Source organism: Tympanuchus pallidicinctus, unplaced genomic scaffold, assembly GCF_026119805.1.
Source record: "Tympanuchus pallidicinctus isolate F22 unplaced genomic scaffold, pur_lepc_1.0 scaffold1, whole genome shotgun sequence".
Classification (NCBI taxonomy): Eukaryota; Metazoa; Chordata; class Aves; order Galliformes; family Phasianidae; genus Tympanuchus; species Tympanuchus pallidicinctus.
The window spans coordinates 79,726,866-79,870,021 of record NW_026294618.1 but is presented as its reverse complement, the minus strand read 5'-3'; the positions used below and the strand labels follow the sequence as shown (position 1 = coordinate 79,870,021).

At 46.0% G+C, this 143,156-nt stretch overlaps 1 protein-coding gene across 1 annotated transcript; it reads left to right on the top strand.

The window, feature by feature from the left end:
* The first annotated feature begins 24,423 nt into the window (after window positions 1-24,423).
* On the top strand, window positions 24,424-139,983 carry MDGA1 (MAM domain containing glycosylphosphatidylinositol anchor 1). The gene is made up of 17 exons (XM_052678258.1): window positions 24,424-24,544; window positions 54,067-54,206; window positions 56,891-57,065; window positions 61,463-61,659; window positions 63,983-64,115; window positions 68,633-68,902; window positions 69,280-69,609; window positions 72,443-72,736; window positions 94,575-94,844; window positions 98,138-98,289; window positions 114,351-114,528; window positions 115,513-115,536; window positions 122,291-122,443; window positions 123,432-123,566; window positions 137,258-137,388; window positions 138,102-138,210; window positions 139,122-139,983. The coding sequence occupies exons 1-17, from the start codon at window positions 24,424-24,426 to the stop codon at window positions 139,211-139,213; spliced, it is 2,904 nt and encodes a 967-aa protein (XP_052534218.1). The 3' UTR covers window positions 139,214-139,983.
* The last annotated feature ends 3,173 nt before the right edge of the window (window positions 139,984-143,156 follow it).

Below are 143,156 nucleotides of genomic sequence, written 5' to 3'. Positions count from 1 at the left end.
CGCAACACAAGGCTCTCTATGACAATCAGAAAAAGGACCCATGTGTTGCTGCTGGAGGCAGGGATATATCCAACTAGCAGTGTCTGTTTATGTGCCAAGGAGAGCAAAGAACTCCACTTCTGTAGTTAAACATGGCAAAGGCTTTCATTTTGGATGTGCAGATCTCACAGTGTATACTCTCTTGTGATACCCGGGTGTGACTTGACAGCCACAAGATACTGGGACGTTCTGTGTGTGTAGAATGAATGTGCAGCCAACCCAAGAGACTGGCTGATCCTTTTTAAAGTATTTTTCGTTGTCTTTGTATAAAGTTGAAATGGATTCCATATTCAAAACTGTCCTTTTCATTAGCTGGCATGTTTAGAAGAGGCCAAGAGCTGGCACCCTCACTGTTAGCCCTGGTTTAGGAATTATGGCATGGAAAGCTGTTTTTCTTGGGTTCCCTAGTTAGAAAGATGACTTTATTCAAAAGGGTTGTCAATCCAAAACCTTTCAGCAGCAGCAATTCTGTTTAGAATAAAACAATAGACCCAAAGTTGATAATCAGATGCAAATTACACACCAGTATGCAGAAGACAAAGATAAGATTTGCATAAAATGTTTGCATGACAGCAGCTAAGTATCCCTATTTTTTTCCCAGAAGGTATCAGAGCACAATAAGTGACAAATCCTCCTCCAGGTCATCTCCCCCCTTCCAGCCCAGTCCTCAGCCTGCAGGCTGGTTGGTGGGGTAGAGCATCTCACCAGAGGGTGCCCCTTCTCCCCTACGTGCTGGGGCAGTAGCCTGCTGCTGGGGCCCAGGGTGGGCTTGAGGCAGAGAAAACTCTGCTTGTTTCTCCTCCCAGAAATCTCTTTCCCAGGAGGAGAAACTGTTAGCTATGAAGGTGAAATGGATTTGCTGCTTCTCTTCTTCAACAGCAGAGCTTGTTCTGCAACTGCTCTGTATGGAGCTTAAAATAGTCTTATCAGAATAGGAAACCGCTCGCCTGCTTCAAACCAACAGCTACATCTTGTGTAAAAGAGAGCAACCCAGGGTGCCATCGCTGTCTTAGTTCCCCTTTTGCAAGCAGCTGGCAGTTTCTCCTGCAGTGGGACACACTGGATATGTGTTCACACCAAACTCCAATTTAAAATGCTATCTCCTTCCTCTGTCTGCTTGGATGGGGGCCAGTATTGGTCAGTGGCTGTGATGTCTCCCAAAACCAGCACTGACTATTTGGCAGCATGTAACGTGGAGTTTTAGGTGTCCTCACTGACTGCTTCCTCTCACCTGGGCATTGGTTTGGGACTTCAAGAGAGACACTTGGAAGATGCTAGTGGCACCCTTGTTTGGAGACTGCAGTGACCTATCCTGTGTGATCTATGGGATGCTCACGGGGGCTGGCCATGGCTCAGCTGCTTGGGAAAGATGCAGTGAGGGGAACAGTGTGCTCGTAGCATGTAGGAGCTGAGCAACTTACTTCAAACCCTGAAGCGGTGTGACATAAATGAATGGGGAAGAAGGGGTTCTCCAGAGACATCTGTGCAACACACGTGAGTCTGACTCAGCCCTGGCTGCCCAGAGGCCCTTATGTCAGATAGGAAAGAGCTGAGCTGTGGCAGTTGTGGCAGCGGCTGCAACAGCAGCAGTGCCCTGTCCTCTTAATACGCTGCCATCTGCTTCTCCCAGCTACAGTTTATAGCTATCTCCCCCCTTACTCCCCCCTACTCCCAACCCCCCCTCAGAAAGTAAAAAAACATGCCCTGGTTTTCATCTGCTGTGGAGTATTTTGTTTCTCGTGGCTCTGGACTGATCTCAGCTGCCACTCAATGAGAGAATTGCGGAGCAGTGCCACCTTGCTCCAGCCCCAGCACCGTGTATCAGCTATTTTCAGCAGCAGTCATTGAGATGTGCGGACGTGGTCAATCTCTTTCTTTTTCTAAATCTTTCTCTCCCTCTGGATATGTGTTTGTACGTAAACCAGGACAAGAAACAAAAAAAAAAACCATCTGATTCTTGGAGCAGATTAGTTTGCATTACACAGCCGACAGGCTTTCTTGGAGAAGGCAAGATGCTGGGAATTCAGCATTTCCCCTTCATCAGTGATTGTTTCTGAGTCTTGGAGGGATTAAAATTCTGCATTTTCAGCCTCATGGCAAGTTCAAAAGTATCAGAAATACACCTGTGACGCAAAATCAGGCATAAGAAAACGCACTGTTTCTTTCATGGCTTCGTAAGTGTGCCTTTTTCCGCTTCTGTTGTTGGCCACTTCATTTAAGCCATACAGAAGCTGAGACCTGTTTCATTCCAAAGCACTCAATAAACTACTTTAAAAGAGGTAGACACAATGTTTGCCTGGGCTGGACAGATGAGCAGAGATTAAATCCTGCACTCAAAAGCCCAATATTACAAACATCCCATTAAATGTTACTGTCTTCCAACAACTCTGCTGACAATGTTTCTGTGTTCTCTGTGCCATGCAAAATATTTTTAGATTGCTACTAACCTCTCTGCGCTCATGTGGGTGGATGCATATGTGTGTGTATATTATTACCCTCAGTACTAACAATTGCAAAATGTACCTGCTTGATTCACTCTAAAATACAAAACAAAACAGAAATTGTTGAATACCAATATGCTTTGTGCTGAATACAGGATAGAGTGTGCACCTCCGAGGAATGCCAGCTACAAGGAATGTATAATCTTTCATTCATGTTATTGCTTTTAAGACGTAAGAGTAAGGTTACAATCTATTTCTCTGTTAAAGACTCATTAAAGTTCCTTTACAACTTTGTCTTGTGAAATGTGTTTGACTTGAAAAAAAACAGAAAGTGAGTGAGTACAGCTGCAAACACACCATCAAATGATTTTGGGGCAGCAGTTTATTAAAGATTTAACCCTTTGGAAATTTGATATTTGTTTACTGTTCAGATCCCCCCTAGCTCACAAATACGTTGTTTATCGCCCTTCATATTTTCCATACCATTAATTCTGGCTGGAGGCTCCAGCAACAGCTGTATTTGAAGAAAGCAGATTATAATTGAGAGAAATTTCTTAATGATTTTGTTGATGCCCTCTACCTTTCTTATTGATTCCAGTGGAAATCATCAGCTTGCTCACATCACCATGGAGCACAAATGAGGGGCATGTATATGAATCTCAGGCTCCCCTGAAGTCCAGCTGTGGAAGTTCATGGCAGGGAACAGGCTGAAACAGGGGATTCTCTGTCTCAGCTTGGGATGGGTGAGCTGCCCTCACTCCCAGCACCCTGTCTGCTCAGCCTTTCCCCCAGGCTGTGCAGAAAATCATGGACCTGGGAGAAAAGGAAAAGTGCATCCCAGGAGTCACCCACCCTGCTGCCACATGGCTGAATTTTGCCTGCTGGAGAATGAAGAAAAATTCCTTGGGCTGTGAAATTAAATTCCGCCTACCATGCTGATAAACCTTGAGCCAACACTGGTGATAGAGGTTTCTTCTTGATAGGATGAGAGGTAATGGTATTAAGTTGCACTAGTTGAATATTAGGAAAAACAACTTTTCCTAAAGAGTGTTCAGGTGTTGGAATGTGCTGCCCAGGGAGGTGATGCAATCTCCATCCCTGAAGGTGTTCATGAACTGTGGATGTGGCACTGAGGGACGTGGTCAGTGGGCAATACTGGTGATGGGCTGGTTGGACTAGATGATCTCAGAGGTCTTTCCAGCCTTATTGGATATATAGTTAGATGAGCACAAGTCCTATGAGGAGCGGCTGAAGGAGCTGGGATTGTTCAGTCTGGGGAAGAAGAGGCTCAGGGGAGACCTCATTGCACTCTACAACTTCCTGAAAGGAGGTTGTGGTGAGGAGGGATTTGGCCTCTTCTCCCAGGCAATGAGCAGGACATGGGGAAATGGCCGCATGTTGTACCAGAGGAGGTTTAGGTTGGACATGAGAAAAAACTTTTTCTCTCAGAAGGTGGTCAGGCACTGGAATGGCTGCCCAGGGAGGTGGTGAAGTCACCATCCCTGGCAGTTTTCAAGAGGCACCTGGATGATGTGCTGCATTATATGGTTTAGTGCTAGTGGTAGCAGTGGTAATTCTCATTACCTCTTCTTCTCAGATGGTTGGACTAGATGACCTTATAGGTTGTTTCCAACCTTGTGATTCTATGATTCTTTGATTCTATGATTCTATGATTCACCTCCTTTTGTTTTGATTACCATGATTTTGTAGGCTGATTTTGATCCCTGTTAAAAAAAAAAAAAAAAAAAAAAAAAGAGGGAAAAAGACAATAAGACTTATTCTCGCTTTCAAGATTTTAAATTTCTCACTGACAACATAATATTTTCTGAAAGTGTGAAGTTACTTGAATATTTTGAATCTGAAATCATTTACATTGCCTCCATTTCAATATGTTTGCAGCACGGTTGCTGTTTTTGTGACCCTCTCTGAGTTCAACATAAATACATTATCCTGCAAAGACTTAAATAAAGGTAGGTTAGACACCGCTCCTGCAAGCGGTAATTTACCAAATCAGGGATGATAAATGTAGAACTGTGGTTTGAAAACGGAATGTAATTTTCCACTAAGACAAGCAAAAAGAAGAAAAAGTGCTAATATGAGACATTTCTATTGGTAATTTCTTGATCGGCCAATGCTCATTTTCCAAAGAGACAAGCATCTCTTGTTTTCAGTAAAATATTATTTCTCAGGCCTCTCCCATCAAAATGTCTGTTGTTCTCAGAGGCTCACAGGTCCTTCTTCCAGACGTAGTAATTGAGGAAGCAGATTTAGTATGACAGCTCACACAGGGTTTGGAGAAAGGTAAGCCACTTCTCTGCTCTCTCAGGTGGTCAAACTCTGTGCTGTCCACATGGACAACTGTGCCTGAGGTTGTGGGCTGCCTTCCTCTCTTGCTTTCCCATCAGAGCCTCCAGCTGATGGAAGGAGGGACAGGATGTGTTGGGGAAGCTGAACAGGGTGCCAGAGTGGCATATTAAAATAGGGGCAAAGTGGGCAGAAAGAAAGGTCAGAGCCACCAGGGCCCCAGGCACTGCCAGCAGTTCTAGCTGGGCTCCCTAATCCTGGGCTCCCTAACCCTGCCTGTGGCACAGGATCCCATTTCAGGCCCCTGGGGCTGTCATTTCCTGCCCTAGTGATGTGCCAGCAATGCAAGCTCACATCCTGGCTTTCTCCAATTTTAATTTTTCCATCCTTTCCAACCTCCAGAATCCTTCCCACAGCCCCTGCTTCTTGACCTATGCTTTGTGCTACCCCACTGTCCCTCTTCCATCCACTCCAAGCCCAATTCCTATACCTTTTTCTACCTTTTTTTCTACCTGCCCTTGTTCATTCCTGAGCCAAACCTGCCCCAGTGTCTCTCCAGTTTTTCCCTCTCTCCTGGTTCTTGCTGTTCCCCCCATCCCTCCTGCAGCTGGGAGCAGAGGTGGCTTCTCAGTCCAAATGCTGTGACATGCCATGGATCTTCCTGGCAAGTCAGATAGTGTGGCTTACCTGTAAATGCAAGAGCTGCAGAACAGCTGTAAATCCAATCTCCAATGCATATTGTTCCTTCAGAATACAGGCTGTGCATCCTGATGAAATATGGCACTATTCTGTATGAAATACAAATGAATGGTTTATTATTGGCTTCTTAGAAATCAAGACTGGAGGTTGCTCCTCACAATGCTCTCTGATTAGAGCAGATCAGACCACAGTAGTGTGTCCTTCTGTCTCTGTAACTTGTGAACGATTTGATCCATATAAAAATTATGTTATTTTCCACCAATTTTCCTGCTTCACTTTGCTAACAGCCTGTTGCTGTTACTCAAAAGCCTTACCTGCTTTTCTGGTGGTTGTTTTTTTTCTTTGGATGCAGGTGTTGGTCTGGCAATGAGAATGGCTCCATCCTGCACAGGAGTGCAGCCACCTTGAGAGCTGCATGGAGAAACATCTTTGTGTGAGAGTGCAATGCTCAAAACGTGAGAGAAGTGTATGAAAATATGCCAGTGTCTAATAAGCCCCTAGTGGGAGGCTGCAACAGCTGGAATTGCATTTCCAAGCTTGGAAAAAAGTAATCCTGTACAGTTTTTGGTTTTACCTCAGACTGGCACTGTTCTATTCCTCCTCCTCATCCTCATGGCACAGTGCAAGGTCACACATGTCCTGCACAACACTCTGAAAGTGATAGCAGCCACAGCCATAGCTGTCAGCATCTCTGGCCCTTGCACCAAGCTAGCAAGATTAGCTCTTATTCTTCTAGGGACTAAATGTATCCAAGAAATCAATCAAACTTCAGCCTCTGCCAGGCTATAAAGGGTGGAAGAGGTGGAGGATCCCAGCAGGTCACACGATCTGTCACTTCTTCTCTGGTCTGAAAGACAGAGAGATGAGAAATGTCTTTGCTCTGTGTTCCCACTAACTTTCTTGGCATGGTGAGCTATCCAGCTAATAAGCAAGTAATTATACATAGGAATACACAGTTCAGTAGCAGTGTTTTCTGTCTGCCATTGCTTTTAGAAATGAGAGAAGGAAGAGTTCCTTTCCAACTCTGTGCATCTCCACTTGGCTGCCTGGAGCTGAGAGAGCTGCTCCTCACCCCTGCCTTCCTGTAGGCCAGCCCCAGCTTGCTTACAGCGATGAGGACATCTCAAATGAGCAGCAAGTGGATAAATGTGGTTGGTACCTCTGTAAATTCCTCCAACTAGAGTTTTCCTGTTAATTTCTTATATGCAGCATCTCATGTTATGTGGTTGTACAGTAACAGTACTTCTAACTCTGGCTTGCTAGAGAATTGGGTTATAAATAGTCATGGTCAATAGAAACAGAGGCTTTTGTCATGGATTTTCTAAAGTGGAACAGTCTATCAGGTTACAGATGGAAGACATCTGGATTTAGTTCCATATTCTGAATTGATTAAGATAGTTTGACTGTAACAGGTGCCTTGTTAAAAATGTTGCCAGAGTGTGTCATTGGATAGGAGAAGAAAGGATAAGTGTGTATGGATGTTCACAGAGATTCATGCAAGAACAAAACTCACTGGATCCTTAAGTCAAGAGTACTCCAGCAGTGGTCAACAGCATTTGAAGTTGAAAAGGGAAGAGTAACGTGAAGGTAGGTAGATCATGACCTGTGTATAGCACCCAACAAGAAAACTGCCTCTGTGCAAGTTACCCATACAGGTTTCATTCTCATACCCACTTAGAGGAGCTGAGCCTTGCAGGTTCCTTTAGCACTCTGTCTGGATTTGAGTCACACGAGGACAGTGGCTTTACGATTTAGCCAGAGGGGCCACCTGCCCTAGGTTTTGCTTGCTCCACATGGCTCTTGACATTCTGACTTCAGACCTCCAGGTTTTTCTGAAACTTTTTATGTGCAAACCACAGATGCTCACCTTCCTGCAGTGACAGTGCCTCTGTCTGGGGACAAAAAGGGACTGAGGAATATCTTGTTCCTCAGTAATTCTGTATGTAATGTAATTCTAAGCTTATGCATTGCAAATAGCACAGGTCCCCTTGCAAAGATTCTCCCAAAAGAATAGGGTCAAAGTGATACGGTACCAACTGGGGTGCTTTCTCACCAAGGAGTGGTCTTAGAGCATGTGAGATAGCAGCCTTGTCTGAGCACTCCCATGCAAGAGACTTCAGGATGTCCTTCTCATCATATCAGGGTATGGAAGATACAGCGTGCTATCTGCAGCCAAGGCCTTAATGGCATGGCCTCCACCAAGGCCTTAATGGCATGGCCCCATCCAAGGTTGTCCTCTGTAGATTTTACATTGGTCCCTGTCAAATCCACCCCATGCTGTGAGTGGGGTTTAGAACATCCCATGGGAATTTGAGTAGCACAGCCTTGTGCAGTACTGCTCAAATACAGGGCTTTGGCTGGAAGTGCCTTCAGGAGCAGCTCCGTTACCCTGCTGCTATCACGGGGCACAGATCACACACTTCACATCATCTGCCCAGCACTGAAAAGACCAGCAATTGATGCACCCTTTGCTGGCGGCAGCAGTGAGTGCCAGCAGGGGAGAATCATGACCCAAACCTTTGTATCTGCCTTTGTTGAAAAGCATCCCTTTCCAGTGCACTCTGAGAGATGCGTGCTTGGAGATGGGGGCTCAAGCAATGAAAGGAAGTGTAAGAAAGGAAGAACAATCTCCTTTGACCAGCACCAGCTTGACATTTTTTCAGCTCACTTTTTATACATGAAAGGGAGGGTGGGAAAGAAGAAGAAAGCATGAATGCAGGAGGAGAAGAAGGCAGAGAAAGGGAAAAAAAGATCAAAGAAAGGGCGAAAGAGGAAAAAGATGCTCCTGGTGATGTTGAGACACTCATCTGTACCCCTGCCCCATTCTATCCTAAAGCACAAAAGCAAAAAAACAGCAGGATCTCTGTCAAGCAAGATGTATAGTCCAAAAGGCATAAAGGTTGGTAGGAAATGTTGAGTTAAAAGCCTGTGGTTCCAATGCACAAGAAGTGGGATGTTGTGTGTGTGTGTGTCAGCACTTGAGCTGAGGGAAGAAAAATGGCCCCACATGGAGATCACAGAGGAAGAAATTGGGGTGGGTTTTGGATAATCCTGCACCAGGAAATGGAAGTTTCTTAAAGTACAGTTGGGTAAAGGCAGGGAAAGCAAAACCAATTCCAATATCAACCAGCCTCCAGAAATCCCATTGTGGCACAGGGAAGGCTGCATTGCAAAGCATGGAGAGGGAGGGCAGTGAGACTCAGGCAGGATGAGCGCCTCAGGTGAGGGATAGAGGTGGAGTTCCTCTTCATCACTCCTTCCATCCCCAACACCATGATGAGGAGAGCTAATCAAACAGCAGAGAATACACAGGAGGCTCAGATGTACTACAAATGCTGTAAAATGCATCTGGGAAGAAAGCAAACACAGCATAGGTGTATTCCCCAGAGCAGCATACACTGGAGAGCTGAGAACAGTAAAGCAGAGCCCTTGGGATTTATAGCCCTACCTCGGCATGTTTTATATGGGGAGCAGGTGATACCCAGGAGGATCCAGGGCAGAAGCAGCACCAGCCTAGTGTTAAGAATGGCAGAAAGCACCGCTCCAGGCTAGGAAATTTTTTTCCCCAAAGAGATGCTGATTCCAGCACTTCAGGATGACAAAGTCACATTTTTTTATTGTCTTTTTTTTTTCTACAGTTTTCCCACGAAGGCCAATTAAACAGAGAGAAGACAGACGGTGACCAGTTTGCCTCCTGCTGTCATAGCTCAGCCCATGCCTTCCCATCTCCCAGTGGTCCTTGCTTTGTAGTGTGCTTGGTGCTCTTCCCCTAACACAGCACCCTACACAGCATCCCACCAGCTCTCTCCTGCTGGCCCTGCTGTGCATCCTACACCTCCCTTGCATGGTGTCAGTGCCCCAGCTCTGCAGCTCCCTGGTGCAAACCTGATCCGCAGCTACAGTTCCCTGGGTTTCCTATTTCCCTGCTAGCATCTCTGCTGCAGTGCTACAGAGTCCCCTGGCTTTCCCCTTCCCAACTCTCACCTCTTCTGAAGCATTTGCCCATTGCCTTTACAGTGCCGCTTTCCACTTCCCTTCTGACAGTCTATTTGTGCTCCCTTTTAGTAAGCTATAGAAAGGGAAGCTCTGCAGCAAAGCACCCAGCTGGGCTGCGCTCATGTCCATATGCGTGCTTAGGGAGAGAGAGAGGAGGAAGAGATCTCACTTGGAGGCATTCATGGATGCGGGACTGACAAGAAAATGAGCAGAAAGAAGTGACCGAAATATCAGACCACGAGCTCAAGAGATCAGCGGGAACCACAGATGGTTGCATCATCCCAGAGAATAAATAAATGACTGACTGCACCGGATTAGAGCATGAAAACACTGACAACAAAGAGAATTAATGTCCTTGTAACTGGACTTTGGCCTCACGCACTGCTTCAGCCATCTCCTGCCTGGGGATATTGTGCTGTGCGTGATTTGCTCTCCTTGAAAACCACATCTGTCCCAGAGGCTGCCTACCTCAATCTAGCAGTGAGATATAGGTGATGTAGCACGTAGAGATATTTCAGAGAGACAGGACCCATTTGACAAGCAGTGGCTTGAGAAGGGACTGGAGACAATGACTCCCAGCTGGAGAGATGGGACAGATGTATTCTATAGGAATGGCCTGTGGAGGGAAAAGCCATCCCTTATCTGTACTTCTTGACAGGCAGAATCACTACAGGGCACGGTTTCTTTATGACAAGTAGATTGCTTTCAAGTGTGATGGGAGTGCCGGCTTACTGGTGTCCATTGGAAACACCATAATTCTGAGCGCTATGATTTATTGGGACTCAACAACCTTATTTAGCAAATGCAACCATGTGCTGGGATTTTGGCAGCAGTTTTTCTCAGAATATCCACTGACAGGTGACAGTTTTTTCTCATTATTTATTATCCACTTATTTTTTTGAGGGCAGTGAGGCGCTGGCACAGCTGCCCATAGAAGCTATGGGTGCCCCATCCCTGGAGGCACTCAAGGCCAGGCTGGATGTGGCCCTGGGCAGCTGAGCTGGTGATGACAGCCCTGCCCACAGCAGGGGTTGGGGCTGGGTGGGCTTTGAGGTCTCTTCCAACCCAAACCGTTCAATTTAATGGCCTGCTCACATTTATATACTTATTTCTTAACTGTTCCCTAACTGAATATGTTCAAAGGTAACTGTGGCACACATGCTTTTATTTGCTTAGAGGAAACTGGGTTGTTTCACATACTTGGGCACTTTACTTTGAAATTCAATTTCCACAAGCCTTTGTGCCAGTAAAACATGAGCATGTGCATTGAAAGTTAACACAAGAAATGGGTGTGAAGAACACATTTTTGGGATTCTTTTTTATAAAACTCATTATGTAGATCTGAAATTCATAGTCATGCAAACTCTGAGGCATCACTTCATAACCAAATGAGAATCCCAGAAAGAAAGAAAAAAAAAAAAGTACTAGAAAGGCTACAAAGCGCCCCATAAATATCACAAAATTAAGAGTAGAAAAAACAGGATTCGCATCTCACTGATTTTCTTTTTATTGCCACGGCTCTGCAAACATCTTCTGGCTTTGTTTCCTGTGCTGCTTTCAGCCTGCTTTGTGCAGATGCAGGCAGCCCTGCTTTGTCCCATCGCTGCCAGCTCCTGTCCCTGTCCGTGCAGAGGGGCTGCGCCCGTTGCTGCCTCTCCTCCTACCCACACGCCCTTCATCCACACTGCCACCACCCACCGGGGGAAGGATGGGAAGAAATCGTCCTCAATGAAGGGCTGACTGAAATCACAGTAATAAAAGGAAAAATAATTGTTCACATCAGACAACTCATAAGCGTCCTGCTCCCTGTCATCATCTTTGGAAAGGACACCTTGGAGCATCTCATATGTTCCCTTAGATTGGTTATAGGGAAGACGAAAGCCGAGATGGGTCCGGGGGGAGCCCCGTGCCGCTGCTTGTAGTGCCGCTGCCCCATCCCCAGCGCTGTTTCCCTCCCGCTGAGCACCACTTACAATAGGAATAACCACTTAATTAGCGGCGATATCTATTAACCGCTTGTTTGTTAGAGCGTGAATTACCAACCAGCCCGCTTCTCGAGCCGCACCTCTACATTCTTCTTCTTTAATTACATTTTTATCCAGGCGGCGTCACGGTCGCACGGTGAGCGGATATCTCCGGGGCTGTCCCTCCCCGCGGCGACGCGGAGCCAGCAGCGCCCGGAGCCCGGGCCACGCGTGACCGCGGCGTGTGCGTGATGGGGGGGGGAAGACCAGAGCAGTGTTCCGGAACCGACCTGCTGCGGTCGGGCAGCCCCCGCCCCGCCGGGCTCTCCCCCACCCCGAGCGCAGGGGAGCCCCGCAACCCGCCTGGAGGGGGGCAAAAACTTCGCAGCACCCTGCTCTGTCTCCCCGCCTCCCCCAGCCCCGAGATAAGCCGACCTTGCCGGGGGGATCCTGAGGATGGAGAGGGGTGAACAGCGGGCTGGCTGCTGATTCCTGAGCCCGGAGCGAGCCCCTTTTCCCATAGCCCTGCGGCGCTGCCCGTAATTGGGCCGGGCCGGGGGGAGGCTCGGAGAATTGGAGAGGAGGCAGGGCTCCGCCGAGCGCGGCCGCTTTAATTGGCTCCCTTTTTTTTTTTTTTTTTTTTTTTTTTTTTTCCTTCTCCATAACCGTAAGGGAATGAAATGGTGAAGAGAGGAGGGGGAAAACCTGGAAAGCCGAAGGGAAGGAAAAGACGGCACGTTCGGCAGAGCCAGCGGGCGGGGAGGGGTGAGCCGAGCCGAGCCCGGGGCGCGCTGCCCCCGGACGCACCGTCGGGGGTTGGCGGAGCGCAGCGGAGCGCCCGGAGCTGCTACGGGCAACTTTGTGCGGGCGCTCACCGGCGGCTGGCGGGAGCAAATCAACTTCTTCCCACTCCGTGACCATCCTCGGCGGCGGTTCCCTTTCAGCTGCAGCCCCCGCGGCAGCCGTCGAGGGGAGCGGCTCACAGCCTTCGGCAGCTGCAAATCGTCTGCGCGGTGCGCGGAGGAGAGGAAGCACCAGGCAGAATCCAGCTCGCAACATCGGGGAAAGTTTGGAAGGGAGAAGGAGGCGGCGAGGAAAGCTGGGCTGAGCCGCGGGGTGTGCGGTGGGGCTGCTCCTCGCCCGCTGTTCCCTTCAGGCTGGCTGGGGAGATGCTGTACAGCTGGGAGAGCTCTTAGGAGACGCTTTAAAAAAAATAAAATAAAAAAAGAAAGAGGAAAAAAAAAGGAAAAAATAAACAAAACAACCAACCCTTCCTGGATTTGATTAATTACAACAATCCCCTCCCCAGAAGATTTGGAGAAGACAATACCTATCCCTCCCTCCCTCTTTCAGCAGCTGGCTTCTAGCCCCCCCTCTTTGCTCCCCCTCCTTTTTTCCCTCCACCTCCTCTTCCCCCCGTTCGCTCCTGGGGCTGCGGCCAGATCCTCGTCGGGAGGAGGGCGGGCGAGGCTCTCCCAAGTTGGCCCCAGTTGGCAGCACTCGGGGCAGCCCGGGACTCCGGCGGCTGAACAAAGGAATCCCCTTTCTGGGAACGGCGCTGGGCCGGCCCGGCTCCTTCTTCTGCTCTGCCCCTCCGGATCGGCCTCTCCCGTGCTCTGGGCATCGTTTTCCTGGACATCCCCGAGCAACCTGGCAAGGGAAAGAGAGAAGCAGCGCTCCGCTTTCCAGCCCTCCCCGCTGCCTTCCCTCGTTCTCTTCTCTCTCTCCTTTTTATTTTATTTTTCATCCTCTTTTTTGCCGTTGTTTTTAAATTCCTTCCCGGCGGCCTCGTTGGGGGGGGAGTGGGGGGTCCTTTCCTCCGCCCGAGGGGCGCCGGTGCCCGGCGGAGCGGGCGCATGGGGCGGCGTTCCGGGAGGCTCTCGCCCGCTCCCCCGCCGGATGCTGCCAGGGCTGCTTTGGCTGCTGTTCTTCGCCGGCGATGAAGGCGCTGCCTTGAAGATGGAGATGATCTGTGTTTTATTCCTCTCTCTCGTGCCGGCGTACAGCAGGGGACAAGGGGTTTACGGTAAGAGACGCGGCGGCGGCTGCTCGGGAGGGAGGGGGGAGGCGAGGGCGCGGACGGCTGCGATGGGATCAAAGTTAAAAAGCACCTGCAGCGGAAAGTAAATGATGCCGGCGGAGCTCGCCGCAGCTCGAGCGGAGAGATTGATGCAGCAATAGGGCTCCCGGAGCCTGGAGCTACTTTGTAATTCCTCGCCGTAACCTCTGGCCGCCAAGGATTGACGAGCCCACCGGGATGCTCGCCCCCAAGCGCTGCCACCGAGAGGAGCGGGGCGAGCGCTGCCTCAGGGATCGGGTCCGCCCGGCCCGACCTCTCCAGCCGCCGTGGGGCCGCCCCGAGCGGGAGACACTGCGCCCCCGAAGTGCGCTTCTTCGGTGCGGAGGGGAGGACCGGGCCCGAGCCCCGCCATCCCCACGGCGCGCTCCCGGGAGGCGAGGGGTGATGCTGCCTGTGCACCCTATGGAACTTCGATGCTGCCCGTTTTCATCCCGAGGCGGGGGTGGTGATAGCAGAGCTGACGGAGAGCTTTTCCATTTCTTATTTTTATTATTATCATTGTTTGGACAGCGGTGGTGCTTATTTTCTCCCCTCGTTGGTGGTCTGTGTGGCAAAACCCGAGATCCTGCAGCCCCTCAGCCTCCCGGGGCAGCGCACCCGAATCCCTGCCGAGTGCCAGCCCTGGGGGACAGCCGGGCTGCGCACCCCGTCCTCTCCCCGCCCCTTCCCCTCTCCCGGCCCTCTCTCAGTTCTCGCTGTACAAGCTCTGCATTTCCTATACACTGGGAAAAAAAAAATAAAAAAATGAAGAAAAGCAACCCACAAGCCTTGCCTCTCACAACAAGCCGGCTTTATTTTGGCTTACAACTCAGTTGTGCGCTGCTGTAAAGTCCTTCTGGGAGGCACGGCGCTGCCTCTAACAAGCCTGGCTCTCTACGCGCTGAAGAGAGACCCCAGTGAGAGCAGCCAGCCCCCTCCTCCCCCTTTTAGCAGTTCCTTGTGTGAGCCCTGGCAGAGCTTGGTTCAGTCTCACTGACTATGGGTATGTCTTTGTAGGTCACTTTTTAATGATGTATTTCTTCAATGGACACAATTCCTTCTTTCTCCTTGAGGGCCGGGATGTTAATTTGAGCGTAGGTCTGGTTTGTAAAATAACCATCTTAAATAAAGGGTGGATTGCTTCCTTTTTTTTTTCTTTTTTTTTTTTTTCTTTTTTTTTTCCCTCTCTTTCATCCTCCCACTTTGTAAGTCTGGAGGAAAATTGCAGGGAAATGAAGAGTGGAATGGGATTGTGGTACAGAAGCCTGATCTGGGTGGGCTGTTTGATCCTTTAAGCAGGCAGAGTGCTCCCAGCTGAACTTTCTTGATTTTGTTTCAATGTGTTTGCTGCTGGGTGTCAGAGCGGCCTCTCAGTGAGAGGGACCGAGCATACACCTGCTCCTGCTTAACCGTGCCTGAGGAGGCTGTGTGTTCATAAACACAGTAAACCTGCATTTGTTGGAGTTGTTGCCGAGTTACATCTCCGGAACAACTTACTCATGGCTTTGTCTTCTTCTCTCAGAAAGAGAACGGAGAAGCTGCTTGCAAATAAAACTCAGATAGTCTGGTGCCGAGATGAGCATCATCATTTTGAGTCAAAATGGGTACTTCTGTCTGTTCTCGTCCGTAGCTGCACAAAGGAGGAATCCGCCCCCTTTCCTGCTCTCCCCTCCCCATGTTTCCATCTATCTCTGAGGCTGGGAGCAGCCCCAACCACTGCCAGGACAGCTAAAGCGGGATTAGGGAGTGGTGCTGCTGCCCCTCTGCTCTTTGTGCCCTAAATGCGTGCCTCCCACCAGAGCTCCGGGCTGGCTGCCATTGGCTGTGCTGTGTTGTGGGCAAAGCTATGACCGTGGCAATTTTGGGAACTCAGGTATTGTGTCTCAGGTCCATTTTTCTCCTTTTGAGTGTTTTACACCGATGGGGACGTGGAGAGGCGTGTGTATTGGTCTATAAATATATTTTGCTTCAGTAAATCTGCTAAGATTAAATCAGATTAAAGCAGATAAAGTATCCATGTGATGTACTCTTTAAATAATACACCCACGTGGATGCACACAAAAGACTTCTGTCTGAGAGAGCGGAGTTGTTGGAGAGCTTTATTGAGGGGAACGGCATAAATAAAGCGTGTGTAAAGGGGCTGCTGGGAAAGGAGCAGTGGCACTGGAGGTGCGATTTAATTAGGAGTCAAGGTGCTGTCAGCTGCTACCCGAAGAGGCTGCTGTACAAATTGGCATTTGTTGTAATGACTGACGAGTGTCTGAAGCCCTCTTCTCATTAGCTGATTCCACCTCTCCTGCCTTGTTGGTTGGAGCAGGACAGGGCTGGCCTGGTGTGCAGAGGGCAGCTCACAGGCTGCTGAGGGGCAGCTTCTGTCAGGCTTTTGCTGTGCCGTGTTCCCAAACAGTGCTGTCCTGTTAGTGCTGCTGTCGGCATGAGGTGCGAGCTGTGATGTATGTATGGGAAATGCCACCGTTTGCAGAAAGAGAGGAAGAGACAGCAGGGAAGGGCTACTGCTCTCACATGCTTGAAGTTAACTGTGCTTCAACACTGAGCGTTAGTGGAAGGGGAGGAAAGGAGGGCTTCCAAGGGGATGAGTGTGCCTCTTGTCTTCTCTTGCAGCTCCAAACTTGTCTCAGAACTTGCATAGCTCCGATGCAGTGTGTGCAGGGCTGCGGCTTTATTTCCTGCATGTGTAGCATACAGCTAACATTGCTGGGTGCCCAGCAGCCAGCACAGCCTGGCTGAGCAACACTAGGGCAAAAGAGAGCGGGGTGCTCTGCCCCTGCATGCTGTAACTCACCTGCTGAAGGGTGCATGAAGAATCCTTCAGAATGGCTCCCACCAGGCCTTCCTGGAGCTCTGAGCGCAGCATCGCCTGAGCTGGATGTTTCAGCCCACACGTGTGTCTTTGCTGCTTGTTCTGGGGGAAAAGACGTTAATGTCACCTGGAGCCTGCTGTCCCAGACCATCCCTGTCGCCTGCTGCCAGTCACTGCTTTGCCAGCAGGAGTGGGGCTGCAGGCAAGGAGCTCTCAGCTTCCTTGGTGTTAGCCTCATGCCTCCCATGCACTCTGAGATGGGGCAGCAGGTCACTGGATAAGGCAGCAGTGGGGCTGTCTGGCTGCTGCCTCTTGGCTGGCCTGTCTTGGAAAAGGGATAGGCAGGAGGATAGGGATGGCTGTCCCCCAGGCTGTAATACAGCTGTGTCATATACATGTGCACAATATACTGTGCATGTATATATATGCATCCTTTTCTTTGAGCTCAGCCATTTCTCCTTGTTGTCCATACCTTAAATCTTTGTTGACTCAGCTGTACCCTTTGGTTCCAGGTATTTTGTAACTGGAGGGCTACACCCAAGGATTGGGCTGGTCCAGAGCTTGCATGCTTCTCCAGAAGCCTTGTGGGGTCGGGGCATTAAGTCTGTCCACCTCATGCTCCCCCTCACTGCGGCACTCTCCAGATGCAGTGTATCAGCCTCGCCCTTCTGTGCCACCAGAGCCTGTGTTTGGAGGTCAGGTCCCAGCTTCACACACCTGATAAACCCTCAATTGACTTTAATATGCAGCACTGAAGAAACGACATTATCCTTTTGACAGGTTGTTTGCAACTTGCTGGTAGGAGTCAAAATATTTCAGTATAAGTGTCACCAGAAACCACCATCCTATGCTAATTTTGGTGGGAACATGAAGACAGATGTTGGATAATTTGACATGAGCAGCGCAGCTTTTGAAATTATCACCATGTCAGGTTTGCACTGGATTTATCTTTTTTTATTATTATTATTTATTATTACACGTATAAATTTCAGATGATTTTAAGAGATGGGGTGGAAGATGCAGTAAGATCTCTATAAGCAGCTGAGAGTAGCCTTGGAGGTTTACCAGTCAGACAGCAATTCAGCAGTGGCAGTGAGGGATGCTGTGCTGCTGGAAGTGCTGTTCTTATTTTAAATAAGAAGACAAAGAGACTGGAGACTAGAGATGGTGTGAGGCTTCCCTCCAGCCAGAAGCCTGAGTGTTTTCCCAGATTTGGGCTGAAGTTACTGTTATTATGCTCTTGATTGGTGACGTCTTGGTTTTCCAGTCATTCCCTCAACCCATACTGTGTTCTTTAGCTTCGTTAACCATAATTTATGCCGAAGAAATTTGCCTGCACAACTACAACTCATGGAAATGTTGAGGAGTGGGGTTAGTGCCCCTTTCCCAGGCTGGACCAGGCTCTGAGCAACCTGATCTACCTTAGGTGCCCTTGTTCATCGCAGGGGAGTGGGACTGGATGGCCTTTAGGGGTTCCTTCCAATTCAAACAATTCCATGATCCCACCCAAACTCCAGTCTCCACCTGCTGGCTTTAATTCAGGCTGGGAAAATGTGTCAATATCCCCCAGGCTTGCAGAAGACAGGAGGGGGCCCTGTTGTGCAGGGCCCTGGCATGCACCAGGGGAGAAGGGAGCGTGTGTATTTTGTGTCTCTACACTCATGTTTAAGCGGTGAGATTTCTCTGCTCCTGGGATCCAGAGTGCTTGCTTTGAAAGGAAAAGAGCTTTCATCTGCCTTTTGTGGAGGGGAAGGGGCTGGAGGAACAACAGAGGTTTATTTTTATAGCCGAACGCCTGCTTAGTATTCAAAAGAAGAAATTAAATGTGAGATGCCCCGTGGAGATGGTGATTAAAAGAAAAAAAAAATTAAAAAAAAATTTAAAAACCGACATGGTGTTAAAGATCTAGGAAAGAAATAGAGAATAGGGGCCAAGAAAGAGAAACCCGGACATCTCTGATCTTGGCTCAACAAAAGTCGAGGCACAGAAGGGCTCGGCCGGGCCAAGACCTGTTTGGAGGCGGAGTGCCGAGACCGACATCGCGGCTTTACTCGGAGCATCGGATCCAGCTCTGCCCGGCTGTTGGGGGAAGTCGCTCTGCCTTCGGGCTCCAGCCCAGCTGCGGCACATCTGGGCCCGGGGCCGCGCCGCTCCGCCGCTGCCCGGCAGGGGGGGCTGTTGCAGCGCCCCGGGGCCGGGGGAGCCGCGGGGCGGGCGGGGCGGGCGGGGCGGGGGTCCCGTCCCCAAGCGGAATAGGGGAGATGCCCGTACGGACACGTGGGGAGCGGGTGGGCAGAGAGCTGCTGGCACCCGGGCTTCCGGAAGCGCAGTGCGAGCTTCTGCCCGGCCCCAAGCGGCTCCGCTGGCCGCCTGCCGGCTTGGTTGGTCTGGTTTTGTTTTGGGTCTGAAGCTGTCACACAGTATCCAAGCAGTGATGATCCTGTTTTCCTCTTATTATTTTTTTCTTTCCGGCAGTTGTCCATTTCCCATAAAAGATCATGTAATGAAGCCAGGGTAGGCATCATAAATCCTGATTTGATTTTCAACCATGCTCTCATTATTTTTTTTTTTTCCTCCCTTCATACACCTATTTGACTATGAGTTGATCGTAGAACCATAGAATCATAGAATGGCCTGGGTTAAAAAGAACCACAATGATCATGTGGTTTCAACCCCCCCGCCATTGGCAGGGTCGCCAACCATTAGACCAGGCTGCCCAGAGCCACATCCAGCCTGGCCTTGAATGACTCCAGGGATGGGGCATCCATGTTGGATGTTGGTTTTTTTCCCCTGTTTTTGTTTGTTTGTTTGTTTGTTTGTTTTTAAAAAACAAACAACAAAACAAAACGAGAGAGAGAGGAGGGAAAGTAGGGTTAAAGGAATCTGAACAGATATGAGAGCAGAAGGGTCCTTCCTCATGGATGGCCTTCCCCCGGAGGAGGAAAAATGATGGCATGTAGGCATCTAGATGGCATCTAGCTGGCCAGCACCGCCTCTCCTGGGCCCCAGTGAGCTCATTGGTGCTACCATGCACCTCTGGCTGCTGCCCTGTATCTCCCAGCTCTGTGAGGGAGCAGAGCTGAGATGTCAGTGATGGTGGTGCTTCAGCTCTTGGCAAACTGTGGCTCAGGGGCTGTGGCTCAGTGCAGCATGCTCTTCTCAGCGTTGTGGTTGCTTACTGGGAGATCTTGATGCTCCACTGCATTGACTGCACTGTTTCCCAGATCAGCTTCTGATCGTTAATACCAGAATCTTTAATCCCTAAGTACTCTGGTCCGTGGCCAGCGAAGGGAGAAGTAAACAGAGAACTGTTGAAATGTCACTGAATATAAATGATTATTTCTTTAAATTTTCTACTTGTTTTTCCAAACTAGACAGCATATGCTTCTATCACTGTAAATTCAAAATCTACAGTAAGCTTTGTAGTCTAGTCGTGTTTAAACTCCTCTGTAGAGGATGTTCCCTCTGTCTGTTCCATGAAGCACGCTGTGTTCTTAGCATTGTACTCATCATGAAGAGCAGTGCAGAGGCAGTTCAACGTTTCAGCAGTTGCAAATAAGGGAGGATAGAAGTGACGGAGTGGCCTGGCGGTAGGGGGTCACCACTGCTGTCATGGGAGCAAGTCACTGCTCTGCTGGGCTGCAGGGACACTGACAGCAGGGTTCTAGGTGGCTCTCTGTAGCTTATCTCTTTCCTGTCACTCTTCTTGCCCATGCTGTGGGTTACTCATGGGGTGTTGGCTGCTGTTCCTCTGCTTGGCCTTGCCCAAGGGAGAAAGAAGAAGTAGACTCTTTAGTAGGATCTGTTGTGCTAGGACAAGGGGAAATGATTTCAAACTAAAAGAGGAAAAACATAGATTGGATATAATGAAGAATTTTTTTACAATAAGGGAAATGAGGCATTGGCACAGGTTGCCCGGAGAGGTGGTGGAAGCCTCATCCTGGAGACACCTAAGGTCAGGATGGATGGGGCTCTGAGCATCTGATGGAGCTGTAGGTGTCCCTGTTCACTGCGGGGGAGTTGGACCACATGGCCCTTCCAACTTGAAAAATTCTATGATCTTACAGATGTAACAGAAATCTGTCTGGCTCGGATGTGTTGGCTTGTGTCTTCTCTCCGCTGTGAGCCATGGTGTAGGATAAATGGCATGTGGGCACTTGTGCTGGGTTTTGTGTAAATGGAAACGGTGGCATGGTGAGGATAGCAATTTGCAGAGGTGCAGTAAGGACTGTAATTTCCGAACAAATATTAGCACACGTTGCATAAAGAAGAGCTGGCACAACACTGAAAGCTAAAGTCAAGCTGTGAGGAAGGCTTTAGGATGTCTGCAGGTGGACATTTAATGTGAGAGGAGCTGCTTGATGTTACTGCTCCTGTTTCAGGAAGAAATGGTCCTTCACTAATTGGCATAAATTGTTTTAAGATAAATGTGGATGGGAATCTTGTGCATCTCTTGTGCCCCTCCATGATGGAAAAGAAAAAATGAAGGTGTGATTCACACTGATCTTTGAGAAACACAGCAAAACACCTTTTGCATACAGATGCCTTGCATGTTGGAAGAGTCATTTGTAGAATTACAATGGTGAAGACTGACTGTACCTTGCTAAGTTTAGTACCTGGTTCATTCCAGCTCAGAAACAGTGAGGATGTGAAAAATGGAGGCTCACAAAGTAATTTGACTTCAGCTGGGGATGGGTGGCTGAGCTCCCCTGCCAGTCGAATGCATGTCTGATGTGTTCTCTCAGCTGTCCTGGAGCATTTACACCACAGCTGTTAGACCATGAAAATCCTCTTGGGGCACACAAGTAGGGTTCCTTGTGGGTTTAGGGGTTTCCCATCACTATAATATATTGAAGTATACAGCCTATAGTCATTCCACTCTGCCTGAGAGAAAGTGAGATGGAGATGATTCACCCTATGCAGAATGAAGAACTGAACATCACTGAAGTTTTAACCATTCTTTTCTACCTGGTAGAGTGCAGTTGGTATTGAGTGCAATCCCTGCAGCTGATAGGTGCAAGATAAATAAATCCCCAAGAAGGAATAAGTTTGTATATTAGGTAACATTTCTTCTCAGAAGGAGTGGTGAAGTGCTGGAATGACTGCCCAGGGAGGTGGTGCAGAACACCTCTGGAGGTGTTCAAGAACTGTGTGGATGTGGTACTGAGGGACATGGTCAGTGGGCATGGAGGGAATGGGCTGGTGGTTGGATGAGATGATCTTAGAGATCTTTTCCAACCTTAATGATTCCATGATTCTAAGCCACCGAGAACAGATTCTTGTCCAGAGATCTCTGACTCATTATTATTTAACCATAGAAACTGCTTTCGCTAATGAAGGAGGTTAAATGATTTTTTTTATGGCATCCAAGGAAGGACAATAAATAATACTGAGTTGTCTATGAACGATTTGGGATGGGGAGAAAAAGCAGGCAACGATATCATAGGTGTGCTACTGGGCACCTGGGCCAGAGAAGAAGTGATGGCAATGAGGTTGGAGCTGTGGCTCTTGCAGTGAGACTGGATGCCAGAGTGGAGCATTGCTTTTGAAGAAGGGATGTCTGAATACTCCAACAAGTTTTGTTCTTTTAATTAGTGCTAAGTTTGCATTCTTACGTTTATTGCAAGTGCAAAGATAGAGCAAAGAAATCTTCAACTCTTCAACTCTTCAACAGGCTGCCCAGGGAGGTTGTGGAGTCTCCTTCTCTGGAGATGTTCAAGACCTGCCTGGATGCCGACCTGTGCGACCTGCTGTAGGGAACCTGCTTTGGCAGGGGGGTTGGACTCGGTGATCTCTGGAGGTCCCTTCCAACCCCTACAATTCTGTGATTCTGTGATTCTGTAACTCTTGTTTCACAAATGCTGACAACGGCTGAAAGGAATTAATATTATTTATTTTTCTTTTGAAAAAAATGTTTTTCCTATTATATTTAGAGCAAATGAAATTTGCAGGTAAGTTTGTGAGAAGGGGTAATCTTGATCTGTGATTAAAAAGAACTGCTGAATAAGAACACTTTCTTATCTCTGGATACAGAATCAGAAGAGGGCAGTGGTGACAGCTGCTGCACATCCGGAAGAACCCCATGTTAAGGTGCAGTGAGAGACAACACCTTGCTTTTACAGGAGAGAAATGCTTGGATATTGGATGAGAATAGGGGCTTCCCAGTGTCATGAGACAGTGGGATCAGGGGAATGTCTTTGCAAACCAGTTGACTTGAGGTGCACGTACACTATGCCTGCACAAGGTGGGAATGCAACCTGTGTGTGCTCCAGAGCCAGGTTTCAGCTGTTGTGAAAGCAATGCTGTGGACAGCAGGTCTAAAATTAATCTTTCATTTTGCATTTTGACTCAAAAAGCTCTCCTTGAACAGCTCCCTGCAAAGATGAACCCTGCATTTAACTGCCACTGAGTTTTTCAATTGTTTTTTTTCCAAATGGGGTAGTCAAGCTCCCAAAGCACAGAGCTGCATCTGAGACGTTACCCATAGAAACTAAGCTCCGGTTTTGGTTAAAATAGCACAATAACCGCTTGTTTTCTGGTCAGTCGAATGATACAGCAGATCAGGACTGTCATCCTTATTCCTGCAGAAAAAGGAAATAGACGGTAGAGAATGGCTGTTTACTATGATGTGCATGATTAATACCATAAATCTTTCATGTGGGGCTGCCAGGTGAAATGAACGAGTGTTATCACAACAAATTGGAAGGAGCGGGTGGCTGCATGCTCATGTTTGGTAATCAGGCCTGAAACGCGAAGTAAAAGGAGAAATTAGCCGAAGGTAACGGTGGTTATCAAAGCTCTCTGTGCCATTTGCTAAGCCTTGGCAGAGCTGACGTGCTGCATTTTGCAGATCACAATGAGCATATGTACCTACTTGTGGCTGATGGTAGTTCCAAGTGGCCAGCAGCAGTGCGTGTGCTACTTGACAAACAGTTCTGCTTCTCGGATTATTGTGGAGACATCCCCAAGTATGTTTGCAGCATATGGCTTGCTTAAGGAGATCGCTTTGGATAAGAGACACCCGACAAGACACAGCAGATCAGCTGCGTATCGCTCGGCTCCCGGGGGTTAGCAGGGTGTGCAGTACAGGCACAGAAAAGAACAGTGGAGGGAAATGGGGAGCCCCGCAATACAGCATTGCAGTCTTCCTTGTGTTGCGTGGGTCAGCAGCACCCAGAGACGTGTGGGAAAGCTCCAGCTCAGCTAACTGTAAATGGTGTTTTAATTTAGGAATTGCACTTGATTATTTCAGGGCAAGTTTAGAAGAAGCGAGTGAGGAGGTGGGGGAAGGAAACCTCAGTGTGAGCTCTTTGCTGGTTAGGCCTAAATAAAAGCTTTGCAGAAAGAGGAAGCAGAGGAAGGTGCTAAAAAGTGTTATGATCTGCTTGAACATATAGACAGGAAAATGAGAAGGAAATGTGTCTAGCTATTGCTAGATTTAAAAAGAGAGAAAAGAAATTGATGCTGTTGACGGTGTGTAAATTCTAGAAGTGAGCATATTTCTCTCTTTCATTGCCCTCCTGGTAATACCAGTGACATTGTTGCTGTTGGAAATGAGAGATTGAAGAGTGAGTGAGAAGCACTGTCCTCGACAGGTGGGAACCGTGTTGGAATAGAATCATACATCTCCCAGAGGGTGAGAGCTGGAGCTGTAGGGCCATGGAAAGCAGGATGCTCTTAGCACCCCTTTGCAAGAAACAGGAGAATCTGATGCACTCCTTGCATGTTCCTATACCATTCCCTATTCTATATTCCTATACCATATTCCTATACCATTTTTTTCAAGTTTCATGAGGAAGAATTGTTTTTGCCTGTAGAAAACAGTCATAGTAACACTGAGGCTAGAGCCCAAATCCCAGGATGCAATGGCTTGTGATTAAGAGGCTCTCTTGCTGAACTAACATTTTGGATTTTTATTTTTTTTCTTTACCATGTTGACTGATCTAGTTTAAGACATTCTAATTATTTGTTGCAGTATATTTGGCTGATTGCATTTTTGTTGATACAAGGTGTAGTAGAAATGCTGAGTCACAGCTTGAACCGGTGATTGAGCACCTGGTGGGAAGGCAGGACCAACCCAGGGGAGCTCAGGTGCATGCAATGTACCTGAGTGACCAGAAGGGGTTAAACCAGGATCCACCTCTTCCCAGACCTCATTTAAGAGTTGGCTGTGAAGATAAGGGTGTTTTGCTGGAGATCCTTGTGTACCTGTGTGAAGAAGGTAAGGACCTTCTTTCCTTTATTTCTGTGGCTGTTGTAGTTGAGCAAATCCTCACTTGCTGCAGCCTTGGGCCTTGCTGCTCTATTGTCTTTGCTGCGCTTTCCATTGTGTTAAGCAAGGGCTTATTTTTGGATGTTTTGTCACACCTCCTTGCCTCACTGGTATTGATGGCTTTCTACCCATTAGCCCAGAAGGAAATAATGCAGCCAAGAGGGAGCAAGCAGGCAGCCACTGTGCCTAAGCAGGAATCTGAGGAACTGATGGCTGAGCTTACTCCAGTCTCTGTCACTGCTTGGCTGGGAGGAATGGTTGTGTTTCTTCAGAGCTCCTCTATGAATGCAAAAGTTAGAAGGAAAAATAAAATCTTGGAGGAGCTACTGATATCTATCCTGGCTATGGTTTTTGGTTCTGCTGTACTACTCATGTAGTTGGTATTTCAGTTCTTAGTGAAAGGAGCTGAATGTAGATGAGCTGTTGCTCTGGTGAAAATGCTGGCCTGAAATGATGCACATAATAACTTGTCTCTGTCAGTCTTTGTGGGTTTTTTTTTTGTTTGTTTTTTTGTTGTCTTTTTCCAAGTTTATTTCAAGATTTTGCTAGAAGACAAGTATGTTAAAATAAATACAACAAACATTAAAACAAAACACAAGATGTTGTGTCTGTTAGTTTCTCCCCATGTGAATGGGAGGTGGTGCCATGTGTTTGCCTCAGATGTCTTGAAGGTGATTTCAGTGAAGCCACAGAGAAGCAATTTCAGTTTCTATGCAGCATCTTATCTTAGTAGTTCAGAAGTTTCTAGGGATATGACTTTATTTTTTATTTTTGCTTTCCCATTAGCATTACATTTTTAATTGAGTTTTTTGCAGTCGTGTGGCAGCTTCCACTTGGATGCATTGGTGAGCGTCACTTCTTTGATGGTTGGCTGCTGTGGTTACCAGGCTGCTTCCACTCTCAAATAGCACTGAGCTACTTACAGCAAGGTGCTGCTGGAAAGCCTATGTGTGAATCTATTTTGTAAAGCAGTAAGACGCTTACTTTGTGCAAATGGAGTGCAATGCCTCAGGACCTGGGCTAACTGCATGCAATGCTTCTGCAGAGCCAAGCTCTATAGGATTGTCTGGATCTGATGGTTTCTCTAGAGGAATTTCTGGTTTCTCTGGTCTTGAAAAGTGTCTGGACAGTTTGATTTCAAAACCCACTACTCTGAAAGGCTTGGATTGTGCTTATGGTTACTCCAGAGTGCACTAACTCTTATACTTGACCTGCAGCTCCACTCTCAGTGAGTTATGCCTCTGCTTTCATTGGTTGATATTGGAATGATGGGAAAAAACAATCTTTCCTACTCCTGAAGTTTTTGACTGTTTCCTATAGTAGCTGATATTAAAGTATCCTTTCCTGCAGGCTGCAGACTTACCGCTCTTGTGACTTACTGTCTCTGAGTGAATTGAGAGCAGCTGGCAAGAGTAGATTTTTCTACCCTTCGCTCTGGGAAAGAAGGAATTTTTCCTTTCCATGGCTTAATTGCATTATACTTGGCTGAGACCATTTTACTTGTCTTTGTCACCTGTGTTTTTACCTAGCTCTTCTGCTGGCCTTGGGAAGTGCATCTAAAAGAAAGAGACATAAATAGAATTAATGTTCAGGATATCATTCAGCTTTGGAGATGTGTGCCTCGTAGTGGGGAGTCTGTGTTCCTTTGTTCCTGCCGTCTTTCCCTCTGCCTTCAGGCTTTCCTTGGTTCCTGGTGTTCCACCTTCAGAATCCTAACTGTATTCACTTTGCCTAAAATATGTGTTTGAATAGTAAAAGCTATATTGAAAGGACACATTATCAGCTTAGTTTAAATACACATGTTGACTCTGTGAGAGAGTGCTTTGCAAAGAAAGTCTAACTGTATGCTTTTGCACATAAAATGAGCGTGCAATTAAAAGATCTTCAACAGAAGAAAGCCCTTTTCTCCTGCTTCCTGGAATGCAACTGCTGGCATGTTTCTGCATTAGGATTTGTTGCAAGGGAAAACCAAACAGCAGTGAAATCATGCTGGCATTGCCTTTATACAGAGCTAAAGGACCAATGGCAAATAGCAGCTGGAAGCCTGGTTTGATCTTTCTATATGATTAAGTTGCAGGTATGGTGCTGGTGAGAAGGTACTTTCCTGAACTCCTTTCACAAAGGATTTGAGCATTTCTGAATAAACTGTTTTCCATCTCTGGTGTTTATGGCAGTCTTTCAGGACTGGCACTCTGTGGGTTGCTGTGGTATAGTGTTTTCAGGAAGGCATGAGGCTGCTTGGCGTTGTAGGTTCTTCCCCTGCCTCTGCTTCTTTCTTTAGTCTTTATTTTCAGAACACTTTGTGTGCTTTGGAAGCTGCCTCCAGGCCTCTGAAGTTGCTGTGGGTCTAGGCTGCTTCTACCAACTGTACACATCACATTTGTTACTCCAGGAGAAATATCTGAAAAGAATCCAGGCATAATGTGTTTTGGTTCTGCAGCTGAATACTTCAGAGAAGATGGACTTTTTTCCTGCTGTGTCAGTTTTTCCCCTTTCTTTCCTGTTAATCTCACTATGATTATTCATACATGTTTGAAATTAAATGAATCATCCCACTGTGGTGAGAACCTTACCTGGAGGTCAGCAGCGAGCTGGGATTCAAGGGGCGGTTCCTGGGTATCTCAGGGGCTATGTGAGACCTGACTGTCGGATCAGATGATCTTAGTGGTCTTTTCCAACCTTAATGATTCTGTAATTCCGCTATGTAAAGTGAGGCAGGGTTGACAGCCTCCAAGGCTGCTTCTGTAGCCCCACTAATGTTCTCTGCTCTTGCATTTTCTCTTCTGGTTTGAATGGTCGCTGTTTCCATTTTAAGAGCAAAAGTGAAAGAGTGACTTTTTGGCTGTTTTGTTTTTCCTGTCAATTTGCTTTTCAGATTCCTGGTGCTTCCTCACTCTTGTTTCCTTCCTGTTCAGAGACATCTGATGTCTCATGAAGCTAACATCTTCATCTTCTGTGTAGCTTCGTGCATGTGGAATCTGTCCTTAACATCTTTAACTTCCACAAAACAAAGGCTGAGGAAGACCTGTCTTCTCCTCTTGCATTCTTATCCCAAACTTGCATTTTGAATGTGCCTTTCAGCTCTTCAACAGGTTTGGCTAAATGGGCATCTCTGCCTTCTCTGGTTGCATGAGTGGTTCCTGGGGAAGCAGACAGATTCCCAGATAATTTGTCCATCTTCCCATCACTCTCTAGGAAAAAATCTAGTTCTGTATGTTCCACTGCTTGTGTATTCTGGGTTAGTGCATCTCCTGGAGTGATACCCTTTCCGGTGTGAGTACCAGTTGGGCCAGACTGCTCATCAGCCCAGTGCAGACACTGAAAGGAAGCCAAAAAATGCTGCTTCTCCATGTTCCAGGATAGAATCCCTCCAGGCGCTATACTTGCCAAGATGGAAAGAAAATGCTGTACTCTCATGGTACTCCTGTGCTTAGAGCACACGTCACTGCTGGATCAGTGTTTTGTTGTTTCCTCATTAGTGTAGAATTACAATACTTCTACAACATCTGGAGATGGTTAGGCTGAATAGAGATGAGTTCAGCCTCATCTCTAGGTCACCGTACAGTCTCTCAGGAGCAGGTCTCTTTCTAGAACTGATCTATTCATCCTCTCCAGTACTTGGTGGCTCTTCTCAAGGAGTATGCATGCCCACAGACTCCACAGGGATGTGTCTTAGGTGAGCAGTATGGTTGTACATATTATAACAAATCCATTGTTCACCCATCTTGGGAGAACTGCTTTCATATCTCTGATAATCTGTTAGATTCCCTTGGAATTCCTGGCTGCGGGAAGTTGTGACATTTTGTGTTGTTCTGGGAGCTCTCTGGCCACTGCCCAAGAAACATGAAATTTCTGTTTTTTTATGGTAGTCAAATGGAAGCAGTAAAGATCAGCACAATATGCAGGAGTGAGAAGAAAATCCAAATTTTTTTTTAAAGGAAAAATGATAACTTAAAGATCTGCTGGTTGGAAGGGACCTCTAGAGTAATCTAGTCCAGCTGTCTGCTGCAAGCAGGGCTAAGCCTGAGGTTAGATCCAACTATAAAATTAAGACAGGTTGCTTGGGTTGTTCTCCAACTACATTTCGAGCATATCTACGGATAGGGGTTCCATGAGCTTTGTTCCACTCTGCTGGTGTTTGACAAACCCGAGGTTGAAGGGTTTTTTTTATGGCTAATGGGAGCTTCCTGTGTTTCTACAGTGCTTTGATTAATCCTGCTGTAATTAGCACAGCACAGTTCTGGTGTAGCCTGTCACAAACACAAACAGAGAAATGGGAGATGCACTGGTAGACATCTCTACACTTTCCATTTTATATGCAGCATACTCATAGGATCATTAATGTTGGAAAGTTCAACTAGGTGATCTAGAGATCCTTATCCCCACCATGCCCTCTAACCATCTCCCTCAGTGCCACGTCCATGTGGTTCTTGGAGTTGTCATGACTCCTCTGCCTCCCTGGGCAGCCTGTTCCAATGCCTCACCACTCTCTCTGAGAAGCTTTTCCTAATATCCAAGCTGATCTCCAGTAATGGCCATAATTAGTATTTTTCTGTGAAAACAACAAAAAAGATTAAACAAGCACGGAATTAGAGATGGTGCAAAATATCAGTAAACCTGCTGCCCACATACAACAGGGAAAAAATCCTTTGTGTGTTTATAATTAGATGTGTTCCTATGTAATAGGAATATTATATATGTGTATTATACACACAAACACATTCTGCAGCGAGTTGATTGAGGTACCCCGTTCCAGTTTTCTTGACAGGAAAGCAGGGAGTGTCCAGCAGGTGTCCTGCGTTGTGCGACTTGTCAGCATGAGCTGGTTGCATCCCCGGGGCATAGCAACAAATGACTGGGTAGGAAGAAAGACGTGTGGTTTCTCAGAAAGCTTTGTAAAGGGAACTTCAGGTCCTGTTCAGACTGTTTAGTTCAAAGACACTGGCGGTGTGCTAATGCGACAAGGGGACCTCATCTCACGTTGGATGCCCCAGGGTTTCTTTACACTTTGAGTTCTCCACGGGTGCACGGAAGCAGCTTTGCTTCACAGCATGAAATACTGGAGCAGGAAACTGAAGATCTGGTTTTGCTTTCTCTTTTCATTTGACACAATTGTAGGTGGCATGGAGAATGGAAAGCTAGGGTGGGAAGTAGGCTTTATTTTACTCCCACTGAATTTTATCTGGGCAATGTGCCCTATCTGAACAGTTGGCTTGGTAGCATTTTTATTTCCTAACGTGCTTAGTATCTGTTCTTTGCCTCTGTCTCTCCCTCTCTTGTAGAACCATTTCCAGATTAGAATGAATAGGCATGTGAAAAGGGACTGGAGAGATGGGAAGGCCTATGTGTCCTGGTGTCAAAAACACAGCTCTGACTTGGTGTGAGAGGCATCCCCTTTACTGGTTGCTTGCTGGTGAAGACTTTCAAAGAAGAAAGGAGACTTCCAGTGTCTGTCTCACCCTCAATGCATCTGATATTTGGCCCAGGTGGTGATACACATCTCTCGCCACAAACAGCTGAAGAAAATAACTCTGCTCCAGTTTTGTTATTCTTTTTGTTGTCATTTTTAAATTTCCAATGTGAAAACCTCGCTGCTGACCTCCTGGGTTTTCTTAAAAGGAGTGCAGTGCATAGCCAGTCCATGTTCATGCTTTGCACATCCCCTAAATGGTTTGCATATGGTTTTTTTGAGAGTGTGGGGGGGAGTGTGTATGTATGTGCAGATCTTAGTGCTGCTCTTGAGCTGTCTCCTCTGAGGGAGTGGCAATGCTGCAGCTTCAGTAGAAAATATTAATGCATGTAAACATTTTTCTAAAGGCATTACATCTTCCTGCACGTACTTTATTATTTTCCCACAAATCTGACTAGATGTGATAGATAGGTAACCAGGGAGCAAGGCTGGGGAAGCGTGCTAGAGAGGGAAGGAGGGAAACGGGAGTGAAATAAACACAAGCCTGCTGTAATTCAAAACAAGGCAAAATCAGATTGTGTGCTTTGGCTAATTTTCTTATTCAGGTATTGATCCAATGGCTGCTCCAGAGTCTATTAGCAGTCAGCCAGTGAAAATATTTCCCATCGGGGGCTCTGACCTGAGACGGGAGTGAATCTATAGCAATTTGTTCAAACAGAGGAAAGCTTTTTCCTCTGATTTGTATTCCAATTTGCACAATATACAGAGGGGGGCCCTGTTGTGGGGGTTTGCGGGTTGGTGCTTGTCAAGTGGGAATCAAGCTTGCGCCAGGCAACTTGGCTGAACAAAATGCCTGATTAAACTCTGGGCTGGGCACCCTCTGTCTGTCTCTTTGGGTTATCTGAGAGCTTTGCAGGCTGGTGTGTCAAGGGGAGTGAGACAGCTCTTTGCATCCTCTTGGTAGGGAGGTGTTCTTGTGTCATTATGATATATTCATTTGTACATGCATTCTGCTCTGTAGGTTACTGAATTTTTATGGTTTTCAGTATGGACCAATTGGGCTTACAGGTGGCTTGACCATCATATCCCCTGCTGGAGAAGAACAATGTGGATTTTGCAACTCTCAAGAGTCCACTGCAGGAGCTCCTTGAATCCCAGTGCTTTATTGGGGTTTGACAAAAATTGCCTGATAACAAGCCTTGGGACCCAGCTTCCACCTAAAGGTTCCATCTCCCTAAAGACATGGCACTCATCTTCTTATTCCTTTCCCCAGTGGTTTCCTGTTATGTTGTTGTTTCGGCAATTATCCAGACAAGGGAACTATTTTGAGATCCTTGGGATCAGTGCTTGCATCTATCAAGAGCTACTGAAAGTTTCAATAGCAATAGAAAAACCTGACAAGGTTAGCAAGGCTTGTTTCCACTGCCTGTTGAGTCACCAGCAGGTCTAATGCCAATTGCTTTCTGATGGTCCCTGTGCCACTCGGAAGACAGGTGGGATTTAGCCCACTGGTACAGCTGTGGTTGGAAATGTGGGGAGCTAATTTGGAATTACACAATCTATGTGTTCTGTATCTGAGAGACTGGAAAAATACTTGGTTGACTTGACACACATCATTCTGAAATGCGTAAGAATTGGAGGAGGTTTCTAAACATCAGCTGACCTATATATGGCATATATATGGCATATGTTGGGCTTGCATACTACTTTGTGGTACCGTGCTGCCTGTTTTCCAGTACTTGCCTGAATACAGGAGCCTAACATGGAAGAATTCTTCATGTGAAGAGGCAGGAGAGAAATACCTTCCTTCACAAAACAAAGAATAGGGAGAGTCATGGGGATGAGTTTATTCTGTCTGCTGTTTTTAGCCTTTGAAATTGGCTGGAATTCTCCTCAGCCTTGTTATACTTGCTTTAATTTAGTGATGGTCACAGGAACTCTATAAGGGAGAGAGAGGATAGGAAGGAATAAATAAATTAGCACCTTAAATTTTAAGTCTGTTCAGTTTTTAGACCACAGGCTTATTTTTGACTTGGCCATAACTTTCAGGGAGCAGGTCTGAATCCTGAGGAGAGCACTAACTCCAGCATTGGGAAAGAGTGCAAAACTTTATGGGATTTTTAAAGCAGCCAAGCAGAGGTCCCTGCAGTCAATAGCATGAGTGGAGTGTGTGTGGGAATGATGACAACAGCACTTTGTAATATTTAGGAGAGTATTTAATGGTATCAGGGCTGTGGAGCATGCTGTTGCTGCTTTTATGGTTAGCAGAGGGCTTGTTAAAGTGCTGGAGGGAAGCACAGCACAGGGAAGGCTCCTCAGTTGGGGCACTGGCTTCTGGGGAAGGGGTTCCTCAATCCCATGCCAATTTCCTTCCTGAGGGAAGCTCTGTTCCTCTAGCTTGCAGCATTGCTTATAGACAGCAGAGCAAGTCCAGTGCCAGGCTGCCAGTGCAAAGCAAGCTAGACGTGGGGCAATTAAAATCCAAGGTGCCAGTTCCTTGATATGCACCATTGATTGGCTCCCATCGGGTGATAGATTTTAAGCCTTTCGCACCAATTAATTGATCCAGTTCCTGCCTTAAGAGTGAACAGTTCCCTGTGCTTCAGCAGAAAGATGAGATGGAGTTGCCAAACTGTGGGTCCTTTATGTTGGTTTGGATGTGCTGCCCTTTCACTCTGCTACCTGCTTCTGGGGCTGTGGCTGTAGGAGGGAGCTGAACTGTTCTTGTCCTCTGCAGAGCTGGGTCCTGCAGCAAAGAAAGCAAGCTATTGTGCTGAGATGGATCTATGCTGGTGTTGAGCTGTGTCCTGCTCCCATGGGAATGCTGTGCAGTTCACCAAGAAGCAGGCCAGCAAGAGGAGACTGCTGGAGCAAGAGCACAATAGCAGGAGGGCTATTAGTGCTGCTTTGGCTTGCTTCTAGGGAGAGAATGCTATGGGTGACTGTCCCACCCAGGAAAGTGGAAGGGAGGGACTGAAGCAAGCTGTTTCCTTCAATTGATGTTTAAAGCTTTATAGCACAATTGTAGAGAAACAGCTTGGGAAATGATACTGAGAAAGTACACAAGATATCTGTTGAAACCCAGCATGTCCCTGATGCACAGCAGTCTGTGACAAGTCCCAGAACCACAGTCTACTGTGCTGTTAAGCAAGACTGGAACAGTATGTTTCTCCCAGTGACTGTACCAGGCTCCTGTCTGGTTCTGGACTCTGGAAAAACAGCATCCGTTTCTCTCCTCCATCTCTGTTGATGTGTATTGTTGTGTTCCCCTTACCATCCTGCAAAGTCTATTTTTCTTTTTTCTTTTTTTTTTTCTTTTTTTTTTTGCTAGGTAATTATACTGGCAGGGTTAGTTTCTTGAGATGTGAATTCTATTCCTTGCAGAGCTCACACACATCTGCCTATGTGCGTGACTCCTGCCCACATTGCTGGGGCTCAGTGTGACTCAGGAGAAGAGGAACTACTCCATCCAGCATCTTCTCCAGCTGTGAATCTCATGCTTCACAAGCCTAAGAGCATGGGTAAGCTCCAAGGGCTGCATCTCCCTCTAATCTGAGGCTGATGCTGTGAAGAAGGAGCAACTCTCAGCTGGCCCTCACTGCTACCCCATTCCAAGTTAAGGATGTGTTTGTGTGCAGTGGAGGAGACCAATGGGAGCAGCTTTGCTGGGCAGATGAGCACTGTCTGAGACAGCAGCAGAGTATGCAGTGCTGTCTTGCTGGTACATTGCAAAGGACTAAAGCTTTTGGGCTTCCAGCTTTACTGCTTTCTCATTCTTCACAGCTTTGCACCACCAGCCCTTCCTCACAGCTGCAGAAAATCTGCCTGCTGGGGTCTCTAACTCATACATTTTAGTGGGAACCAGTGTAACCATATTTACTCAGCACTATTGCCACTGTCACATATGCAAGGATGCTATGAGCCCTCAGCCATTTATTGCTCCTTTCTATCCTGGTGAAGTAGGGCTGTAAGCATCCTGGGCAGTGCTGTGGGTCCGGAGCACAGGATACAGCAGTTGCTCCCTGGTTTGGGAAAAGATGGAAGCATCTCTCAGTGCTTGAGTAGCATAGATGGAGGTAAATGGCAAAATGCTGTCTTGCTTGTTGCACTGGTGTGAATATCTGGTATTGTGGTTGTTTTTGGACATGACTTGTTACCTAGAGACCACCTACCATGGGCTTGTTGTTCTGTTCTGGGTTTTATGATTGCAGGAGGGTTTTAGTGTCTGGTGTGAGATCATATATAATGTTCCTCTTTCTCCTGCCCTGTTCAAGTGATGTTTGATGCTGCAATGCACCATTAAACAGGTACCAGGCTCTGTCCCCACATGAATGCATTTCTGTGGCAAGCAGACTGACTGTGGGAGAGACAGACCGTGAAACAGCCTACACGTGCTTAGTTTTATGAGGAAGGAAGGAGCCTGCGAAGGGAGAAGAGGTGAACAGTAGCCTCTACTGTGAAGGTTCTAGCTCAAGCAGTGAGTAGGTTATTGCAGGTTGCGTGTTCCGTAGCCTGAAACTTCCTACTGGGGAGGTTATGTAGCAGGCCCTGTGCTTTCCCTGGTGCAAGATCCACCTCCCCACGTTCTGCCCTGTTGGAATAATGGGAGGGTGGTGCTGGCAGTCACTGTGGTACAAAGCCTCCCCAGCTAGCTTTCATGGCTATGCTAGCCCCAGGTCTGTCATTCAGGGTTTGCTCTGCTGCTGCATCAGATTCTCCTTGTTCCCTTCAGGAGACTGAGGGGCTCTACATGTTGGACAGTTTTGGACTTGCAGTTGCTGAGGGCAGTGACATTTGTGAGCGCTCCCAGTGCAAGAGGAGAACAGAGGCTGTGTCCTGCAAAGGAAGCAGGTTTTAGATGACAACATCTTGTTTGAGTGCTCTTAAATCATCTGTAGGACTCTGGGCTGACCTTTGGGTCTGCTGTGGGCTGGCGCTGCCAACATGGTGAGGCTTCTCATGCTGCTGGAAAGGTACGAGGCTCTGGGAGAAAGGGTGTCAATGCTTGTCCTCCTGTCTCAGGACTTTGTCCTTCCTTCTCCATCAGACTCTCCCAGCTGCCAGGCACCTGCTTAGTCAAGCACAACCTCTTGCCCTCAGAAGCTCAGCAAGAACAGAAAGGGAAATAAAGCCAAAGAAAGGCAGGAGCATCCCTGCTTCCCAGGGATGCTTATATCGAGGTGCCAAGACCTACTAGTGAGAATACGTATCTGTGACCTTCTGTTGCTCCTGTCAGGCACTTCACAGTCCTCAACGTGACACCGACTAAGTTACAAAGCCATATCTCAGCAGGCGACAGCTGCTCCTGCTGTCTTTCTCACTCTTTCTGTCTGGCAACAGGATCTCCTTAAATACATCATTGCATTTGCACTGTGACAAGCAAAGCTTGCAGAGTAAAGTCAAACAGCTTGATGTGAAGCTCAGGTTCAACTCTTAGATGGGGATTGTAGTGCTGTGTACACATCGTTCCCTTTGCATTTTGCCCAGGAGCAATGGAGTAGCAATAAAAATATCCCTTAGGCAGCAATTCTTATGGCATTAGTCTCTAGCCTGGCTGGAAATGTCCTGATCTGCAATGTTTCTGGCCCAAGGTAATTTAGCAAAAGCTCATGATTGCATTGAGCTATAGCCACCTCCGAGCTTTGCTCAGTAAGGGAGTGTTTGTGGAATCTCAAAGACTTCATTATCTTGGAGTTTGCAGGATTTTTATCTAAAGTTATGTGGGCTGGAAATCTTGCAAGCCCAGACACCTGAGATCACAAAATCAATTTTGCCGTCTATTAAATAGGTGTAATTCCCATCGACTGCAGTGAATGTTACAGTTTTGCAGCGGAAGGTAGAATTGGATCCATATGTATTAGAGACAGAAAACCCATCACCAGTTTCCTCTTTTTCCAAGGTCAGTGCAAGACTCTTCCGAGGTGTTTGTGACCAGCACTTCCCCCAGTTTGCGGTGGACTGGAAATAACTCCCACCACACTGCTTTACCATTAAGAATGGACACGTGACTGAGGGTGTAAAGCCAAGCCTGCTGCAACCATTTCCTATTCTTGTGCATGTTTTTAAATGTTTTAGTCTGTGACACTTATTTTTCTGTAGACTTGGGTTGTTTTTTTTTTTTTTAATTGGATTATAACAAGCGCTAAAAACAATGAAATTAATTCCTCCTGGCAGAGCTCCTCATTGCTTTGTTACTGTTTCTGGGCAGACTGGAGCAGAAGGGCAGCAGCCTTGTGTTTATTTGTTCACAGGTGCTTGCTAGGTTGGAGGCGGAAAAGGGCCAGCCTGGCATTGCTGGCAGCATTCTATGAGCGATGTTTTAGCCATGACTTGTTCCCCGTATGGACATTGTGTGAGCTGCAGGCAGCTGTGTGGTGTTTCAGACCCAAGTGGGAGTCAGGCTGTCCTTTAATGCAAACCAGATTTGGCTTGGATGCTTCTCACAGCTTGTGAAATGCTAGGGAAGCTTCAGCACAATGGTGTGCCAGAGCTAGTGAGATGAAAGGCTTTTGCTTCTTTGGTAATTCATGTTTTCTTTCCTGGTCTCTTGTTGCTGTGACAGCAGGCCTGCTAGGAATCATACTGACACACATTTTGAAGATGTAGCATTTTGGACAGAAAGCCAAAAGGCTTCAGCCTGTTCACTTCCAGCTGCCTGGTCCCAAACATGGTGCTGGTGCTCTCAGGATGAGACCCAGCTGTTACTGGGATGGGACTCAAGCCCTGTGCTCTCCTCCAGGTGGAGATGAGACTCTGCTGCCCTAACCTACCCAGCACCTGCAGTGAAGGAGGGATAGAAGTTGATCCTGAGTAACCATGGGCTGGCAAGCAGAAGAGCTGGTGAAGAGCCTTACTTGGCTCAGTGGAGTTAGATCAAGCCCTTTGCCACTGCCTGGGACAGGAGGACCCAGAACTGTGCAGCAAGCCTGCTGTTCTTCCATGGGTGATTTGCGAAGCATTCTTGAAGTGGCACATTTGGAATATTCTGAAACACATTTGGCTGCAGTTGGACAGTAGTCTATACTTCATTGAGGATTTGCTATGGGGATTCTAAGAATTTGGTGAAGTTCAAGGACTGAAAACCTGCATGTTCCAAAGTTAGAGGTCATCTACATGATGTGAAACATTATGACCATTGTGACCTCTTCAGTGCATTACTATAATGTAGTTGATAGCTACACTGGTGTATATCCTGTCTTCCTTTGTCCTCAAAACTGCTTCTCAAAGAACAGTGTTTACTGTGAGATCAAATGCACACCTGTACCCCTTGGAAAGGCACAGAAAACTCAGTTGCTGATTGCTTGTGATCATTAAAGTACACAACTTTTTTATTCCCTTCCATGAGCTCTGTCTAAATTCCAACTTGGGTAATTATATTCTGCTTCCCTAATTCCCTCTGAAGCTGCAAATCAGTTTAGATTGCTTTTTCTTTTCTAGCCTGAGCCCTGTTAACCAGCTATGTTCCCCCTCTGAGGAAGATGCACTTCATTGCTTATAGAATCAGCCTATTCCATCACTTGGGTATTTATAAAGTCTTTTTGATGTGACAAATGACTGTAAAATGTGAGAGGTGACTTCTCACAGCTGGGGTGTCTGACATCCCCCTGGTGAGGCAAGCTGCAGAAGGAGCTGAATTCACCCCTTGTTCTGCAGCACCTATAGCTGCCCTGCACACTTTGAGTGAGAGCAGCATGCTGGGCAGCAGTGCAGATAGGAAAGGAATGGTGCTCATCTTTCAGTGGTGGAAATGCCACTTGGAGTAACAAGCTGCAGAGGAGATAAGATAAAGACTATATAGTGAAGGTGAGTGTGGTGGGCATGACATGGAAAATTGTGAACAAGGAGGTTAAGACAGATGTGACTTGATGAGAGATCAGACTGCCTTGCTGTGTGCTTTCAAGTCACAAACAAAAGTAAACCAACCTTGCTGCAAGGTGGGCACTTTAGGTGCTGCTTTTCCACTCTGTTTTAACCTCCTTGTTTGTGGGCACAACTTGGGATGCTTGTCAGGACAAGCTTCTTGAATCAAAAATGCGTCTCTTTTTAAAGGGAATTGTATTAAAGATTGATCAGGCTCAATACTGTAGGCTGTAGGGAAGACTTGAGTGACCTGGCAGGTACTGCAGGACTCCTGTAATGTGTGCTCTTTCTGTAGCTCTTCCAAGTTTTGCTGCTGATCCATTTTCCTTTGGAAAGTGTATGCACACATGCAGGGTAAAACCAGTAACACTTTTCTCTTTGCAGTAAACCAAGCACCATGAGAAGCCCTGTGGACAAATGCAGAAAGAGTAAAGTCTGATTAACAGTTTTCCAAAATGTCTGTGTTCCTGTTTACAGCTGGCAACATCCTTTTGATTTCTGAGTCTTGCAACCTGTTTGCATGAAGGCAGAATAGCATTGTCTCTGCCACCCAGTACCAGGGCACGTGTCTAGAAACACAAATATACAATGCATCTGGAGCATTTCTTATTTGTTCAGTGAGCTATGAGGTAGTATCTGCATTTGCTGTGATGGGCAGAAGACTGGTACTCAAGAACCTAAAGCAACTGCTTGCGGTTTCCCTTCTTTGGTCATAATTGTTATCCAAGGAACTCTCTGTAGGCCTCTCTGTCTCCGTTTCTCAGAGATGTAGCTGCACAGCAAAACACTAATGTAGCCACATTTCTGTGATTTAGCAGAAAGCTGGACTGGCTGCAGTGTTGCATGTTGAATGTGGCTGTTTGGAGGGGTCTGTCACTGCTTTGTGATTACCATATACTTGGTGTTTTCCAGCCCAGCTCTTGGGTGTACTTTTGCTCTTTGCCCCTCATTTATTTGCTTGAAGAGATGCTGAGCACTCATTCAGCCTTTAGCTTCCCCACTCAGACTGTCCTTAAATGAAGCATCATCCATCCTATTATGATGAATATCATTTTCTTCAGCTTACAGTGCATAAGCGGTGGCCCTATACTGTTTCCTAAAGAGTGGTAGATTTTATGGCTATTGGCCTGGGAGCTGTTTAAGCATTAGACCTTGAGTGATGGACTCATTATCACAGTCATGAAGGCAGTATGCAAAGCTGGACCTGGATTGGAAAGAAAACATACTCATTTTTGGACTTTTGTATCATTCAGTTACTGTCATTGGTTCTGTAACTTATTGATTGAAGGATAAGTGATCCCATCTTGAGCTGGAAGGCTGTAGTGGTCACTACAGCTTTGGAAAAAAAAAAAAAGCAGTAGTGTGCCTTCAAGGACTTAGAGGAAGGGAAGAACCACAGCTGATCCTATGGAAGGTTTGGGGGCTCGAGCAACCAACAGGTTACTTGGGCAGCTGTGGGAGACAATAGACTTAATTATTCTCATATGGAAGAAATATAATGCAGTTGGCATCTATCCCACAGAGTCACTGAGCTACTGGTTTTTGGTGTGTGGGATCAGTAGCTGCCTGTGCACTGGAGGGCCTTGAATCCTGCACATCTGAAGGAGCTACTGCTTTATCCAAAGGAGTTAAGAGATACTTTACTCCTCCAAGCTAGTAAATGGAGACCGGGGACTTGGGATATTTGGGGCTGAGGCCCTGTGCCTGAGTTTACATGGTTGTTTTGTTGTTGTTGTTTTTTTCTTTTCCCAATCTATTTCCCTTCCTAATTGTGGAGTCCTTAAAACTGAGTGAATCTGATTTCTCTCTATCTAATCAATTCCTAAGGCACCAGTTGCTGTTGAAAGAGTTGTGGGGCTCAGAGCCATCCTGCTTCAGATGTTTGGTACTGCATTTAAGAATTCCAAACATGAGATTTGCTAGGGTGCTTGAGTATTAGTTACCCAAAATCAGCTTTAATGTTAATGCACAGTTATCACAAAGAAAAGGAAAACACTTGGCATTCTCTTCTAGACTGATGGTATTTGGTTTAATTAACAGAGAGCAGGCTGTCCCCACATGCATCCAGCTCCACCTCCTCATCCTTCCTATCAGTATCAGCCTAGATTTGTTTTTAATTACATTTTATTAAGTGTTGCACAGAACAGTAAAACTGACATCAGATTACTGAGGATATTAATCCTCTGCACTTCTGTAGCACGTTCCGTCCAATGACACAGGATTGTTTCACAAACATCAATTACAAAGCTTCATAACCCCCCTGTGAGAAAGGTAATAGCCACAATAATACTTAGCACTTATACTGTGCTTTGCATCTTCAAAAAGCTGTATAAACAAGCTTTAAAGTACCCTGCATGGCAAAGTAGGATAATCAGTCAAACGACAGAGAGGGAGAGAAAGGTGTACCTAGAGGACAATGTGCTTGCCCAGGGTCTCGCATCAAAACAAATACTGGCTGAAATAGATTCTCAGTTTCTGTGTTTCTTTCTCTTTTTTTTTTCTTTTCTTTTTTTTTTCTTTAGTTGTGTTATAGTTGAGCAGTGATATATAGGAGTGGTAGAGCATTGAAGACCATGAGCTGAAGAGCATTAGGTTGATCTACCTGAGCATAGAATATAGGGTACTATATCTCATAGGTAAAGTTGGGGTAGTTTGGCTGAATAACTTTGTGGCTAACAGTGTCCTGAAGAGCCATTTGCAATCAATGCTCAGTGGTCACTGGTGGTTTGGATCATTTCTGCTATTGCAAGTCCAAACCTTTATTATTGTATTTAACCAGTAGCTCCCCAGATACTTGAGCTGCTTCATTGCTCTGTCCTTGGCAGGCAGCAACAGGAAAAACATGACTAGGAATTAAACTTTTTTTCCTCACCTGTTTTAGGATATGATCAAGCAAGGAGATAAGGCTGAAGGCTGGATGACTATACTGTGTGACTGAGGGTCTCATTTCTGCTTGGGTAGACATGATTATGTTTGTTGGTCTGGACAAGAGGAGTGGCCTGGTTGCACCCACTAGGGTGTAGGTGCAAGGCAGGGCTTCTCTCTTCCCTGCTGACTGGAAAGTTTGCTTTCCTCCTGTCCCCTACAGAATCAAGGGACTGCTTTGTTCTCCATGGGGTGGGCTGCCAAAGGCCTAGGAGTACTTTAAATAAAACTACATTTCTCAGTTAAGTCAAGAGAACATCAAGTGAAGCTGAGGATAAGTAATTTTAAAATATGCTGAGGTCTTAGCCTGCTGCAGCTTCGCCTAAATAGGCCAAAGCTTTTCTCTTGCAGAAGAGAGTCTGAGAACAAAAGTCTTTTAAGAGCTTTCCTTTTCAGACACACGTCCTCTTGGAGGCTGATGTCTGTCAGCATTTCAGTCTCTTGGAGCTTTATTTCCTTGGTGTCAAAGATCATCTTGCTTCCTTTGCAAGGCTGTCAGCAAGACCCCGGCTGCTTTGATACGGTTGTGTTCATCCCTGAATTCCCTGTTGTACAAGCGTTCAACAATGTTTGCACAAATGCAGGATCTCAGGCAGGGAATTAATCTCTGTCCTTACCCCCCGTGCAGCCAGCCAGCCAACTGGGAAATTATTTTAAATACTATCCCATGTGCATTAGTGCTTCCTCATTTCCCTCTGCAAATCTCTGGTGTTTCAGATGATCTTTTGACTTTGCACAGATGTGAAGTAATCAATTCATAACCCTGCATTGTGGAATTCCTTCCTCCAAAGTTCATTGCTATCAGTCTCTCACCAGGGAACTGCTATGCCAGCATCAGCCTGCCTTACTTCTCCTTGCCTGTAGTTGGGTTTTATTTTTTTGCCAAATTCTTTGCTAGTCTGTTTTCCATCTAATCCCTTCTTTTCTTAATCACCCCTTGTAAAGAGATGCTGTGTGAGGGAGTGTGTGCCAGGAGGTTGGCAATACCAGAGCTGCTCTCATTTTGCAAGGGCTGGGGAATGCTTCTGAGACCAACAGCTGGCACTTGTAGTCAAGGAGAGCACATCCCCCTTCCCAGGAACAGCCTGGCAGTGGTGTGTTAGGCAACCTTGGGCATGTCCATAGAGCACTGTGTCTGTGCAGGGAACAGCTGCAGGTACAAAGGGGATGACAGAAGGTGACAGCAGACAACTGCATGCTGAAGAAGCTTAATTTTATTGTTTCTGAGCGTTTCTGGAAATGCTACTGCTCTGTGGGGCCTCTACTCCTCCATCAGCTCCGATGTCCCTTGAGGAGCAACATGTAGAACACTGGGCTGAAGAGTGTCTGCCTTGGAGAAGCAATGTGGCCAGATGTGCCGCACAGCTGGAAAGGAGCGGATGGATAATCCATTAAAGGGAAACACTGCAAACTGTTTGTTGCAGTGTCAAGAATATTTCAGTGTGTGGCAGATGTGGAGTGACAGAAAATGTTCCCTGCGTGCAGAGAGTCTGACAGAAGGGGGGGAGGGGTTCCTTCACGTCCTGCCAAAGCAATGGTAGGGGATGCCCTGAGTGTGGGACTCTCTTCTAGCACTTGCGTGTGAGGGGAGTAGCAGTTCCTACGTCAAAACTTCTGCACTTTAAAATCAGTCACAAAAGCGCCTTGGGCTGACTCTGCTCCGTGCATCACTGCCCTCTCCTGAGCGCGTGGGGGGATGCTGGCTGTGCAGAAGTCATTGCTGTACACCTCTGTCCCTTCTGGGCAGGGCTCTGGTGCCCCAGGTGCAGGTGGGTCACCCCTCACCACTGTTTTTCAGGTAGCAGTTCTGCTGCTGAGGACAAACACAACTTTGCACACGTGTTAGGAATTTGGTCTCGGTTCTATGTGAAAAATGCTTCTTAACCTTTACAGAATTGCAGCACTTAGTCCTCGCTGGAAGAATGAATTCGCAGAGAATTTGAAAGTCAATTGGTCCAATGTAAGATGATTTTTTTCCAAGTGTCCTCTGTAAGGAATTTAGCTTTTGTTGTCTTTTTATTTGTCAGGAATTAACTAAATAACGTAGAGCGCATGCTCTTCAAACATGGCTTGTAATTGAAATTCATTGGCAACTTATGCCTAGGCTAAATTTGAAGAAAATAGGTTCTGATTAAACTAAGTTATTAACGGTTACTAGATCTAATTATTGTGACTATGTGGTTCTGCTCTGGGTCAGGTGGGACATCATTATCTCAAACTCAAACAAATTCGCTACTTAAAATGAGAGCTAATCAAGAGGAGAGATCTGAGCACTTAAAGCACCCTAAATAGTACCAATTCTTTGTGTGGTGATGCCATTAAACAGCATCGTCATGACTAAGACACATTATTTTCATAGGCTAAAGATGACACAAAGCTGAGGCTTAGAAATATCGTGGATTTTTCCTCTCATTCTCAACCCTTGGCATAATGAAGAGAGGAGAAAAATAAGTGTAGAAACCTTTATTTCACTGGTATAATCTTCAATGAATTTTCTGGGTTAGAACTTTTGCCTCAAGGAGTAATTGCCAGATTTCTGTGCTGTCTGTATCTCTCCAATTCACAGTATGTGTTTCTTTCATTTAACTCTGTTTTCACCTGGCTGTGGGTCTTGCAGTGGCACATCTGAATACTTCTACATCTGTCTGCACTTTGTCACCCAGCATGCTGCTGCCGGTAGTGGCACTTATAGGGAAGTGCCTTCCATTCCCTCTTTCCTTCCCTTCTGCCTTTATCACTAGAAGGGGGACAAAACAAAGGGCTAACAAAGATAAATTCATTCTACTAACCAAATTCTACAAACCACTGCTATGAGTTGGTTACTTTCCCAATGAGAGTGGGAGAAATTTTCCCTGAACTATTCCTTCCTATTCCCTAGAAAAATGCCAAAGAACTTGGACAAGAGCATTTTAAATGGCATCTCTCTAGGACTCCTTTGTTGCCTGTTTTGCTGCATCTAATTAAAAGAGAAAAGTCTTTTAATATTTAAGCACCATTAACTCGGCTGAATTATTAAATGCCAATTTGCATTATGTGCATAAACGAATCAATAAGCAAAGAGAATAAAACAATGGAGGTGGCTGGGGTTAGAGGGATGTCAGCTCCTCTTATCAGAACCAGTGGGAATTGCTGGCTTGTCTGCCAGGTTGTGGCTATTAATTGTTGGTACTTGAGAGAGAAAGAACCAGAGTCTTTCTAGTCCTCTTCACACTAAAGGCGCTGCAGGGATGTGGAGGATGCTGTCAAGATAAAACATTGCTGGGCTTGATTTCCAGGGTGTCATGCAGCCTCAGTTGACTCAACTTTGCTGAAAATCTGCTGTTGTTTCCTTTCTATGCTCACTGTCTTCCTTGGGTGTGGAGCTGATCTACTACACTTGCTTCCCTTCTCTCCAGGTTGTTTTGCATGCTGGCAGTAGTCTTTGGTCTTGAGTTTCCTGTGCTGACAAGAAGAGACGTGGGGAAAAAAATCCGGTGGAAAGCGTTTTTTCTTGAACAAGCTCCTCTGAGTTGCATGAGAGGTTCCTCGTCTTCCTGGAAGTGTGGACTTAGTGCTGTGCTAGGCAACCATGGAGGCTACAGGCTGGTGCTTCACAAGGTGCCAGACTGGAATTAGGGATGCAACTGATGGGTGCCAAGTTTTGACCTTCCTCTGGGGTCCTGGCATTACTGCCAAGACAGAGCTGAGCTCTGTATGCGGCTGCCCATCCCCATGGGGTGGACTTTGCTTCTGCTTTGCTTCTGATAGCCTGGGAAGACTGTGTGCCTCTACTGCTCAGTGCAGAGCTTCACGCAGAGATAAGGCCTTGCTGCATACTACTTTTCACAGCAAAATTGGATTCTTTTAGATACCTGAACTAAAGTTAGCCTTTGTACTTCCAGCTCTTTCTAACTATGGGGAAGAACAAAGCTGTCTCAGTGAAACTGTATTTCATTGTCTCTCCAGCTTCTCTTATCCTCTCACTCCTGCAGTGATTTCCCCCAGCCCTGCTCTGTTCCTTTTGCTTTCCATAGAGGCTGGGTAAAGCAGCAGGTAAACATGGCCATTTGTTGAATCTTTCCCGTGTAGAGTCAATGTTTGCATTGTTGTCATGATGTGATTGCCCTCATGTCCTCAGCTTCCTCTGAGCAAGCTCACTGGGCTCTGGAGCAGCTCAGCTATGACAGGTGAGGGTTTAGCACAAACTCAGGGCCTGAGTATTTACTTGGCTCCTCAGATGGGCTTTGTGCTCTGCACCAAGCTCTGTGCCTTGGCAGAAGCTCTTCTGACAGAGGTGGAAATGGTCCAGTTGTCAGCGAACTCTGCAGGAGAGCCGGAGCCCTGCCCTAGGGCCTGGCTCTGCTTCACCCCACTACCATGTGCCTATCCGCTGGGCTCAGTGGTCCCCAGTGTGAGATGGCCCCTGTGGCTCTCCATATAGCAAGGAATCTTCTCTTCAAACAGCTCTCCTCTGCCTGCCCTGCTGATGCTCGCCATATCCCAGTTTCCACCTCAGCACTGTCTCTTGTTTTTCTGGTTTAAGAGCCGCAGCCGTTGTCTGATGCTTTTTTTTTTTTTTTCCTTTTGATATGAAAAGTAGTTACTCATTGATTAGAGGTCGTGCACCATTGCTCCCAACGTAGTTGACAGATTAGCAAATTGACATATCTTAGCCCTTTGGAAGAGATGAAGAGTCTGTATTGTGCTCTCCTTTCATCTCTGGGGTTAAATAGTCTAGTAATTTAAACTACAGCTGAGTTTCAAAGTATGCTGGTTTATAGATCTGTGTATTTGAATCTCTGTTGAAAAGTCACTGTTGTACCAAAGTGACTTAGAATATAAAAAGGGAAAGGATGTAAAGCAGTGTCAGTGGTGACTTTGGGAACTAGTTGATCTTGAATTTAAGGAAAAGAGGAGAGGATCTAAATTCATTTGATTGCAAAGGTTCTTACCGGCAGATCCTGGGGATATCACCCATGGACTGCAAAGCTGCAGCATCTCTATGGAAGGCATTTTTCTAGTAGGAATGCGACTGTGTACCTTCAGAGCATAGGAAAAGAAATGAGAATAGGGAGCAGAAAGCATGAGATATATGGAGCACAGCTGACTCCTGTCTGCATCCAGTCTGATCTCAGCTCTTCTGCTGGCTGGGTGCTCAGAAGCTGCCTGGAACACAGAGGTGAGAGGTGTGCTGGAAGCTGAGAGTATGAGCGATGTCTCTATTTCTGCAGCCCTCTGTTTTCTGATGAGACTGCCCCATTTTTTTTGAGTATTTTACCAGCTGACAAACAAGTCAATCTATCTGTGGTCCCTAGAAAAGAGGATGCTTGATTTCTCCTCCAAGCTGCTTGCCTCTTCTGTTTTACCCTAAAATGCTTATGAGTATGAAGTAGCAACCAGACAAGAAATGGGTTCTGAAAGTGCAATGTTTTGAGCACTCAGCCTGCCAGGATCTCCTTGCCTGAGTGTGGCTCTGTGGCTCATTGGGTTTTGCAGCAAGATTTAGAAATATGACACAGGCTTTGAAGCTGGTACAGTGGGAAGTGGGTTGGGGAAAATGGTCTCTTTTATGACTGTCGTGAGGCATGCTTATTTTATAAATTTCCTGACCAAAGCTGGAATCTCCCAGGATGGTATTACTCAGGTACAGCACGGGCTGTGATTGCTACCATATCTGGAGCCCCAAATGGTTTGAAGGCAACCTGCCTCATATTGCTGACACTAAGTTATCTGTACAAATTCCCTTCAGGTTCAAGTTAGGTAGTGATGCAGAGTTCATGCTGGTGTAATGTTGTGTGTGTAATATCTATCACTTAATACCTGTCAAACAAAACACTTTGATTTTTACTCTGCAGCTCAATACTTTGCAGATAGGTGGATCTGTGTAAGAAAGTTTGGGGAACACCATTGGGAATTAATGATCTGTTACAGGCAGGGGAATTGGGAATGAAGGAGTTACTGATGATCTAGTGGCTCTGATGCTTCAATAAAGTACACAATACCCTCCTTCATTTTAGATCGAACAAAGACCTCAGAAGCATCTCCTGCAGTCACTGGGGGGTGTACCTGTTGTTCATAATATCTCACATGGTTTTGTTGCTGATGTTTTTCTAAAAGAAACAAAATTATACAGATGCTTCAAGGAAGTGGCATCGATTTAGGAGAAAGTTATTTTAAGACCATGCAAATCATCTGGCTGAGCTTTACAAAAGGGAACTCTGTTTTTGGATATGCAATCAGCCAGAGCTGTAAAGACTGTCTTGGCCAAGTTTCACGCTCTATGAATGTTTTCCCAAATTCTGTGATTCGTGTACTTCCTATCAAAAATTATATTCTTCCCTTTATGCTCAAGAGTGCAGTGAATTGTTACATAGGGTTAGGCATGGTTGCTTTGCGTATCTCAGAAGTGGTTGTGTTTTCGTTGTGGTGGACTGATGTTTGTGTTCTAATCACGGTAAGGAGCCAGGCATTTTGCTGCTGAAATATGACAGGTTCCCTGCTGCAAATTTAGGCCAAGAGTCCAGTAAGCAGATTTTTTAAGTATGTATGCTTTGCACTGCCAAGAGAATGCTGATACACAGGGAGAAAGAGAGTTTCAATAATCATCTATCTTACTTGGGGCTGTAATCCTTAGTGTCAGCATGCCATTAGGGTTTCCTGGAGGTTTTTGCATTAGGAAAGCCTTTGGTGTGGCTGAGTCACCTGGGCAGCAAACTATGTTAGCAGAGCTGGCAGGAGGAGCTTCAAGGGAGAAGCACTAAGCTTATGGAGACCACGTGCTGAAGGCAGTGCTGGAGGTGTGCGAGACAGTTCGGAGCAAGGAGTGGGAGACCTGAGAGCATGGTGTGCTTTTCTCCTTGTAGCTACTCTAGGGGCTTCTGTTCCAGCCTCCCAGGGCAGGCTGCGTGGAGACATCAGGTACCTGAGCTCCTTTACACCTGTCTGCTAGCACTGCTTCTCCCTCTGCCACTGTGCTGGCCTGAACTGCTGATAGGTATGGGCAGTCTTTATTCAGCCATTAATATGCTATTGATCCACAGCCCTCTTGACAGTGTTAATGGACACTGATTGTGTATTATTATTTCCATAATCAGCCTCAAGCTGGAGTGAATTTTCCTTTTCAAACAGCCCATCAATATCATGTCCAGCACTGTGGGCTGGAGCAGGCTTGGTTAATTTGTATTGTTGGAAGTTTTGGCAGAGCCTGTGGTCTTCATCCACAGTGGAGCAATCAGTGAGACCAGCTGAATAGCAATGGACCCTACAACAACCCAGTTGTCAACCATCTCCTGAGCGGGCATAGGCAGGATGTTCTATCTGAATCTCAAGATCCTTGCATACCCTTCCCATCCTGATAGGCTTTCCTCACTTCTGTGGGGGAAAACTAGACCTCCTCCATACTTCATTCCTCCATATCATTCAACAAGACCTGGACGGACCACAGAGTTGTGCAGGTAGTAACCTGACAAAGTTTAACAAGAAGTGGAGTCTTGCACCTGGGGAGGAATAAGCAGATGCATCAGAACAGATAAGGGTGTAACCTGCTGGAGGTGAGTTGTGTGGAGAAGGACCTTGGTGCCCTGGTGGACAGCAGGTTGGCCATAAGTCAGCAATGTGCCCTTGTGGCCAAGCAGGCCAGTGGTATTCTAGGGTGCATTAAAAACAGAGTGACCATCAGGTTGAGGAAGTCCCCCTCTAGTCTGCCCTGGTGAGGCCATATTTAGAAAACTGTGTCCCGTTCTGGGTTCCTCTGTTCAAAAAAGACAGGGATCTCCTAGAAGAAGTCCAGCAGAGGACCATGAAGATGATAAAGGGCCTGAAGCATCTCTGCATGAGGACAGACTGAGTAACCTAGGGAAAAGATGGCTGGGAGAGGATCTGATTAATGTTTTATAAATATCTAAAAGGAGGTGGGAGGAAAATGGATGAGGCCAGGCTCTTCTCTGTGGTGTGTAGCAGTAGGACAAGGCGTAATGGTCTAAAACTTGAACATAAGATGTTCCATACTAACATGTATGTAAACTTTATGGTAAGGTTGATGGGGCACTGGAACAGAGAGATTGTAGAGTCTCCTCTGGAAATGTTCAAGATCCATCTGGATGCCTACTGGTAGGGTATCTGTTTTAGCAGGGGGCTTGGACATCGTGATTTCTTGAGGTTCCTTCCAACCCCTTTGATTCTCAGAGGCCTTTATGTTTGCATCTGCCTCCTCTTTGAGCAGAGTTGTGCACTGAATAAACGGAATGGATAAAACACTGAAGCAGTGACTTTGAGGCCTGAGAGACACTCCCTCTGCACTGTAGCACCTGTAACAGTGCCATGGGGCAGTGCTACCTGTGGGTGGTCCTATTAAGAGTGGCTATTCAGCCACTAATGGCTGAGGGAGAATTGTATTCAATTCAGTGTGCTCTTTAAACACCTTTTACCTCTTTCCAGAAACTCCCTTCAAGATGTACCTCTTACATGCCACTTGCTTGGGACTGGAATGGTGAGGGGAAAATGCCAGAAGGTTCTTGAGGGTTTTCAGCAGCAGATTAGCAACCAATGCCTCCCAGCAGTGCTCCCTTGTAGCTGAGAAATGGAAGTCCATGGCTTCTTTGCCTAGAGCTTCTTGGGCTTAGCTGGGTTCTGTCAAACCTTGCCTGGAGGCAGCCAGGGGATTGCATTCCTGTGCAGATGAAGGCATTGATGGAAGGCACATCCTTCTGGTGCAGCCACCTGGAGGGCTTGGCTACAGGAAACATGACTGCAGAAAGCCTGCAACACTGGTAGACTGTCTGGGAAGAGGATACAGAATGAAGCAGGAATTCAGCTATTCCTCTTTTCTCTTTGTTCTGCTGCAGCAGATCTGTTCTCAAGGGACACTCCTCTTATTTCTCCCTAAAATTTAGAATATGTAATAAACTGATAGAGACCTAAGAATGCCATTGCCTATTTGTCTTCTTGCTTTCTCCCTCTCTCTCTGTCCTCCTTGAGCTATAGATTTTCATTTGGCTCCTGGCAATGCAGAATCTGTGTCTTACCCTCTCTGAGAAGGACTTCTCATCATTACCATTGCAGAGATAGGTGATCTCAGGTTCAAAAAGATGAAGTGGCTAGACCTGTGAATCAAATGCACGTTACTCAGTCCTCTCCAAAAAACAGTTCTTTCCTTTTCTACTTTTTAATGATATTAGCAACCTCTAAGCACCAAGAGTGTCATAAACTTTCCAGATTATAGTAATAATAACATTGTACAGTACATTGCACTGGGAATAAAATTACTTTACCCACTCCAATTTCCTTTTGTTTTAATGTGTGAATATATCAAATGAAAGCGTAGTAGGAAGTCTCGATACAGGGGCCAAATGTGTTGCAAGCCAGCTCTTTCTGAAAGAAGAGCTTAATGCTGCAGGTTGAGAGCTTGAATTTTGCATTGTAAAGTGTCTGGCTTTGAATATTTGGTTGGCTCAGTTTCTCTGGAGCGCTTTGTGCAGTTCTGCTCTAAAACGCTTAGTAGGACAGGTTGTATCTGCAAAACTCATTCCTTGTGGGGCTCCTCTGTGAATGGCTGAGATTCTTTCTCTGTCTCCAGCACTTGCCTGATGTTCTAACCTTTCTTTTTGTTCCCAAGGGCCTTCTTGAAACTGTTTCTTTTGAGAAAGCAGGCCCTGCGTGTTGCCAGGACAAGATGGCAAACTGTCATCGTCCTGAAATCCTCCAGGAGATGTGGAATGATGTCAAACAATGTATTCTTTCTATTCAACATTCTATTCGAACACATTAGAAGTACAATTAATCCCTACCATCTCTGTCTATCTGTAGTATGGAATGAGGTGGCTTTCCCAGCCTTTGCGTAGTGTGGCAGGCTGAGCTTGGAACCAAGACTTCTGGAATCCTATCCTATGATTTTAACATAATCCTCTGGGAGCTGGATTCACCCCTTGTTCAGTCCCCACACCTTCGCTTTTATCAGGTTATATTTAAGGCTGTTTTCTCAGCCTCCTGTGCCATTTCCTTGAGCGCTTTTCTCTTCAAGACAGCCCTAGGCTTTTTGGTCTCACTTTTGAGAGATATGGGTTCACGTGAGGTTTAAAACATGGTAAAATGCTTGTTGGTCTTGCAGGAGACCTGGTGCTGTGATTGCAAGAGAGATGTCACAACTTGAATAGTAGTGATTCAATTTAAGTGATGTCCCTTTCCACTAAATGGAGCTTACGGTATTCTTAACGGTAGAACAAAGCTGAATGTACACCCCCATGTTTCTAAGCTTTGTGACAGCCCAGGTGGACCCAGGGGGGTTGGGAGAGAAAAATTAAACTGACACAACATTTATCTCCAGCATTCTCGTTTTGCTATAGGTTAGTGCTATATATTGCTTTACACTGCAGAGTAAGGATTAGTTTATATAATATTTCTATCAAACTCCGGTAACAATGATGATGACAAAGTGTTTTGGTACTGCAGCGCTTGCTCAAAAACCCTCTTGTACAGTACAACTGTACTTAATGTTTTGCTGTGGAAATTCCCTATGTAGAAATGCCTTTAGGCAGGTGAGATGGAGGTTACAGAAGGCAGGTAAAAGTATGGGGTGGTGGGATGGCCAAAGGGAGAAGAATGCAAGTTGGAAGGCTTGAGGCTAAAGAGTTTGTGCACCATGTGGGGCACAGCCGAGCAACTTGAGGCAACATTTAACTGGGAGCAAGAGCTGCAGATAAATATTCTAATTCTCCACGGGATGGCTGGCAATTAGTTTTCGCAGCAAGGTCATGTTTGTGAAGGGAGAGCAGAGCCACCAGCCGGCAAACATAGCCCACAGAATGAGAAGAGAGATTTCAATAGCTTTGATGCTGTAGGGTGTCAGGACCCCACTGAAACAGGGGTGGTATAGGTCAGGAGGAGAGTGTGCTACAGGATAGGAAGGGACAGGGTTTTTCTCTTTTAATCATAGAGCAGGGAGTCTTCATCATCACAGAGTGCGCCTTGGCATTGTGAGCAATGTTCTGCAGTGCATGTGGGTAGAGGTGTTATGGCATGTCTGCAGAGGGCTGGAGCAGCGTAATAAGAGGCAGTGTTTTGGATTTGAAGTGTACTGGCAAAGGTTACATGGGCATCTGAATTGCTGCTCTGCCATTGTTCGCTTGACAAGCAATCATGCAGTCTTTTACTGATAAGTCACTGTTTTACTTAAAAAGCATAAACGTGTTCATATGTATATATGCACATAAGTTCCTGCTTTCTTCTTCCTTCTGTGTTCAACAAGAATTTTCTGCCATCCAGGCAGGGGAAGGTCACTCATCTGCTCAGTTGTATTCGTGGAGCTTTGACTGTTGTTTCAGAGATGGCAGGCAAGTTCCTACAAGTCCTGCAGATGAAAAAGATTAAGGGATTTGTCCATGTTTATGCCATCATACTGTTCAAATAAGCATATTACTTCTCTTAGTCAATAGCTTGGATAGTAATGAACCCATCATGATTTTGCCAACCAAGTAACATCAGACTGGAAGGGCAGTGGGAGACTGGCATGAGTTGTCCAGAGAGGTGGTGGATACCCTGTCCCTGGAGACACTCAAGGTCGGGCTAGACAAGACTCTGAGCACTCTGGTGTAGCAGTAGTTGTCTCTGTTTGCTGCAGGGGAGTTGGACCAGCTGACCTTTTAAGGTCCTTTCCAACTCAAATAATTTTGATTCTAAAAAGATAATAGCTTGCTGCCTGAGTGCTGTGTGACCATGCCATGAATGGAGAACCCAGCAGCAAGAGCAGCTGGCTGCCCATGGTCCTGTGGCCACTCTTGTTTCATAGCTGCTCAGTGCTTTGTGGTGACACCAGTTTGTACAGGCTGAACCTCAAAGGCAGATCTCTGCTGCTTAAGCCCAGCCTGCCCTGAGTCTGTGCTGCTGGTGCATGGAACTAGCATAAATCTGAGCACTTCTATTTGCCATCTGGTTGGGTTTAGAGCATTTTGGTCATGCCTGGAGCAAAATAAGAAATCACTTTAAAAAAAAAAAAAAAAAAAAAAAAAAAACCACGAAAGAAAATAGTAGTTCAGCTGACCTTGAGGAAGAAGTGGGTGCTTAGTTCAGCTGTGACAGGTTGTATAAATCGGTGTTTGTTTCAGAAGGCTCGCTCAGGCTCTTTGCTTTAAACCCTTGGATCACCTGTCTTCCTGTCTTGTCACTGTCTTGTTAGTTTGCATTGTATTTCGCTAATAGCAGCTGGAGCTGTGACTCTGGAGTCACGTGGAAGTGTTGCAGCAAGACAGGGCAGTGCATCCCAAGGGCACTCTCACTGAGGTAGTGGTTCTTAGACACGTGTGGGTTTCTCTGTTCCTTGAAGTGTGACTGGAGTTTTCCCTCGAACAAGCACAGGTGTCTCATTGGGCTGCACAGTCACTTTCAGTACATCTCAGCCACTTCAGTGATCACACAGATGCTTTTGGATTAGGGAACCAAGGGCTGCTCATACAGATCTCTAGAGTTAAGGTGATTTTTTTTTTTTTTATTAGGTCCTGTTTTCTTGCTGTTTCTCCCTGCTGTTGATTAGAACTGCAGTAGATCACTGGTTGGGATGTGCAGTTTGTAAACTCTGGGAACTTTCTTTCCATGAATTTTTCCTTTGCACAACTCTCTTGTTCTCCTGGCTGGACTGGCAGTCACTGGTCTACTCCTAGAATCCTGGGAAGAGTGAGAGGAGCCCTAGAGATAATGCGTTTTCTGGGCCCATGGAGACTATTTCCTCTGGCACAGAGTTGCAATGGTCGCTGTGTGACTTGGGAAAAACTTGTTTTTCCTGTAGCATGCACTACGCATGTTCTAGGGACATACTGAAAGCCATATGGAGCATCAAGGCCCTTTCTGACTCCACTCAGCCCCCTGCATAGTAAATTTATAGTCATTAGGCCCATTTTAGACAAGCATAGAGCAGCCATGATTTGAACAGATCCCTGCTTTAACCTCTTGTGTATGCTCATCTCTGGGAGAGCAGGGAGTTCTTGATCCTTAGCCCATTCAGGGAGGTCTTTAAAACAAAACAAAACAAAAACCTCCGTGTTTTCTTTTCAGTGCCTAGAGCTGCTAATCTCAACAGTGCCTAAGAACTTTAAGTAGAAGGTGATACCAGTCTCCCAGGAAATAAGGATAATTACTCTCCATCTTCTGAGTCTTTTGTGTCTCATACCCAGCACTGTCTGGCTCTTCCCTTCTGTGGTTCGAGAGGTGGCTCTTCCATACTGCTGTGGGCACAGCTGTCATGGGTAGTGGAGTCAAGGGGGTGGAGTGCTGCTTGTTTCCTTCGTTACCTCTTCTTTCTTCTCTGCAGCTCCTGCTCAGGCCCAAATTATCCATGCTGGGCAGGCGTGTGTAGTGAAGGAGGACAACATCAGTGAACGTGTTTACACGATTCGGGAAGGGGACACGCTGGTCCTGCAGTGTCTGGTCACAGGACACCCCCGGCCACAGGTAAGACTTCAGTCTCACCTGTCAGCAGGATGCCCAACTTTATCCTGCACGTTGGAGCCAGGTAGTGTCCTATAGCCCAAATATTAACTGTTCAAACTGTGAAGAAGCCTTGTTTTTCAAGCAATAGGTTCCAAACTGCTTTTCAGGAGCCTACCCAAAACATCTAGTGGTATTCAGTATGTGAAGTTTCTCTCAAAATAGAAGAGCCCATTGTACAATCCATCCTCAAACCTTTGATCTCACGTTCTACAAAAACCTGAACAGACTAGAGGAGATTTAACCCACATGCTGACCACAGAAGTAGCTCCTTCATGGCTCATCTCTCTCTTTATTCTCTGGTTGTGCAGGCAAGGAGGAACTTGCCTGGGGGAGTTCAGAAAGTTGCTTGTGGCGTACTCTGTAGAGCTCCACAAAGAGCCCACTGGTCCTTGCTTTAGAGCCATCAACAAGAGGCAGATTCAGACCTGTGTTGCTGGATGTGCTCATGCTGTGGTCAGCCTCAGCTCAGTGAGGAGGCTTGACAGTGAATATGGCTAACTGCTGCAGTCCTTCCTCGGGGCCCCTGAAGGGCCGCATAGCCTCGAGTCCTGTGCAACCCCCTCCGCACCCCTCAGATACTCGGAGTAGGCTGTTTCAATATCAGTGTAAATGGTGTCTATAAAGATGCTCAGTCAAGAGCATGGGTCTGCCTGCTCTTGGACAGTGTGGAAGGCATGGCAGCTGGTGTGTGCTGGGAGGCAGCGTATGCCAGAATATGCTCAAGGGATCCAAGTATGATATGTGCACCTTCTTGGCCCTCTTTTCAGTCATTCCAATCAAAGGCATTTGTGCTGAGCAGTACACATTAGCATGTGTCAGTCAACCTCTCCATGGACTTGCTTGTGAAGAGATGGTTTACTGAGAGGAGACAACAAAGGAGCAGGAGAGAGGCTCAGCAGGATTTGAAATGAATTGTCCATCAAAGCATATTCTGGAAGCAATTAAAATATAAATAAATCTGAACCAAGACAGCAAGAATGACCAGCCTAGACTTGTGAAAGTGCTAGGTGGGTGATAGCTGTGTACATCAGAAGTGAGGAGGATGGTGGGGCTGGCTCTACCTAAGGATGTTGAACATGTTGCTGGTTGTGGAGATTTGAACCTGAGAAGACAGATTTCTGTAGCAGAGCCTGATGCAGACAGCATGCTTGTGGGCAACACTGAGGTGTGATATTGCCCAGACACATCCAAGGGACACTTGTAATGCAGAGCCAGGCATGATGAGGGAGGCCTGGCACCTGTGCATTAAACATGGGATGTGTCCTATTTCTGCCCCCTCTCTTTACAGATAGATTTCTTTCTCAGCTAAGCTCTTTTCCTAACCTTTGTTTAATCTTTTCCTTCTTATCAGGCAATCATTAAAGTATGAAAATGTGGCCAAAATACTTAAATGAGATTGAAATTGAAAAGATTAAAGAGCTGGCTGAAGTATTTTTGCAAACAGGAGACTTGATGCCCTCAGACAATTTCATAATAAGCCTACAAAGGCTAAATAAATCCTTGATCATTAGCTCCAAAGTCTGCTCAGCCTGGTGCTATGAGACTGTGATTTAAACATGCCTGTTGTTTCTAGAGTGCCAGCATCAATCAGAAGGTGGCAGTGAGCTTTAGGCAAAGCCTGAGTCAGGGGTCAAGGAATCTGGTCCTTCCCATCCATTGCCAAAGTTGAACGAATGTCTGTCTCCTTTCTGTTGGCAGATCCTGTTGGATCCCAGCCCCAGAGACTAGATGGCACAGGTGTGGGAGCCATCAGTGTCATCAGCCTTTAGAAGGGTAGTTTGTGATATAAGCAGTCAATGGGCTGAAGTAAGCCGTCTCTACCTTCTATCATCTGGGCTGTAGAAAACGAGGGCAAGCTTGTACCAATGCTGCTTAGACTACACCTCATTACAAGCCTTAAAATACCTTTCAGTCTTTAGAAGTGTTGTCCTCTTGCCAACATTCATTGTGAAATACTGAGTCACTATGTTGCCCCCATCAGTCAGGACTTTGAGACACGTAACATATGGTCGGAAATCCAAGATACCCTGAAATCTGAAGGGATTCTTGTTTCTTTTCTTTTTCTGTGTTTTAAAATCAAAGTAAAAGTTTGTGTACTGCAGAAGGGTGACATATAAAAGTAACATACGTGGGGTTCCCTGTGGGAAGGAGGTGAGAGCCACATAGTGACAGCAGTTTCAACTGTTGGAAAAGCAAACAGCAGAAATAACCTTGCTGTCCAGAGAAAGATGAAAGGGTGCTGACTGCAATAAAAGTTCTGTAGCTGTAAGCTGATGTCTTCTATAGCTTCATGGCCTGCGAGCCATGTGGGATCCTGAGGCTTAACGCTGAAAGTCCTGTGCTGCTCATACAGTGATATTAAACTATGTGAGTCAGAGGACAAGAGCAGGGGTGATGAGTGTGCTGTGTGTGTCTGTGATCTGAAGGATTATCCCAGGTGCTAGGACATGAGAATTGGTGATGGCTAAGAATTAGCAGCTAGTCTGCAGAGACATACTGAGATCAGCAGTTGAACTTTGGTAGTCTAGTGGTGCTTTGGGGCCCATTTCTATAAATGGCTGGGGAGGGGAGAAAAGGGAGCTCTGCTGTCCCCTGGGATCTCTGGTTTCTGTCGCTGGTAGATTGTGTTTCTCTTTCTTGTGCAGGTGAGATGGACCAAAACAGCTGGCAGCGCATCGGACAAATTCCAAGAGACGTCAGTGCTTAACGAGACCCTTCGGATTGAGAAGATCCAAAGGCTGCAGGGGGGCCGCTATTACTGTAAAGCAGAAAATGGGGTTGGGGTCCCTGCCATCAAGTCCATTCGAGTAGATGTGCAGTGTAAGTCGTTTAGTGGCAACCCAGATCTTCCCACAGTTCTACTGTGTGTCTCTGTCTTGCTGCGGGGCTAGTAGGGAGCTGCATTGCCCTAGGACTGTGTGCACCTAATTCAGTGGCAAAGGGACTATTATGCTGTTTTTCCCTAGAGGTCAGATATCCATCTGGGAAAAAGATGGCTCTGCCTGTCCAGGCCAATGCTCTTTTCTAGGTATTGTGGTGTCTGCCACTACAAGAAGTCCTAGCATTAGCGTGGGATGTAGCGTTGTAGATGGCTTCTGCAGTCTTTATCTTCATTTTGAAGCTGGCTTGGTTCTTGAAATCAGTACTTCTTCAGATGTCTGGAGTGTTTCTGAAACCCCACATCTCAAACTGCGGTGCGGTGGAAACAGAGCAAAAGATTCTGGGATGCATCTGAAGAAGCTGAGCTGTGAAAGGACAGATGTGAAGGAAACTACTGAGGATCCCTTGGTTTCAGAAGTGACTTAGTATTTCTCTGGCTGTTTGCAATGCCTGTCTATCTTGTGTTCTGGCAATGCTATTAGGAGCTCTCCACCTTTGAAGGTTCTCATGCTGATTCTTGGGCATTCTTATATTTATTCTTGGGCAGTTGTGGCTAAAAGAGAGGGATAGGCTTGTCCTATACTTCCCAGATAGGAGGAATTGGAGATTTAAGGTCTAGGCAACTTTTGAAGAGGTTTGCCCTCAAGGATTAAGATTCTGCTCATTGCTTTTGGCTATCCACTGTTCCAGATTCCTCCGATCCTATTAGCACCACATCTCGCTCCTCACATCATCTGAAAAGGTCCAGCAATGGACTGATGCAAAAGTTGCAAATGATTATAAAGCCCTTCTAGCAAGGTGGCCTTTTGTGCTGATGTAACTGTTGTCAGCGGAGCAGTCTTCAGGCTTAAAAACCCCGGGATGTGCTTGAAGTCTGGGCAGAGACTTTGCTTGCAGGAAACACTGCCTGGTTGCATCCTTTTACCGCCACTATCCAGTCTTGAAATGAGAGCTAGTGTGTTCAAGCGCTGTGCTACGTTCTGTTTAGATTTTGTCTGTATGTGAAAATCCTTATGCTTGGGTTACCTCATGATCCATATTCGTGTTATCTAGCTTGGAGTGGTTTTCATCTCCCTCCCTTCCTTTCCCTACCCTGTATGGGCAGTAGTAGAGCATGAGCAGCATCCCACAGATCTGGAGTATATGCATGAGTGTCCAACCTTTTGGCTTGTCTGGGCCACACTGAGTGATGAGGAATTGTCTTGAGCCACGTGTAAAACACGCAATGTAGTTAGAGCATGTAAGTAACAAAACCTGTTTTTTTTTGGGTTTTTTTTTTTTTTGTTTTTTACTATTTTTTTTTTTTATTAAATCATTTTCAAAGAAGGGCAAAAGTCATAAAACTAGCAGATTGGACACGTATGGCAGATCACTTCGTCTGAGCCTCTTGCCACTTTGAATAGGATGAATGCTACTTCATGGGCATTGCATAGCTTTGTTGGGGAAGTTCTGACACCCACCAAGCTCTGCTTGGCTTCTCTAACCATTTTCTCTCTTGCATTCAATAACTCTCCATATTAAAAGAGTCTGGCTTTTCTCAGTACTCAATATGGCAACTTGTCAGAGTCTTTGTCTCTAGGAATTGGACTATTGCATGATGTGGGCTATGGGAATTCCCTTTACTTCTGAGATGCAGACTGGAACTAGAGTGATGTAGCATCCTGTTGTCCTTTATGCAGCTCTGACCTGTAGAACTGTGGGGCTAATGGGATGGCCAAGGGCTTTCTCATACTAACATCTACTCTGAAGATGGACTTGGTAATGCACCTCTGTTCTGCTCACTTGGTTTTTGGGGAGGAGAATCTATTTTCTGTTAGTATTTGCAATAGATATAAGGGAACACATAGGAACAGCCACAGTTTTTGTTGAACGCTCACCTGGGCAACCTTCATCTGAATGAACCAGAATTTGAAAATACAACCCTTTTTTCCCCACATCCCTATTTGTAGTTAGAGGTAAGTAATCACTCTCATTTGGACCTTGATGTCTTTTGACAGCCAGTACTACTCTTCACTCATAGTATTAGACAGAAAGGTTGTGTGAAGAGCAATGTTGGTACCAAGAGGATATCAAACTGGAAGCACTAACCTGTGTAGCAAGTTATTCCTTTGCCCCGAGTGTGTGTTGAGTGAGACTTTAAAGTGTTGTTTAGATGCTGGCATAGAGGCAGCTGCGGAGTGGAATATTTTTATGTGCAAGAGAGGGAAAGGAAAGAAAAAGAAGGAATAGATGTTTACAAGCTTATATTGCGCACGAAACATCCCATGTGATCTTCTCCATGAGCCGCCTTGGGCCAAATTTGTCATTTGTGCAGCTCACTGACATCAGTGGCTTTACTCGTACATCAAGCGCACGTGTATCGTCGTGGGTCTTATTTCAGCTTTTCTCAGGAGGACTAGGCTTACAGTTGACTGTTATTAAAGAAGGATGGAAGATTTGAAGGAGGAAAGGTCTAGTAAGAAAAAGGTAATATTTTCTATTTGGGGAGTAGCTGGGAACCAGCAGACTTGAATGGAGAGTGTCTTCTTTGATGGATGAGGGAAGTGTTTTGCCATGCAGAGAAACGGGGCCTCAGAGGGGTGGTAGCTACTGAGTTATTCATCTAAAGGGTGAACAAACAAAGGGGGATTAAGGAATGCAGAAGAAGAAGGACAGTGCCCAAAGTCCAGATCCAAGAGATGTAAAACTTAGTCATGGCCATATGGAGAAAGTACTTTATGGACAGAGGCTGTTTATCTCCACTTGTGTATGTTTTTCTACAGTATTAGATGGTTTTTGTGTGTTTTGATTTTTTCTCCTGCCTTGTCCACAGCTCTACTCATCTCTCTGAGTTATGTTATGGGCAAGCCAACAAGTATACATCTTACAAAATATGCAAATCCAACAGTTAACACTTGTGATTCAGCAGAGAACATACGTTATTTGGATGACTTGTTAGCAGAAACTCATCTCTCCTCCCCCACTTCCTTCCTGGGAGCCAGACTTCCAAACTTGCAAATCTCTAAAGTAATGTATCTTGAAAATTAGGTGACACACAAGAGCTGGAGGTGATGGGCACGTGTCCTCTTCCTCTCTGCTGTTATGTGCAGAAGACAGTGCTGGCAACAGAAGGGTATTCTGGATATGTGTGCTTCAGTTGTTTTGCAGTTGAAGATGGGTTCATAAAGCTTCTGAAAATACAGAAGTGCTTCACTGAGCTAAACAGACTACTTTGAAGACATGCTTAAGGTCATGGGGCACATTTCAGTTTTAGAGGGCAAAGTTGTCCCAGCTTTTCAAATGGGATTTTTACATTTAATCCTACTCAATATCATAGTGGTTCTGGAAGGGGAAAGAACTCTGAGGTTTTTCCTTTCTCTGTGCTTCCTTGACTTCTTGATGTTCAGACAATGTCTGAAGGAAAAAAAGGAAAAATCTAACAAGGTAAATATCTCCTTTTTAGCAGGAAGGCAACCAGTAGGCAGCAGTGTGACCTGGATGGAAGCAGAAAGTACCCTCCAAGTACCCTCCCTCCAGGGCTATTGCTTGTGTCCTTGCAAGTGAAGTTATTGATAACCGCTGAATCAATGGCAACAGTTGTATGATGTGGCTATGGTGAAGGAAGATTTGGAAGGACTAATTTCTGTAAAGGGAGAAAAGAATCTGATCAGTTTAGGAGTGAGTGATAGAGATGCAGTTGGTAGATGTTACTGAAGAGTCAGCACAAACATTGTGAAGCAGAAAATACAGGCAGTACTTAAACTGGGCATAAGAGGGAAGTTATACACACCTATCACTATGTTTTGCCTCTCATGTTCTAGTGGCACTCCATCAAGACTTGCTGCTGTCTAGGACATTGATCTTGTCCTGGTTTCTATCCTCACCCCTTGACTTATCAACCATGGGCTTAGCCCTGTGATTTCAGAAGGGAGCAGAGGAAATGAGGATGTGGTAGAGTTTCCTGAGATCCTTCCAACTTCTCGCTGAAGCTGATAATGGTGATTTTAGGTGTGAGGTGTCGTTGGTGGTCAGACGACCAGCCTGTTGGTCAGACAGGTGTGTGGCAAACAGGTGATTTACTGGAAGGCCACATAGAATCAGCAAACTGGAGAATGCTTTCTATTCTTGGAATGTTGTGTGGTGAGCGGGAGAATTCTGGCTTCTCCTGTCTGTTCCCTTTAGGTGCTGTCAGTATTACCTGCCTTCAGATCAGTTCTGAATTCAGCAGTTGTCCTTGGCTAAATGTATGAGAGCTACCCCTCTCCCCTACAGCCCTGGAGCATCATCTGCTCTGCAGGCTGTACATGCAGACAGTGCTTCACTAACAACTGCTGTGGCCCTCCTTACCTTCCTTCCAGATCTAGATGAACCTGTCCTCACTGTTCATCAGACCATCAGTGATGTACGTGGCAGCTTCTACCAGGAGAAGACTGTCTTCCTCCGTTGCACCGTCAACTCCAACCCACCAGCTCGCTTCATATGGAAACGGGGAGCTGAGACACTTTCCCACAGTCAGGACAATGGTGTGGACATCTATGAACCCCTCTATACACAGGTGAAAAAAAGCAAACCTCCACGAGCTTGTGATTGACATCTTAGTGTGATGTAGTGCCTTCTGTACCGGATGATGTTTCTCTCTCTGCGTGGGTTACAATGGTGGGGAGAGGGTGGTGGGCACTGCAAGGAGCATCAGCTTCAAAAGGGCTGGTAGTGTGTTCTTCTGTTTGTAGGTCCTCAGGGAGAAAGAGAAGCAGGAGAGCAAGAGGGAACATGACAGCCTAGTATCCTTGGCTTGGCATTTCTTTCCCATTTGGTACTGTCCTTGAGTGCAGGACCGATTTTCCTTAATAAGTTTTATGTTGCTGATGACTCAGTAGTTCTGAATGTACTTAAGATGTCAGTCAACACTAGAACTTATGGAGGATGACTAGGATGGGTAAGAAGGGAGGGCTAGGTGGGCAGTTCCTAAGGGCACCCATTTCATCCCACATCCAGTTCTGCTCTCAGGCACTCCCAAAGCTGGGCCCTAAGCACATTGTGACTGAGTTTGATTTTTTGAGCATGCTGTAGGCAACCTTTCAGTTAATGCAGTCATGTTCATATTTTATTGAAACACGCTATTTCTGCAAGTTGTGGAAATTAGGCAGCCAAATGGAAACACACAGGCAGATTAGGGGAGACGCAGTGCTTTGGGTTCCCAAGCAGACTGTAGAAACGCTGTAGGTCAGTGCTGTTTTGGTCCTGAAGAGAGCTCTGTCTTGTGTGGTGCTCTGTGGCATCCAACCAGGACATCCCTGGCCTCAGAGGAAGCCACTCCGGGTACATCCAGCTTTCTTTAAGCTCTTTATGGTTAACAGGATACATTGCTTAGGAAGAGGATGTCCTAGTACTTGAGATGTTCTCTCCAGCTAAATAAGGCATTCAGTGGAAGTTCACTGTAGTTCCAGGTTAACATGTAAATGACCCCAAACCCTGCAGCTCCAGTCAGGTAGTGTATCTACCCTGATGAGCCTTGAGAAGAGTTGAAATTAGGTGAAGCACGTGTGGAGAGTAAAACCTTCCTGGAGCTCAAATAAATTGTGTTTAACAAAGCGCTCTTCACAGAGCTCGTAGAATTGTCTGAGACAAGCCAGATGAACTGCTATCAGAGCCAGGTTCGGGTAGCCCTTTGCACTAGAAAGGACAGAAAGATTTTGCTGTCTAAGCTTTTAAAAACTTATTTACACTGAAGGTTTCTATGCATTTACTAATCAATAAATTGGATACATATGACTGTATAAGTCACTAGCTGACATGCACGTTGTAAATGCTATCATTTGCGCAGCATAGCAACAAATCTTAGGGGACAGGACTTCCGTAGGGTTATTGGTCTCCTAGGTATTTATCTTCCTAATTTACTCAGTTCAAATCCTTGTTCTATGCATATTAGCATGCCTGAGCTCATCGTCCAGTCCCTTGAGGTTGCCTCAAGAGGATTTGTCATGCTGACACCTTCTCACATTTACAGGCAATTACGGAATGGTTTCTCCAAAAGAGATTTAGACAAGCACAAGGAGCACAGCAGCGACAAGCTGTCGTGAGAAGATGAATGAGTTGCAGGGTGTGCAAACCACAGGATGCATCTCTGAGCTTTCTGCATTCCATAAATAAAAATTTACGGAACACATCTATTGTTAATTTAACAGCTTTATTCTGCTTTTATAACATGATAGAGTGTCAGCAAGTGATTCTTGTGCTTGTTTGTTGCCATAGCATGAGAAAAGGCTATCAAACTCAGTGCAGACACTCTGGATTTATGCCAGTGTAAATGAGATTAGAATCTGGAGAAAAGATATCAAAAGAGTTGAGGGGAGGGGATATTTGAGTATTTCTCTAAATTACCCTTTTTTTTTTTTTTTTTTTTCTGGACTGCAATTTTTTTTTTTTTTTTTTTTTTGTGGCTTAACTATTGATCATGCCATATTTAAGTCAGCATCAGCCCTAGTTTACTTTGTTTTTGCAATGCTGAGACTCCCCTCACTTTATTTAGGCTCCCACTGACATCTCAGTGTGAGCTCAGGGGCTGTCCTTGGACATTTAAGGCTTTTTTTCTTTCCATGAGATGACTGTGACAAATGCTGACAAGAAATTAAACCTAGACCCATTTGGCACTGCTTCCAGGTTTTGTGACATTTGCTGGGCGTTCTGAGAAACTCAGAGCAGTCCCTGCAAATGCTTTGTGTCTCCTATGTGTATAGCTAGGAGGGTTTGGAGTCTGCACAGCTTCCTGAGGTTTGAATGGTTATTACTTGTAAGCTCTGGGCCCGGTGATTGACTTGCAGTGATGAGCTGTACTTTGTACATATACATCTTTCTCCTCCTTTCTTCCTGACTCTCAGGGTGAAACCAAAGTCCTGAAGCTGAAGAACCTGAGGCCCCAGGATTACGCCAGCTACACATGCCAGGTGTCTGTCCGCAATGTCTGCAGCATCCCTGACAAATCGATCACCTTCCAGCTCACAAACACCACAGGTAATGCAGCAGCCTGCAGAGCAGTCATGGCCTCTCCAAGCCTACAGCTTTTAGAAAATCACCTCCATTTCACACGCGTGGCTGACGTTGTAAATCCTTAAGGCAGGAACTCTGTGGTCAGGGATGCTTTAATTTCTTGCAGCCAGTGCCATGACTAGGCCTGCTGTGTGATCATTAAAGCAGACTATACGTAGGTGTTGAGGCACAACGTAGTTTTTAATCCAGACGCTGTTTTATTTATTTATAATTCTAAGTGATTTTAAAAATAAATTTCATACAGTCTGGAGCAAGGCAGCTGCTGCAGAAGTCCTTACAAATAATTAATCTATGTGTGACTGTGTGCTGCTTTGCAGTGCTGCACTTAGAGCACTCCCAGCCCAAGGTTCCCATGAGTACAGATGTTTTTGGAAGGCAAATATCTCTGGTGCCTTCCCAATAAATAAATCCTAGAACTGCACACACATGCACTGATATCCATGCAGGCAGGGTCTGAGTGCACCTCCAGTTGCAAACAGAATCAATTTGGTACCCCTCGCTTGACATGCATGCAACAGCTGAAATCATATACCAGATGCATTGCAAAGACCTGACTGTAAGCAGTCCGTTGAACAAGAGGGGGGGGAAAAAAAAAAAAAGCAACCCACACCATTACAGAGTCCCCACTTGTCTTGAATATTATCAAATAATAAGTAAATGTCAGAAAATTGCTTCCAGCTCTGGGGTATTTCATGATCAGAAAGGAAGGCAATGTAGGTGTTTGAATTATTCACCTCTCTCTTATGTAGCACAGAGTAGCTTGTATCCCTGGTGTCATCTTTGTGCCGTAGAAACAACACCTTTTGATGCTGACAACTGTTGATGGGATACTGTTGATACAGTATAAATTATGTTTATTGATCTGACTGAGCCCACGGTGCTGAACGATAGTTGCTTCATTTTATTTAGAAAGAAGAAAAAGTCAACTATAACTCATGTTGGAGTAAAAATATTCCCCTTATGGTAAGATATCTGTGAGATCTTCTCAGGCAACTCATGTCACTTCCTGAGCTTGTCTCAGAATGAAACTGCAGAGAATGCAGGAATATTCTCTTTAAAAGCCTTGTGCTCATAGTAAGGAAAGGGATCTCTGCCATCTGCTATTTCCTACTGTGGCTTTACTTTTGTAAAGTTTAAAAAAAAAAAATCACACTTCTCTTCATGCCCCCTCTCCTCTGCCAGTCCAGCCCTTCATTTCAGCTCAGCCCTTTTATTGAGTGAATAGGAAAATGTATTTTCAAGTTGTTGCCAGATCAGAAGCCAGCATAGATCTGAATTCATAGAATCATTAAGGTAAGGATCAGATCTCTCAGATCATCTAGTCCAGCCATTGACCGACCCCTGCCGTGCCCACTGACCATGTCCCTCAGTGCCACATCCACATGGCTCTTGAACACCTCCAGGGGTGGTGACTGCACCACCTCCCTGGGCAGCTGTGCCACTGCATCACCATCTTTAAGAGAATAAAATTCTACTAATATCCAACCTGGACCACTCCTGGCATACTTTAGAGCTGTTACCTCTTGTCCTATTAAACACCAGCTTATTAGGTACTTATCAAAACTCTGAACTTGGTTCATATATCTTATGCATCTAGTGATCTTTTTTCTTGTGCTTTAGCTGTAAATGCATGCTTACGTGTGGTTATAAAAGAGCCTGACACCACATGCTCAAAGACTATGGATAATGTGTTCCCATTAAATTGTTTTCAAAAGCTACACATGAAAATGAAGCTGGTGTTGCACTAAAGGTAGGGTTTGTATTAAATAGCATGAGAATATTTATCATTAAATATTATCTGGCTTACTTACAATGTTGGTAGTGCTTGTGCACAGGTGAGAAAATACTGTAAAAAGAAATTGTAGTTCTCTCCTTGTTTTGCATAGATATCTTTTCCTCTTGTGTTCATGCAGCAGCAAACTCCATAGCCTCCTTCCCTCAGGATGCCTTGCAACTGAGAAGGGTCCAAAGGGTGCAGAGGTGCATGGAAATCAATTTCTTAAACGTTTATAGACCCAGCTGCAATTGACTTTGAGAGGAACTAGTGGAACAAGAGAACCTGCTCTTCTCAGTCTGTTTGCTCCTCAGATAGTTCACTTGGGCTCTCTGGGCAGTTGCCTTTAGGCATGCCACAGTGTCCAGCATGGAGATGTGCTTCTCCCCAGGCCAGTGTCAGAGGCTTGGCCCTCACAGCAGGCAGAGAGCTCTCAAGTCTTCAGCCTCAGCAGGAAGGAGGCTTTCCCTTGCTGCTGTCCTGTGGCTCTGGAGCAGCAGGTTGGATCCAGCAGAACCACGGCGCCAGCTCAGCACCAGGCTGTCATTGCCTGCTCTGGCAGGGCAGGGCTGATGTTTCCTCTTTCCTTGATTTCTGCAAAATTAAGCAGCCCAGCTGGTTAATTCTCCTGCAGTTTTACTGCAGCAAATTGGACTTCAAAGGGAATTGAAAGCGACTCTTTGTTTTTAATGGTCCCCTTGCTTCTCTGCAGACTCTGCCAGCAGGTTTTCTGAGCCAAGAACAAAAGGAATTGCCACAGGTTACAAATAAATGAGATTCATCTCATGCATAACAATGTCTGCAGCTTGTTAACCCCTGTCTATTGATAGGAGTGGGAGTGGGATCCCATGCAGACTGCCACAGCCAGGGCTCCATTTTGGGACTATGGAGGCTCTCTGCCTCAAACTGTGTGGGTGGCAGCTTTGCAGCTTTTCTGCTTTCAATCTTATATGCAACCTGCCCCAAGGCAGTGCTTGCCCAATGCATCACTTCTTTTCCATGCTTCCTTGCTCAGAACATGTTACAGCTTTGCAAGGTGAGTGTTCATCCTATCTGCACATCAAGCAACACAGGATCCTAAAATCTTAACCAAAGGCTGCAGGAGTTCTGGTTCATACTAACTGACATTTTCTTTCTGGGTGTAAGCAGGTTTCAACCTTTCTCTAGCTCGGATGTAGATGCAAGGATGCCCCCAGGCAAGATGCTGCATCTAGCAGCTTGTCTGCGTTCTTGACTGAGACTTGTTCAGTGTCAGGGGGCAGGAATAGCTATATGGTATCAGTCGTATTCCTTCTCGCCACAGAAAAGTGTCCTGCCTAGGCCACAGTCTGTTGAGGTATTTTGTTTGCTGGGTTTCACCAAGTTTCATGAGGTCATCTGGAGCCCAGAGAGGACAAATCCTTGCTTTGTCACTTAATGAGCCTTTGGGCATGGGTTTCTCTCCTGGAATGCTGGAAGCAATCACAGATCCTGAGTGCAGGCTGTGGCCTCTCAAAATTCAAGGGCTCCAACCACAGGCTTCAGAATGGCCAGAAGTGCAGGAGGCAGAGGAGTAGCCCTCATCCTTAAGCATAGCTGTCCACATCTGGTTGCAAAAAGCACATACCACAGCCAGGGAGAGGGTATTGCATTTAGTGTGCTAACGCAGTATTCCAGCATAGTAGTAGTTGCAGTGCTAAATTATGGTGCAGGTGCTGAGAAGGGAGCACTCCTCCTTGCCTTGTTTGTATGAGCTGTAATTCAGAGATCCAACACCAACCCAGCACAGCTCATTAACACAGGGTCCAGGGAGAGGGAGGCTGAAATAATGATGCTGTTAAATCAAGCTTCATGAATATGGAACAATGTCTTATTTTGCATTATTATGGCAGTTACTTAAAACATACTCCCAGCCTTTGTGCTGTGGACTGCTACTTTCTCAGCTCTGTCTGGATGGAGCCAGCAGTGATGCTGACAAGGGCTTTAAAAAGCTTGTCTTGGGATGAGGCAGAGAATGCAAAGGGAGGATGCAATGAAACTGAAAATACAAGGGGAGGAGTTTGGGATCAGTCTGGGGAGAGAGGTGTAGTGAGAAGAGTGCAGAAATAAAATAAGCCAAAACCATATAGTAGGTTGTTCAAAGGATAAGTTGTCTATACATTTTGAATAATTCCCAATTGTTCAGCTGTGCATGAAAGAGCATCCCAGGACTTGGTTTACAGTCTGCAGGCCAACGTGGAAATCTATTTGATACCTGTGTGATGGGTGAGGGTTGCTATTCACGGTCTGGTTTTCCAGACCATGGATTTTCCATTGCCAAATTATGTCTTATTATCTTTCCTATCTGTGCAAGGAGAGCTTGTCAGGCTTTTCTCCTGAACTGAGTCCTAAGCCTAGAGAACTTGCAGTGAACAATCTTAAAATACTGTACCTAGATGTGTCCCTTTTCTGAGAAATGGCTGTGGAGTGTTTTAAGTATGGCCTCTGGTCTGGGTTGTCTGGAGGCCCTGCTTGCAGTTTTCTAACCTTACAAGAGAAGGATGCTTTAACTCAAAAAGGTGTGTTAACGTTAATTCATTACAGGTAAAAAGCATTACTGAGTCCCTGCAGCTCTCCTTTCTCAAACCAGCTAACTTCAAGAAGAAACCCTAGAAAGAACAAAGCTGTTGACAGGTGAGCGGACAGGTCCTTTTCAAGCTTAGAAGTGTCCCTCTTTGTCCTCTTCCAGCCCCACCTGCTCTGAAACTGTCAGTCAATGAAACATTGGTGGTCAACCCTGGTGACAACATCACTATGCAGTGCTCTCTGACAGGCGGTGACCCACAGCCAGAGGTGCTTTGGTCTCATTCTCCCGGCCTGCTGCCTCCCAACAGCCTTGTGCAAGGAGGCAACCTCACCATCTGGAGGATCCGCGTGGAGGACTCAGGATACTACAACTGCACAGCCATAAACAACGTGGGGAACCCAGCAAAGAAGACAGTGAACCTACTGGTGCGGTGTAAGTTGCTCTTTTTCTCAGAGGAGGAGTTAGATTTGCATTCCCCCTGAGTGTTCTTGTACAACTAAGGGATGCTTAGCAGAAATCAGTACTCTGGAGAAACTGCTGTGCAAGCTTCTGTGCTCCCAGATCAAGAGCTGTGCTTTGGCTACTTTCAGCCTCATCCTAGGCTGCATCGCTATCCTGGGCTAGACAGGGATCCTAGTCTTACAGGTGTGAGGCCTTGGGGATCTCTTGTGGGAGCTTAGCTAGAGAAGGTCTTGGGACATAAATATTGCACAGAGTTGCTGCCCTGCAAAGGAGTGAAGGGCTGTTGTCTTGTGTCATGTGAGGCTCTTTGTTGACCCTAAATGGTTTTGCATTTGTGTTCATTCCAGCCATGAAGAATGCCACGTTCCAAATCACCCCTGATGTGATCAAAGAGAGTGAGACCATCCAGTTAGGGCAGGACTTGAAACTCTCATGCCACGTGGATGCTGTCCCCCAGGAGAAAGTTGTCTACTCCTGGTACAAGAATGGGAAACCAGCCAGGTTCTCAGACCGGTTACTCATCACCAGGAATGACCCTGAGCTCCCACCTGTGACCTGCAGCTTGGAGATTATCGACCTGAGATTCAGTGACTACGGCACCTACCTGTGTGTGGCCACCTTCCAGGGAGCACCCATTCCTGACCTCAGTGTGGAGGTGAACATCTCCTCAGAGACAGGTGAGCCTTTCTGTGACATCTGGGGACCTTCTGGACATCACATCCTCCACCTCCATCCCACAGTTTTAGAGTAAGACTATTCAAAGAAGGCACCAGAGTGTTCAGGAAGATAGAGGAAATGATATTTCACCAAATTTCAGAAATCCTTTTGCTTAGAAGGGAGTAAAAGAAAAAATAAAGCTGTTCATTGCTTTCTTTGGCATAGCTTATGAGGAATATTTTCAGAGCTATGATCAGAAGATTGGTATCATCTGTTATAGCAAATTCTGTGGAAAGATTTAATGTAATGTTTACTAGATTGCAATTTCAGTCTGTGTTGGGTACTCTCTGCAGGACTCCATGTGTCACAAATGCCCTTCACCTTTAAAACCAGGGTCAAAACCTCACCCCGTGGGTTGGTGAAGACAACCCTAAGATATAGGCGAGCTTGAGAGTCTCCCTGGGGACTAAAATTCAGAGGCTCAGAGCTGCATCTTTGCTTCTGGAAAAGCTGGTGGATCCAGGTCTACCTTTCAATGTATCCATGTCATCTTGCTGTCTTTCCAGGACCTTGAGAGTATGGCACAATACAAGTAATCTGGCGAGGGCAGTCAGCTGCTCATAGAGCTTGTCTTGAAGCTTCATAAGAAGTTTATTTTCAGTCTCTGGTTGTGCTGAACCCATTATTTGGGCTGGTCCCAATGCCATTTCTGGACCGTTATTGCTTCAGCACCCTTGCAGAAAGCAGTGTTGTACTGCTTCTGCTAATTCAGGAATCTGTCTCAGCAGAAATGCTGGGACCAGTCTGCTCCTAGTGAGACTTAACTCACATTCACCAGCAGCCTAAAGACTGAACCCCTACCTTGCCATGGACCTGAAAGACACCATGGCTGGTGCTTCCACCCTGCTAGCAGCCCCTTTGTCCTGTAGGTCTTGCGTGGGGGTCACCGCCACTGTGAGTAATTCTTTTTGCCCAAGAGCAGTAAATGCCAAAGTGCTCTTGTGTTTAAGGATACAAAAGGGGGGAGACAGCAAAGAGCTGAGAGACCCTGGATGATCCCACCAAGGAGCTGGGCAGCTCTGTTGGCACAGGGGTTGGCCCAGGTTCCCAAGGAAGGTGTCTGCAGCAGCTGCTCTGTGCTGGTGGAGAGTGAGAGGCATACACTCACATGGGTTGCTGGTGGAGAAGGTCATCCTGGCCATTCTGAAGCCTCACTTCAGCAGCTTGGTCCAGCAAAGCCCCTTTTGTGACTGAGGGAGTGAACGCCATTGTCCTTGCTGGAACAGCCCTCAGGTAGCATGAGCCCACCAGCAGCAACCAAACCACATCCAACACATGGTTCCTGCATAAAATCTTGGTGGGTTTTCCTGAGTGCAGGATCCATGCAGAAGAGCAGCAGTGGCAGTTCCAACAAGAAAGACCTGAGCTCACCAAGGTGGCTGCTTCCACAGAGTGGCTCTGAGGAGACAGCTTTAATTAAAAAAAAATCTGCAAATGCAATTTTCAGCTTTTCCCCATGGAGAAAATTACTTCTAGCAGGTAAGTGAGTAGCTGCTGGCACTGCTGGCGCTGAGAGTGTTGTCGTCCATCGTGCTGCACAGGACAGGGTGTGATGAGGTTTCCCCAGACCATGGGAGACTTGTAAATTGAAAATGTGGCCTCCTTGTTGCATTGGGAGATCACTGCTGAGGGAGATGGGGCTGGAGCCATCCTAAATCTTCTTTAAAGCAGCTGTAGGCTGTAACGTGTACAATTAGTTTAGCACACTCTTCCTTGCTGGAACTGAACTGAGCTAATATTGGTCAGGCTAGCTTGTTACAGCTGTCCTAAGCTTTGCTTTAAATGGAAATGAATTACATAGTTATGGAAGTGTCAATCCAAGTGTCACCATTGTCACCTGGAAGGGCTGAAAGAGGAGCTTTGAGAAAACGACTGCTGCCCTTCCAACTCAAATGATTCTATGATTCTATATTTACTTCAGTTGAACAGTTAACTCAGAAGCCTAATACAAATTAAATGTCAACATTACATGGGTTTTAGCATGAGCTTTCCCTTCCTGGGCCTTTGGTGAATGTGGGGATGTGAACAACAAGCTTTCCCCAAAATCTCTCCTCCCTTCAGCTTGGACTTCTTTTGAGCTGTTTGTCAGCAGTTTTATTTGCTGTCTGAGAGCTGTTTTTTTCTTGAGCGTTTTAGTGCCATTAGCTCCAGCTAGGCAGCAGTTCTGCTGGGTAAGCTTGTGATGCACAGGAGTGACATTTGCTGAGACCCCTCTCTCTGGAGTGAGCCAGAGGTGTCCAGCACACTGTGAATCTCAGTGTAGAGTAAACAAAGACACTTAACAGAGATGGCTCCTTACTGTGGTTTAGCAGCAAACAGGAGTCCTGGGTGTCTGACAAGGCTGGAGGTTTACTAAGCACTAATCCTATACATCTCTGTTTCTGTCTAACCTCTGTAAGAGGACTAGATGCCTTTGCAGAGACATTTTCTATTTCTTGGTCAAAAGTTTGCAGTTCGATTTAGGAAATTTACTGACCAGAAATAGAGAAATGGATGAAAGAGGCTTTTGCAGTAAGAGGTGGGAGCTGGCAAAATGTTCCAGGAGAGCTGGCAGTTGTCATTGACACTGGGGTAAATTTTTGGAGAATCTGGGAACTTCCTTGGTACCATGCAGCTCCAGACTCTGTAGGATGGTTTACATGGGCAGTGTGTTCTTGTATGGGTTGCAGTAATACTATCAGCGTCAAGTTGAGTTCAGGGTTGCTGGAGTGATGCAGGCACAAGCATCTTGGGAATGTTTCTTGCTTATTGGAAATCAAGCGTAAAACCAGTCCCTTTTTATCTCCCTTTTAGTGCCGCCAACCATCAGTGTCCCCAAGGGTCAGTCTACCATCACCGTCCGGGAGGGCTCCAGGGCTGAGCTGCAGTGTGAGGTTCGAGGGAAGCCTAAGCCACCCATCATCTGGTCCCGAGTAGATAAGGAAACCCCCATGCCTTCAGGGACAATGACGGTGGAGACATATGATGGGAAGCTGCACCTGGAGAGCATCAGCCGAGAAATGAGCGGGACCTATAAGTGCCAGACAGCCAGGTACAATGGCTTTAACATCAGACCACGGGAAGCCCTGGTGCAGCTCAACGTGCAGTGTGAGTATAACATGCAAGAGGAATACCGGTCTGAATGCCTGTGTGAGTGCAAAGCATCTCTGTCATACTGAGTACTGCTTTCAGGCAGGGCTGGCGTTTCTTACTGGGCTGAGATGACATGTCTCTTTTATCTGAAGACCTTTGAACAGTTTGTATTTAATTGGCCTGGCTGCAAAGACAAGGGTAGAATACTATATGGGTAGTGTGTTGCAAGTGGAAGAGAAGGGTGTTGTCTGTGTTTGTACACAATATTTTTCCGTTTCCCTATCAGTTGAATATTGCAAAACAGCTGCTTTGCAAAATGTGCATTCAGGGCATATTAAAAAGGTTGTGAAGTCAGAATTGTTCAGAAGATAGCAAATGAATGTCAGTTATGCCATTTCTACCTCATAACCCTTTCTGCATCTTAGTTTCCCCAGCCTGAACCATTTTGCCTGGAAAGCAGCACTAGGCAGACCCTCACATGGACTGCATAATTCCAAATAGTTTCCATGCAGATCATGTGAGCAACAGAAAACTGACTGTTAGCATGCAGTGTATTGAGTGATTTCAGTGATGGGTGGTGTTCCCAGCCTTGCTTTGATGAGTATATCTGTGCATTAAGGTGAGTGCTGCCTCACTCCTCCCTGGCTCACTCTCCAAGGAAAGAAGCAGGACTGGAGCAAATAACCTGGCGGAAGCCAAGCAGGCATACTGCTGACAGGTGCACGCTGTTGAGAGTACAGCAGTAACAAAAGTGTGCCATATCCTTCAGGCATATTGGAGTATTCTAAGATTCCCCTTTAAAAACAGTTTGCCTGTCCATTTGCGAGCACGTCAGCAATTGAATTATGGGATGGGGATGGGGAAACGTGTGCAGGTTTTCATGAAGTGGAAATGTGTGTGGAGAAGATTCTGTGCAGGGTGGTTGTGGGTGCCTTGATTTAAGCTGTTTTGGAAGGCAAGCTGGGATGAGCATATGGTGCATGGGAGGATGCAGCAGGGAGAGTGATCCTCACCCCAAGGATGGATGGAGATACAGCAAAGTCTCACTCTGGAGCAAAGAACAATCGGATCTGCTGGAGTCCCCAGTTCTTGCTGGTGTTTGAAAGTGATGCTGTCCCCACTGTATGGCATTGCAGAGGGAGAGGTAGTGCCCAGCCTGGGATGAATTCGGGCTTGATAGGTAGTTTGGAGGGGAATCACAGTCGTATGTCTTGAGTTGGAGTGGATAGACGCAATTCTCCATGCAATAGATGGTAGGCAGAAGCCTGAAGTTGTTGTGGGTATGGCCTGTTGTGTGATTGATCCACAAGAGGGAAAAAAATTTGAACTTCTGTATAAAGAGTAACTTGACATACTCTTCCTATAACTTTTCCTGAAGCCAAGCAATGTTTTGTTGTGATCTAGCCCAAGTAACAACAGCATGGTCCATGCATAATAAACAAACTGTGAAACAAGAAAGAAGGGCAAGAATTGCCCCCATTGCTTTTATATCCCCTTAAAAAATGGGAGGAAAAAAAGCCAACAGCAAACAGCACAGCCCATGTTTATGCCTCTCATCCTAGTTTGAGCAGCTGGAAGGAGGTGGGTGCAGTGGCGGGGCTGCAGTGGTTAATTGAAACGTTGCTCTGCAGTGTGAGGAGCTCATTAGTCCGGTCGCTTGCTCTGGAATTCTCATCATATCAGAAATGGGGATCGTGTGGCTTCTGCAGCCTCCGTGATGAGTGCTTCCCACCGGAGGGCCCGGTTAGGTGATATGCATCCACAGAGCCGCGTGCGCCCACCTGCGTGTGTGTGTGTGCATGCAGACGTGCCTCTCTGTGTGTCTGGGTGAGCTCCTTTTGAACCGGCTCGCTCGAGGGAAGAGTGAATTCTGAGTGATAATGTGGCTGTTTCTCTGATTTGCTCCAAAGCTAAAGTTGCAAAATCAATACAGCAGATCTGATTAGATGTCAGAACCTGTTTCTGTGTTTCTTTTTTCTTTTCCTTTTCTCCCCTTGCCCTCATGCATATAGTTACGTATTGTAGCAAACCAGCCCAGAAATAGGCTTTGCCAACTGCACTACAGTATTGGAAAAGAGAGCAAGAAGACAAAAAGAACAAGTCAGCTGTCACAAAAATTGTTCTTATTATTTTTTTTACATTTTGCAAGCAGAAAAAGATGTTCTTTTATCTTATGAGCAGTAATTGTCTATCATCAACTCCCTGACAGGCTGGCTAGCCTGCTCCCTGGACTTCTTGGTCTGAACTGTAGGGGGTTGGAAGATTAATAAGTTCATGAAAGTCCTTGCAGCCTCATAGGTCTGTGGTTAGGATCAAGAAATGTTACATACTGGTTAGAGGGAGAGATTGGGCTCTGCAGAACTCCTGGGGATCTAGCTACCACTCAGTGTGACAATTTCTCGTCTTTTCCCATTTCTTTAAATCAGGAATAAAACTGCTCTGTCTCTTCAAGGATATGTGAGGCATAATAAACAGCACTTTGAAATCTTGGAACAAAAATAGCCATGGAAGGGCAGAGTGCTGTTGTTAATAATATCAACGCTATTGTTAATGCTGTTGTCAAGCCTTTTTCTAGGATTAGGTACTTGCTCAAGAAAATCCTGGCAGAAAAATGAATCCTCTGCAGAGGTGGGTAGAATTGAGGTCTGGGTCACTCTGCGCAGATGAGATCAGCATAAGGCTGTAAAACACCCTCTGGACTTGAAAATCTATGGCTCTCTGTGCATTTTGGATTAGAAAGTATAGTATGAGCTAACACGTATGAAAAGAGGAAAAAAAAGTCTCCGTGTGGATCAGTGAAAATGATGTTACCTAGATGCAAATTTAGCAAGTACATAATGTAAAAGAAAAAAAAAGTAATAATAAAAATCTGTGCATTCTGCAAGCCTGGTCAAAATAGCATTTCCATAAATTGCGGAGAGCAGGAGTAATGCAAAACTCTAGCTATTGCAAGAGCTGGCCTTTGCAACAACTTTATCTTGTTGTGGTGATATTACATCTGTTCTGTTAGAGTCTTACATAATAGCACAGTGCAAATTGCAATCCCAGTACACTGTTCTGCTTGCATGATTACGTGCCAGCCCTAATGCTTTGTCAGTGCTGACCATCATGTTACATGCTTTGACAGCTTTGTCAAAGTCCAGCTCAGCCCTACCCTCCTCATAACGCCTAATCCTTGATACATCTACTCCAGGGAATATTTATGTAGTTCAGTCTGAACAATGACGCTGTTTTTCATCTTTGGGTCACACTGCAGATGATGTCTAGGCAGAAGGAAACACTAGAGAATGAATAAGATGGCCTGAGAACTTGACCCCCTCTAGATCCAAAATAGTAGTCCACAGTCATCTGGGATTGGTCTCCAAAGAATTAGACTTACTGCCCTTAGGTTGAGTTTTGCACTGTATAGTGGGGAACAGGTGGATCATTGTTTCATCTTCAAAGCACAGTTAATGTTAGGTGCAATCAGGAAAGTAATCTGACATTGCCTTTGGAGGGGCATCCACCATAGTTAACAGGACTTCAGGAGATACGTGTAGTTCTAGCAATGTGCATGGCTATAAGGCCAGTAACAAGGACAGTGATGGGGTGAGAGACAATGGCCTTAAGTTGCAGCAGGATAGGTTCTGGTTGGATTTTAGGAAAAATTTCTTCTCAGAAAGTGGTATTGCATGTGATAATGCTTTGGAACAGGCTTCTTAGTGAGGTGTAGTCACCGTTGTCAGAGGTAGTCAAGAAACATTTAAAAGAGGCACTGAGGGGCGTGATTAGTGGGCATGACAGTGATGAGTTTATGGCTAGACTAAGTGATCTTAGAGGTCTTTTCCTACCTTAATGATTCTATGATGAGCAGACCTGGCTCTGCCCCCATCTGAAAGGCAGCTAGAATACAACCTGGGGTGGCATCTGTTGCCCTTGCTACTTAAAGAAATATTCAGGTGCAGAATCCCATCCAAGCCCACGTGCTAATGACTCATTTCTCTTTAAAATTCTCCTGAACCTATTGGCAGTGCTGTACATTAGGTGGGCAATAGTCAGCATCAGTTCTTCCTGTTACCTATGTAGCAAACAGAAGAACAGGGAGCAGAGGAGGGAGTGATTATGTCAATAAGTAAGACATATCACTGGACCAACGCAACTAGAAATGAAAATGCACTAAATGGTTTCAGTCAGTGTCAGTGCTCTACGCAGGTACCCTACTAGTTCTGGAACATAAACATGGATATTAAGTACTTTATTAAAAGTGCTCTTGAGAAATGCTCCTGACATGGAGATGGTTCTTCAGAGTGGTTATGATGGGGCTTTGGGCTCCTCAGAGCTCTCTGCAGCTCTCCTTGTTTATTTGAAGGGAGTCTAAGAGAAATGAGACTGTCCCTGGCCAGTGCTGGTTCATATCTGTGACTGAGTTGGTTTATCCATCTTGCTGCTTGGGTCATGTGAGCTGGAGTGTGGAGCCATCTGCTAAGAATTTAGACTTGGCTGGTTTAATTTGTGAAATTATTAATAGTAGCTGTTTTATTTTTTTAATTATGATTTTAATCAGTGAAGCCTAGTCTGACACTCTACTTCAAGTGGAGGAATGCAGTTCAGAAGCTTTATTGGGAGCAGGAGGTAATTTTTCTACTCTTACAGTGGCTGAGGCTTTCCTGTCCTTCCATTCATGTTCAGTATTGTTGTGCTACATCCCACAGGTCTTGTTCCTAGCAGAGGGAAATCTGTCCTCTTGTAATAACCAGAGCTCTGGGATGCTAAGGGTGATCTTAAAAATTAACTGAGGTTCTTCTGGAAAAAGTGTGCCTGCATTCGAAGTCATGGGTAAACCTTGCCTTTTGTGAATTCAGTGTTTGCCAACCTGGGCACCTTCATTAGTGAGAAGAGAATTATTTGCAGCTACAGGCATGACCTCAACCCACCAGTATGAATGGGCAAAGCCTGACTCTGTCATTTGGTCCTACTTCAATCAAAATCCTCCTTGTTTCCTTTCTAATTTGTTATAGGTTTGTGTGACTAAGCTGAAAGCATACATTAATTCTGTTTTTCCGTCAACACAGAACCCTCCTCGTTAAGAGTTGAGAGTTTTGTTCCTGTTTGTCAACACTCTTTCAGCTAGCAGTGCTGTCTGGGATTACGTTGCTCTGAGTTTGTGTTTGTGCATACAGCTCTGTCCTCAGTGTTACAGCGTGAGGATTGCTCACTCGGCTGCCCAGTGCCTGGGCTGCTAGCAGCTAATTAGAGTTGTCAGTCTAAGGACGGGCTGAAGAAGGAATCCATTTCATTCAGTCATGGCTGTAAACCCAAATGGCCATGGTTCAGAGCACAGTAACAACCACAAAGGATTAGCTGGCCTTGGATTTGTTTTAACAATTACCATCTCTTGGTCCCAGGGCCTGGCAGACAAGCTGTGACATTGCTTACATTATCTTCAGACTGAATCTTAAGACGGGGCTGTATCAAATGCGGCCAAAGAAAGGATGGCTCCTGTTTGTCCAGGACCTGTTGGCCCTATCCTCCTGCCAGCCTCATGGCATAGAAGGGCAGCTAGTCTGACATGCCAAAGGGTGTTTGGCCAAAACTTACTTCTTTGTGCCTGCCTTTGTAGTCTTTATCTTCATGGATCAAAGCCTCAGGACACCCGGAATTGAATTTTTGTAGCATTTGGTATATGCAGCTTTGGAGGAAAAAAAAGTTTTTCACAGAGTAAAGCTGCTGTATGTATTTTGATCTGCCAGATTTTTTTTTTCCTTTCAGCACATGGAATTTGTTCCACAGGATCCTAGTCTGCACTTGCTGCCTGATGGGGAGGATTCTTGTGTGCTGCCACTCTGAGATTTTCTTGGGCAGTCTCCCTTGTTTTCTGAGAGCTTTTCAGATTTACCTCTTTGATTTGAAATGGTTTGACAGAGCATGTCTGTATGCTGTGGTGACCAGGAAATGTATGAAATTTGAGATGTAAAGCACAAGGTACATATGGTGGGGAGAGTTCACTGGAGCGGTGGTGACTGGGGAGCAGATTTAGATGCATGTTGGGTGCAAAACACCATGAGGCCTCCACACTGCATCGTGGGGAAATGGCCATGAGAGGAAAGAAGGCAACATCCAGACATATGCCTCAAGAAGAGGGGAGCTCTGGGTATGCTGACTGGATTGCAGCCTGCTTGTGCTGCCATTTGGCCTTTCAATGGCCCATTTCTCATCTCTGAGCAACTCCATAGTTGTAATGATAGGTTGAAGTAAAAGCCTACGTGAGAGCTCCTTGTCTAGAGAGATGAATGTGTTTGTTCAGATGAGAACTGGTTTAAATCAGCTAATCTATTTCTCAGTTATTGTAAAGAGAAACAAATACCTGTTCCATAAGCTGCTGTTATCCTGTTTTTGGCCATATTCTCCAGGAAGAGCAACTTAATTTTATCAAGTCAGAGAGATGTCCACACTATACAATTTTGGCAGGAAAGGAGAGACAAGACCTGCGCACACATAGAGGATGGCAGACAGCCTTGGTCATCTCTATGTAACTGCTCACCTACTGTGGCCCTCCTGGGGCTGAGCACCACATTTAGTGCTGCTTAAATTCAGATACTCCTCTTAAGATTTTCTTGCTCTGGCAGTCACTTTCCCTTTCAAATCTAGCTCTACATCAGCTTGTTAGGTTAAAAAAAACTCCAGAATCCTCTCTGGTGCTTTGTGCTGAGCCTCATGTGAGGCTGCAAATGTGCATGTCTGGTCTGGGTGTGTCCTTGTCTTTAAGCCATGTTAGTATACATCCCCAAGTTGTTTCTTTGGTTTTGAGCCCTGTTGTTGATTTTAGGCCATGAGTTAAACCATCTGTATCAGAGATCCCCAAGCTGTGATGCAGCTGGTGGTACCCAGACTACATTGAGGCAGCCTGGCTGATAGGAGAGGATATCCTGCTTCTGCTCTGGTTTGCACAGGGATGTCATGCAACTTTCTTCTCTGGCAGTGTATTTACTTCTGCCACGTGCTTACAACCAGTCAAAATTCATCTTTTGGTCTGCACAGCACCATAGGCATATGGATGAGTTAAGAACATGGGCACTTGGGCAAGACAGTGGACCAAGAGCCATGAATCCTGAAATGTGGGTTGGAGGGATATCCTCTGCAGAGGTGGTAGAGGGGACTGGTACCTGTTTGTGTGAATTGAGTGTCACAGCTACACTTGGAGGAGAAAAGTTTTAAATGTGGGAACCCAGACTAGGGTTACAGAAGGTAAGAGGATGGGAAGGCTTGTTAGCAGTAGCTCTATTTTATTAGAATGTATGTACACATGAGCAAAATAGATTTGCAGAGGCATGTGCTATACTGTGAGCTGTGTGGTACCACTGGCAACAGGAGACATTGGGCAAGGGAAGTGCTAGATAAAGGGAGTTAGTTAGAAAACTGCAATCAGCTTTCATTTTAGGGCTGGGATCACAAGATGGGAAAGGAGGGAATATCTTGTTCCTGCCAAATCCTGCCTTGTGGTGACCAGAAAGCAAACATGTTGAGCACCCAGTGGGGGAGACAGATACCATGGAGCAGGACTCACTGAGGGGACCAAGAAGGCACTGAACAGACAAAAAAAGCATCTCATTTTCTTGTAATAATTCACAGCCACTGCAAAAGCATCCGAGACACAGAGAGAGGTGAAAACAGCTGTCCACATGTGCAAGGGAGTATAACATCAAACCTAACACAGCCTATGCAAGGGGAGCTGGGACGTGCTGTCCCCAGCCTCTTTGACAGGGAGAAACAATGAGGTGCCATGGCAGCGTGCCAGTGGCTTTGCTTTTCTCCCATGATTTTTTGGCCATAAAACCACCTCATGTAGCACCAGCAAGGGTACTATGCCTCATCTTCTCAGTGCAGAGCTATTTCCTTCTAGCTCACTGGAGGACTGCAGCAGGCATAAGGAGACAATGCGCAGGACAGTAATGCCACGTTGAAGGAGGAGATGTTGTGCAAGGAAACCCCCCTGAGACACCCATGGTATGAACAGAAACCATAACAGGAAACTGAGCATCCCAGGGAGGGGTCTAAATTTTAATTAGCTGTGACCATACTGACCCTGAGCTCTGAAACAGCACCAATTACAGTCACTCCTACAGGGAAACTGTTTGCATGTAAATTACATTACAGAGGTTCTCAGACTTTGCTGCAGCTTAATAGGCCTTTCTGCCACCAGTTTTGTGCTGGAACACTGAGGGTCACTCGGTGGGAGGCTGAGGGCTCCATTTTTAGGAAGAGTGTAAGACTTTTTGGAGACACCTGTGGGGGAAAAATAAAAAAGTGCTCAGTTACTAGTTTATGCTTTTTTACTTGGTTCTATCTCTGAGAAAGAAACTATGTTTTCTTTGAAGCTAGAAAACTGTTTTCTCATTGCACAAAGATTGTATTTCCAACATGCGCTTCTCATCTTATTTCACTTCATATAGTTTCTTATTTCCATCCCTCTTTGCCTCTTTATTGCAAACACAAATAAGTGTGTGTGCACACGCTCCTACCTTACCTCAGTTTTCACTTGTGATTCAAACTTAATTGGTCTCTAGGACAGAGTTAAAGCAGTCAGTTTTCTTTTATGAACCCAGTGATGAACGTGTGAAACCCTTCTGGTCCCAGGAATTTACAGATGTGGTTAAATTTCTCAGCTGCATGCAGACTTGCTGCATTTTGCATGATTTTGGAGTCCTTGTTTCTGGGGTCATATGCAATCCCAGGAAACCATGGAAATTTTTCATTACTGTTGACTGTGAGGAAGCTGACTTCTGAGTGTTCGCTTTACTTGCCAAGCTACAAGGGGATGAATGGAAAGTAGAAGAGACTGAAAATTACTGCTTCTGCAGGGAAGAGGCATCTGGGATAGATCCCTGCTGGTAAAGAAAGAATGGCAATTGAAGGCCAGTCCGGCTCATCCTTTGTAGGCTCTTGATCTGTTGAGACCCACTCTCATGACTGGAAATCTCATCCATTGCAAATGTGCTGCAACTCTAGGCAAAACTCAGCCATGCATTTGATGGAAGGGATTGGTTGGCACGTCAAAACTTACAGGTTCCTGACAGTGGCTAAGATTGAGGTCAAGAGAACAGTAAATAATGGTGGCATTTGCACAGAGCAGGGATTTTCCTTACCAAATGCTGATTGTGAAAAGATTTTACTGCCCTAATCATAAGCTAGAATGTGGTAGCTCATAACAACTTAATGCAATATAGATGGGCTTAATAGTGCTAGCTCTGCTGGGATTTTCTTAGCAGTTCATATCATATGCATAGAACAGACCCTTCAGCCAATATCATGCTATGCTGTAAGATGGGGAACTGGGGGTTAAGGGAAAGGGAGCAGTGCTCCATGTAAGGTAGATTGCTGGAGAGTATAAAGTGTATAAAGCCATGTTGGCTGTCAGCTGTTAACTTCTCATTTTCCATGTATTTCAGTGTAGTTTTCAGGAGAATCCGCTCTGTGACCTCAGTGGGTGCAGAGGTGAGACTGCCTGGCCTGTAGTTCCCCAGGGCTTCCTTTTCTCCATTTTTAAAAATGGGAATTATGTTTCCTCTTTTCCAGTCAGTGAGAACTTCCCCAGACTGACACAACTTCAAAAATATGATGGATAGAGGGTTAGCAACTTAAGTCAACTTAGTCCCTCAGTAAGTTGTTTCCCTCAGGAAGTTGTTCCAATGAATTTTTACTGCCACGGTTCAGTTGTCATGACTTAATGTAAGCTGGTCTCTTTTCAGTTTCCAGATACAAGCTCTGTTTATGCCTTTGTCTTCTGACATAAAGAGCTATTTGTTATTAGTGGCTTCTTTCTTGTGTAGTCTCAGGTACCAGAACCAGTCATCTCTTAGCCTTTTTTTCAGTACACAGTCCAGAGTCTTCTCTGCCATTCACCACAATGCATGTTTTCCAGTCCTTTTAATCATTTTTGTAGTCTTTATTTTTTTTTTTTTCAGCATCATTCTGGCAGCATGTCACCCCTATTAAACAGATTTTTTTAAATGATCCCATTGATGCAGATACAGCAGTGACGCCAATTTCACAGTACTTTCAGTTATTCTTGACTTAATCATACCAAGATTTTGACACCTTTGAACTACACAGTTATGCTGGCGGTTGACATGGTTATATTGATTCGGGCTCCTCCTGGAGTCATTGTCTCTTTTTTGACAAGAGTGAAACATTCTCTACTCAACAGCTTTTTTTTTTTTTTTTTTTTCCCCAAGTCTTTACGTTTTCCAAGGCAAATTGAGTGTTCTTACTATAAGCTCATTCTATCAAGCAAACCAAGCTGTCCTGTATGAGGCATCTCTCAAATATTTTATTTACTACTATGTATTTTCTGGGCTGGATGGGACTGTGAGCCATTTGGTCAAGAGAGAGGTGTCCCTGCCTGTAGCAGGGGGGTTGGAATCAGATGATCTTAAAGGTCCCTTCCAACCCAAACCATATTATGATTCTATGATTTTTACCCACAGATGTTAGTATCTTATTGTGAATGAGTGCTTAAGGATGGTGATTCTGTTACTGCATGTTGAAATGCTGTATTTCTGTGGAAGGGAAGGAAGGAAAACCCAAGACACATCCCAGAGCAATGCCAAAATCTGCACACAGCCACCCTAACTGCAAGGGAGAAATTATGTATGATACTGGATATGCTGCCAGATCTGGGGAGTTTGTAATTGATATTCTCTAGCTATGCCAACCTGCTTGCTGGCTCTTTGACCTTGGTGGTGATGTGAAATAGCTTCAGCGTAAGAGGTTCATGTGGGATCTCACCAGGGATGTCTTCCTGGGGAAGGGCTTTCCTTTCACTACAGAGATCTCAGTGGTGTGTGCACCAATTTAAAATTTCTTTTTGAACTTTTTCAGTGAATGTGTTTTTAATCTGTTTAATGTAGACTACATTTGAATAGTATTACATCTTCAATTAGTCTGTCATGTGGAAGCAAGCCAGAATCTTTCCAACGCCTGAGGATGTTATGACAAGATAGTTACTTTTCTTGTTGCCTTCTCAAACACTACCCAGTTTGTCTGCCAAGGACCCATAAAACCATATTAATCACCATTCATTTTTTAATTTGTATCCCACATTCATCTTCCGTAAGTTCTTTTTCTGAAATCAATGAGGAATAAAAAGGTTTATTGCTGTGTTTTGTTTTTTTTTTCCTGAGTTTTTCTCTGCTTATGTTGACCCAGTGAGCTCACATCTGCACTCTTATAAGGTACGCAATCATGGTTGATACAGAGTACTTTTATTTCCTCTGGTGTTTGGAGGTTGCTATCACATACTTCCCCTCAAAGGCTTGGCTAGATACCCTTTTTTTTCCTCCATATTTTCCTACTTTCTATGTCATTTTGGAGGTTTTGCAATCAATTGTTAGTCTGTAATCCTGCCATTTTTTCACAGATGAATTCAGGACTGGATTTGCAGATCTAGCTATACTTGCACAGAGAGAAGCCTGTCTTTCCTTCATCTCTGACTTTAGTCAAAAAATTTAGCTACCAGATTTGAGTCCGTGCAGATTCTTCCTGGGGCTGTACACAGAATTATACTCTTCCTCTGCCCACCGCAGTGGGATGGCTCAGCAACCACTATTGAAACTTGTTTAGAATGTCTTTTTGATCTGGTTCTGAAAGGTGGTATCTACCTACCACAGAGAGGGTGGAAGCAGCAGGATGACATGTTGCAGCATATGCTGTCTCAGTTCCTCAGGCAGAAAACTGCTGATGGACCAACTCAGGCCAGGATCCAGTTTAAACTCTTGATGCAATGGATGTGAATGAGGAAGGTAATCGCTTTACTTTTTGTGCCCCAAAAAAAGCTGGGAATGGGAATGAAGGAAACTGTATGGAATAGATTTCAGGCATGTATCTGTTGGACCAAAATCCACTCTGACCGGGGGGTTCCCAGATGATCTGCAGAACGTCTTCATTACTATCAAAGTTCTCATCAGTTGACGTGAAAAAGTAACTGTGAGATAGGCACATGCCCACACTGCAGGGGTGCTGATTCTCCAAATGTTTCCACTAGTGCTGGCCCAGAAGCAGCCTGGAAAATCAAATGTCAGAGAAGGTTTATCTAGAGGGTGGGCTTGCTAATGATTTCCTTCTCTTGCTCCAAGACCAGAGGAGGTAAAACAGAGCTGGTGGGGGGAGGTCAGGGAATCAGGCTATGTCCTTGAATGATTGCCCGTGTGTTAATGCTTCCTTCCTATGCTCTCTGCTGCAAGAGGAGACCCTGAACTCTGCAGAGTGATTTCTGGGAGACCACCATACGTAGAGCCCTCAGGAGTGACAGTGCTCATCCTAATGCAAGGGAAGATGAGAGCTGCTGGGCTGTGTGGGTGCTTCTGCAGTCAGGTCAGTGTGCTGCTGGTCTGGAAAGATGGTGGCAACTTAGAGAGGGCAAGAAGTTTCCAGCAAGAGAGTGACTCCTCCCTAGCTTGATCCTGAGCCCTTCCCTGGTTTTGCACTCTCTTTGCAGTAGATATTTGGCTAGCAGCAGAAGCAGATCTCTCTGTAGTTCAGGGTCTCTTGCTGTTAATGGTATGAGGTTATTAAGAATGTATACACCAGGCTCAGCATGTGAAACTAAAAGGCTAAATTATTAAAACAGCTGAGAAATAATTCTAAAATGTGAGACCAGATGGCTTACAGCCCACTTTTCTTAATCCATTTATGGCCGGGGCCTGGTTGAGGCCCAGAATCTTCCACTGTCGTGCCATTGGTATTATCCTAACCTAGAGGCAGAAAGATGCCTTCACAGGGATACAGGTCATCACCAGTTTTGGGAACAAGGTGCAGAGAGATGATTTTCTGTGACCAGCAATCTACTAAAAATGCATTTTTGAGAAGTATGATGGTTACTGATATGACAGATAAAGAGTTGGTTTTGGTTGTTGTTTTTTTTTTCCATTAGAATTCTTTAATAGAGGAGGAGTTGGAAGCAGGGACTTATGAAATTCACACTTTTAAAGGCATGCAGGCAGCAGTACGAAGGACAGAGAGTGAATACAAAACTCTTAGATGGCAGAGACTGGTTATTTGGCAGTTGATGTTTTGGAGCCAGTCGCTGTTCTGAAAGACCCCAGCCATTTTCTCTGATGGACTGCCTGAACTTATCTCCGTTTTTCCAGCCTTCATCCTTGATTGATCTGATCAATCCTGATTCATCTGAAGATGATGATGACAGTGATGAACAGGTAACCATCCAAAGAGAGAGAGTAAAAATGCTAATAGTTAAAAATGTTCTCACCTTTCCTTTCTCTATTCTACCTCTGCTGACCCTGTGTTTTTAAATTGTGTGCATTTCCTAAATTCCTCTATGCACCACCCGCCTTGTTATATTAACTCTTGTGGGGAAAATTGCTTTAATACCTGTTGACCTCGGCTGCTTCATCTATGAGACTGAACGTCTGACATAAATCTTCTCATTTGAGCATCCTTTTAGCCTCCTTCTGAATGGTTACGTTTTCATTGTCGTCATCTTCCTCAGATGAATCAAGATCAATCAAGGGTGAAGGATGGAAAAATGGGATAATGATGACAGTTAGCAGAGCAGGATATTAAACGACTGGCAGCAGAACTCAGAAGCAGCAGATAGAGAAGTGATGGAGAACTGGGTGTTTTCTCTACGCTGATTTCTTCCCCCTTGATTCAAATTTCTTACTAGGCCTGATGTCTGAGGAAAAGTCTGGTTTGTGTAGGCAGCTTCTCCACTCTATAGATAAGAACCACCGCATTGACTTCTCCTAGTCTAGCTTTGCCCCATGCATCCTTTTTTCTTAATAGTACAGGCAGAAAATTTGAAGTAAACATATTAAGGAGTGCTGGTTAATATTTGATTATCTTAATTGCCTTTGGTGGCCCTCCTTCCCTACCAGGCTCTTTCTGGCTTGGATCTTTTCCCCGTCCAGCTCTGGCACCACCTTCGCATTAAAGGACATCTGATTTTTTTAATCAACACTTTTGCTCTTGGCTATGCTGCCTCTTGCTGTACCTGCCTGTTTTGAAAGCAGCTGTGGAGGGATCATCTAGTGCTCCCAATTCAGCTTTCAAACTGAAAACAGAAGGTGAGGTAAGGCTTGTAGCCCAACTCTGAGCAGAAGGCTCTGACCATCTGTGGCTCTGACAATCACCGAATTTCTAAAGAAGGAACTCTCCTCCCTTTTGACAGGATTGTCATTCTCAGAGGCATTTTCTCCTGCAGCCTCCCTGCCTCTAACTTTCCAAACATATGGAGGTGATTGAATTGCTCCAGCAGCTGGTGATGGAATAGGAGCCTGTTGCTACTGGGCTGCTGCTTGGAGCCAGCAGTCACCTTTGCCTGGTAGCTCTTCTGGGTGTAGGTAAGATCTTCCCTGAGAGACAAGGGGAAACAGACAATTCCTTGCAGGCAGCTGCATATTCTGGACAGGAGCCCTAGCAGTGGCACTAATTGGATGCTGTCTGGAGTCCAAAGATTTATTGCTTGATTTGCTATAGGGAAAGTGCTGTCTGGTGTCTGTTTTGCTTTCCAGAGTAGCTCTGCTGTGGCACAAAGCAGCTGAAGCACAGGAGGTGGCACCTGTCCAACAGCAGGACATGCTGCCCGAGTTTCAGATGCATGTTATGATTCAGCTTATGTATGAACTTATTAAACAAGGCACTGAAAGTCACGGAGAGGTTCACGTAGAGGGAAGGCACTGAACACAGCAGAGATGTGAGGGTTGTGGGTAGCTTAGGCTTCCTGAGCAGCCAAGCAGGAGGGAGGTAATGTCAAATAGGGATTCCTAGTCCTGAATTGCCTTCTGGAGATGTACCTCACACTTGTTGGTTTTGGGGGAGGTGGCCTTCATGAAAAGATTGTTTACCTTAAGCACCTCAACAAAGAGCCTGAAGCTAAATGAGTTAAATTTGGCCTTTAAAGTCCTATTTTAGCTAGTTCCAAGTTTACTGTCTTAGCTGCGGGATGATCAGTTCTTTTTTCACTTTTTCTGATCCTCAAGAATGTGGAAGATGTGTCCTAGGACTATGAACATCACAGATGGGCTGTTTTTCTTCTATTTTCATTTCCTTATATTCTGGATGGAAGAACAGGGAATATGTTCTGCTGCAGTGGGCCAAGAAGCTCTGTTTCTGCTCACGTGGTTTTAAATGGTACTGGTACGCTCTCTGCCCTTTTGTAGTTCCTCATGCCCTGCTTGTTTTTGCCAGGCATGTGAGGAGAGTTAGAACTGTATATGCAGTTTTCTCTTATACTTTTCTCCTTCCCAAAACTGTTTGTATGTGATTCCTCTGGCATTTAAAATTCTCAGGCAGTGTTTCTGCCCAAAGAAAACAGAAATCTAACACGAAACTAAAGCTGTGCTCCTGTCACCTGAAGAGCAGAGAATGGGGAGAATGGGAAAGCTTGTAGATATGTATATGTATCAAATGCCAACATCGTTTGTCAAGAACTCCAGAGAAAATTTGGTCAAAATTTCTCTCATTTTGGTTCAGGTTGGGAACTACTGGGATAGGACAGAGCTGATTACTAGAATGTAAGCAGCTATGGGACAGCTTGCAGTAGGCTTAAGCAGCAGCAAGGGAATGAGGTTAGATGGTAACAAAAACTAGAAACTAACCCCCGACGTAGGAAAAAAGATGTGAATTTCACATTCTCGAAGAAGAATCTTATTTGGTTCTTTGTGGTTTATTTTTGCTGCTTTTTATTTCCCTCTCTTTAGTTTGTACTGGCAACGAGTTTCTTTATTCCCAGAACTACCCAGTTGAGTAGCTCACCTATGAATTATTGAGTAGTAAGATAACTGGTCTTCTGCCAAAAGTTAATGCATATGGGATGCTTTTGGGGAGAGAGTATCATTGGCTGACTGTTAGTGAATGTTTGCATCTAAACTATTTATATGTTCTTGGGAGCAGGATGTCACTCCCAGCCCAATTTGTTAAACAGAAGCATGTATTAATGGATGCATGTGTATGAGCCAGCATCTTGTTATCTTTTAGGAGACAGAAGTATAAACCTGAGTGAAGAGTTGGTGGTCTGGCAGTGGTCCAAATGGGAGGACTTCCCTCTTATGGGTATGTGGGTGGGCAGGAGAAAAACAAATCTGGCATAGCTGTCATCCTGCTTCACCACGCTACAACCAGCAAAATTGCATGTGAGTTAAAGACAATATTTTCCAGCATCTTTATAGTAAAAGACTAGATATGGCTTATGCCAATGGCTGGACAGTAATTGAAGGCAGCTGTGAAACAACCATGCTCACTGTCTTACCCTCATTACTTGTTTTGTGAATAACTTTTCTAATTGGGTGGTATGTGGGTGGGGGGAGGGTTAACAGCGTGCATTTCAGACAAATATGTGTGTGCCCTCTGTACATACACCATCTTTTCCCACTTAGTCTTTCTTAATTAGGGGAGGTCGCTGTTTTGAAAGCAGGCACTCAAAGGTAAGCGAGGCATGGGAACGCTTGTCTTTGTAGTGCCTTGTTAGCACGAATTAATTGGGCTGTGAGTCTGAGTGGAGTTCCAGCATGTCTGGGGCAGATCTTTTTTTATGGAGACATAAATGTGAGGCAGAAGGAAATTCCCATCCAGGATGGACTTTCTTGAAACTGCTTTATAAGGTGAGCGAGGGAGGTCTCATGCATTAATCATTACAGCTCATCATGCAGGAGAGGAAATTCTTTAGCAAATCCTTCTTTATTAAAACAAGGTGAAGATGAATTGAGCTAATTGGCTTGGAAGTTCAGAGAAGAAGAAAGCAGAAAAGATTGTTGTGAATATATTTTGTTTGCTCTTCTCTTAAAACCAGTCAACCAGCACACAACTAAGCCTGTTCCACTCAGAGCTCTGGTCTTCTGGTCCCTCCACCCACTTCTCTAGCAGAAAATTTACTCAAAGAAATTTGTATTGTTTGAAATAACAATACTTGCAAGTTGGCTTTCAAGCATTTTGCAGAAATAAGTATTTTATCTCTTTATACATGAGGATGCTGAAGTGCAAAGACAAAAAGCATAGAAGGAAAGATATTCTGGCTTCTAGCTCAGATTGGTTGAGCAAGCTTTTCTCCATTTCCCCTCTTCTATCTCAGAAAGCAACAGAGGAAACTGAACTTGCAAATATTAGTTGGATATTTGTCTTCAAATGGAAAACTGCTTGGTTGGTACCCAATGTGCATTGTTGGAGTATGGATTATGGATGCTGTTTTAAAGAACAGAATTGCTCAACTGTGATTTCACACCCTTGTGACAAAAGAAGAGCTTCCTTCTTGCTTGAAGGGAAAGCTGCAGTCTCTCCTGGAACTCAATGCATGGAGTTTTCTAGTTTCTATGAAGGCAGGATTGTGACATATTTAACATCTCAGATTATGGGTCAAGGAGCTGGATAAAGAAGGCACCCTCTGCTGGCACCCAGACAACTCTGGTATGACTTCAGGAGGGTATCTATCAGAATTTAAATGGATGTTGGATGGAGTTGTATAGATCTTATAAGGCCTTGACACAGCCATGCTCATTTCCAGAGACAAATTGCTGACTGACATCTTTAGCCACTTTGGATAACAAAATGTAGCTAATAATTGTGACTACACAGAAAGCACAGTCTTTCATACAAGATTTTCTGTATGTTCTTTGCAGTTCTAATCCTGTAAATGAGCGGTCAGTTATCAGCTCACACACACACAGAGTGAGGTGAAGCCTGTGAGCAGGAGTCCCACTGATGCTGTAATTGCATGGCTTGGCTTGAAGAGCGTAATTCAGTAGAGTAGGCTGGGTGCTGTAGAAAATAAAACCACTTTCTAACCTAGCAAGACTTGGCACTGTTGCTGCTTCTGTTACATGCTGCACTTTCCAGATTTAAGTGAGAAATGTAAATTTTTGTTTAATTGGACTGGTGTTGGAGGACAGAGTAGATCTTGTTTGCGGTTCATTGCTGCCAGTCTGAGGTGCTCTGGCTTCATCCTTGGAGGAGGAAACACACCCAACATCAGCAAATGCATTTTGGAGGAATCTGAGCTTGACAGGAACGTACAGCACTCAGTTGGCATCACAGAGACCACAGAATAGCCCTCCCTGAGCTGTGTGTGAGCATAGTGATGCCTCACTGTAATACTGCATGGAGACTATGGTCTCTCCAGCAAGTACTTTGGATCTGGTGAGGAAGAACTAACCTCCCTTCCTCGAGGCTAAAATAAGAACAGGCTTTTTCAACAAGTATTTGCAGGCTTGGCCACAGCCCAACAACCAATGCTTTTCTCTCTCATCTGACAGGACAGTACGCTTCAGTTCTAGTTATTCCCAATGAAACCAAGAAAATGAGAGGTTATCGGAGCACAAAGTAACACTCCCTGACACCTGACATTTCTTTGTTGTGCTTCCCTCGCTCCTGCCCTTCATCATTGTGAACACCATGCTAGTTTAGCAGCCCCGTCAATGCAGAGCATCTGCTCTGGCTCACAGCAAGGGAACTGCTTGCAGCCTGGCTTTACTTTAGGGCGCCTGGCATGCTGGAGTAGGTTGCCTGTGTTGGGCTGATTTGATTTGTTCCTAACGAGCAGGTGAATGATTATGTTTCTTCTGTTGCACAATAATTCTGCTGTGAAGGCAGGCTGCCCTGCCTGTTGTCTCACAGCAGCCGCATCTTAACAAGGTTGTTGGAGGAGCCTTGCTCCTTCGTCGCTGCCTACAGCAGCAGTGTGCTGCTCTCTTCACCCCCTTCATTGCTCCTCCTGCTGGCTGGCTCTTCTAGTGCTAAACAGCGCTGAGAGAAAACAACAATCGTCTGTATTTGTTTGCAGGCGAAACCCGGTGCCCTGCGCATGTAGAAGGTTGGTTGTTTTTTTTACCTTCCCCTTGAAGCATAGCAGCCTGCCTCCTGGAGTGTAACTGCTATTTAACAGAGCACTGGAGATCAGGGAAACATGGAAAGACTTTGGAGAAGCCTCTGTGCAAGGACCCTCCTTTGGAACCAGGGCAAAAACTGAGGCTGATTTCCAAGCTTCCAGAAGAGCACTATGACAGCCAGATGCTGCTGTGTGGAGCAGATATCTTCCTCGCAGCCAGAGTCATGTTGTAGGTTTCTCCTCACAGACGGTCAGAGTGCCAGCTCATCTAAACAAGCTCTCTTTTGTGCTTAAGCTGGAGATGATAAAAGACCACTTGTTAATCTGCTAGGATGTGCAGTCTGGATCCCTGCCTTAGTGGTGGGCCTCCCCTTTATGGGTAGCCTACCCACAGAAGTGCGAGCACCCCAGCAGGTGTTGGAGGCCAGAAACTGATTTCTGGCACTGAAGTTGCTGTTGACTTTTCTTTCCTATCCATCCCTTAGCACTGCCCCTTGCCATGGTGCTGCATCCATTGTGCTGATAGCATGACCTGCTTCAGCTCTCTTTACTGAGATCTCAGGAGCTTTGGTGCCATCAGAACAGTTTGTGTTTGTTTGCTGTTACCTCGTGCCAAAGGCGAGAAAATGTAATCAGTGTGTACTGTATAGGCACTTTCAGACATTCCCTTCACAAGGTGATAGCATAGTAGCATAGGTCCTGAGCCTGTCTCAGTGCAAATCAAGTAAATCCCATTTCCCAGCTGAGGAAGATTAAATATTTTCTGCATCCTTGGCTGCTGTGCTACTTCTGTGACCTACAGAAGCAACTGGACTGTCTCAGCCCCAGGCCCTCCCACAGTGGAGCTCAGGGGATATCCTTCTGAGGAACGCTTTGTCCTCTTTCAGATTCTTTATTCTCTAACAGTTCCATGCATGGGTGCTGTTCTCCCATTCCCCTCTCTTCCTCTCATGATATGGATCATTTTGAGTACAACCAGAGCTGTTGTGCCATAGTTTTTTTGTTTGTTTTGTTTTTTTAAGCCTTCTTTTCTCTTTTGTGTTTCCCCTTCTCCTCCTCCCCACCCTTTTTTTTTTTTCCTCCTGTCACCACCAGCTGGCTTTGATTATAATGTGAGACCCCACCATCTTCAATTAAGGAGCAGATGTAGCCCAAGAAATGGGATAGCAGCTAGGGATAGAGATGACACATTCATGCCACTAGGTCTAATCAAACAACTTCTCACATAATTCTCACTGTGAGGTGGGAGACGTGTATGCCAAAGGCAAGTCAGTGCTTGGAGCACCTGCTGAGACACATTGCTAGCAAAACCATCTGTAATGAGCTGACCACACCACTCAGCACAGCAACTTGAGTTCAGTCAAGGGTTGCTTTTAATCCACTTAAGTACAGTAAAGGGCCCAGAGGCTGAGAGCTGAGAACAGGTATCTAGAAAACAATCAGCCACTGTTGACTAGGGCTGCCAGGTAGAGGGGGTCTTTCTATGCTCCATACTCACAGATTTGACAGTGTTTGTAGGGGGGAGGACACTGCATAGCAGAGCTATGGGGTGGCTGTGGTAAGGATGGAGAAATCACTTTTATTACTAAGCTGCAGGAGAGTCTTGTTGGGGTCAGGCTAGGGGAGGGGATGGGCTGCTGCACTGCAGCATTCCAGGCACGTCTATTTCTGGGCTGAAAGACCTGCATGCAGCTGTGTCTGTGGCACAGTGGGTGCTGTGTGCTGCAAGTCTGGGGACCTGGCTGTGCTTGGCAGCTCTTTGGATGCTTAGAAGAGTCAGGTGTTTTTGTAGACCTATACTGTAAGGAAGTTGTCAGTAGAAGAGCAGATACTTTGAATCCAGAGGTAATTTGTGATAGTGGTGGAGCTGCTATAAGCCTGCTCTCCCTCTTTTCCATTTGGGCTAACAGCTGTTTTGTTTTCAGGAAGCCTTCCTCATTTTAGAGAGAGAGCTTCTGGTTATTCCCTTGCGTCAGTGTTTTAATTAAGAGTTTATTGCAAGTGAAACGTGTCCATCAGGTATCTGCTGAGATTGAAGTCTTCTGCTATTGCGTTAAATAAGGAGTTGACCCAAGAAACACTAATTCAGACTTTCTCCTTACTTTACCTCAACCATGTCCAAACTATGAGATTCCTATAAATTTTTGTAAGTGCCAAAGAACAAGACTTAACCTCCTTTGCTAAGGAGGTGTCCACGTATCATTCTAGTGCTGCTGGCAGGGAAGCTGACATGGAGAGAAATGACTCACATTGCAATGTCATGGCATTGTTGGCAGAGATGAGAATAGGACCCAGGGTCCCTGTAGCTAGTCTCTGATTTATGGTATTGATGTATTTGATGTATCTGGGAGAGGCACTCTGACATCCCAGGGTGGTGGAGTCATCGTCCCTGGAAGTGTTCAAGAAATGTGGAGATGCAGCACTGAGGGACATAGTTTACAGGGCATAGCGGTGGTAGGTGGATGGTTAGACTAGATGATTCCAGTGGCCTTTTCAAACCTTAATGATTCTGTGATGTTATGATCCCTTGAGTTCTGTGCTGTATGAGGACGGGCAATGTGTATCTCTCCATTTGAACATGGTGTCTCTGATAGGCCTGTTAGTTGAGCGTGAGTGTAATTGCTTGGGAGCATACCTGCATGCTCAAGGAGTGCAACTAATGCTGGATGTGAGGAATAAGGACTATGGTTGTTTTGACTAGGATCCCAGTGTTGAAGCTAAGCTGTAGTGAGTGTTGCACTTCTCAGGTGGTAGGTCGTTGCTTGGTAGCTCCCCGAGTAGTATCTCATTGTAGGATGAGTGCTTGCTAAAAGCCACCCCTACCTAGTAAATGGTAAGGAGGGAGTAGGTGGGCCCAGCCCAGTCAGAAGGTAATGCTTGATGGTTATTCCTGTTTTTTGTTTGGCAAAGTCTGTCTCCTGCTAGATAATAAATATCTTCTCAGAAGCAATAGATCTCTTCAGAGACAGCACCGTGGTGCCAGTGCTGAGCATTGTCAGCTCTTCCTGATGACGTCGCTGTCTGTCTCTGTTTGGTCCCCAGTTCCACCGGTGGTGGAGCCAGCCTTCCAGGATGTGCGGCAGGGCATGGGGCGCAGCGTCACCCTGCGCTGCACCATGCTGAAGGGCAGCCCCATGAAGGTGGCCACCTCTGTCTGGCGCTTCAATGGCACCCTGCTGGCGCAGCCCCCTGCAGAACAGCAGGACTACTCGGAGCTAAAAGTGGACAGCGTGAGCCGGGAGACCAGCGGCAGCTACGAGTGCAGCATCTCCAATGATGTGGGGGTCTCCGCCTGCCTCTTCCAGGTGTCTGGTGAGTCACAGAGCACACAGTGGAGTGAGCTTTAGATGGCGTCGTGGAAGTGGGTTCAAATGGGATGGCCTTCTGTAAGCTAGCAGGGCATCTGTGTCTATCATCTAGGCAGACCTTTAAGGCCGCATGGAGCAGGGGCAGCTAGTGCAGCCTCTGCTGTATTTTAGCAATATTTAGATGCTTGCCTGAAAGATGTGGGACTAAAACTCAAGACTGTCATAAGCTTTCTGGCTTGGGCAAGCTATTTGTAGGTAAGTACTAACCAAGAGAATAGAAAAGCTCTATGTACCCCAGCAGTCTCCCAAAACATCCATTTTTCCCTTTCAAACAACCAACCACACTATGTATTCCTATGCCTTCTCTACGTCTCTAGGCAGACTTTGTATTACGATGCTTGAAAAGATAAACAAAGTTTGTGTTGGATACTAGTACTAGTAGATTTGCTGCTCAGTTTTCTTTTTCCAGCACGCAGTGGCACTGGCTCCTAGCACCTGCAACTGCAGATGAGAGCAGCAGAGTTGTAGTAACTAAAACCACACATCTGCTCTAGCCTCTCTGGCTGATCATTAAATCTATTTTTCTCATGACCCCAGAATCGACTTGGGCACCAGATTCTAAACAAGCTCTTAAATGAGGTTCCCTTAATAAACTAAAAAATCAGTCAAAATATTTTTTTTTTTCAGCCTAGGGCCAATTCATAATACATGTCAAGAAGGGGCTGGAAAAAAAAAAGAAAGAAAGAAAGAAAGGAAGGGGGGGGAAAAAAAAAAAAAAGAGAGAGTAATTTGCAAAGAGGTCAGATTTTGAAGGAAGTCTTTCCCAGAGTATGGAAAAACTCAGCTATGTTATAGTTCTAAGATGCTCTCAGGAATGAGGAAATGCAAATCATTTCCACACTTTGGGCCCTTCTTCAGGATTTTGCTCTCACCCTTTGGGATCTCCTGGACTTTGTCTGGTAGTTGATTTGGCTTTTAGAGCTTTTTCTCTCTCTGCTATTTCTTCAAATGATTTTAAGTTTCATCTCGCTAACTAAATGGTGGCAAACTATATCCCACAATGAGCTTTCCACCATGGCAAGCTTTGTTCTTAGCAAATTTGGGAATACTTCCAGGATCTAAATATTGCTGGAAAAATAAGTAGTACATAATGCCATCGTGTGTGCCAGGTCATGCCCCATGTGACAAGATTCCCTTACAGAAAGCAGTGGTCCTCTCTACGGAGCCTTTGCCTGGAATGCTGCAAGCATTTGTTTTTCTGCAATTCTCTTCTCCTTCCCTGGCATTGATAGTCGATGCTGGCTTTTCAGCTCCAGACATCTCTGCCTGGGCAGCTGCAAATCAATTGGACCTTCTGAACCTGTAAAGTAACCAGAATAATCGGTGGCTAGGCTACGGTACTTGGGCTGAAGACTGCTGGAGTTTTAATTCACATCTGCTACAACCTTCCTTTGTAAGCAGGAGGAACAGCATTGTTTCTTTTTGTTTCTGTTTCTTGCTTGGAAAGATGGACCATAAACCTTCCTAGCTGATGGGCAGGCAGTGACTCACTTGTGACCATGAGGTGTTCAGATGTACTGGAAGCAGAATACAAAACCATGCCCAGGACGGAAAGATCTGTGTTGTGGGATTAGTTCCTTCTGTGCATGGGAGATTAGCTTTTCTGTGATATTGTGGAAGGTTGGAAAAACATCCAATCCACATCCAGACCCTCCCCATACCACTCATCACCTGCTCCCCACCATCTACCAGCACAAAAAAGCTCTGAAAGACTGAGTGAATAACGTTTAGCTCTTTCTGTCAGCTGGAGGAGAAAGGCAAACTTTCTGTCAGTGGTAAAAGTTGCCAGAAAGGAAGTTCCAAAAGTATCTTGATGTGCTTCCTTTCTATTAAAAGGATTTTTTTTTTAGCTTCTATTTCTATTTTAGAGTCAGTTAATTAGGAATTAATATCATGCAAGATTATGATTATAATCAGTTCTGATTTTATTTCTGAATCCATTATGAAGCCTGACTTCCACAGTCAATACAAGTTGAATAAGCAGCAATTAGTCTCTGAGGTGGTTCTGAACTTCTTGCTTGTGCAAAAATTCAAGTCAATAAAAATAATAAGGAAAAAAAGACTTGGAAATACACATCAATATTATCCATCTGAGTTCATAAAAAATAAAATGCTGAATCCTTTTGAGCCTAATTATAATCATACTGAATGGCCGGGCCCAGGATTCAAGAGGCAAGGTGCAACACAGTACTTAGGAAGATAGTTGTGGGGCTTCTCTGCTCTCCTGCAGCCTTCCCTGCCTGTGTGCAGGCCTGGATTAGACCTGGACTGGAGATAAGCATGCCCAGTGCATTACTCTACCAGCCTTTGAGTTACTGGTTCAGGTCAGCAGTGGCTGGTGAAATGACAAGGAAACCCTTCTTCTCTGAACCATCCAATTTCTCCCCATCCTTGGAGGCGTTAAAGGCCAGGTTGGACTGGGCCCTGAGTACTCTGACCTAGTGGTTGGTAATCCTGTCCAAGGCAAGGAGCTTGAAGATCTTTATGGTCCCCTCCAACATAAGCCATGCTACAATTCTGTTATTCTCTGTAGTACATCTTTTCTTCTGTGTTTCTTTTCCTCCTGCTTCCTTCTAGTTTCTTAGAGATGTGGGTTTAGAAAACTCTGTCCCTGTAAAATCTCTTGCTGTTTTCACCCTGGCTGAGGTCAACATCCCCTTTGCTGCGGAGTTGACAGCCGTGCTACAAAGAGGCTGGAGCACTGTGTTTTCAAGGCAGGGGAGATGCAGAAGGAACAAGGTCTCCTTTTGAGTGCCATTGTCCCCTGTGTGCTAAATAGCACTTTTCCTATGACCTACTGGCCAAATGATCTTTCCTTGGGGATTGTTAGCAGGAGACTCTGTAAAGCTGCAGATGAAACAGAAGAAATGCCAGTTTAAAAGTTACCTCAACCTAAGCTACAAAAAGCAAGACACAAAAGATTAGAGCTGGTTCCAGCTGGAGAATCGAAGCTGTTTCCACCTTTTCTGGTGTCAGTCATGCCCCACTGGTGCTGCAGGTCTGTGAACCCTCCCAGTAGGTTAGGCTGTGAAAGCAGAAGCAGTCCACAGAAAAAAGATGCCATGAACTATTTAACATGTCAGTACAACAACAGCTGGAATATTGAAAGAATCTCTCATGCCAAAGGCAGATGATAAGTTGGGTGAGAAGAGCTCTTTTACTCACCAGATATCTTTGTAATTTATATTCCCCCTCTATCCCACTCTTTACTTTTCTCCTTTTTGTTTTTTCCTTCAGCAAAAGCTTACAGCCCTGAGTTTTACTATGACACTCCAAACCCCACCCTGAGCCAGAAGCAATCCAAGAATTACTCTTACATCTTGCAGTGGACACAGAAGGAACCTGATGCTGTGGATCCTATCCTCAAGTATCGCCTGGAAGTCAGGCAGGTAAGGTCTGCATCCCTGGTTCATGCTTTTGAGGAGAGGACCTTGGGGGCAGTTACATCAATCTCCCTGATGATTAAGAGCTGTAGTTGGTCTTGTGCCTTCCCTGCTGAATCGGTGACATGGGCTGAGTACACAGCTCAGTGTTCATTAAGTTAGGTTCTGGGTACAGTTGGGAGCTTTCAGAGCATTGCTGCTTCCCATCAGACGGCTAGTGCTCAGTATTCTGAAGGGAGGTTAATATGAACAAAAATCCACAGTCATTAGTAGATTTTAGAGATTTCATAGGCCAAAGATTCAAGTAAGTAGGCTTCTACCCTCAACACTCATGTGAAATAAAGGGAATAAGCTGAAGAGCTCTCCAGGCAGGAACTGCAGGAAAGTCAGTGTCTGTGTTGCAAAAGGGCTTTCATACTGTCACAGTAATGAAGCTATTGGGACTCCATAAACTCTGCAGGGAAAGAGAAGTGTGTTGCAAGGCTTGCTGAATGTGAAGAGAAATCACACCAGAGTATGGAAATCGGACTGAGAGGAGAACTGAGGAAAAGCTGAAGATTGCGCTGGTTGGAGAAGGACAAGGAAAAGTCTGATAATTTTTAAAGAGCACATTAACCAGTAAGGATTGCCAGATAATTTCATCCGAGCTCAGCAAAGTGCCTGCATTCAACACATTTTAAAAATGGGGATGCTTCAAATTGGTACTTCTTGCCACTCAGTGGTAGCTTGGAAGCAAATATGTTTTGTAAGGAGAAGTTTGTTTACTGCAGAAAGGAAATAAAATAATCTAAACGATCCAAGTTTCTCTCTCCTGTAGTTCTGCACAGTAGGCTTCAGTTTTATGTCTCCGTTTGCTTGTGAGCTCTCTGGGGTGGGACAGCCTTTGTTTGTTCCTCATGCAGCGCAGAACGCATTGTCAGTGCTTAATAATAATACAGGACACAGGGGAGCCTCTAATAATGAAAGCAGTTTGTCACAGTACCCCTTCCCTGTTAGCCAAGTTTTGCTATTACCAGCACTGCAACTTCACAAACTAATTTGTGATTTTTATCTTTCTCCAGTGATGTTGAGTTTTTTTTTTTTCCTTTTGCACAGTGCCCAGAAGTAATCTTGGTTCTTGTCCTCGTTGTGCATCTAGCAAAAGGGTTTAAGTGAAAGAAAAGCCACATTTCTGCTTTAAGTTCTGATGTAAAGGAAACTGAGTGCCTGGGAAAGCCTAATCTTCTGGTTTTTTCCATATCCCATTGGTTACTGCTGCTAATGTTTCTTGTGCAGCATCACTACATGGTATTGACTGGTAAGAGGTGTATTTTGGAGGAGTCATTGTACCATGACCGTGTTGTATCCCAATGTGATGTATGATCAGGCTCTTAGAAATCTCTACAGGTCCCATCTTGGTGACCCAGTTCTGAATAACAAATGACAGAGCAAGGAGGCAGCAGGGGAGCATTGTTCCTATTCTGTTGAGCACAAGGAGGAAAGTCTGGAAGGGATCTTACCAGTATTGCCTGGCCCTCCTCCTGCAAAGCCACTTGCGTCACATGATGAGGTCTCCATAGCTCCATGTGCTGAGGTTTCACTGAGCTCTCTGCTGTGCTGCTGTCTCTCTGGTGTTTTCCTTGTGACATCTCCATTGGGCTTACAGCACTCTTGTTAGTCCTTCTGCTCTTTCCCCTGCACCGTATCTCTCTTCCATGTCCTGCAGTCTTTGCTCTTTCGTCACGTTCTTCCCCATACTGGGGCATGTGAGCTGAGCTTTGTGTCCTGCTGATCAATTGTCAAACTGCAGAACATGGTGACGTTAATGAATATAACTGTAAAAAGCTCAAAAGCTTAAAAGCGTTGGTGTTTGAAGAGCTCTTAAGAAAGGGGATTTGTCTGACTGAATGAGGAGCCACTGGTTGCCTGGGTACCCTCCTCACAGGATGCACTGGCTTCCAGACTTTAGTTAAGGCGGCACAAAAGTCCTCCTAGAGAGCTGGTGTTGAAGAGGGATATTCTCTTCAAATTAAAAAAAAAAACAACACAACAGGCCTTGCATACGGCTGGTCACGATTGATTTACTGCCAGCATCAAACGGATGAGAGCTTACCCAGCTAGCCAGCCCACCTCTTCCAGCCCTGGGAGCTCCCCAGCCTCCATGGCCAAATGCTCTTCAGCACTGTAAGGACAAATGTGAGTGGGACAGCATGCCACCTCTCAGTGCCTGCTGGATGGTGACGGGCTGTCTGGGAGGGTTCTTAGATTTTGTTTAGGTGGAGTCCAAAGAGCAACCAGCTGGAATGCCTGCTGGTTTTAACATGCTTTGCTGGTTTTCCTCTTGCTCTCCCCAGTTCGCTTGAAGAGCTCTTAGCATATGTAATGTGAAGATCCCTAAGTAGAAGGATGCTTTTCAAAGCACCTGGGAACCCTTGAATCCAATTTACTTGCTGCAGCTGCTGAAAATGGGGCTGGGTGAGGGTAAAAGTGCTGCTTATTAATTGGCGGGTGCTATGGCTCTTCCAGCTCTCCCTCTTCAATGGCTTCCGAGGGCTGGTTGGGAAGGCTGCTTGGGCATTCCTTCGGGGATTGCAAGCAGCCAGGGGGGAATTTGTTTTCCTAAGCAATGCATGGGCTCCCAGCAAGACAGGCAGGTGCATTTCCATAGAAGCTGATTGTTCCCAGCCCTGCAGCAGAGGCTGAATAGCACAGCAGACATACCAGTTCCAGTAGAATAAGAATTAACCTTAAATTAAAACCCAATAAACAGCCTGACAGCTTGGAGCCACTGACCCAGGCAAAGCACATATACTAGCATTGTAGAGCAAATTTCTTGTAAAGCCTTTGTCTTTGCAAACAGGCTGTTACTTCCTGGAGCGTGTCAGCCAGGTGGGCTAGGCAGTGACATTGTATTGAGTACTGATTCAGTGGGGAGCTTCACAGATATCTATTTTGGAGGTTTGGGAGGTTTTCCCTTTCTTGCTCCAAGGCAACTGACCTAAATGCCAACCGCCTTACCTCACTGCAGCCAGTGATCTTAATGAGTTTGCAGCCTTAGGTCATTTGGTTCTGGGCAGATCCAGCAGGTTTTGGGGTGTTCATTTGGTCAGCTTTTTTCTTCTGTGTGCTCTCGCAGCATAGAAAGGCACTGAGACACTGTGCTCCAACTAGAAATGTTTTTCATTGCTTGGGGATTCAAAGCAGCCTCCCCGAGCCAGATCTTTGCTTAAAAAATAAAAAGCCTTTTAAGTTGCTTATTTCTCTCTGTGTATTTTATCCCCCTCCCAGTGCTCTGCTCTAACATTAAAGAGAAATGAGAAGCCATCTAATATTGCAAGCAGGTCGCATCCTGGAGGAAAGATCTGAGCTGGGCTGGTGGTTACGGTTGCAGAGGATAGTGGCAGAATTACTGTGCACGTAATGAGTTGGAACCCATCTGTGACCTGAGGCTGCAGGAGAAAGAGGAAGGAGAAGGTATTGGTGCAGAAGGGGAGTGTAATCTTTGTTGTACCCTTCAAGGAGACTCGAGGCTGCCGTTGCCTCCATGCCTTCTGGTACAGGGACTCAGGCAGAGCAGACCCAGCCCCACCTGGCAGACAGGGCCCCACAATTCGCACCAGGCCAAGCCCCGGACCCGTTTGCTAAATTAGCTCACTGAGTTGTCATTTCAGATTAATTCCTGTCAGGGAGACTGTCTTTAATGAGAGTGGCCCTGTGCAATGCCTGAGTAATTGTGCGGCCTCTCTTTGTTTGTACTTTCATCCCCTCCATGTTGGATAAACATCCCCTGCTGTCTACAAACCTCATCTGGGCTGCAGAGCCGGCTGCCACTCGCCTCATCAGCCAGCCAGAGCAGTGTTAATGAGAGCCGGGGCCGTGGGGAGCCAGCTCACCGTGCAGGGAGGTGGCAGATAACAGAGCTGTTTGGACACACAGAGGACAGGGACTTTAGCAGGGATTTAATGATTGTGAGTAGAGCGGAAGGATAACTCCGCTGACTGCCATCGCAACCCAGTGGGAGAGTTTTTACACCAAGGCCCACAGTCTGTGGATCCATATCGCTTCCTTTCTGCCTCTGAGTTATTCGTTTGCTCTGCTCTTGAGATGGGAGCACACAGAGCTGCACACCTCTCCGGGACCACAGAGTGGGACAGGGCATCCTCACGCTTCTTCCTCATGCACCAAGCAGAGATGGTGTGACTTAGAATGGAGAAGTGAGTTATACGCCTAGCCATATTCTTCTACATCAATCTCTAAATCAGAATAGTTAGCCCACACCACTGTCTTGCCCTGTTCATGAATTAACACAGCTTGATGAGCATGTGTGCATGGCCCTTGGCACATGTGGAACCCAACCTAATGAACCTAGATGCATCTTCCAGTGCCTGCAAGCAACGCCGTGATCTTACAAACCACTAGTGTGTGCAGAAGTAGTAGGGTAGAAGAAGCTTCTAGAGCAAGGTCATCCTCCTGGACTTGTGTTAACATCCATGTGAATATCCATGTGGAGTGAACCAAGAGGCTGCCTCTTCCCATCTTCAGCCATATCCAGTGTCTGGAGAAAAATATAGCATGTAGAGAATTGCTTTATCTGCGTTGTAAGCCCCAAGTCAGGAAAGGTTCTGAACGTGGCAAATGACACTCCTTGCAGCAGCTCAGCCCTGTGCTGTGGGAGCAGGATGAAAACCCTTATCTTCTGCTGATGCAGCCATGGCTTCAGGTGAAGCTGCTTGAGAGACAGAGCAGTCGGCACCTCGGGGGGTTGCCCGAGGGCTACAGAATAAGGAAACTCTGTGTAAGGCAGGCAGGGGTGACCGAACTCATTTTACAAACAAAAGGGCTAGCGTTTTGCCAGCTCCCAGGGATTGCATGCTGTCTGGGCAATGCTGCCATCACCACGGTAACCACAGAAGATGGAAGATAGGCCTGTGCCCGCAGCCTGCATCCCGAGGCCTGCTGTGCCCTGTGCTCCCATGCTCTTCGTGGCCTATCCTGCGTGTCCCCCCACTAGTGCTAAGGGGGAGTTTTCAGCTGGGGGACGTGATCAGAGGTGATGCAGTGAGGTTTCAGGACAGCTGAGCTAAATAGCTCCTCAGGAGGTCCTTGTGATGCCTTTTCATTCTGGAAGACGAGAAGGTTAAAGGATGGAACTGTGGTTTGTAAACTGGGAAGGGTCCCATACTGCTCTGCATGAACTGTGACTGGTGCAGCACTCACCTGGTGTTACCCGCAGGATGAGAAGACCTTGCAGTGCGTGGACAGGGGCACAGACAGGTAACATGGAAAAGGGACGTGTCAGCCCCTTTTTTTTTTTTCCTCCTCCCTGCTACAGCATGACAGTCTCAGCTTGAGGGAGAGGAGTGTGGCTTCCCATGACGCAGCAGATGGTGCCGCTGGCTGCTTGTGAGATGCTGTGCGGATCAAAAGACTTGTGGGGTGGGACACAGAGCACATCCCTTTTCTGTTAATCATGTCACTTGATACGGGTTGTGCTGGTCCCATCTCACTGGACTGTGAACTGCAATGACTTGGCCTTGCAGTGTTTGCACAGGACTGAATTTCAAAGCAGATCTTCTGTTGTGGGATGGCTTATAAGTCATGCCTGCTGGAAAGCTTCTGTAGTCCTCTTTTCTTTCTTGCCTGCCCTGGCTGCCAGTTTGATGTCTGATCACAGGCTGCTGTCATATGGGACAAAGTCAAATCAGCACAGTTCCACCTACATGCTGAGCTGTCCTCTGTAGCAGGAGGAGGCTCAAACTCTCCTCTCTCCCCAACTGATGCAGGGTTTTTCCGGTTTTTGTTCAGGCAGGAGGAACAGGCAGATTGCATGTGTGCTCTCATGTCAGTTGCCTTCAGTTATGCTAGTGGCGTGCGTGATGCTGTGCAGAACTCAGCCCTGAGGGGAGTGGAAAAGGATACAGAACGAGTGTGTCTGGGAGGTGTGTTCAGCAGATGGATCAAACAGCCATCGGGATGCAAAGCCAGGGAAAGCAAGGGGAGGGAGAGGTTATGCTGCCTTTACAGGCTGTGAGAGGGAGAGGTTTGGGATGTGTGGTGGGATTGAGTGGCAGCCACGTGCTGGTGAAAGTTGATCGATAGCGCTTGATGGACAAGCTCCGCTTGAAGCTTAATTAGATTGTTGGGGAGGGCTTAGGGGGTAAAGCAGTAACTGTACCACAGGCATCTGGGAGCAGAGACAGCAGGATCCTGCTTCAGCTGTGCTCCCTCCTGCCTGAAAATGGGGCTAAGCATCCATCCCTGCAGCCTACAGCAGATTGAGCCAACTCTCTTTCTGTCCCCAGCAATACACCATGGGGGGATAGTGTGTCCATGATGCCAGCTACTAAGGCAAGGTTCTCTCTAACTGTGCTGCAGAGAAGGTTGCAGTTCAGATGGATGTTTGGTGGGGGTGGGAATTGAAGAGCTTTTTTCTGATTTTCTGTATGTATTTTTTATTGACAAAGTCAGTGACAGTAGAGTTTCCACTCAACGTAAGTGAAGCATGTTTCCTCCTGACCCTTGCTCGCTGCAGGTGGAGTTGTCTGCCTGGCCACAAGTGTTGTCAGCTTTTCAGCCAAAGATCTGAGCAGGGTGTAACCAGCACAAATGGGTCAGGCGAGTTCAGTGGAATTGCCCAGAGCAGTGGGATGAGGTTTCCTTTAGGTTTGCCTAATATCTTCCAGTTCTGTTATCGAGACTTCCCTTAGCCTACAGGATCTTAGCAAACGATGCCTAACTAATGAATTAGCCTGACTAACTCTGTCTTATTGCATTCACACATTCCTCCTCAGTATGGTTCATGGCTTTCTTGAGCTCTTTATCCTTGGTCCAGATATCAGTTGCAATCCGTTAATTGAGAAAATTAGCAATATGAGGAATGGCAGGTTAATCATGCTTCAGACTCTTGCTACCATTTCTCTTCTATGGTTATCCCAAGTAAAGTAACCTGCCCAGAACAGGGTAGCTGAAGGCTTTACAACATGGCTCGCCCTTCAGAAGGGTGAGATTACACTTAACATTCAATTTTCATAAGCACTGTTCTTAATGCAATTCAAGCATCTGACTGAGATAGAGTAAAAGCAGGATATTGTTTAGCTTCCCTAGTACAAGGGAATAATTATACAGTTTTCACACTCTTAGCTGTGCTTGGAATAGTCACAGTGCCCAAGAAAAGCAGTACAAATAATCTTGCTAGAAAGGCTCATATGCTCTTAAAACACATCCAGTAAGAAAATCTCATCTATCTCTAGCTCCTAACACCACTTTTCAGTGCTCACTCAAAGTAAGGAGAATGTGAGAGAAGGGATAATCACATTCCCCCAACCAATATACCCCTCATATCAGCCCTGCAGGCTTGAGATGTTGTTTTCACACCCTTGTGCTTGTTCGTATCCAGCAGGCTGTTGGCTTGTGTTTTACAAAGCTGAGCACAGGATGAAAAATGCTTGCCAGGTCTCAAAGATAAAAGTGAGTTCTTTATGTGCATCTCTTATCCACACTTCTCCAGTGGCTTCAAGGGGTACATGTCAGTTATTGAGTCTTTCTGAGATTCCATATCGATGGGCTGTGATGTAGCTTCCTGCCTTTTACTCTGCTCATCTGTTGTTTTCAGTAGTCAGATCCAAGTTCCTGCTACTGCTTTTGGAGTGAGTCTTTTCTTTGTTAATCTTCTTCCCTTTCCATTCCCCTCTCTCTATTTTCCTTTTCATTCTTTTATTTCTATTTCCTTTTTTGGTTTTGTTTCCCTTGCTCTTGCTTCCAGAACATGTTGAAAGTGTATGAAGGAGGAAGGATTCAGAAGGAAGACATAGTCTTTCCTGTAGCTGGTGACAAACGGGCAGGAGTAGGCTCCAGGAAGATGTTTCGTCTGTTTCATAAAGGAATGAAGCTTATGCAGTCTTGCTGCCAGCACAGGCAGCATGGAGAAACAGGAAGGATTTTACGGCTCTCCCTGTACATGCTGTGCTGTCTGTCCCTTCTTTATGAGAAGTAGGACTGCAAGTGCAGTGGATTCAAAGATGGCCCTTAGACTCTTGGGTGATACTTGCCTGTATATCTTCACTACATGTACCAGACTGGGAAGTCCAGAGACCCACACAAACCAAGGAATTCCAGTGAGCCCCATCCTTTATCAACTGTTGTTTTTAAGGGTAAAATGCCCTAACTGCATACTCTGCCAGAGTCTAAAAGGAGCCTGAGGAAAGGGGCCCAGGAGGTGACAATTTCTGTTGGTGGCACAGTCTCGTTTACTAAGTTTCAATCATGTTATAGACAGAATGATTTAGAGCTGAAGCAAACTGAAGCTGGAAAATTTGGGCTGTGCAGAGCTGGACTGCATTTTCTTCTTGAGCCAGAATGGTGCAGGATGGTGCACTGACACATATGTCAGTCTTGCTGAAGGTTGGATCTGGTGCAAGGAGACGGGAAGAGGCACCTGACTCACTGAAGTTAGGATGGGTATAAAGTTGGATCCAGAAAGTTTCTGAGTGGTGCTAGTTTTCATATGTGGGTTCAAAGTTCATGGGAAGCATTGCTCTGGGAAGGAGGAAGCAGTGTGAGGAATGTTGTCCTTAACTGATTTTATGCCTATCATGCAGACAAAGAGGTGATTCCAAGCTCTGCATTGCATAGATGAATGCAGATACGGTCTTGCAGCACCACTGTAGAACTCCCATTCTAAACAGAAGGATCCATGTGCCTTCAGGATTGAAGGTATGGCTGTGAAGACAATAGGAGAGAAATAAGCATGGCTAGACATATATATAACCCATTTAACTCAGTACAAACCACAGTGACACTAACACAGACTGGGAGGTACGTGGCTCTCCCTTCCTTCCTACCCATCACCAAATTCAGGTGGTGTTTTACTCCTTTCCTTCTTTACTGCTGGGCACTTCCTCCTCAGGACGTGCAGCGTTGCAGTACCACACTAAGCCACGGCTCATGAAGTTGCCAGTCATGCTGTGCCTCAGTTAAGGCTTTTGCTTGACTGTCTCCCTGACAGAGTGAAGATTAGATCTGTTCTAAGACCAGGGAACATATGCTAATAAAATACATATTGCTTTCTGATCAGTCCCTAATGAAAGACATTATTGAAGAGTGTGGAACAAGCACTTACAGTAATTCATGACAGCACCAATTTGGCTTCTCTAGGAAGCTGTAAACTGCTGCTCTCGGTACCTAATGAGGATGGGCAGCTGATTGCATGTGTGTGAGAGAGAGAGGCGCTCTCCTGCTCCAGCTGTCCTCTGTAGCTACTGAAGGTCACAGTTGTTTCTCTCTTTAGAGATGGTGATGTCTCGTCCTGAAAAGGGAGCCTCCTGCTATGGACATTTGAAGAGGAAAACCTTCCAGGACTCCTTATTTAGACTGAATAATGGATTTGCTTTGACCACTCATGCTTGCTTAACCTCATGATCTGAACAAGTGTGCTTGATTGATGAACAACGCAGGCATGAATTTCAGTTTGCTGGTTTGCTTGTCTGGCAGATGACAATTTTAAGTTTCCGATGTGATTATTTGCTCTGAAAACCCCTAATAAGCAATGGTCATCAAATAAGGAAAAGGAAATGGATCCACATAGTGCTTTAATTGATGCCGTTAATGTTTGACATCATTTCCATTCAAGGTGGTGATAAAGTATAAACCCAGGAACATGTTGCAATCTAATCTGACAGGCACAGGAAGTTTGATGAGAAATTATAGAGAAATGTCCCAACTACTGTCTTCATATCCAAAGCAAATTTCTCTGCTACCCAAAACTTACCCAAATGGCTTTTGCAGATAGCAGCTACACTGCTGAGTGGGAAGGCACCTTTATCAAGGCTGACAACTTGTGATCAGATCAGAATCCCCTCTCAGGAGGGTTCTTCTCAGAAAGAGTAATGAAGCAGTGGCACAGGCTGCCCAGGGAGGTGGTGCTGTCACCATCCCTGGAGGTGTTCAATAGCCGTGTGGATGTGGCACTGAGGGACATGGTCAGTGGGCACGGTGGGGGTGGGCTGGTGGTTGGACCAGATGAGCTTAGAGGTATTTCCAGCATTAATGTTTCTGTGGGTGTGCTGCTGAATTAAGAAGACAATGCCATCACAGTGAAGGATTGGGACACTGTAAAGAAGATCCCAAGTACTGGAAACTGCTTCAGTGGGTCAAGTAGGATGAAATGCAGCAGTACTAATGAAAGGTCATGAGTACGGAGTGCTGACAGAGGAATCTGCTACAAGCTAGGAGATCTTAAGAGGGAAATAACAGGACTGAAGGCATGATGTGGGTGAAAAAAGTTGACTGCAGGGACCTGCTGGTAAAAGGTAGGTGTGAGAAAGGGCAAATGTACTCTTAAGTGAAGCCTGAAGTACTTCCAGGGAAGGTGGAGAGGACCTGTTGCATCCTGTATGCCAACTCCAGCAAGTGAGATCATGCAGGAAAGGATTATGAAATAGGGAAATAGGGAAAGTGATAGTGTGTTATATGAGGAGGCACAGAATGCTCAGCTTGCTTAGCCTAGCAAAGCAGAGGCTGAAGGGGATGTGATTGCTGTTTATAAAAACAATGGGGGGTCAAGCAGCAGGGAGGGAAAAGTTAAAGGATAATACTGACATGAGATCAAGTGGGTGCAAGCTGCCTGTGAATAAATTCAGGCGGGAAATGAGAACATTAGGGTGGTTAGGTTCCAGAACAGCTGTCCAGTGGGAGGAGCAGGCCAAATGGGAATGACTTTTAAGATGGGATATGATACATGCATAAAAAAACAAATGAGCAGAAATAGCCCCTGTGGTGTCAAGGGACTGGGCTCTGTGAGGCAAAGCTGTACCTCCCCTGCTTTGTCCCTGGAGGCAGTTGTGCTGTCTCTGTTCTAAACTCCTGACAGATAGCAGGTTGTTTCCAGTGTGCAGAGGGATGTTATGCCTGTCCCAAAATACAGAGAGCAAGAATCAAATCTGTGGTGTCCAAGTGTGACATCAAAGAAAAACCTATCTTCCTCTGCTCTGTCCTGTGGACCCAAGGTGACATAAAGGACCAGAATCTCAGTACACTGCTGTGTACAAGGAAGAGGATGGGGAGAAGTGGGAGAGAAAGGTCACTGGAAAATACTGCAGCTTCATATGTTTAGGAGATGTTCTTAAAATTCCATATCCCCACCTTTCTCTTGCCTCTCTTTCTGAGCATTTTTTAATTTTTCCCTAAGAATTTGCTATCATCTTATTTTCAGTCATATTCTGGACTCATTCTCCAGCAGCAGCCGGTGGAGGATTAAATGCCTAAGAAACCTCAGCAAAACCCCAAGTAGTGTGAACAGCTCAATCCTGGCACCAGAAGAAATCGGTGGAAGTCCTGAGGGGGAGGGGGGGGAACTGTGCTTGGTGCCTACTGTGGTGGCAAGGTGATTTGCATTGCAGAGCTTCACATTCATTCAAGAATTTGCCACTGGTGCCATAACAAAGCTCTGCACCTTCCAGTCCCAAGGATTGGGTGTTTGGGTACATCTTTCCTGGATATCACCAGTTTAAGGCTACAGGTGCTGCCAGTCTCTTCATGTTGAGGGCAGTGGTGTGATTGTTCCTGTTGAGGTCCTGGTCCTTTCAAGCAACAGCCCCTTTGGAATGGGGTAGCTCTATCTTAGCTGCATTTAGATTGGTTTCATTCATGGCAGTCTCAGTCACAGGGGAAATTCAACATGAGATGATGCTTGCAGCCCCCTAGGACAGTGCTATATATTGTGCTCAAAACTCCTGGCAAACAGTCTGAATTGATAAAAATGGAAAGTTCTTTCACATTCTGAGTAGTATTACCTGTCAGAGGAAAAGTGCCCTTCTGCTGTTGTCACCTTCACCTGACCACTGGACCATGCTAAACTGGGACGTATTTATGCCAGAAGATAAACTGGGTGGCTTGGCTGCAATTGGAGTGAGGCAGAGTGAAAAAGGGAAAGAGAGAGCAAGTGCGTGTAGAAGGAACTTCTAGAGAAGATGCTGGAGAGCAGAGCTAATGTTTGGTGCTGAGCAGAGTTGTTGTTGTTGAAGTGGGACAAATAAGGGGAGAGAGCAGCAGGAGTGAATAGCAATGCTGGGAAGCAGGATGCCCACCAAGTGGTTCCTTTGCTCTGATCAGCTTACTGGAGAATCTGTGGGGCTTTAATATAAATTTTTCTAGCTGATGTTTGCACTGATTCCCGAGGCTCAGTAATGAAACAGGTTTTCATTCTGATTTCACTTTCTCCCTTAAGCATGTAGCAGTGCAGTCTGCAGCTGGTTGTGAGAGCACGTGTGTGGCTGCTCAGGTCATGCTGAGTCCCAGCACACACAGGTTATCATGGTCCTTTGAATCCCTGGTGAGGGTTGCTGTGCAGCGCTGCAACAGTAAATATTGACAGATGCGTTTGTTAATAGGCTTTGGCTTTATTATATCTGATAGCTGATACACGCCTGCTTTCAACATAATTCAGCCTGCAACAGCATCCTTTTCACTTCTAACACACAAAAAGCTTGGACGTGTTGGTGTCATACATTGGTCCTTTTGTGGAGACAGCATCCCAGCTGGGAATGAAACATGGTGAGAGGTAGTGTGGCTCTTCTCTCTGAGGCTGTGTCTTCCTGGCTCACAAGCCAGCTGAGGCTGGTCACACTGGCACAAGCACTATGTGGACCACAAGCCAGTTTACACAACAAGGTGTGGGACTGGCTGGACGAGACCTGCCAACAGGGTGTGATGGGGAGGAATGAGAAAGGGCAGACCCAGTTTGTAGTGCTGGGAGACTTCTTGGTTCTCTCTCTTGGTCGCTAACATTACTTACAAGTGACAGGGGAAAGGGACAGCTTGCCTACTGTTACATGTGGATATATACATCCCACCTGGGGTGTTTTTGTCCTTTGTAAGGTGTTTCTAGAAAAACCATTCTGCAAGATCATTCCCACCTCTGCATTCTGTGTGATATCCACAGCCATCTGGTAGAAATAGTGTGAGTTTGCTTGTTTGTTTCTATTCCCATTCCCTCCCTCTCATTATTTGAAATGGAAGGAGGTGAAGGCAAAATGAGACTGCGCATTGCTCTGCACTCTTGTTCTGGGCCCACTGGCAGCATCTTGAGCCTGGTGATAAATGAGCTCAGTGCCTGAGATTCTCCACAGAGGCTTCAGCATCTTGAATAAGGTGGCCAGTGTTTCATTGTCCTCTGTGCCTGCCTCTGCTTTAGGAACTGCACCACAGTACTATTACGCTGGAGGACCATGCTAGCATGATCAGAAGGAAGGAGAAGGCTGAGGAGGAGGTAGAGGGGAGAAGGTACTGGGGTAGCATGAGAGAAGAGCATAAAGGCAGCAACAGGAGACTGGAGCAAAGGATTAAAAACAAGTTCCTGCTGTACTGATGTGTGCAGCTCTGCACAAAGCTGCTGCTGGCAGCAAGAAAGGCAAAGGATGCTTGGGGAGAGGGAGGTGGAGCACGACGTTGGCTCTAATTTCGCTGTCTGCTGGACCTGTACTCATCACTGCAAGCCCACAACAGCTGTGCACTCACAGGGTGAGCAGCTGGCTGGAGCCAGGCCTTGTTCTCCCTTGCACTGATGTCACACCTGCTAAACTGTGCTGAACTCCAGCCTGTTCTCTCTCTCTCTCAGCCTTCACAGAACTTTCTACCTATGCTGCACGAGGAAATGCATCCAGGGTACTCATTGTGCCTTGCCCATTGCCTAGTGATACAAGTTCCACCTAGAAGCAGGACAGTTGTGATCCATGGGGACATGAGTGCTGTTATTCTTTTCTGATTTATCTGAGACAAACTGAGATAGCATCCAACTATTTATTTGGTTAACCCGACATGCCCATGTGGATACACTTGACTGGTGCTTCAGGAATTTTGCAGTCTGGACTAGAGGCTGATTTCTTGTCCTGGCTTAAATGATGTGGAAGAATACGTAATTTCATGTTATTCCCAGAGGCTGTAGATACCCAAATTCCACACAGCTCCCAGATGAGGTGGAATTTGCACTGTCTGAACCTCACCTTCAGGCTTCTCTTCGATTCTCCATTTTGTTTCTCTTCTAAAGGTTATGTCTAGACAAGGGAAATGGCTCCTGACCCCCTCCTGTTTGCTGGCTATCTTCCCTTTGCCCAGGCTCTGTGGCAGCCTGTAAGGAGGAGCTGCCACCAGCCCCCTGGTCAAGCTCTACTTCCCAAAAAGCCCCATGCCAGAGGCCATGCCACTCCCAGTCCCCTGCCTATGTCTTGTGCCTCCTCCTCTCCTTCCCAGTAAATGATGGTCTGGTGCTAATGATCCCAGGTGAGATCACTGCCACCAGGATCTGGTTCCACTCTTGGCATAACAGTCGTGCTGCAGGTTGGCAGATGGATGGGCTGAACAGCAGGCATGCCAGTTGGACCTGCACCCAGACAGTGTTGTTTACGTGTACGGAACCTGACAGCAGCCCAGTGCCACTGTCATGCTTGATTCCCACAGGTACTGCCCTGGTTCTGCCCACTGAGGCTGTTCTCTGAAAGGTACAGGGATAGGGGAAGGCACTGGAGCCTTCCCAGTCCTCTGACCTCTCTTACCTGGGGATGAGGAGGTTACCAGTTCCTCAAGCAAATTGCAGCCTGATCAGCTTAAGCAGGTACAAAGCTTGTTGTTGGCCGTGAAAACAGCATGCAGCCGCAGCTCTGTGGGGGACGGTGCACAGTACTGTGGTAGGGTCTGGTCCAGCCCATGGGAGCTCCGTGCAACCTGTGGGTAGTTTGGCTCAGTTGAGGAGATGGGTCCTGGCCGTGCTGGAAAAGAATGGGGCTCTGGCACTGGGAGCTGGCTGGGTCCAGTGACAGCCATTCCTTCTCAGCTGGAGCTTAGAGTCATGTATGCTATGGTAGGTGGGGATCAGAGGGATTGCGTGTGCTTGCATTGCTTGGGTGCTCTGCCTGCATCCCTCCCTCGCCCCCTCTTGCTGCTGGCCTCTGCTCCTGCCTTACCCTCACACTGCGCTCTTGCCCCACAATCTCCATACTGATGGATTTGCTGAAAACTTTCCTCCCTGCATCCCTCTTTCAGTCCTTGTATTGCAGAATTTGTGATGATCACTGAGCCCAGCTATCAGGAGAATTTTCTTTGCAATGAAACTTGTCAGCCTAGAGAATGTTATCAAGGGGAGGTTAGTGTCTGGGACAGTGAATGTGAGGCCATAGAAAGCTCTGCCAAAGGCCTTGTTGCCAGGACCAGCATCCCCAGTAACATATCAGGACCAAACCTTGCTGCAGGGATCCAGGCACTGCACAGCAATAGAGATTGTATCTTTACTGTATAATCCTTGTTCTTGTCCTTCCCCTGCCAGGCAAGCATGACTGTGGCAGGGAAGTTTCGCTGACACATAATTCATCATTTTTAGTGGTGGTGATTTTGACAACGATATTTTTCCAATCGCTTTCTTGAAGCTTCCCTGATGCCTTAGTGTATGAAACTCTGTTCAGCTGGTATGGTTCAGGTAGTATGGTTTGCATCTTCAGTGGAATTTAGAGAAAGAGGGAGCCTATGGGTGACTGCAGAGGATCACTGACTTAAGCAAGACACCTTACCCTGGTCTGAAGCGGTAGTAATGGCTAGACTTGAAGGGCAGATCCTATGGAAGGGTGCTGAGGAAGCATAGCCGGTAGGTAAGCTCCAGCAAGGCACCAAATGAAATGCCACAGGATACAGACAGCAAATGAATTAATTTTGCAGCAGTGATTGTGAACTCAAGGGGGTCTTGGCAAAATGCCATGCTGCAATGAGCACAGGACCTTGGTGCACTGATGCAAGTCAATCAGGTTTGTTTCTCCCATCTTGGAGCCACTGGTCTTGACATGGAATTGCTCCAGGTCCATATTTCAAGTCATCCCCCTAATCAGGAGGACCTGAAAGCTTTTTTTCAGTGAAAGCTCAGGCTCCTGATCACTGTTCTGTGCCAGAGAAGGGAATTTTTAGCCAGTTCTACATGACAATCTCACTGACAAAGCAGGCATACTTGCCTGTATAGGAAGGGAAAAAGCAAGGTGTTAGATAGTGAATATGATCTCACTGGTTTCTAATTTCAGGATTTTCATGACACTGTGGATTCTCTTTTCATGCAGCTGGCTCAACGAAACATCATCCAAACCTTCATTCCTGTGCAGAAAATGGAGAAGGGCCTGTTGCTGGAGCACATCCTGCCCAACCTGAAGGTGCCTCAGAGCTACGAAGTTCGCTTGACACCTATCACCAGCTTTGGGGCTGGCGATATGGCTGCTCGCATCATCCGCTACATGGAACGTAGGTGTCTCCTCCTCTGTCCTGGCTATGAGAGCAAGTCTGAGCTGCCAGCTATGGGTCAGGCCAATGGATATGGGCATGTGTAGACGTTGTCTCCTGCAAACCTTGGGTGTATCTCTCAGCTGTGTAGAGTTTTGATGGCATGGTACTGTCACATTTGGCCATTTTTTGGCTGCTACCATCAATGCAGAGCATTACACAGAGATCTACTATGGTCAGTCTCAACTCATTCTTTACCCAGCAGCTCCAACACACTCTCCTCTCTGTGAGAGCCCAAAACCCCACTGCTACCTGTGGCTCAGTGACATATTTCAGAGAACAGCCAGTGAATTCTGCATGTTAGCCACATGCCCGTAAAAGCAAGAGGATTTCAAGGAACTTCATTGTTTCCAGAGCTGAATGCACAGTTCATTTCCCAACTAGCCCCAATAAACCTGTAGCTCTGCCCAACTTCCTGAATCTCAGATCATCCTATTGACAGACATTGACCATGCTTCTTTTTCCAGCATCCAGACAGCTCCCAGCTCATTCATTCTCACAACCTTATGATTCCTTCATTCCCATCAGGAGTCTGGACCCTGTATTTTTAGCATAAAGTACAGAGCTCCTTCCACCTGTGTTTGCATGATCTCACAACTTTCTTGACCTGGAAAGTGACACTGATGCCCCTCTTAGATATCAAGCTGTATCTCCCAGTGACTGCTTTCAGAAAGAAACTGCTCAGAAAGCCCAAAGGGATTCCCTGTGCAGTTCCAGGATCACCCATTATTAAGATCTGTTGCTGTTCGGATCAGTGAGTCAGCAGCTTATTCTATCACCAAGGCAAACACTGAGCAGTGCTGTTTTGCAGGGATGCTGCTAAGAGATTTGTACAACTCTGACCTTTCTTGATGTGCTTGTTTTATTTTCAGACTTTGATTATGATTTGTGATTTGGCGGAGCGCTAGCTGTTCTGATGTATTGTTTTTCTATTTCCTTTTCCAGCAATCAACTATCCCAGCCCCACAGGTAAGCAACAAGACCTTTGTATTTATGTTTTGATTGTAATGCTTGTTAGTCGAGTGCTGCAGGAGATCAGGCAAACTGGAAAACAGCACTAACTTAACATAAGTATTTTCCCCCAAAGAGCTTGCGATTGCATAGACTATTAATAATTTCATTAAGTAATGCCATTTTTTGTACCTTGAGTTATCATCGGGAGATATATGCCAGAGACATGCCTCCCACTTAAACCTGATATCTCTGTGACTGAGTAGGTTGTGACATTGAGCCCACCTTCCCTCTACTATTAGCAATTTGCATCTACTGAGAAGATTATTAAAAGTTCTCCAAAATATCTCTACTTAAGGAATGTATAACCCTCATATTCTTCTTGACACCTCTACAGGCTGGTGTGGAGCAATCTCAAGCTCAGATCTGGTTCTGCTTACAAATTCCATGAGCACAGTTCCTTTCTTCTTCCCCTCTGGTGTCATCACTATTTGCTTTCTCATTTATCTTCCAGTCATTCCTGCTAATGCATCCTAACATCTAGATGTAGACCCATCTTTTCTGAGCACCCAGAGTTCCTCTTGATTTTGAGATCACAATACACAGCATCCCACAATGATGTTCTTAGTGAAGAACATGATAATGTCCATAAAAGAGGATTTCTAGCATGCTAATCTCCAGGGTATGAAACAAAGTCCCTTTGCTTCAGTTGTTGGATATGAGCCCAGGCAAAGCTCTTGGGCAGAGATGGGCAAACTGCTTACTGGTGATCCACAGAGAGCAGGCTGGTTCCATGTAGATGTTTCTTTTTTCCTGTTTTCAACTGCTAAGTAAAAATCAAAAAAGCTGAAACACCGTTCAGTCTTCTTAGGTAGCACTCTGCATGTGGGCAGGCAAGTGTTACTGCTGCACTGCAGGATACCACTGGGAAGGAGAAGCCAGGACTGGGCAACAAGCAGGAACTGGAGCACAGGGTTATCTTGTTAAGGCAGCCATCAAGCATTCGTGTGTGCAGATTCACACTCCGAGGATGATTAGGTTTATCACGTCTTATCTGGTAACAGGAGTTTCTCAGAGAGGCAGTGGGATTTTGTATCTGTGACTCCTGATTCCTTTTTCTTTCCTCTTCCCCACTGTTTGATCCTCTTTAAACATTCTCCAAAGAGAACTCACTGGTCCATTGGGCTGATTTCCACCAGGAAACAACGAACATATTGCCAGGGACCCACTCCAGGATGCATCTCTCCCTTGCTGGAGGAGGTGAGCATTCTGGCTCACAGGGGAAAGTGATAAAATCTGGCTTTTTGCCACTTGCTTTTACACCACATGTATCTCTGGTAATGACAGGGCAACTTCAGTCTTAATTGTGTCAGTCTCCTCAGAGTCTTTATAAGCTGAGCCTTCAGATTGCTCACCTGGGATTGCTTTGGCAGCTTCACTGAGACCAAAATGAAATTTGCCTACATCAGAGAACTCGGCCACACCTGTGTTTTCATGCAGTAAAACCAGCACTTGTGTTCTCCTTGTTATGATTTATCCAGACTGTGCTGAAAATTGGAACTGCTGAGCCAGCCATCAGGGTCCTGCCTCTGAGTTCACGCCTTGAGATTGACTGCCTTATAACTTCAGCCACCACTCTTGCTTTCAGAGATCTCCCTTCCTTTCAGGCCGGCTGCCATTGCAAACACGAGCCCTTTGCAAACGTGAGCCCAAAGCCTCATAGCTCTGTCTCTGGGCCACAACTTGCTTCCAAGCCTCTCAGTTCAGCAGCATGGAAATCCCTACTCCTACCTCTTTTTACCCCCACTTCCCTTGCTACCACCACCTCCTGAAAAAAAGTGTTGTGATTGCAAAGGTATCCTCACGCTAGGCTGCCCAGCCAAATTCTGGGAGCAAACATTGAGAGCTCTCATGTGAAAGGCAAAGATTGGATGATTAATGCCTCTGGCAGCCTGATCCAAGGGCATGCACAATGGTGATTAATTTACAAACTCTGAGAGTCACTTAATACAATTATTTCTTCATGCATTTTCTCTCCCAGCCTAATAAGATGTTAATGACAGTGGGGCAGGCATGCATGTGCTATGGTTACTGAGCCAGGTGCTGAGATTATAAGGCAAAGGGAAACTGAAAGCACAGGGAGTGAACAAAAGATATTGAATATTTCACTTCTTTAGGAATTAGCAGTAAGACTGACTCTTAAAAACCAGTTAATCTTATTCTAGAAACCAGAATTTATCTTAAAAGTCTCTCTTTGAGTAGTATAAGGTAAGGTAATATTTTAAATATCTCCTAGGACAGCTAATCATCTTAATGTTATGATTAAACTCCAGGGGAATCTGTTCTGTCCTTCTTACTTTTACTCTGCGATTTCATTTGGGTATGACGTTCACTTTCCAGCCCAACCCTGCAGTGTTGCTCCCAAAACTTTTCCATCTTATTCGCAGTGTATGGTTTGGTTTCCCTGGTTCTAGCTGATGTAGCCTCGCAACCTCGGTGATAGGAGAATTAAAAAACATATTATTCCTTATGTATCTGCAGTCTGGCTCTGATGGAGCTAAAATGTTTTTGGATGGTGGACATGTACGGTGGGTGGTGATCGGCTGCAGGTTGTTGTAGATTAACCTGTCTCATTGCTCGCCATCCAGTGCTTGTGTGTCCTGTCTCTCTTAATGCCTCATAGCACAGAGGGATCTGAGCTTGCTGACTCAGCATGAACATGTGGGAACAGGATGTGATCCCAGTGTTTAGAATTGGATTCCTCAAATCTGTGCCCATCCCAGATCTTAAAGCAGATGACTGCCACTAATTCCTCATGACAGGATGGAAAATGTGATTGAGCCATATTATCTCAGTATCGTAGGTGGGGATATTAAAGCAGATGGTGCTACAATATGACCCAACCAGTTAGTGTACTGTAAAGCTTTCTTCCATTACTGGTTAGAAATGTAGAAATGCTTTAGAAACTTATGGAAAAATTTGTTACGTGTGTCTTAAATCCCAGAGTACTTTGAGGTCACAATCCAGTTTGCATTTTCTTTATCTTCTAGGTGGAGAAAGTGATCTCTGGTGATGGGCTGTAGGTCACACTGCGGGTCTGTAACAGAGCTGAGGCTCAGATCGTGGTTCCCTGTGCTCCAAGCCAGTTTCAGCTGTTACAGCACAGCTAAATGACGAAGGCAATTGTATTTGAATGTGCTTCCATCTGCTATTCACCTGTAGTCTGCAGCTAGGATCATCTTATTATTTTTTGTATGCATTCATTTGGCAGCTAGAATTTCAAGGCCAGGGATTGCTTACCCCTGAGGACTTGAAATGAAAACCTCCATTATGTTTCTCGAGGAGGTGAAGCAACAAGAAATGCTAATAGGCATGGCTGAGGGTCTCACCTCTGGGAATGCAGGGAGGTGTCTATAACCAGGAGCAAACATCTCTGCACTTCGAGCTGCTGCCACTGCAAAGCCTGCCAAGGAAATCTGTTTGGTGAAGACGGCACTAACTCCAGCCTTTGAGGAACCAGCTCCCCTGCTACTTCCACCTCGCCTCTAACAATTCAGAGAACAACTTCTGTGTTCAATATTTAAAGCCACTGTTTAATTTTTAATCAGGAAGGTTCCTTTGCTCCACAGTGCTGAGCCAGGATCCCTGGCAGATGGTGCGAGTCTGAAAGAAGGTTTGCTTCACACAGCCGAGGTCAGCAGTCAGATCACTGCTGTAGCCTCTGAGACGCAGTGGGTCACTTAAAGGTTTGCTTTGCAGCTGGATCAGACAGGTTTCTCTCAGTCAGCCTGATGATAGTCACCCAGAGGTGACACGCTGGCTGTTTCCCAACTCTCTGAATATACCTAAGTTATCGTGGGCACCTCCACTTCCAGCTCAGAGGAGCAGCAGAGCTTCTGCCTTCCTGTGGTTTGCTTTAAACCAAGCAACCAGCAGTCAGAACACCAGGGTTCTGCTTCCATCTTTGACACTGCCTGCTGTGACCTTAGATGTGTCTATTTTAGTGCATCTGTTTCACCGTGTGTAATGCAGGAGATGTATAAAGTGGTGATGCTTCATGGAGATATTATAAAGCCTTGTTCATTAGTTGTCCCAAAGTGCCTTGAGATCCTAAGCTAGGCAGAAGCAGCATGCTGTAGATTGCTCTTGCAAGGCAAGTGATGTTACATGTAAGCCTGGTTGTGTCGTGCCGTGCCCAGGAGCCTCCTCCATTCTGTGCTCTCTGCTAGGAGCAATATCTTCTGGAATTGGCTGCATCTGAATGAGAGGTGAAGACAGAGGCATGGCCCTTTTCTGGCATGCAAAGAGCTGAGAGTCTGCAGCACCTCTTGCCTTGTGCTCTAGCAGTAAGAGCAGCCCCTTCCTACCGCCTTAAAGCTCTCCGTTCCTGTTCCCAAGGGTGTGATGGACTTCTCACGCAGCAGTTCTCAGCCACCAGCGCTGGGCCTTAGCTGTAAGACAGGAATACTGTCCCCTTGTCTTGCATAGCTCCCTGTTTTTCTCTGTCCCTGCACTGACCTTCTCTCTGGTCTCCACCTGAGCTTGGGCTTTCTCCTCAGCCTCCTTCTTCTTTGGTTTCTGTGCTGTTTTCTTCAGGGATTTGCTCCCTTTCAGTCAGCTGCCTGGCAGGCCTTTGTGCTACAGTTTTCAGCTTGTTTTCTGTCTGATATTCCCAGTTAAGGGAATTTTGTGCTGGGGAAAAATGCTAGCTTTTTCCTCCAAAGGTCCACAAGCACAATAGGATCAGAGATGCAAATCCTTCCCGTCCTGATTGTTCCCTGTGATTGCAAAAGGATTTTGTGCTGGGCTGGCAGACCCCCTAGCCGATGTTATTGCCCAGCCTCAGACCCTACAGGTGTCTGCCCTGTCTGCTCCTGCCACCTCCTCCAGCTCCCTGTGCCCAGCACTGCACTGTGTGGCAGTGGCTAATTTGGATTAGGATGCTAATTAGAAATGAGCGGATTGAACGGAAAGCACTTAGCCAGGGTTAATCAGCAGTTAAGTGGCCAGCCCAGTCGAGCTCCCTATGGCTGTGCTCAGCTCACAGAAGCAGTGTTTCCTGCTGAGCTAAAAGAAAAACCAGCTGCCCTTCTCCACAAACCAAATCCTTGCTTGCAGCATAGTGTCCAGCCATTCTGTGGGTTATGGAGGAGGCTACATTCTTTTTCCTGACTGCTTTGGTGTAAGAACCACATAAGAAGGGAGAAGAGAGCCTCCATGGCCCTGCTGCATGGGGCTGCAGGCTGTTGGTGTCTGTATGGCAGACAGCAGTTTCGTTTCCCAGATGGGAGGAGGTGATGCAGGCTATAGCTGGAAGATAGGTGCAGCGTCTCAGAGACAAAATGCTGTCCATTTATCATGGAATCATTAAGGTTGGAGAAGACCCACCCCCACCATGCCCACTAACCACATCCCTCAGTGCCACATCCAGATGGCTTTTTAACATCTCCAGGGGTGGTGACTGCGCCACCTCCCTGGGCAGCCTCTGCCATTGCCTCACCACTCTTTAGAATAAGAAATTTTTCCTGATATTCAACTGGAACCTCCCATGGCACAATGCAGATGCAGGTAGGTGTTCAGGCTGCTTCTCATCTGTCCATGATAGTCGGAACTGTGTGTGGGGGGGGAAAAACCACAAATAACTGAGTTCAGCGTGCCATGGATGAGTTTCTAACACATTCCATAACCTGAGAAAGAACATGTTTTTCTGTTCTGTGTGTTCTTTCATGAATTTAATTACTTTATTGTTCAGTTTCATAGCATACCCCCCTGGCTGTAATGTAAAGGCAGAAGGTAAAGAGATCTGCTTGCTGTGTCTGCACCACTCAAGAGCTCTGAGATCCTACTCTCATCTCATTCTCCAGCTCTGATTTCATTCCTGGAATCATTTGAAAAAACAAAGTAATTTTCAGAGCCAATCTTGGATTTGTTTTTTCTTTCTTTTCTGTTCATTCTTTCTCTTCTTTTCCAACTGTATCAGCAGTGAAAGGCTATGGTTTTGAGGCTCAGAAACTAGTTTTCACCACAAAGGTTCAACAAAAGACCATCTTAATTCTGGTCAAGTTTGATTTGCTCCATTCTCTGCAGGTCCACATTGGGTTGTGTCTATACACAAGATTTTTCACCCATCTCATATTGCCATAGGCTGTGATTGTCTTGTGGTAGTAGCATAAGCAAGCTCTTTTTCACATGTAGCTGATGCTACATGAAAATCTTTTGCCAGTGTAATGCATTTTGTTAGGAGAACCTGCATAAGCTGCAATAGCAGATATACCTCTGAGCTGGTATAAATTGAATATGCTCTAGCTAAATTACACATTTATAGCACTGAGCTGACCTCTTCTCCACAGCTGGTTTTTTCATGTGTGACATAGTTTAATTTAATACGTAGACCAGAGTGAAGTTTACCTGCTGGCACTCTCTCCTCTTTCCTGGGAAGATTATTCTACCATCAGGCTGTTCTGGTTTAAAAGCTGTCATGGCCTGCTTGCCTTCATCACTCTGTTACTCTTTTTATCATCCTCTATATCAGCTCCCTTAGACCTCCCAGCAGAATCTCTTTTAAGTCCTGTTAGCTGTATTTTATTTTGTCAGATAATTGCATCCGTCAGCCTGGATTAACCATTCTTTAATTGTAGCCATCATGAAAATATACCTTTTCAGCCTCCTCCTGAGGCTGGGGGCTGCTCACCTGTGCTGAATACCCTCCTGAAGCAGCAAGGCAGCCCCAGGAGGAGGTCTGAAAAGAGGCACTCCCTGTCCTTCCCTGCAGATAACACCTGTCGCTTTGAGGATGAGAAGATCTGCGGCTTCGTGCAAGACAAGATGGACAACTTTGACTGGACAAGGCAGAACGCCCTGACCCAGAACCCCAAGCGTACTGTCAACACTGGGCCACCCACGGACATCAGCGGTACGCCAGAGGGTAGGCATACTTCTGGGTTTCTTCTGGCTCAGTTCTGGGGGGAGATGCAAGCCGCAAGGCATCAGGGTCCTGAGGCTGTGGGAGGCGGCAGAGCGCTGATCTGCTTTCTGCACACATGCTTCTCCTCCGCACAGGGTGCAGGGAGCAGGCAGTTAATTTGCATGTTACTGATTGGCATTAAACACACAATTAAAACACCCACAACTTTGTTTAAGGGAATAGTGTGAGCATTAGTTCTTGTTACCAGCTAATTGCCTGCTGCCTAATGTCCTTGTCCCATTTGATGCTTGTTTTGAAGTCAAAAAAAGGATAAACAATTAAGAGAACGTCTCTAACACCTGAAAATGTCCCTGCTGGGTTTAACCAGCTGCTTCCTCAAAGAAGATCTCCATGGGGCAATTCTCCTCCGTACCAAGCACCAGCAGGAGGGATGAGGCTGGGGGAGTGCCAGTGGGGGCCCCAAGCTGGACTGGAGGAGGCTGCTGTTGTGTATTTCTCATCCTATCTGACGAGATAGGACCCACACCAGATTTAGCTGGATATTGCTTTACCCTTTCTCTAATGAGGAAAATAAATTCATATGCAAGCCCAACTCTGAACACAAAAAATTAAAAAAAAAAAAAAAAAAAAAAAAAAGGAAATACCCGAAGGCCAGCTAAGGAAGTGGCTTTTCCCATTATTGTTGAGTACACCAGCCAGACCTAGCATCAAAAACAGTGTCAAAAAATAGTTAAGCTGATCCTCCTTGGGTTGGTAGCAACTACTTTGGCATTGCTCTCTTTAGATCAAAACAACACTGCTTAGGCCAGATACACCTAATCCTTTCTGCAATCCTCTTTCTGCACATGTTTCTGGATGGGATCCAATGGGATGAGAAGAGCAAGGCCATGTCTCATGCATCAGGAGGAGTCTCTCAGCCCCAGGCATCCCGTTACTTGCAGGGGGGAAGATGCAATGGCTTTCCCTACCTTTTTTTCTCCTTGTGTAGGTTATTACATGTTCATCGAGGCTTCTCGGCCCCGGGTGACAGGAGACAAAGCCCGGCTGATCAGCCCACTATACAACATCACGGCCAAGTACTACTGTGTCTCCTTCTACTACCACATGTACGGCAAGCACATCGGTGAGTACTGTCTGGGGATGGGTTCCCCTGGCCTAGTGCAGGGTGTAAGGGGAAGACCTCCCCATCAGCTCCACCAGCTATGACTGCAGCCAGCAATCTGAGTGGCTGAGAGTCTCACTCAGTACTCAGAGCACCAGGATGGTCCTCAGAGAGTTATTCTTTGCCTGCACCCAGCATGTTGTGAGGCTGTCCTTGGAATGGTATCTTGAAGCCAGCCATCACTCCTTGCCATGTTTCCTCTAGAAACATGGCTCCTTACCCTCCACAAGAAAAAACACCACAGCTATGTTCACGTGTTTCTCCTTGTTGTGACCACAGCCACCTTGCTCTAGGTGGTGTGACATCAGAGAGGAGATGGAGGTACTCTGTGGGACTCTGTGGTGGGTGCAGCTACTTTGGAGTGTTCCAGATGTGTGTGCCAGGGCAGAATTGTGAGAAGGGGCTCTCAGCTCTGCCTGACTCCCTCCTCTCCAGCCACACTCTGTACATACTGGTACAGTGAGTGCCACAGCAGCGCCCAGCACACTAATGAGTTTCCATATCCAGTCAAGAAGCAATTGCTAATTCGTCACCTCTTGATTATAATTTCATTAATTTGAATAATAGATGCACTCTTTCCACAGCACGCTAGGTTATTAATCACCTGCTGGACTGCAGCCTGACTGAAAAAGCAGGCCCAGGCAGGAATGTGTCCACCCTTCAATAAACGAGGTTAATTAACAGCTCTCTGCTTCAGCACCATTGATGTCATTGGAAGGAAACATGCTCCTGAGTCCAGCCACCACATCTCTGTGCAATGTGGCACAGCAGAGAGGTTAAGCTGCAAAATCTGAGACCTTTTCTCAGTGGGGGCTAGGCTGAAAACCTGATCCCATGGATGCCGTTGGAGTAGTTGGGCAGTGGTTCACAGAGCGGGTCTCCTCTGTCTTTGCTGTGCGGACTCAGGTTTGCTTTCTGCACTAAATCCAGCTAGGTCAGAGGTGTTTCCACACACCTGTATCTCTCCTGCAGATGATCTGCTTCATGCTGTCTTCACACTGGCATTGGCAGAAAACTATTGGCACTGGTTGACACCAAGTTTTCCCAGGTTTGCTGGGCTTTCTTAGCTGACAGAGTCCAGCTGTTAATGCTGGATGGCAAATTCCCTTCTTCTCAGCCATTTTCCATTGTGGTCAGTTGGCTTTCTTGACTAATGCCCACATATCTTCTCCTGGCATTTTTGAAAGGGATTTGATCTTTGTGACTGCAATCAAGGATGACACAGACCAGCAGGGAAACATGGGAGACTGCCAGGGAAAGAAGATGTGAAGGGAGGAGCACAAAGCAACCTCCTCTTTCTTTGTCCCTTTAAGAATGCAGCTGTGCCCTATTTCCAAGTTCATTTCACTGGGAAAGTAAAAGCCCCTTAGCTTTTGCTCTGTATTGGAAGACAGCTGTTTGACATCATTCCTGTGGTTTCTCAAGAGGTGGTGTGGACTGGATGTGCTGGGGAATCAATTCATTACAGATTTTTGGCTTTTATTATTTTAACTCTTTATTCATTTGCTTCACCCTAGCCAAAGATACAGTTAAGCCAAAGACCTAGGAATGCCACTGAGTATCGTTTTATATTCATCAGCATCAGGTGCCTTTTATAATTGATTGTTCCCCTATATTCAATGCCATTGTTCCTGCCTGGTCCCCATCTCCCCCTTGTTGCATAAAGGGGCTGTTAAATTTTTGTGAGGTAAATAGGCTGTTTAACACCATGAGATGATTTTCCAGAATGGCTAAGGCTGAGCGGGAGTGAATGAATTATTTAAAAATTAGACTGAATAGATAGAGAGAAAAAGAAATGAGAACTTCTTTTCTCTTGGGTTTTGAAGGTGCGGATTGGTCTGGGAAACCCACAATCTATCAATCTGCAATTTGAAATTCAGTCCCTCATATCTGCTCTCTGCTCTGTAGCTTCCTTCAGGGCCAGTCATGATATTCTGTAATTTTTTGGATTCTTTTCGATATTTTGGGGCAGTCTTGATGTCCATGCTGGCTGAAGGCCCCTGAGAGTCTGGAAGTGGCAGGCTGCCTGATGGCAAAGCAAGCTTCTTTAGCTTCTGGCCACTTTTCTTTTTAGTCCCCACTTGAACAAGAGGGGAGTTGGCCCTCAAATAGAGGCTTTCTTGCTAGGACTCCTCCTGCCAGGTGAAGAGACAGACCCTGGTCTCCTACCTGTATCACACCTGTGACAATATGGAGGTAAAGACAAGTGTTTACCAGCCTGGGCCATGACCATGTCACTTCCCATATTGCCACCTGTCCCCAGTGCATATGGACACAGCTCTTACCCCTGGCTCACCTAGTGTCAGCCTGGTCCTACCAAGCCAGATGCCAGCACTACTGAGTCAGCCATAGCATATCAGATGTCTCCCGTTGGCAAGCAGTGCCAGTAAGAGGATATCTCTTAGCTTCTCCTAGAAGCTCCAGCTCCATCGTGGAGCCAACAGAAGCTCTGTCATTATGAAAGGAAGCCATATAAAACCCCGACATTTATTTATTTTTTTAATAACCCTTTTATTACCTTTTCCCGTCTCTACAGAACTTGAAAGCTGGTTTACTCTTACAATTTGACTATAAAATATCCATAGCCATCCAGGCAAATCTTCCCTGGGAGAGTTCCCAGACACTACTCGTTTATAATAGATATGACGAAAGAGAGAAACTGAATACAGATGGAGCATTTGTAGCCATGGTATAAAATATTCAGCAACTAGCAGAACAGGAAGATGTTGAATCTCTCTCAGCTGATGAGAGAGCAGGGTGAAGGGGAGCTCCCTGGAGGCAATTCCCATTCTTCTGGAGTTATTTGGTCATCAGTTTTTCTTCTTTTACCCCCCTCTGGAGCAAGTGTTTATATTGCCTACAATCCTCCCAACCCAAACAAAAAAAATCAGGAGGAGGAGTAGGAAAGAAATACAGTTTCTAGCAGACATTCAAGAACTAGTGTCTTGTCTGTGGCAGACACAAATACATCAAAGCAGGAATTGCTCACTATATGTCCTCCTTCAGAAGAGGAGCTAGCCACAGCACACAGGGACCTGTTGTTGAGTGCAACTCCTTGCCAGGTTGGCCCTGTGAGTCTCAGCATTCAGCTGGGAGCAGATCCCCAGATCCCTGTTTCCGCTGTCAGATTCCTCTTCCCAGAGGTTTCCTGAGAAGGGAATGCTGTGAGGGACCAACTTGCTGGGAATACCTATATGCAAGCAGTGGCTCTGAATGTACCTAAACAGCTACTTTTTAGCCTCCTTCCCATATGTGATCACACTGGCAGACCCTTTTTTTTGCTTTGTTTTTAATACAACTCATCATTGCATATGGGCTTATGACTGTATTCTGCCTTATAAGGGGAAGATGGCAGAGAGCTCTTCTCTAGGGTATCTCCTAGGTTGGAAGTGTACGGCAGTCTGGCTGGTCCTAGGCTACAGGAGATGAGCCTGGCTGAAGATCCTATTCTTGGCTTACAGTTTTATACTTCAAGCCTCCTTTCTGCTCTGATAGTGTCACAGACTTACCTTGGCCAGCCCCTCTTCCGGAAGTCAGAGAACAGGCTTATTTTCTGGTATGTGTCCAGCATCTGCGAAAATCTTGGAGAACTGAAGGTGGTATTGTTCCAGCTTAGTGCTGACACAGACCTTATCTGATCACACCAGCTATGTCTGGCCTATGTATAATCAGAATGGGAGACTTTCAGTGAAATCATAAGCTACTGTGAGGAACCGTGCTTGGTACTGATTAAGAGGGATTTTTCATCTAAGTCAGTAGAAACAGTGAGCCTTAATCATGCACATCGCTTTCCAGAGCACCCAAATCCAAGAAACTCACAAGATGTTATACAGAAGTAATTGGCTTCTAAGCAGCCCAGTTACACTGATAGTGTCACCGTTGACACCCTCTTCCTGATCAGGAAACATAGACCAGGAAGGGCTGACATAACAAATTGCTGTTTTAGTTCTTCAACTCAAATTATGCAGCTGGTACAAAGGTGTGTCTGAGGCCGGGATGATCACAATAGGAGCCAATGTTTGCAGAGGTGCCATAGTTGCATCTTGTTTCTGACAAGTGACAGAAGTAAGAGCTGTCAGGTCATGCTGATTGACTGGTACCAGCTATGCCAATGTCAAAGTGATCTGAACCATGAAGAAGACCTTTTTGTAATATTCAACATCTTAGCACCCTTTTTCCCACCCAAACCTTGTGGATATATGTATTCTGTTGGTTCAAGTGCTACTGCATGCAGTTACACAGCTGCTGTCCTGCAGGTAGCTGCCTCGTGTTGGAGATAGAACTTTTGCTTGATGTACAAATGCATAGTTCATTTAATCCATGCCATTGTGACCAGTGCAATAATTCTACACAACAGTTTACGTCACTGGATTGATCGGGGCAAGGCTGATTTTCCTAATGAGTGTGATTCACTTCCCTCTAGGCTTTTGAAAACAAGTTGCTGTTAGAGCTAAGTTTGTAAAGAAAAAATGCATTCCGTTTATATGTGTGTATACATACATATATATATATATGTATCCTTTCTTTTTTCATTTGTTCAAATGGGCTCTTGGCTTTACGCATTCATCCATCAGTTGATGCGTATTTAACTAATGTTCTGTGCAGATGTCAAGCAGCTTGCTGTGGCCCTTGTATGGGGCCTTGGATAAACTGTTGTCTCTTCTAATAGTATCTGCTTGGTTCTCCTGGAAGTTAGTCAAATACCATGATCATGAGCAAGGATTTTAAATACCTGGCAAGATAACTATAGATTTGTAAAGTGTCATTCAAACTCTGTAAGTTCAATAGAGTGGCTCTGAACCAAAGGCTATACAATGACTTCAATAGAAGTCATTGCTCTTCTGAAGACTCCAGTGAGCTTTGGATTCTGGCCAGATGGGACCAATACATTATCTAATCAAAATTTCTGAATAACAAGAGGCAGAGAACTCCCTTCAGTTACTCTTCCTGAAACCCAGTAAATTATAGGTTTGATTGGATGTTGATTCACAGACAGCACCACAGCATGCTTGGCACAGACTGCAGTTGTAGGACTGAATTGTCTTAACCCAAAGAGCTTGGTTGAAGACTGCTATAAAAGCTGAAGAAGACATGGAGAGGAAGAAAAAGGATCCACATATGGGTTGGCTATATGTCCTTTCTGTTCTATGAATAATATGTCTTCATGTCGATGCAGGCATTCTGTTATTATCTTCAGTCCTGGAACACTGATCCTTACCTTTTCTTGCTCCTATATAATAGTGTGCCACTCAATCAAGTTCCTACTGCAGATAGATAGCTAGTGAAATGTTGCCTTCTTCAAAAATCCTCTTCTGCTGTTTTACAAATCATGATCTGACCATGTTACTGCTGCAGAATTTGTTGGAAAGGATGGCAAGCACAGATTGCTGACACAGATGCCCTGAATGCCCATAGACAATTTTTACTTTTGCTCACCTAATTTGAGTCACTGTTATTTGTCCTGTGGGAAGCTACAACTACTACAACCCCCTTTCTGCTCAGCTCTGAGCAAAGGATTCAGACCGGGCTTGTGGCGCAGCCTTGTGAAAGTTGAATGTCAGTCAGGATGTACTGCAACCTGATCATTTCCTGGGATACTGGGTGCTGCATCAGTTATTCAGTCCCTGAAATCACTAGACACAAAACAGTTAAGAAGAAATGCTTAAGCTCTAAGTGCCTCTTTGGATTTTTCTTTAGTGCTCATGGGTCACTCTTCTGTTCTCTTCATGGAGCAGTTTCATAATTGTGCAAGTGGAGATTAAAATTGGTGTACCTCCAGAGACCCCCCCCCCCAGGTGCTCTGACAGGATAGTTGTGGGGCAGGGGACACACGTATCTTGCACTACTTGTGCAAACATTCCAGTCTCTGTTTGAATTTCAGCAAGACGTGATTTTGCAACACGTATTGAAATGCTTCCCTGAAAACTCAAAAATTCCCAGTGTCAGTCATTACCATTGCTTCTAGGAGTGACTACCTCTCCCAAAGAGAGGCATCCCAGCACCTGAACCACTGGAGTTTGCACATCCTGGCTGGGAGTCTTACTGTCTCAGCCAGTCCCCTGGAAATTTCTCAGAATAAGCGTAATGAGATAGGAAATGGTATAGAAGTCTCATCCATCCCATCTCAAAGCTGGGAACACAGCAAGCTCTAACAGCTTCCCTACTGTGCGTGAAGAGGCCATCATCCTCCCCAGTTCCCAGGTCTGAAAAATTCAGGTTGGATATTAGGAAAAGCTTGCTATCCAATAGAGTGGTGAGGCAGTGGCACAGCTGCTCAGGGAGGTGGTGCAGTCACTGTCTCTGGAGGTGTTCAAGAGCTGGGTGGATGTGGCAATGAGGGACATGGTCAATGGCCATGGTGGGGATGGGTTGGCAGTTGGACCAGATGATTTTAGAGGTCTTTTCCAATCTTAATTCACTTCTTTTTGGGTCAGGCGGAGGATGAGGTTCAGAGACCAGATTTTGAGCAGTGTCTTCAGTTTAACAGGAAGAATGCATGATCTCAGCTGCTCATTCCTGCTGTCTTGCCTGCATCGGCATTGCACTAAAACAGCCCATCTGCTCCAAGCCCTGCAGCTGTGCAGCTGCCCTATGCTTGGCTCCTGGGGCTGGGTGAAGATGGGGAAATAGGCTGTTAATAGGGATAGAGACAGCGTAAGTACATCTGCTTCTGCAGGGTTTTTGTTAGCCTCCTCCTGACACCACTTGTATCCAGGGGGCTCTGCAAGTCTGCTTCCCCTCTGACTGAGGTCTTTCCAAAGACTGCCCTCAGAAGAGATGCAGGCAGGCTCACCCTGCCTGCCTGTTGTGCTCTTTTAAACCTGGCAGTATGTGTGAAGCAGACCTCTGTTTCCACTTGTCTGAGAGCAGAGCACAGTGCGTGCTCTCAGTCTGAGAACTGAGAGCAAAAACTGCTCAAAGGACCCAGCTGTCTCTGGTGGCAAAGATGAAAGGGTCAGCTATCAAAGCTGGGAGAAGATAGAATGTTTGCCTCGAGGCATCTGGGCATGTCACAAAACAGAGGGTAATGGTAACTGTGCTTCACTCTGCTCCTTGAATCTGCAAAACTGGTGGGAACAGTTACTTCCACATTATCTCCTTGCTCTGCTCCTTGCATTGCCGTTCTCCACTGTGTCCAGCTCAGTGTTGAACTGAGACAGTGGTAGGCATTGTCCTGTGCTCCTCTGCCTATGGAGGGCAGGAGTTCTCCAGGAGAACCCAGTGGCAGAGTGTCTGGACTGAAGGCAACGGGGGTCTTGGTGCAGTGGCAACCTTGGCAGAGGGAGGACACTCTGAGCCTGATGCTGTAGCCAAACTGTCCTGTGGGGAAGGATATAGCCTGTTCACATTGTCCCCTGCAAAACATTTAAGTACTGGAAGGAAGTGTGATTAAGCAAGCTGGCATAATGAATCAGATGTGGAGTTGGCGAAAAGCCTGAGGACTCCTGCTTCTTGTCTTTTTAAATGCCAGACTGTTCTCTCCCTCTGCTCTGTTCTGGCTGCACATCTGACGGGCCTTTGTTCTTCTGAGATGGCATTAATTTAACATTATGGAATGTGGGTGGGTTTTCTTTGTTTGTTTTGGTTTTGAATTTCTTAAACCATATCCTGTTGTCCATAGGCGGGAAAGCCTGTCACTGGTCAGAGAGAACTTCTGAGGGAATTTTTCCTGAAAAGAGGAGGCAGGATTTTACTTTGTACACACAGCATCAAAAATGGATGTCTTGTATCGTTCATCTCTGTATGCCAACACTTTCTCTAATTAGACCACAGATCAAATGAGCAAAGGAGCTCCAGCATAGCTCCACTGCAAGTCTGCTCCTACCATATCACCATCTGCTTTCCATGTACACAGACAGGTGGGGATGTCCTAGAGAGAAGGAGCTGTAGCTGTAGTCTGCCAGTTTACCTCCCGTTAGCACTTCCATTCCTCATCACTTAAGTAAGGCATGATGGTGCCACTGCATTTACCCCACTGCCCACATGACCCAGGTCTCCCCCCAGCAAGTCACCTCAGGTTGCCAGCCATCTGTCCGCCTTGCCTCTTCACAGTTTTCTTCATGCTGGCCCATTCCTTCCATCCCAACACTCATATACATGCCAGGCAGGTCACATAGTGATGGATCATAGATTGGTCTGTGCAATTGGCTTTGTTGTGTCAGAGGATATTGCTTCAAACCCATCCTCACCCGATGGTATTTTGAAAAGTCAGGGGTGAAAATGCATTTTTTTTCTAATTTTTTTAATCCCCATTAAAATCCAAGATAATTCCATGCAGCAAGATTTAAATGATTTTCACAGGTCTGCTACAGGGGAAACATTGCCAAGCAAAACTTACCACATTGCTGTTTATTCTCAGAAAGGCCCAGCTGCAGTAGGGAACTAGAGACTTTGATTCCCCCGATCCCTTTCATCAGTCTCTGCAGCATAGCACGGCTGAAAGAGAATCCCGTAGCAATTAGCAGGCCTGTGACATGCTTAATGTCTCTCTGAAGCCAAAGGGAATGCCTTACAAGTAGAGCTGGGATAGCTGTGCTTTCCAAACTCTGACCAAGACTCTGTTTCCTTGGTATTAATGAGCTCTCTGAATTCTCCCGCTTTGATTTTGCTGAAGCAGTGGAAGGGGTCTGGGTAGTGAAGGTGTGAGTAGTCACGGAGGGCCCTGCACACCAAGCTGGGATCAGTTAAAGACACATTGAGGCAAAGTTTCTGCGCAGCCAGTAAAGCAGCCACAGGGCTTTCATTGCCTTATTCCACATATATTAATGTATGAAGCATCATTAGGTACTGTGGAAGAATAAATATATCCTATCATGGCACAAAGACAAGACATTCTTGAAAATTATGACTCAGTAACAAGCTGATATTATTTCTCCGTCTCAATCAGTGCCACAATTGTTCTTCTGCTCTTTGCTTCCCAGCTCTCAGAGCAGTAACTTTTCCCCACAGCACTGTAACTGAGAACACCAGCCTGATACTGACTGCTCTTCATTAGCATCCATTTAAATGAGAGAGGGAGAAGGAGAGACGGGTATTTGTTCCGGGGATTATGAGCAGTAATAGATTCTTTCTGGCGACTTTCATTTTTTTCTGGGATTTGCTTGCACTAAGCTTTGGGCTTGTAGTTTGTGATCAGTGGTGTTACACTAAACCACACTTAAGGAAGTGCTCAAAATCCCTGTAAGAAAGATAAGAGCTCTTTTCTCCTTGGCCTGGCTTTAGCCGTGACATTAGGTCTGCAAATGACTCTGTCAGGCTATCTAAGGTCTGAGTTGTCTCTGCCTAGGGCACTTCCTGCCACAAATCAGCTTCTTCTCATCTCGATTTATCTTGCTTACAGCTGTGATGCTCTGAGGACTCTCTGCTCTGGATTCCCCTCTCTGGCTGGCCTCAGCTGGGTGCCAAACCCAAACCGTTGCACCAGCCAGACCTCCATAGGTAGCTGATCCCCTGGGATACCCCCATCCTACATCAGGAACACTGCAGGAAGGCAGCAGGGAGCCATGGTGGGATCACCCTGAGCCTGCAGCCACCCCAGCTCCCAGCTGTGAATCCTGGCAGCCTTTCCAATGCAGCCCACAGAGCTCTGCCGTGCCTGGCACAGCACTCTGTCTCCTGGTGCTCGGCTTTGTCCTCCCTTCGCTTTCTGGCTGTTCTCTTCCTGGCTTCCACCCAGAATGAGCTGTGTGCCCACCCCTGCACACAGTAGCTTGTGCCCATTCCGCTTTCCCCCTCCCAGCTGCCCTGCAGAGAGCCCTTGAAGGGTACTCTGCCATCCCACATGGACTGTGCCCATGGTGTTACCCTTGCAGACCCTGCTTCCCTCCCAGTGCCGCCTGTGCTGGTTCCTCTGGATCCACTCTGCTTTTCAGCATGACAGTGAAATCTCCATCCCACGGAAAATGAGAGGAGACCTTTTCTTCTCGTGAGAAGGTAACATTTAAAGGCATCCCTTGGGCTACTCTATCTGGCAGCCCAGCTGGTGCTCTTTTGTGTGAGTGCCACTCTTGAAATGCCAGCTTTGGTCTTAAAGGCAGTCAGCAGAAGGCAGGGCTCGCTCCCACTGTAATTGATTCCTCACTGGCCTTTATTCTCTCTTTTGTTTGGGAAGAAGGAATAATACAGATTGCAAGAGAAATGTGAATATAGTCTTGTTTGGGGAGAGGTAACAATAGGATTGTCAGTGTCTTGGAATTTTTCTTGTGTTTGTCTGTCTCTGGTCAGCTGGAGAGATTCAGCAGCAGATACGTGGCCTGCCTTTGTGTGTGCCTCGCCACCAGGTGCCATTAGGAAATGCCAGACACATCTGATGGAGGAGATGGGGAAAGAGCATTGACTAAACAAATAGGTAACAAAACTGCCAGCTGGCTTCAGACTCTGACACCAGAAACTGGGCGTGATAGTAGTACAAAACCAGATGGAGCTGAAGCTTCATCCATATTTAGTTTGAAGAGCTGACATCTTTGCTGTGCCTCCCAGAAGCACATTCTCAATGATGATGTTCCTAGAAAAAGAGGGTTTTGTGGTCCTTCCCCAGCCTTGGAGAGGCTTTGTAACTTAGGTGGGATTGCATGTAGGTTGTGAGGAGCAGATCTGACCCTCCTTTGCAATTCTGATTTGTAAGGCAGTCGTGGACACGTTGCTTGGCTGTTTTGACCCTCAGTTTTCCAGGTGTAGACAGGTATGGTGAAACATGGAGTGTTGTGAGCAGACAAGGAAGCTTCCTTTCCAATTTCAAACTGCTTGAAGAACACCTGCTTGTGTTCAGTATTGTTCTGATGGAGAATTTGGGGGCCAAAAGGTTGAATGCTTCAAGGACAGCAGGCTGTCAGCGAGGACACGCTTAGGCTCAGTTTGGGTTCAGGTCAGGTATTCACAGCCAGTGCTTTGGGGGCACTAACTTGCATTCCGGATGCTTTTATGAGTACCTTTCTATCTCACCATCTCTTTTATCCTGCGGCACAGCAGAGTTCATTTGCTGCTTGATTTGTCTCAATGCTGGCTGCTCAGCCAGGCTCTGGTGTAGTAGATCCTAGCTGCTATCCCTGAGTGAGGCTGGAATGGACAGCAGTTGACTTTAATCCTTGCTTGCTGGCAGCTCCATATCAGTACTTAATTTAGTCTCAGTCCCTCAACTCACGAGCTCTAACTGCTGTAATTAGCTGCTCTGAACACGCTCATGTTGACATTGATCTATGGGGTTATGTAGATCCTGTGTGGGCAATCAGTTTGGCTAAGGGCTCCAGTGAGGACTAGGTATCCTTCCTAGTGAGGCTTCCCTCCTAAGTTGCTTCTGAGGTTAGGAAGGGCACCAAGAAGCCAGAGGCTCAAAACTGGTTTTGCCAGAGGCTCCCATGCTGACCCGTGTTGCCAGGAGGGAGATCCCACTTGCTTACTTCTGCCTGAGGTTGTGCAGTGGCAGCTGATCAAAAGAGGAACAAAGTCACCTTACTCCTCATTCGAAGTGGGAAACTCAGAACCACTGGGGAAGTAGTTTGATATATTCAATATCCTAATATTTCCAGACAGAAAAATGTTTTCCCATCCTTCTCGTATTCATTTTTGAGTGTCAAGAATTTGAAGGGAGATATTAGCTCTGCAGGCTGGCCAGAATGCATCCCAGGTGGTGGGATGTCTTCCTCCCTTCCTGCTGTCTTGCCCTCTCCCTGTTAGGTCAGGTGTTCATCTATTTATCTCAGCCAGCCTTAATGCTAGTGCTTCTGAATATTTCCAGTCAATAACCATGCCTGTCTTTTCTCAGTTCACTAAATTATACACATACTTCATTCTTTTAACCTTTTCTTGTAAGTCAGCCACTCAGAATCTAAACATTTCATCATCTTTATTACGCATCTCTGAACTCCTTGTGATGTATCTTGCTCTCTGTCAGCAAGGCACTCAGCAGGAGTACTTCCAGGTCCCTGTCCTTCATACAGTACCCCTAGGGCTGACATGCCAAGAAGGATTTCAGGATACTGTATAGGAAGGAGGTATCTAAGAAATTCTCTCTTCCTATCGCTTTCCCTGAGCTCTCATTGCTCCCAGAAAGCCATACCCAGGCAAGAAGGCAGCATCCCAAGTGCAGATAGACTATGGACATTTAAGTAAGGGTTGTTACTGCCTCTCTGCTCTCAGGGGTAATATGTCTGCGTATCAGAGACACTGATGAGCAAGAGAGTGACTAGAGTCCTGATTGATTTTTTGGTTCATCAGCTGAATTGAAAAAAAGAGTGTGTTTCAGTTCAGCCCTGAATGAATGTTTAAAAAAGTGTTTTTATTGAAACAAAAAAAGGAAAAAAAAAAGTCAATTGGGGAGGATTACTAAAAAGATACAGTAGGTTGACAGTTTTATTTGTGGGTAGAGGGGGGATGTGACACTTTTCAAAGTGAAAACTGGAAATGTTTTCATATTTGTTGGCTTTGTCTTTGTTTTAATGGCAGACAGAACCTTTTGGGAATTGTTTGATAGAAAGGGCTTAAAGCCAGTGCTGATTCAGAGTGTTTGTGTCCCTCTGAAAATGTGGGAGCAGGCATGAGAGGCAGTGCTATGGAACACCAGAAAAGCACATTTGTGTGCTTCAGGGCAAGTAAGTAACCACGACAAGTGGCTGCTGAGGACACAGGTGATATTTCTAATGGCCAGGGTCAGGAAAAACTGTAGACTAAATATGGCAGGCGACAGCAGCGGAAGAGGAGAGGGAAATGTGTGTCCTAGGACTCTCAGTTCAAATGGGATATGGACCAACTGGTGTGGATCCAACACACAGTCATCAGGATAGAACAGGAGCAGAAATGTTAGGGAAGAGAGGTTGAGGAAGCTGGGCTTGCTCCATCAGGCAAAGAGGAGGCCGCTATCAGCCCTTGACCACTAACTGTTTGAAAGGCAATTACAAAGGTCACAAACCCAAACTCTTTTCATAGAATCATAGAATGGCCTGGTTTGAAAAGAACCACAATGATCATGTGGTTTCAACCCCCCTGCCATTGACAGGGTCACCAACCACCAGACCAGGCTGCCCAGAGCCACATCCAGCCTGGCCTTGAATGCCTCCAGGGATGGGGCATCCACAGCCTCCTTGGGCAACCTGTTCCAGTGTGTCACCACCCTCTGTGTGAAAATCTTCCTCCTAATATCTAACCTAAATCTCCCTTGTCTCAGTTTAAAACCGTCCTTTGTCCTTTCACCATCAACCCATGTAAACAGTCATTCCCCCTCCTGTTTATACGCTCCCTTCAAGTACTGGAAGGATCCGTAGTATTACACAATATAACAGGGAACAGCAGCCTCCAATGGCATCACTGAAGGTCTGTGCTGGGCTTGGCCAGACAAAGCCATGCTGTCTTGCTCTAGAACTGCAAACAGCTTCAGGCAAGAGGTTGGACAGGACACCTGTTTAGATTCCTTGCAACTAGCCTATCTGCCACCCACTTCTTGTGCAAGGCCATACAGCCATGTTACAAACTGCTGCTGCTTCTTAATTTCCTCTGTCTTCATCTGGGTACATATCCTTCTTTGAAGAGCCCAGGTAGATGAAATACTGCCAGTGAGACATGTTTGTCAACTCAGGAGAAAGAACTGTGCCAAGGGTCAGCCCAGCAGATTGGGTTTCCTGCATGCCCCATGTCACCAGCACCCAATTTCTCTCCTTCAGGCTCCTTGAATCTGCTGGTTCGCGTGCGGAACAAGAGGGCCATCGACACCCAGGTGTGGTCACTGAGTGGGAACAGGGGGAACATGTGGCAGCAAGCACATGTGCCCATCAACCCGCCTGGGCCCTTCCAGGTAAGTCAGGGCCACAGCCGAGGAGCTGCATACCAACCACCCCATCCATGTGCTGTGGGAGCTCTGCACCCCCATGGTCACTGAGGCAAGGCAAGAGCTTAGTGCAAGCACAGAGGTCACAAGTGACTTTGATTGCTGGATGCTTCTCAGAGCACGTTCTACAAGAGCCCACCCCCACTACCCTTCTGGTTTAGGACTGTAGGGTGGCTTGCAGATGTGAACTAGGCATGATGTATCTGCTTGATGGGCTATTTATGAATACCAGGAAGGTGTGTGGCTTTGTTATCAGATGTTTTACTGCAGGTGCTTTTGCCCAACAGGCTACTTGGCTGCTGTAGGGTTGTTTGTGAGATCTGGGGCTATGCAGGCTGGTACAATATGATACTGTGGCAAAATGCCCAGCATGCTTTTGGGTACTATAAAATAATAAATAAGGATTTAGTTACTCTTGCGAGTGCTGTTCAATGTTGGTTTTGCTAGTGCAAAGTACTTAATAAAGCAGAACTCTACATGCTCATTTATTACACTGCAGACAGTACACAGAGGTTGATTCTCTACTCTGGGGCTCAGCACTCCAAATCCTATGTGTGCTGGAAAAACAGGGAGAAGTCATTCACAGGGGAACCTGGTAAGAGCTGGTTTGCTCCTTGCATGGGAAGAAAGCAGGTCCTCCACAGCTTCACTCTGGGCTCTGCCCCATGCTCTGATTGCAGATCATCTTCGAAGGCGTCCGGGGCACGAGCTATGAGGGAGACATTGCCATTGATGATGTCACTCTGAAAAAGGGGGACTGTCCAAGGAAGCCAATTGGACCGAATAAGGGTAAGAATGTGAATGCCCCAGAGGAAAATGAGCCAGCGGGAGTGCACATATGAATGGTGTGCTAGGGACGTTCCCCTAATTGCTGTGCACATTGATGTATTTATGGGGCTCGACAAAGTGGGCTCCATCACTAGAAGTTAGGAGAGGGCCTGTCAGACTTTTAACTTGTTCTTTATAGTCATGAGTCAGCAAAAGCTCAGAGGAACAACTGGATACTGTAGGGGCTCTGCTGCCAAATACCAGTATGCTGAAGAACATGCCAAAGAGCTGGTGTGGGGGCGTCACCTCCAGGTAGCTGAAAGCATTCCAGAAAATGAGAACTTCATTCTCACTGAGGTTGAAGCCATAGCAAGGTGCATGAACAGTATGCAAGTATTAAGTCTTTGAGTAGGAACCATTGGTTACTCAACCTGCCTTGTGCCTTAGTCCTGCTGTGTCCTCGATAACCTGTCCAGGTGAGCAGGAGAAAAGAAAATGGTTGAGAAAGAGTTCCTGTCAACAATTTTCATAATTCCAATGGTGAAGGGGAAAACAAAACATCTGAATAGTCAAAATACCCTAATTTTTTTCAAATGTCCAATGTAGTTAAAGATCATCAGATGGCCAAACTTTAACCAAACCACAAAGAGAACTTTTTCCATGGCTGAAGTTGAATTATCTGAGGAAGAAAGGAAGGTTGAATTGCAAAAGCAACCAAGATTCAGCATTTTGGGCCTGGAAATGAAACAATCTGGGGAAAGCCTTGAAAATGTCCAGGGAGGAGTAGAAAGACCTTTCATTATATCTGGGATGTGCTTCACGGTTTGGGTGTGAGGAGAGACAGTGACGCTGCTGTGCAGTGACTTGTTTGATGAGATCTGCATCTTTCCCATCACTAATTCTCTCTCTCTCTCTCTCTCCTTGGCTGGCAGCGGTTGCTCTTCCAGGAAGTGGGGTTCCAGCCCAGCATGGCCCTTGTCTTTGTGGCCCATTGACTTTCTTCCTTTACATGCTGCTCAGATGATGGCAAGTGAGCGCTCCTGTCTTCGGACCGAGACATTCCTGCTCCTTTCCTACTCAGCCACCTCTGCTCCTCTTCTTCCCCTCCTCACTGGCACACCAAAGTGTCCATATGTTACCAAAGACTGACAGGCATGACCACGCAAAGGGATCTGGTTCAGAACTGGAGCACTCCTTGAGAAAGTCGTAATGTCTAAGACAAAATTAAAAAATAAAGACAGTGTTTTTTAAAAAGCACGTGCACAAGAGAGTGAGAGAGAGAGGAAGGAAGGAAAGAAACAGAAGCGCAGGAAAGAAGGAATTAAAGAAAAAAAAAAAAAGAAGGAAGAAATGTGAAAAGCAAATGAAGGAGGAAAAATCTACCCCTATATTTCCTTGGGAATGTCGGACAGGGCTTCCTCAGGGAAGTGGGAACTTGTTTTAAACAAACAAAGAAAAACATATTAAAGCACAAATTTCTACCAGAACAGTTACCTTCTTTACCACAGAGCCTGCAGCTTAGTGGACAGTATTTCACAGCCTTCTCCTCAGCCCGCCATGCTCTCCCACTGGCTGGGGCGGCCCTGCAGTGATGCAGCAGCTGCCCCACAGGCCAGTAACCAGAGCACCCTGCCTCGTCCGCATGTGCTTCAGTGTCTCCATCCATCCACCCTCCAGGCTCTCATGTATTTAATTACCCCCTGTGCAGTTTGCTTTGGCCCGCGCTGCTGTCCTCTCCCCACCTTTTCGTGCTTCTCACCCACCAGCCTGAAGAAGACAGAGCAGGAATGGACCCAGGAACTGGATTCAGCTGCAGTGCAGGCCCCCACATGCCTCTTTCTCTCTTTCAGCAATTCTTGCTGGGTGGAGAAACTATGAGAGCAGATCTGAGCTGCAGGCAGAAAGGTCTCCCAGTGGGTTGGGGTGGGAAGGGGGGAGCAATTACACGTTGGCTTCTCGCTATTTTTGTTAGGATGAGAGCTGTCTCAGCCCTAAACCTAGCATTGCTTCTCTGTCTCTCTTGCATTATTTATTTATTCTAATATTTAACTCCATTGTTTAATTTCCCTCAGCTCGAGCTTTTTGAATGATGGAAAGAGTCAGGCATGGCAGCCTGATATTGCCACCTCACTTCTCAGGCCTTTAGCTGCAGAGAGGGGGAAATGTGGCACAGCACCACTGCTCAAGGGAGAAGTGGCTGAATTCCATCAGTACGTGCAGCCTTGCAGACCCCAGGAGAAGGGTCTGCCTGCACTGGCCAAGCAGGAGCCATGATATCTTTGCTGCAAATGGAAGCAGCAATGGGCATGACTTACCTCCCAGCACAGGGCAGAGTTAGCCCCACGTTACGGTGCACAGGGGGGTACTTTCTCCACTAGCCTCCTAGCTGAGTAGGACTCCTCCCCCTAGGGACTCCTCTCCCCATCTGAGCTCTGTATCTGGAGCACCACAGGTGTGCAGTGAGCACATAACATAATGAATATATCAGCTTCACTGAGACAACTGTGTTTGTCCAGAATACCTGAATGTATTAGCTGTCTCTTACCATTGCTCAGCTTCTGGAAACAGCTGATGCCTTCTTTCTCCAGTGATGGAGGGGGGAAAGCTTTTATTTAACACCCAAGAGATCCAGTTTGAATTCCTGAACAGCAGCTCTCTTTGCTCCTTGGTGGGAGTTCTACATTAAAACTCCCAGCCAGCATCAGAGAGAGACATCAGCTCTGAGGGACGAGGGGCCTCCTCCGTGCAGACCCTTACAAGACAAGAGAAAGGGGATGAAGAAGCACTCCCTTGTTTCTGTGGCTTTTCTCCACTTTCCAGAAACAGCCCTATCAGTCTTCTGTCTCTGCAAGGTCTTTCTTCCTCTTCAGAGTGTGGACCTTGATCACACTGCCTATTTGACAGCTGTTTCGCTGGGCCAGGCAGTGCTGTGGGATGTTGTGGGAGCTTGGAGCAATTCTGCTTCTTGCTGTCTGTTGCCATTTTGACAGACAGTGCCCTCAGCATGTTTGAACTACACTCTTTCAGTCCAATGGTCTGTTCTTCTTTTCGCCTATATTTGTTGGAGGATAGCAGTCATCACCCTCATAAGAATCTGCTTTCAGTCCTAGCAGAGAGGTGATGCTTTCCAGGAACCCTTGGGCGCTACCTGGTGTCTCCTGACCTGTTAGCAGTCTTATCTTGCTGACTCCAGGGGCCTTCCACTGGGCAGAGTAGGAAACGGGAGCATTTTCCTATCAGGAAGACATAGCCCAGGGCAGTCATCTCACCTTCTTCTGGGCTTTGAGGCAGGGATCCTCATGGCCTTGCTTTCCACGGGCTGCTCAGGTCCTTGGGAGGAGGTTGCACCAATGCATTTTGCTGATGCTCAGTGGGCAGCAGGGCTGCTGAGGGGTTGGGGAGGTGGAGCCCGAGAGTCCAGACCCACGGACAGAGCAACATCTACATGGTAAGTGTCCGTGCCCTGCTGCCAGCCCTGAGCCCACCAGGAGGAATGTAAGTGCCTCACAAGCCGACCCAGGGCTCAGGAAGCCCATCCGCAGCCATGGGCTCAGGGCAGAGCAAGCAGTCAGCAGTGAGGCTTTCTCCTCTTTGCTGTCAGGCGCCCACGTGCCATTTTGTTGGCCCTGCAACTCTGGTAAAAGTCTCAGGGAGCCCCTTCCAGCCTAGAGCTCTGCTCCTTTATCTCTGGCTTGAACACGGCTGGCGGTGAGTCAGGTGGAAAGCCCTTAACACAAGTGCCTCAGCTCGTCAGAAGCACCAAGGGTCTCGTTCCCCTGACAGGTGTGCAGGGGGAGCATGGCAGAGGGAAGAGGCACTTCAGCAGTGAGGAGCTGTGCAGTGATGGAAGCTGCTGTCCGTGTGTGTGTGTGTGCATGTGTACACGCAGTGGTGGACAAGAGGCTCTGTCCCCCTTCCCAAGAGCAGCAGCGTTTGGGGTTTGCTGCCCCATCCCTGTGCTTGAGGGGGCAGTTCTCCTTGAGGAGGTAATGCATCGCAGGTGAGATGTAAAGCCATGCTCCTCAGCCCTTGCAATTAAAGACCCCCTCGCACTTTTCACAGCGTTCTGGCTAAATTACTGTCCTTAAACTTAATTACAGACTGTCGTCTTAAATATCTGTTGCAGTCCCAACCTGGTACATTATGTTTCCCTTCTTGATGTTTTATGTTGCTCCATGCTTATCGAGTAGCTGCTTTATTCCACTCCAGAAGTGGCTGCATTTCAGTGATGGTGGAGATTATTCTGTACATAGAATGAAAATCCCTGCAGAAGAAAAGTGCAATATAAATTTAAGAGACTGCTTTTATTTACAAGGAGACCTCTGCTTGGTAGTTGTAGAAATACATTAGGAAGAATGCTGTGTGGGTGTTAGCCGATATATACTCAATTTCTTCTTTTTTTTTTTTTCCAGGGTATAAAACAGAAAATATGTGAGTGTGCAGGCTCCTGGGTATAAGCTGTAGATATTAGAAGCAGTGACTGCTACTGTGTAGTTACAAGTGGGGCTTACAAAGAAACTTTCATTTGAAACCTCTTTTTGTAGTTGTTCATTGTATTCTGAAAAAAAATATATACATTTTTGTATTATAATTTTCCACGTTTGGATGAAAGTCCCACTAATAGGACATCAACAGGACATTAATCCATAGCTTTGAACAACACAAATGTCAATTCGTACCCCGGCTCTGGAAAGCAGCTCCTGGCTGGTAACAGTAATAGCCTGTTTTCCTCCATGTAGATCAGCCGCTGGAAAACGACGGAGCTAATGTGTTTCATTTGATGTGAAGTTAAGTAATTTGGAATGCCTGAGCGCAGCTCTTCTCAGCCACACAGGAGTGAAAAATGTTTCATCTCTGTGACAAATCACAGTGCAGCGCACCAGCGGCTGGGGAGCTCCTGAGCTCCGTGGCTGGGAGCAGTACGGGTCTGCCCTGCACAGCATGCCACATGAGAGCAGCCCTAGCAG

Bases quoted from the DNA above. Each gene is read 5' to 3' on its own strand.
- MDGA1 (XM_052678258.1), top strand. From the start codon at position 24,424: ATGTACCTGAGTGACCAGAAGGGGTTAAACCAGGATCCACCTCTTCCC. The intron at 94,845-98,137 runs GTGAGTCACAGA...TTTTTCCTTCAG, and splicing joins CTGCCTCTTCCAGGTGTCTG to CAAAAGCTTACAGCCCTGAG. The intron at 98,290-114,350 runs GTAAGGTCTGCA...CTTTTCATGCAG, and splicing joins ATCGCCTGGAAGTCAGGCAG to CTGGCTCAACGAAACATCAT.